At 40.7% G+C, this 106,053-nt stretch overlaps 2 protein-coding genes and 1 long non-coding RNA gene across 7 annotated transcripts; all 3 read left to right on the plus strand.

Moving 5' to 3' along the window:
- Positions 1-9,001: 9,001 nt before the first annotated feature.
- Positions 9,002-18,398, plus strand: dusp7 (dual specificity phosphatase 7). Its single transcript, XM_035389449.1, has 3 exons — positions 9,002-9,815; positions 11,692-12,120; positions 17,806-18,398. The coding sequence occupies exons 1-3, from the start codon at positions 9,413-9,415 to the stop codon at positions 18,111-18,113; spliced, it is 1,140 nt and encodes a 379-aa protein (XP_035245340.1). The 5' UTR covers positions 9,002-9,412; the 3' UTR covers positions 18,114-18,398.
- Positions 18,399-24,071: 5,673 nt separating this feature from the next.
- LOC118211334 lies at positions 24,072-97,943 on the plus strand. Of its 5 annotated transcripts, XR_004761993.1 has the most exons (7): positions 24,072-24,389; positions 24,676-24,799; positions 25,153-25,269; positions 39,037-39,164; positions 88,104-88,207; positions 94,586-94,730; positions 96,445-97,943. It is a non-coding gene; the product is annotated as an uncharacterized LOC118211334 (long non-coding RNA). The 5 variants fall into 5 exon arrangements; XR_004761995.1 differs by lacking the exons at positions 88,104-88,207; positions 94,586-94,730; positions 96,445-97,943 and adding exons at positions 50,255-50,340; positions 50,498-52,169 and having other exon boundaries at positions 24,075-24,389; XR_004761992.1 differs by lacking the exons at positions 88,104-88,207; positions 94,586-94,730; positions 96,445-97,943 and adding an exon at positions 50,255-52,169 and having other exon boundaries at positions 24,074-24,389; positions 25,150-25,269.
- A 2,829-nt stretch (positions 97,944-100,772) lies between these two features.
- rpl29 (ribosomal protein L29) lies at positions 100,773-102,633 on the plus strand. The gene is made up of 4 exons (XM_035386814.1): positions 100,773-100,877; positions 101,346-101,397; positions 101,500-101,564; positions 102,311-102,633. The coding sequence occupies exons 2-4, from the start codon at positions 101,361-101,363 to the stop codon at positions 102,434-102,436; spliced, it is 228 nt and encodes a 75-aa protein (XP_035242705.1). The 5' UTR covers positions 100,773-100,877; positions 101,346-101,360; the 3' UTR covers positions 102,437-102,633.
- The last annotated feature ends 3,420 nt before the right edge of the window (positions 102,634-106,053 follow it).

The following is a 106,053-nucleotide window of genomic DNA, read 5'->3' on the forward strand; positions in this document are numbered from 1 at the left end:
CTGATTGCCTTCTCACTTGGAGACCTCTTGTGACCCCCCTTGCTTCCCCTGACCATGATTATTGCTGGGACTTGGCGGACGGATGCATTGCCTCATTTCCTGCCCCCCCTCCCTCCCCTCCCTGAGTGAGTATAGGGTTTGTGTTTGTCTGGGAATCCTGGCCAGTCCTTCCCCCCATGGGGGGCCTTCCACACAACTCGGCCCACGCTTCTACTCCTCCCCCCCCCCCTCCCCCAACAAAAAAAGTGTCTCCGCTCGTGTCCCCCTCACCCCGCCCAGTCCCCTTGTCCCATCTCCTATGTAACGTGAAACCTTACCTCTGTAATCATGACACCCCATGAAAGATGGTGATCAATGAGACTTGCCCAAATGCCATGGACATGAAAGGGTTTGACCCCTGAGATTAACATTCTTGCTCTTTCCCAGTTTTGACAGCACACTCTGATGGGGGCTGGTTCTTTCTGAGGCTCTTTCTGGAAAGGGCTCTATTTCACGAAGGAGCTTTGTATAGGTCATTAAATCCTGGACCGCTGCAAATTACACTTCAATTATATTAATGCATACATAAGGTCCATAATTTACAATCAGTGATGCTTACTTGTTCATTCTACTGGGGTATCCATCTTTCATCAGATGATTCGGGAAAAAATGGTTGTGAACACAATGATTACTTCCAATTCCAGCTGCATGGATATATTATGCGAATTACAGTTACAATACAAGAAAATAAAAATGTGCTCTTCAGTTTTTTTGTTTTTTTTTAAACAATACGCAACCTACTTTTCAAGGACACAATCTAGATTGAGTACACAGCACTGCCAGTAAAACAAATCTCAAGGTTTGTGAGCACTAATGGCACTTTCCTTATCTTGCACTACTCTGTGACCGGGACCTCACCTCTATTTCAAGAGAGACTTAGTTCAAGAAGGTGTGAAGCAAAAAAAAAAAAAAAAAAAAGTAACATGAGCAGATCAGCACTTTGGACTCCGCCCATTTTTAGGCTACATTGTCCCTACTTGTAGCAGAGCAGTAATTAAACACCTCTCGTAGAACATGACTCAGTGGAAACTGAAAAATGTCCCCACTCCTTTGACAGGTTTGTAATTAAGACAGCAGGAGATGAGATGTTGGCAAAGTTCAAGTATGAGTCAACTAAAAGAATATTTAAGGATTGTACACCCAGAAAACAAAAACACAAGTAGGTGTTCATCCACGTCCATAACTTTGGATGTAGTAGCGTTAGTATTGTTTTCACAAGCGTATACATTCTGCTATTATTGGTTGAGAAACATTACTGGTCCAATGGAGTGAAGCCATTAGAGTCCCTCCTGTCATGTGATCCTGCACCTGAGGGTGCTGCCCACATTGTAGGCCCCAGCTGTACAGTACTCCCAGCTGTGGTTCTGGGACAGTCTGCAACCGTAGCTGGGCTGCGTTTAGCGCTTTGCTACATCTCAGACGTAGGAAGATCAGACCAGTGGAGGACGCGGAGTGCTGAGCAGTGATCCATGAGAACATTAGAAAGCAATCTGTATGGCTAAACATCACCCAGAGAGCTGCTAACACAAATACATCACTGTGTCAGTATAGGCTGAGCCCTTCCTCACTCTCCTTTCTTTAGCCCTGTTTTTCCTTTTAACAATTGTGATAAATGAAGTGCTGGCAAAAGGTTTTTTGTTTTACTCATTCTTTGTCCGTCTCTTTATCTCACTCTCACTCAGCCTTCCTCCCTCTCCCTCTGTCCTTGGCCTTTACACACCTCCCTGCTAAGAACATGGGTCAGAGCAGCCTCTTCTCACAGAGCTCTTTTGAGCCAGAGCGCTCGTACACACCTCGTATATCAGCGCGCTTCTCGACAGGCGTCCAAGGGGCCCTGGGCCTGTGTGTCGCCACGTTACCTGGCCGCTGCCTTCTCAGAGGTCCCGCACACACAGGGCGGACGCCACTGTCAATGGAGCAGCGAGATGATTGAGTTTGGCCAGAGCCAGGCGGTCCTCCGAGGCTCGGGTCATCCTCGCGTTTTACACGTCGGCTTCACGACTCGCACCGAAGCCAGTTCCCCACGCCCTGCGCCGCGTCCCTTAAGCGTTAGCCACTGTCTAACACGATCCACCAGGCTCCCGCTGATGCGACCGGCAGGTTTACAGGGAATCCAGTGAAAAGAGCATCACTCCTGAGAGCAAGCAGACAGATGTGTCAGTTACGATCATTTAAGAGCGAATTCCCGACTTTACAGAGCAGTGGTAAATCCATGAGTACTGGGGTGATGGAACACAACCCTGCATTTGTTGTTAAGTGTGTGTATGTGTGTGTGTTTGCTTAAAAAATACAAGAAACCTCTCAAGCACGACCGCTTTCTCCACCTTTTTTTCTGTGAAATAATTTCACATAATGCTGTGACATAGTAGACGTCTGCAAGTGCTTGGTTGATGACACCATTACCAGCTTTTTCCTCAAAAGATCTTGCAAAGCGGACCTTGATTTAGCAGGAAAAAAGTGGCAGGTTATGGTGCATATGCTGCCATGTTAAAAACTGATATAATTACAGTGATTCTTATATCTGTGTAGCTGTCAGTGTTCTTTCTATGACTTGGAACACATCCAAATTTAGCCACATGTAGCCATTTTAAGTGCTCTTACCATTGTCAGACCCTACCAGCAATGAGCTACCTTCTGAACTCCTGGATAACAAAATGAAATTTCCCTGTTCACTATAGGGTTTCACCAATTTGAAATAAAAAACAGCTATTTATTTTGTAATGTAATTTAGCATGTCCTGCTCATTTTATAATGTAACATAATGTGCTGCTGTTTTATGTAGCTGCTATGGTCCAAAATCTGCTCATTCCATTAACAAAACCATTAACCATAAGGCTGGCTCCAGGCATGTTAGAGAGGACGTTTGCTATGCACAGCTAATACATCTAAGGCCTGTATTCAATCAACACTTGTCCTTAAACTTGACCGGCAAGTAAATACAAATGTTACTTTTTATTCACAAACATAGTTTGGTGAGTTATAGTAATTGCTGAATAATTTCAAAACTGTTTATGAATAAAAATAATTTTTCTTAGTAATTGTTAGTCAATGACAAGGACAAATGTTGATTGAATCCCAGCCTAAACTAGTCAATTAATAATGTGTATATATATATATATATATATATATATATATATATATATATAGTGTAACAGAATGTGGCAACAAATAAACCCAGTTGATCCATATAACATTGAATCTCTCTATGCTGGACAGAAGCAGAAGTCATTTTAGTTTAAAACGGCTTCATAGAAACAATAACTTTCTGCTTTTTGTGGAAAGTCCATCAAAACTACACTTTGTTGTATTCCATTTAAAATCAACAGAAATGGAACAGACACCAGACAAGAAAGAACACATTACAGACAGCTGTTTTTTATTAAATTAATATTTGTAATTGTCATTACATTTCTCATAGCATTTCAATATGTCAGAAATAATAGAAAATATTTCATTCAATAATCACATTCCAGTGGCAAAATGTAAAATGTTTTCAAAACCAAAGATTTGGACAAACCAAAGAGCTGCTATTCATAGAGTAGCTATTATAAATGATTTTAAAATATGCATTGTAATAATGCCTGCAATATTTTTAAATGCATACATAAAAGTGCCGCACTGAAAATGTATTTACATTTAGCAGTAAGGAGAAAGTATCTGGACATTTGTTGTGAGATTTAAACTATTTATTTTGTTCAAAGCTCATTCCTCACCGTAAATCAACATTTTAGTGTGCCAATGGCTCCAGAATGTTTTGCATTTGCACCACTCTATCTAACTGAGAAACAAAACAGCAAGGGGTTTTGTTACTCTTTCAGATCTAACATTGAACAGTGATAATTTTATCTTGCTGGGCACTTTGTTGTTTTGCAGAAGTGTAATTTATCCTTGTTTACGCCTAACTTTGGTGTTCTGCCAAGCCTATTTATAACCACCTGGGCCAGCAGCATTGAACAATGGGCAACACGGTATTGTCCAGCCATTCTACCTTCCCTTGATTCTGCTGTGCTCCAATAAGAATGTGCGTCATCTTGACTTGCAGTCAACTTTCTAGTTATTTTCAGGAGTTGGACTGTGGATGTTATATGCAATAGGGACCCGGCGCCAGAGAGAAGCAAAAGTGCACACAACTCCTTAACTTGGTAATGGCTTTGAAATCTGGACTGAAAATGGGCTTATATTATTTTTAAAACAGCATTTATTATCTGTTGAACATTACAGGTTACAGAACTGGTAATGATTAACTGAATACCGTTAGTTTTTAACATACTAAATTTAGACATTTTTATACCCGCTATGTAACTGAAACCAACACTAGATGTGCGAGTTTAAATTCTCACGCTGTAATTTTGTGAATGTAACGTGTGACTGAAAGCAAGGAGAGAAAACACTCATCCCACGAAAGGGGTCACTTTGACATGCTTGTGTCATTTTTAATTTTTTTAAATTTATTTCTGTTGCTTCCTGTGTAAGCAGGGCTTATAGCTATGAATTCTCAGGCCTGGCACAAAATATGCCCCCCCCCCCTTTCCCATCTGTGGCCCTGAGTATTAGACATCTGCAGAAAAAGTGTGATCATACACGCCCCCAGGCCGAGAAAATGGCCCTCAATTTGTACTTTCAGCTGTTTGTTAAGAATGCGCCATTTTAGTGTTATTACACTCGTTTTGACCCATTAGTTTGGTTCCTTTTTTATCAGATCTTTGAAGAGTTACTAGGATGAAAGAGTCTGAACATTCTGGGTATTGTGAGGGCTTATTTGCTCAGTGAACAGGATGGTCTTTCGGTGGGAACCGACTGATCTTTCCTCTGAAGTAGCTTTGCATCGAGTATTCATAAGCTACTGCTGTTGAATCACTGGGAAATGTAAGTAACTGTTTCAATTCCCTGGGTAAAAAAATTAGGGAACAGCATATGTGCAATATTGAACAATCGCAAATTGTATCTATTTCTGAATTTCATTTGTAATATCGACTCGTTTTTTGTCTTTAAGAGAGCATTAGAAAAAATGCTATTGCATTTATTTAAATGTAATTGTAAGTACATTCCTCATGAATGGATTGCATTTTTCTGAGTTTATTTTTCCAAGTGCATTTCATATGGATCCCACATTGGATTATCTGAAAGATCATGATCGCTACGACTGATTTTATTACTTGATTCAGTCATTCATGTATGGAAGGCTTTGTATTTTCATCAATGTGATATTAAGTATGAACGCTGCATTATATAGTCTGCTCCTATTTCAAATGTAATACTTTTTTGTCTTTATCTGTTCATCATCATCTTCAGCCAATGATGATCAAAGGAGTCCTGTCAGTTCAGTTTCCACTTGCCACACTATAAAATCCACTTTTGCTTTTACATATATGGGTCCATCTTCTGATTTGTGGGAAAACGGAGATGAGTGAGGATGGCAAATTACTGGAGAAAAAAGGCCAGGAAGCGAGTGAGAGTAAGGGTGCAAGAGAGAGGATGGATATTCCAGGCGTGGATGTATGAGTTGGGGCTAGGCTGCTGCAGACCAGTGAGAAGTTACAGGAAATGCCAAGGGAAGCGTGGGAGTTGACACTGTGAAGGTGGATTAACACTTGAGCGCGTCCTATAGAAACTGCAGCTGACCTCGTGTCATTCTGCACCGTGGAAATGCGAAACGGCTTCAAATCACTGCCACACAGCTTAGCTCTCACCTCTGCAAATTACATCAACATCTGTTCACATATTTTGGTTTTGTACTGACTTTATTAGGCCTGCAAAGTGAATGGTATGGTTGACATGGTGGGTAGTTCTACTACATGAATAGAATTGTGAAACAGCACTTTTATATCAGGTTAATGTGTTGTACCAGGAAACTTCTTGGCCAAGCTCACTGTTATCTTGCAGCAGCTGTGTTCATGGTGATCCCGCATTAGGCTCTATGGCTTAACCGGCGCATCGAGCCGGAAATTAAACCTTTGACACCACGATGTTGTTTCTTGGGCAGAACGGTGTCATACTGACAATTCACTGAAGCTGATGGCAGCACTACAAAGACTGCTAAATGCTGGACCATTGGCTGCTACTGCAGAGAGTCCGTGTAATAGCGAAGCTTTTCTTTTGTGTTGCTTCTTTGTGGTGAGAATGGGGACAGGGTAAGAGAAAGATGGAGAGAGAGGAGGGAGAAAGAGAGAGAGGAGGAGAAAAGTCCCCCTCCCCTCTCTAAGCATGCAGCAAATCAGATTTAGTGAACAAGAGGCACATCTGGCAGCATGCCCTGCCTGCGCTGCCAATTATGATGTGTTCTCTCATCACTTCCCCTTTTACAGCCCAACATACAAACGGCACATTCATACAGAGATCTGGGGCGAGCAGGCCAGCACCTCGGCTGCCTCTCCTCAGCCTTTCCTTTCTTAAAGATGCAGAGGAGTAGGCACCATGATAAAGGTTTCTCTTTCTTAAAGAAAAAACAAACCCCCAAACATCTGTAAATTAAAGAAAGGTTTTTGAGCCATTTTTTAAAATTTCTGTCTGGCAGTTGTCATTGAACACTAACTTATAGGCCTATAGGCATAGACAGATATAGGATCCACTGTTTAGAAATAAAGTGGCATAGAACAGTTTTTTCTTCCTTTTTTCTGAATGGACATTACAGCTACCATAATCTAATCAGGCACCACAGATGCGATTGCTTTGAAGAGAAGGAATATATTGTGTGTTCGATTTCGCCCTGAAAAATTTACACATTTACTTTCATTTCAACTGAATTAGTAGAGATGCTGAATGCTACTTAAATAAATGCAGGTAAAAGATTCTGACTATTGATTAAAAAATCACCATGTTAAAAAAGAAGTATACTGTAGAGAAGTCAGGGAGGCTTCATAGGCCTGACATCTGCGTCTTCATCAAAGCCATCAGTCGCTGAAGAATCCAGAGAATCCACCACACAAACCTGTGCCCCAGAGATAGAACACTGAATGGAAAAACAGACAGGTTTTCTCTGCTCAGAGAAAGTCTCTGAAGGCCCTCATCGTTATTACATTCAAATGTATTTCTTTCTCATTATTTATATTGTACCAACTAACTTTCTCGGGTTCCCTTTGTGGTTACTGAAATGACCAAGACGGTTCCTCTGTACAGTAATCTGCTGTCATTAATTATTAAAATGATCATAATGAAATGTAAAAATTAAATATCTGAATATTAGATCAACTGAGGGATGATCCATCATAGTCTGGCTAAATAAAAATTGCACAACCTTTTGGTTTTTTAAACTTTGTGCATCTGTGAAACAAATCAGAACCTGCTCTCTTGCCCTTCATTACCCAAGAATGTTCAGAAATTGCACTGAATTAAAGGAAATGAAGCAGGTCTTAGTTCTAATACGGCCTTAAACAGCCTTTCTTTATTTCCTGATTGGTGAATTTTTGGCAGTGCCCTCCTTATGCCTTGAGAGCTTCCACATTGGGCTGCTTTAATTGTACCAGCAGTCCGGCTCAGTGAGAAGGCCTGTTACTTATTGTTTGTGGAGAAGCCAGGATGAGAGGAATGGAAACACAAGAGCTGACAGTTTGGAGTAAGTGTAACTCATCCGGCTGCATAAAGGCCCATTGTCTTCAGCCAGAGCACCCTCTGCCTCCTGCCACGCAGCTGTGATCACAGCAAACATTCCTCTTTTTGGTTTTATTTTAATACCACTCCTTCCGAACAATCTGTCTATCAATTCCATTTCCAGTCCTTTCATACTCCTTAAAATTGCTTAGGCAGTCCTCTGCCCCTGCCGCGGTAGCAAGCAGGAAGCCTCCTAGGGGAGCTTTAAAAGAGAGGAAGTAGTTTGCAGCAGAAACTTTGGCCCTTTTGTGTCTAATTTATTTATTTATTTATTTGAACTGGAGTGAATTACTTGATAGTATGTCATCTTAATGTAACCAGTTACCATAAAAATGTCATTTTTCATACAGGGTATCCTCCGGAAATCAACTTGGATTTGCCAGGCAAGATACTTTCTTGGGTGCTCAAAGTTTTAAGATCAATCTAAAACTAAAATACACGTGAGAGTTTTGTACACTTTTAAATACACTTATCCACTTTTCGCTCACTGTTGAGTTAAACCAAAACGAGATCATAAATAAAAATGTGCTGCTCCAGGATGGGTCTCAATATTCTGAAGCTCCTCTTTTAAAAACTCAAATTGTGAGCTAATTGATATCGTTGTTATACATTAATGGTCTCGTGAATAAGAAATTATCACTTTCAATGAAGATGCCTTGTTTTACACACTGAAGTCATGTTGATTGATGATGACGTACATTGTCACAGTTTCAAATATGTTCCATCCTGATCGGCCCAAATGAGTAGGCCTGCATTGTTCTAAATTAATATAACGAATGCATTCATCTAATAAAAACCTTGTTTTACATTTACACGCGAATTAAGTACTTTCAACCTGAGGTGAGCCCCATTCACAGTCAGGACCTGTATGCCAGCAGAGGGCATGGCGCTAGGATCTCTCTCTCTTTTTTTATTTTTATTTTTTAACAAAACTGCACCGTAATAACGAGTGCTGCTACTTTAAATGTATCTTTTTTACTGGCCTGGTTGACCATTTGAAGTTCACGTTTGAATTTGCTAATACGGTAAAACCAGAATAGACCAACAACAACCTAATCCAGTCAAGAACTGGTGGCAAACGCAATCGTACCCACCTGGATCTACCAAAACTGGACATCCACCTGAAAGCTATTTTAAATGCGTTTCTTTTTCCCTTGTAACTGTAATATGAAGACGAGAAGATTTTTTTAAGTAGTCATACAGGAGAAACCCTGATATGAGTCCAATTTTGAAACAACCATCGTGCTTTCAGCACAGGAATACGAAGTCAAATTAGCAGAAACCAAGTTACCCAAGCTCAAAACTAACTCACTGTGTCTTTAAATCCTTCAGCTAAAACTCCTCCTTCTGCTGTGACACGGCTGTCTGCAAAACCCTTTTAATTCGGACTGTCACAGTGTGGTTGCAGGAAATGGCAAACTGGAGGGAGGCATAGTCAAATGGCTGGTGAACATGATGAAATGATGATATCTACTATAAATCCAAATACAAATTCCGTCATATGTATAATGCTTAACCTGGCGTGAAGATCCGCGCGAGCTGTTACATCTCATGGACCTCGACAGTGAAAACCGTACCTTCCAAGTTCGAGGGAGTGAACTAAAATATTCTTCATGGTTTTTGCAATACCTTCGAGTCGTGATCTGTCCGTGCAAACATATTGCCACTAACTGATTTTGGAGGAGAACCGCCACCACAGGGTGCGTGGTGTTTTACCTGGGAGCCGTTTTAGAGCGGTAATTTACCTTAATTTTATTGCAAATAACAGCCTTAGCATATTTCCCTCATGAAAAATAATCTTTGGAGCGGTTCCCGGGACATGACCATGATGATGCCGAGCAAAAGTGTGGAATGGCTGCAAGATGAACTGGAATCCGGAGGGAGCTCGCTGCTTCTGTTGGATTGCCGATCGCACGAGCTCTTCGAATCATCTCACATAGAAACGGCCATCAATTTGGCAATACCGGGTCTGATGCTTCGAAGGCTCAAAAAGGGGAATTTGCCTATCCGATCTATTATTCCGAATAATGAGGATAAGGAGAAGTTTGTCAAACGGTGCAAGACGGACACTGTGGTTCTGTACGACGAGGCCACCTCGGACTGGCAAGAGAACGGCGCAGCGAGCTCGGTTCTTGGGCTCCTGCTGCAGAAGCTCCGGGATGACGGTTGTAAAGCTTATTACCTGGAGGGTAAGTGTAATGATATTTAGAATTTTGGCAACGATCACTTATGCACATGGTCGACTATTTAATTGAGCATGCAGTTATTTTGGAAGCGCTGACGTTAGCGATCCGATTAAATATATATATACGGCTAGCTAGATATAAGATCTTAGCTAGCCAACCACACACTTCGCTGCTGTGCTTCGCCGTACCCCAGCCTCTCTCTTCGACAAGGTAACTTATCGTTAACTACGTTTTGGGATTTATAACTTATATGGTTATTTATCAAGCAAGAATTAGCTGTATGGGTAACGATAGCGACAGTGTTGATACAACTGATGAGTGTTGGCTAGACCCCATAACTTCGTTGTTCATGGCTCGTTTACTATCTTGTTAGAACTGAACTGCTGATGTTGCCCGTTCCCGCGTATTGGATGTAGCCTAATAAGTTAGCTGATGAAGCTCGTGTTCACTCCCTGCTAAGCGGGCTAATAACGCAGTCAGTCAAATTCGCAAGGTTGTTACACTGTTTTGTAATGTCAACCACATCTAGCTAGCTAATGCCCTTGGTTTTCAAGGGAGCTAGCTTCGTGGTTCAATGTGCTGTGCGAATTACACTAATGTTAGCTATCTCGTTTCATTGTATAGAATCGTGCACGCTGCTCAGGTAGCCTTGGTAAGCTTTGAAGACAAACTTATAACGTAGCTAATTATATCAAAGTTGCAAAGTTACCCAGGAAGCAAACAAATAGTCAGTGAACGGTATAAAACATGTTGGGATATTAAAGAAATATAACATGCAAATGATAAACTAACCATACAATCACGATTTTCTCAAGTTTGTTGGTCGTAAGATAACGTTACGGAGTATCAACTTGGATCGAGGGTGTACCCCTAGTTAGCCATTCAATGCACTACAGTATATAGCTAACACTACTACCGCACACTGACATGCACAGCTAGTTAACTACAAACAGAAATCGTTAATTTCACTGTCAAAATTGCAGTTAACACAACTGAAAGGTCGTCATGTTGTCGTAGTAAATTCATAGTTAACGAATTTTCACTTGGTCTTAACTGGGATCTAATTTCGAGGAACGTGTCTTTGGAATTCTTTCAAACTTTGTGAAAGAATGTCTGTGAGACAAAGATGTTTTCAATTAAATTTCCAAAATGGCTCCGCCATGTTGTCTTCCTTCAGGAAAATGCCATGCATTTCATGAATGGACAGGAAAACGGATGCGCACCTGTTCCTAACTAAAGTAAAAAAAAAAAAAAAAAACGACACACGACAACATATTATATAACATTGATAAAATACCTTTTAATCATAATTTTTCGTAGACTAGTGATGGTTTTACGAGATTTTTGGTATTCTAAATATAGTGTTACAAAATGACTGCCATTCACAAAAAGTCCACCAGAAACGTTTAGTGCAGTGTTTGCTTGCGAACTTAGCTAGCGAATATTTGGTCGGAAGTACTGCGAACAATAATAATTAAAAATTAAATATTATTAAAAAAAAAATAATAATAATAATAATATTTGTTATGAGTTTCCAACTTTTAAGAACGAACTACCTTTGTATGTTCCAGTATAGTCACGTTTGCGTGAGTGTGTTGGCGATCCGGTACTATTTAAGTTACAGGATAAGGTTGTACAGAAGCAATAGCCTAAAGTACGAAGTGCAGTTTTGTTTGCCTACTGGCTATGTAGATGGCCCTGGTTAGCACTTATGTGCCCTTCTCAGTTCATTATCTTGTTTGTTTTTTTTAATGACCAATGATAAAATGAATGGATCTATTAATAAATAAAATAAATTTAAAAAACAGTTGATCGTGTTGTGTAAGTACTGATTTTGTGGTAACACGTTTGTTGCATTCATTGTATTAATTTATTACAGGGGGATTCAACAAGTTTCAGACGGAGTACTCTGAACACTGCGAGACCAACCTGGACAGTTCCTGCCCTAGCAGCTCTCCCCCAGCGTCTGTTCTGGGGCTGGGTGGGCTGAGAATCAGCTCCGATTGTTCCGACGGCGAGTCGGACCGGGAACCAGGCAGCGCCACAGAGTCAGAGGGCAGCCCATTGCCCAACAACCAGCCTGCCTTCCCTGTCCAGATCCTTCCTTACCTTTACCTTGGCTGTGCCAAAGATTCCACCAACCTTGACGTGCTGGGCAAGTACAACATTAAGTACATCCTGAACGTAACGCCCAACCTGCCCAACATGTTTGAGCACGATGGAGAATTCAAGTACAAACAGATTCCCATCTCCGATCACTGGAGCCAAAACCTCTCACAGTTTTTCCCCGAGGCCATATCTTTCATTGGTAAGTAGTCTTTTTTTACAGACACGCAAAAAGGCTTGTTTTAATTTAAAAACAGTAGAAGGAATAATTTTAATCGTTTATTGCTTCAGGGGGATAATGTTCCCCTCCAAGAACAGAGGTTTATTCATATTTCAAACCAAGAATTCTTACCTTATTGTGAGAAATATTACATTATCTTTTCATTCAACGTTAAAATGTATTCCTTACTTAGTACATGTGGATTTTCATTCTGTTATTGTTGCTCTGAAAAGTTATGGCCAGTCCCCAAACATCTCATTTGATGAATAGGACAGTGCTCATACCAAGGCTGACATTTGTATATGGAAGCCTTTTAATGTTTTCTACACCCAATATGCTTCTTGTTTGAAAGCTTAATTCATTGAACTGTGAGGTCAGCTATCTGTCCCTACACTTAAGGGATTAGGAGCGATGGGAAGTTGTGTTATAGATTTACTTAAAGTTGCCTGCAGGATACTTAACAGATTTGTGTCAGTGCACTGCTGTGCGCATTAATCTTCACTCTCTTTCCTGTTGGATATCTGATGATGACAACGACGATGTTGCTTTTTTTTTTTTTTTTAAAGACTGCAAGAAGCACTAGTCTTTTCGTTTGTGGACGTGTTTTTCTATTTTTCTCTGTTCTGCTAATTACTTGGTCTTGAATGGGTATTTCAGTGATGTTAAGCGTTTCCTTTTCTTTGTTTTAATGTAAGGTGAGGTGGTGCATGGCCATTAGACCTGTTACATGCAAACCAATGAGGATGTGAAAGTCATGAGGGGGCAGATAATCTGACGATTGATGGATAAACAAAGATGAGAAAACAAATACAGTAATGGTTAGTCGTACAGATATAAATTTGTATGGATCATAAATATATAAGCCTATTTTTTATTTTGAGTACCTGTGAGCATTATTTTGAAAATACATTCCTCCATACATTCTGTTAAATGATTCCATGTTTTTACCAACTCTCTTTAAACAAAAGAAAGGTAGCAAAAATGGATAGCAACACCACAGTTCTCAGGAGACGTAACTGCATTTTTTCCATTTGACGGTCTTGTGTTTTGCTGACCAGTTAAGTATGGCCATTCACAAGTGTGTCCCCTAGCAGTCAAACAAGGACAAGACATCTATTGTAAAATGTGCCACTTTTTGTGAGGTGAAATGATGGCCATTTTTTCAAAGGTCTGAATGACCTGGCTTGCCCTTCTGCTACACTGTGTACACCTATAATTGGGTGCAGATGTCCTCATAATTTAGGTAATCTAACAATCATTTACAGTTTTTAAAAATTTTCTTTTCTTTCTTAAACACGACTGCCACTACTACTTGTGTTTATTTTTATTTTTAACCTTGCCTTGGGGAGGTTTTGCTTTTTTCCTTGTTGTTATGAATTGTGTAATTATTTTTTATGCTTTCTTCTAAATGAAAGTTAATAAGCATTCAGACCCCAGGCCTAAAGTCTCTGTCATATGAATTCTTTTTTAAAAGAAATGGAGCTTGACTTTCTGTGGCTTGTGGGTTAACAGTTTCTGCCTCTCTTTCTAAAACACATCCTGTACATGGCCACATCTGTCCCAATAAGTACATTTGTAAAAATTATGTAATATTGAGACATTTCTGTGTGGTAGACCAGGAATCTCAGTGGGCAGAACAAACTGTTTGTATAAATGATTTTTAAATGAACAAAAGGACCTCTGGCTCAACCAAATTACCTGGTTTCACTCAAGAATATGCATGCATTTGAACTGCAATCTAAATATAGTTGAGCTCACATACAGAGTGAATTGGGCTAGTTTTGGGACATTGGATGGCAGGTATGTCATCTGGTAAGTTAGTGGTTGACAGGCATACCTACACAGACTTTTGCATTTCTCTGGCACCAATATATAGCCTGTTTTGAACAGACCTTGCATAGTTTCACCCTGTATATTTGTATACATATTTTTCTGTGTTTACAGAATATTGCCAGTCTAGAGTTACAGTACTAAGCACTGTAGTTGTTCCTGGTTGCTGTTTCGTTTCTGTAATGTAATGTACTGCACTTCAGTGCCATCTGAATACAAGTGATCTGCCCTCCCGTTTCTCTGGTTGTGCAGTTAGCAGATTTCTGTGTGAAGTGCACGGGAATGCGTGACTTCTGAGAATGTTCACTGCAATGTTTGTGTTTACAAAGTGTCACTGTTGGGTAGGAAAAGCAACAACTGAAAAGGTCAAGTGAGTAGGGGGAAACTATGGCTGCTGGAGCAACCCCCGGGCGCATTGGCTATGTAGGTGGGAGTGAGGAACTCTTAAAATGGAGAACACTGTGCCTTTTATTCAGATTTTCTATGGCATGAAGAAACTTTCCAGAAAAGCACATCTGTGGGACAGAACCAGAACACTGGGACTGCTACCTCTGATCCATACCTGTACTGCTGAGCATGACGTTACATTATTTTTGGAGTAGCCTGACAGACGACTGAATCCGTAAACCTCTAGTGTGAGGATGGACGACAACTGCAAGGCTGCTTATCCAGCGTGGACAAAGCAGAGGGGCCTAGTTGGGGGACTGCCCACAGATCACCATGGAGTTTTCTGCAAAAGCCATCAAGTGCAGAGCTTGCATTCCGGATTGGGGGGGGCGGGGGGGTTGTGTTTTGCCATTCAAGATCTGCTCACTTTGAGAGCTTGCCTGCTTTTGGGAAATTTCTGGAACACGTTCTTTTAGAGCTTTCTCAGCCCAAGCACAATTTAGATTTAATTCTCTGTTTTAAAACTTTAGATTTAGAACTCTACTGACTGTCAGAACTTATGCTAGTTGTTTGTTGTTTGGGTGTTTGTTTATACGTTTGTGTGTACTTTCTCAAGTGATCGTTGTATTGTTGACAAGTGCTCATCCTAGAATCTCTATAGGTTATCTGTGGTATGTTGTAGCAGCCAGGCATTCTGATTGGTTATGAACGGATGAGTGGCCTGTGGTATCTGTCATGGGCCCAGTTTGCCTGTCCTCCCTCTGCTCTGCTTCAGTAGGGAAACGCGTTGAGCCACGCAACTACTTGGTGTTAATGGCAGGAAATGGAGGATTACCTTACCCACTCATGCAAAATCCCTGCCAAATGCTACCATTGTCAAATTGACAGCGAAACTGCTTTCGAGATGAATTTTGAGACAAGCGGAGGAAGAACGTAGGGCAGCTAGCTCTGTAAAAACATCCTGTCTGCAGCCCAGTGTTTTATTTTGCTTACTGTGTGTTTATCCCCTCCCTGTTCTGATGTCCTCTTAACGTCTCATGGCTGTTTTCCACCCTGTGTGCTGGTCAGTTAATGCTGAAATAGTGTATAGCGCACACACACACACACACTTACACAACACACACACACTTACACACTGGTTCCAAATACATGGTTACGTGTACCCTGTTTTGTTTCTTTTTCCTGTTTTCACTTCCTCTTTAATGTCTTTAAAAATAGCCCAGAAGTAGATGCTTGTGAAGTTCTCGAAGGACTTACTAGCAGATATTCTCACCCTCAGTGATTTCTGGGTGTCACTCAACACATTGGTGAAGCTGTATTTAAAGTGAGGAATCGAAAGTATCACAGGACGTTTCGATGATCGCACCCGCCGCGTTGGGAAGCGAGGCAGAAGAAACCTGCCCTCACTGTGAGAAAGCAATCTGGTCCCAGGTGAAAGGTAAAAGCATCTCTGGCCTTGTGAAATCAGAAATGCGTTGGACCTGAAAAAGCGCGCGCCAGTGGGACTGTTGTGCCTCTGAGCAAAAACAAAAGAAGGTCAAACGGTCCTACGCTCGCCTCTCGCACACGTTTGGCCTCTGGAAGACCCAGTGAATGTGGCACTGTGTTCAGGGGTCTGGCAGCAGGGTCATATATGTCCCTCTGGAGGGACATAAGGGTCCTGTATGTGTGCCCCCGCCGTGTTTGCTGGCGGCCCCTCGTCGCGTAACGTTACTCCCAAGAAAACCCGCCATTGATGGTGAATGTCCTCGGCCGCTGTCGTGTTTTGAAAGTCGTAAACAACGGTCATAGATTTTCTATGGTGTAACGCCTGAGGCGAACCGATGTGCTGCATGAGGGGCTTAAAAGAAGAGGGGGGTGGGTGGGCGGCCATTATCTGCCACATTAATCTCGCATGCTGTCATAATGCATACACAATGTGTACAGAACTCGTATTGATCCACAGTACTCTAGACTGTGCGTTTAGGAGGAGGGAGACTTGCTCTCTGGCTATTATAAACCACGGTGCTGCATTCGTAATTCATATTGCTTTATGAAGGCTTGGATCAAAAAATAATATGAAACACTTTGGCTTAACACTCTAGACAGTGGTCAGATTACTGAAAAAGTTTAAAAAGAAACTTCTCAGGATATTTAGTGTTACTGATGAAGAAAGTCAATGAAGAATCGCTCACAAAAAAAAACTTTCAGTTTTCATTACCAGTTGTGAGGTAAGCAGTGGTTAAGTGTTTTGTACTGTTGGTTGGAGTTCACTGACCCACCCTTGGAGTGCCTTGACCAGGTATTGTACATTTTCAGTACAATAATGTCAGACCTTTATTTTGGAATACTTGAACGAGGAAAATAAATGCAACCCCTCTCCCAAGCTGACAAACTCTCTGAGGCAGCTGACCTCAATCTTTAAAGATGCAGCTGGAGTCTGAATGTGTTACTGTCGTACATCGGGGGGTGGGAGAGAAAAGAAAAGTGGAGTGAAGCACTTAGTTTTAGGTAGCGTTAATGGCGATATGGCACAACGGCATACCATAAAACCAGCTACGCCATTTGTGAATAATGCATAGCATCTACTCCATGTGCTGGAGCAGTAGTTGCAAAGGAATGTGCACGGAGTATTGATTTGTTTTTTTCCTCAATTTTTCTCCATGTAAAAATTTTAATGTTTTTTTTTTTTTTTTTTTTTTTTTAATGCAGAAATACCCTTTCAGTGTAATTCTGATAAAATGTCTTTAGACCTTGGGATAACCCGTGAAACCAGTATTTCTTCTCATGCGTAAAGAATTGTATCGGTTGGTTTGTGATGTGATATGTTGAACTGCAGCAGTATTCCTGAAGTTGTTTACCTAGAGTGCCGCAGAAACCTTTTACCATATAGACGGGCTCAACACAATGGCCTATTAGATAACCGATTAAACGGAAAAAAACATCTGCAAGGATGTATATTGCAGTACAGAGCAGTGTGTTTCAGGTTTTACAAGAAAACTGTATCATTGCACTGGGTGTAACCCACTTATTGGTGGCTTCCAGCCCACGCGTACTTCTAGGAAGCCCTGGAATGATCGCACTGCCAGTGCACTTTGTGAACTTCTTCCTCACATCATGGATGTATTTGTACACCCATTTTGAATACAAATGACAAAGATCTTTGTACTGCTTGTACACTTCAGTTACTGAGAAACCTAGCGACTTGCTTGATTTGGTTTATATGTATTTATTTTATAACTTATTATTATTCAGTTATTTTATTACTTATTCACCTGTTTTATTTAGTTGGTTTGTCTGTTCATTTATTTACCTACTCTCTCCTACTATCCACACCACAGTTGTTACGTAATGGCTGTGAGCTTTGAGATGTTAACAGAGCACAGCAACATGACTGAATTCTGGCCTGCTTTGCCCTTGATTGATGTGTTCCCCCCCCCCCCCCCTTCTCTCTCTCTCCCCCACCCCCAGAGGAGGCTCGTTCCAAGAAGTGTGGGATCCTGGTGCACTGCCTGGCAGGGATCAGCCGCTCTGTGACGGTGACGGTGGCCTACCTGATGCAGAAGCTCAACCTGTCCCTCAACGATGCCTACGACTTCGTCAAGCGCAAGAAGTCCAACATCTCGCCCAACTTCAACTTCATGGGCCAGCTCCTGGACTTTGAGAGGACTCTAGGGCTGAACAGCCCCTGCGACAACCGCTCGCCCAACGACCAGCTCTTCTTCACCACGCCGACCAATCACAACGTTTTCCAGCTGGACACGCTAGAGTCCACATGAAGACAGTGAGCCGGGTCTGGAAGGGGGCGGCCCGGGCCGGCCTCTTTGAATGTTTTATCTCTACATCTCCTGAGGCATTTCAGCCCTGTCAGCCAGGGCGAGTGCGCAGCAGGAGGCACAGCGGAGAAGGCTTCTGGGAGAAGGCTGCTTGGACAGGTTTTACTTGGCGGGCTGACTATGGGTACCCCATCGCTACTTCAGCGACTGAGAAGTGGCTTCTCTTGCCTTTGGAACAGACTGTTCTTTTTTTGTCAGTTTTTTTTCCTTTTTTTTTTTTTTTTTTTTTGGAAACAGCAAGTAATAGACTGGAAAATGCAACAAAGAGCTTCATACAAAGAGAGGAAGAAGGAACTGCAGCGCTTAACTTATTGTTGTCTGTTTGGGTGACGCCCTCGACCTCCTGACCAGAAAGGTGCCAATATAGTATCCGCCAGGGACTTTATTTCTGAAGGTGGTCTTGCTCTACTGAATGTAGAGTGTGATTATGAAGCGAAGAAAGAAACACAAGAGCAACTACACACACATTCATATATATGTGTGCATATATATATATATACTGTATATATGTGTGTATGTGCGTGTGTGTGTGTGTATGCACGTGTGTGTGTGTGTGTGTGTGTGTATATATATATATATACACCTATATATGAGTTGTGCGTATATGTCTGTGTGTGTGTGTGTGTGTGTGTGTACATATGTATATCTATCTTATATATTTACATGTGTATATTTGTATATATACATATAATTATATGTGTATATGTATGTACGCACACAAACTACACTTTTTTTCCAAAACCGAAACAGTACTATAATGGCTGAATGGAATTTTAGATTGTAACTAAAGAAAACCAACCAACGACAGTAATAATAACAACAACAACAAAAAAAAGAACTTTGTGATATTCTGATTGTTTTTGTAAATTTTTTTTTTTTTCTTTTTTTTTTTTCTTTCCTACGTTTGTAATGACCTAATGCGGTTTGCACAGTGGCGAAGCCTTTCACATCTTGGCACTTAAAACTGGTACTCCACACAGATAAAGAGACATTGAGAGGTCCTGGCGGGATGGCCAGTCCAATGCGGCGACGGGCCCCTGCAGCTGGAGTCGGGGAACGAGCAGGGCTGGCCGGGGAGAAACGCACGCACTTAAAAGCTCATTGTTCCTTAACTGTGTACAAAAGACGGACCTTTTCTCCCCTCAGAGCTGCAAGCCCCACTTCCTTAAACGAAAGTGTTTTATTCTGGGTCTCCTCTCCCCACCCACAGGCCTTGGTGATGTTATGATGATTATTATAGGATATATGATAAATTACTATCATTATTAGTATTGTTTCTGTGTTTGAGCAGGCTATGCTCCCTTACAGAAATGGGAAGTGGTTGTGGGTGGGGTTTTGGGGAGGGAGGTGGGCGGTTGTTGTAAATTTTTTCACCAGTTGGAAATGAAATGATGAAAATAGTTTCTTTAACTACTGTTGCTGCAGCCTGTTGTTCCGAGTGGGAGAGCGGGCGGGGCTGGGCGGGGCAGCACACAGTGTGTAGAGAGGGGGTTTCTGGGAACAGAACCGTCAAAAGAGGAAAAGCTTGGAAACGGCACTGGTAGGGTGGGGGAGGGTTGCTTTAAGCTGGCCTTATATAACCTTTTTAAGCATTTCTAATGCTGACTGTTCAATACTATATTTGTATTTCACTTAAGAAATAAATCATTGTTTTAAAAAGTGTTTGTTTAAAAAGAAACTAGTTGAAAAAAGCAAAACACAGTAATAAGACACCCACAAATGTCTTTGTAACGGGTCTAATGCGGTTGTTTTTTTATTCTCTGCAATACAACAGACACCTTTTGCAGTATTTTTTAGATAAAGACCTCTGGTTTTTTATTCCTCTACTTTTGTATGAAAATTCCAAGGAATATAGCTCAGCTGCTTTGGAACTGAGGTACTTTTTAACCTGGGGTAAGGAAAGTACAGGGCTATCCATCACCTATTGAAGAACTGGGTAAAAACATTCATACCTAAGCTATGTTATATATTTAGAGAAACACTCAAACAGCATGTTTTTTTTCTATAATATGATTATTTGATTAAATAACAAGTTCCTTAAAGAACTTGATAACCTTACTAACATCTTTACTATATGGTATTCCTGTGGCCTTGAATATATATGTGTAGATATATATTTGAGCTAATATGCAATCTTCATCTTCGAGTGAAGTAACGGTATTTGGGATGACAATTTAATTTTTGAAATGACCCCCCTTCTTCTGAAGCGGAAACCCAGTTCCAGTGAGTAAAATCGTTGACTAGAGTTTGATCACTTGCACCCCAGGATTGACATTTATTTCAGTGCAGAGCTTTTTCTTTTTTATTTAAAAGAAAGTCTTTGATTTCCAGCTGCTTCTTGTGGAGGAATGTTTGTGTCTTTGTAACAATGAAAAGAGAAACCTAAATGTTTTTATTCTCTGTTTGTATATTGCCAGAACACGGGAACAGTCGTTTCTGTGACGTTTCTAGTAGCTACATCATGGTAAGAGAGAATGAGTTGGAGTAGAAGTGAATTAGCTGGTGTGAGAGAGCGAGAGAGAGAGAAGGAATGAGCAAAAGAAAATGAATGACAAAAATGTATTTCTTACCTCACTGAGGAATTTTTCAGGGATTTTTTGACAATGCATCTGCATCGTGTTACAGCTTCAAATACATGTCAAATCGCTGTTTTATATGTGCTGTATACATTTTTTTAAACATGCAATCTATATATGTGTATAAAACTGGGCTTGGTAACAGGGCAGTTCTACTTTCTGATTTATGAAGGATATAAAATTGACCCTATGTATTGTATAGTATATGGAAACCAACACAAGACATGTTTATACTACAAATAAATATTGAATTATTTTTTCTTTAAAAGCATTTGTACTTTGTGTATTGTGTTAAATGGTGGGAGGGGAATTGTACAGAAATCAGATTCCTGGTTTTCATTCAAGTACTTAAAAAATATTTTCTTGCTTTACAGAGTATGTTCAGTCCCGTGTCTGTAGAGTGGTTCTAGGGCTGATCGGAGATGACCACCCCCAGTGCTTGGCCCAAGCGCTTAATTTAGGTTTAGGGAGGGAGTACACTAACATCCATAGGGGAGCTCAGACCTTGTTCTTCTCTAACCCTGGTGCGCTGGGCAATCTTGGTCTTATTGGTTCCGTGTAAACCAAGCCTTTCTTCTCATTGGTCCAAGGTGCGATTCGGGATTTCCCTGTCAGCCTGTGGCTTGGCATGTAGAGCAGTGATCATATTGAAGTGCCTGGGTGGAGAGTGGGAGGGGGGCCTGGCCTCGTCCCAACCCCCAGCTTCCTCGTTGCCCCCCAGCCATTTTTGTGAGTCTGCCAGGTGGAAGAGGAGGTGGGTGACACCGGGCCCAGATTGGCCAGATGGAGGGTGACAGCAGTGTGTTATGGTATGGAAAACTCCGTTCACAGGGCAGAGCTGGAAACGCTGCAGGTGGAATGATAGTTCCGCCTGAATAATGTCAGCAGCGACGCAGTGCTCACATGGTTAACTTGAGGGAAAAAACCCACAAAACCTGCGACCGCCCAGTGTGTTGGCATGAATGACGAGCAGCACCTGATCAAAGGGTGTGTTCACACTTGTTCCTGGATGAAACCAACAGTACAGGTTTACACGTGATTGCGTTTATCCCTGTGTAGCATTTCCCGTTGTACAAGCAAGCAGTTCCTGCCTTCAGGAAACCATGTGGTCGGGAGAGTAGAACCGTGTAACCCTTCGCAGTATTAACAGTGAGTGTTCTCGGAAGGCAGATTTGCTCCATTGTTCCTGAGTAATCCCACGCAAAATTACTTTTTAAAAACCAGGTGAGGGCTTGTAGGGACATAATTTAAACGTGTCTGGAGCAATGGAATTGTCTGTAAGGTCTATGATGTAAGATAAAATGAAAATTCTGCATCCAGGCTGTTTGATTTGGTAGAGTGATTTGAAACATGACACTGGCTGAGCTGCGTGATAAAACATGATGGGGTTATTAAGATCGAAAGTGAAAGGGCACTCTGGGTGCTTCCTGCTTCCTCACCAGGCAGGATATCTGTCTTGCTAGATAAACGCTCGGGAGCGGTTTGAGGGCTGTCCCTACCTGCTCGCCTCTTTACTTCCTGATAATTGAAGCCGTTTTGGCTGTGCGATGCTTCTGGAGTGATGCCTGTTCAAACCCATCATCTCTGTATGCTTGCGTTTTCAACATGCCCCCCCCCCCCCCAACGCCCCCCCGAGAGTCGCCAGTGTGTTTCTCACTAACTCAGACATGTAGGCCAAATAGGTGAAGGTGCTGGCCTTCTGCTCAGTCTGCTTGTTAGAGTGAGTGCCTCATTAGTTCTATCTGGATACCCAGGGAGGCTGCAGTGACAGACGGTGACCAGTACGTCACCATGGCTCTGCCCTTCTGCCACAGACTGGGCAGGCCGGCTGCTTGTTGCTTCTTCGTTACACAGTGGTCATATTGTACATGCTTCCCATTCAGCGCTCTGTCATGTCACCATCGTCTGTGGAAAAAATGTCTCACAAAAACTGCAATGGGGAGATGTTTAAATTTACGAGAAATGTAGTGGCTATATGTATAAGACAAAAAGCAGAAATGGTATATGCAAAAAACCTTGGCCTTTTTTATTGTATTTTCACTGGCCGCATTTGTGTTCTGCTTTGGAACAGTTTGTAGGACACGGGTTAACACTGCCTGTGTGGCTGCTCTCATTACATCATCTTCCACTGAAAGAGCCTCTCTTCTCTCCTCTCTCTCTACGTGCCTCCTTCCCTCTGTTGTATTGATTATTCAGCCCATTGATCAAATTGGGGAAAAAAATTGAGGATGAAAACTGTTTGCATTCCCTTGCGAGCATACTGAATCATCAGGACATGAATTTGTTTTAGAAGCAGCAATACTAATTGTTGTGGTTTGAGACTGTTGCACCCAGAGTGTCATGCTGGGTAGTGCTATCGGACAAAAATCTTAACAGTGTTTCTCAGTCATGACATGGTAGTGCTTTTCTTGGGTTTAAAATTTTTTTATTTCAGGTTTAATTTATGTTTTTGACTAAGCCTAGTGTTTGTGTATGATGAAGGATCTTTTTACAGATGTCTTTGATGCCCTGCTAGCTTTACAATGGTTGGTATAGAGACATTTGGGAGTTAATGGTCTGAAGCAAGAAAATATACTTAAATTGACTCCAAAGCAGCCTGTAGAACAAAGGTATGCTTTAGGTTCTACATAGGTTGGCTGTACATGTTTATATTGTATATTGATTATTCTTTAATAAATTAAGTATTTTCAGTCAGCCTAAGACAACTGTGCTCAAGGAAAGAACTACTGGCACGGTATACAAACTGATACTTGTGTTAATAATTGTGAATATGCACTGTTAACATTTACCTGTTAAAATGTCCAGCCTCTGGAACACAGCATCACTGTACTAGTGGACAATTTCTTTAAATTATTAGCAATGTAAATTAAAACCAATGCACCTCATTTTATGCATCTGTTCACTGAGGCACAGCAAGGCTAGGCTACTGTATACTTACTGTGGTGCTGCTAACTATAAGTAGCCTGCTTGTCCCCACTGTGCCCCTGTCACCTTTAATTTATACCAGTGGAGCTGATAATCGACTGTACACATTTCACTCAACTTATTCTTTTTTTTTCTTCTCAGCATTGTGAACCTGAGAGCTATAATGGGGTGTGATGACGACTGAGACGCATGATTTTGAGAGCGCACCGGAGTGGTAAGTGGGCAGATCCGTGGTCAGCGCTGGTTGTTAGCGAGGCGGCGATGACAGCGCTAACGTGCTGCGACTCTGTAGCGGCTGCATGCTCTGTGCTCCACTCCCAGGGCTTGGTTTCCTGTGTCTCTGCGGTTGGTTTCAGATGCACGGGGACATGTGACAGTGCCACATCCGATTGCTCAATCTACTACTGATCAACTTCCTTTCTGCGCACAACAGTCATTGCTGTAGAAGGCAGGCGAAACTCAGTAATGAGTGTTCAATCTCGATTCTAAATTTCCTCTGATGGGTTTTTAGGTCTCTCTTAAATGACATTTTGTGGGTTGACTGATCTTTTGTTTTGAACGATTGATGCAGGAAATCTGAAGGTGAATAATAATAAAAAAGGATATGAGATACAAAGTAATTGCTATCTGAATGTTTAAAAATGGGCTAGTGGCAGGAGATGAAATACTCTGCCTTAGAGTTTGTAATGTGGGTGCTAAGAAAATTATATTTGAAATGGTAAGTCTGCTCCTTGTTTTCAGGTTGAGTAAGAAGAGCTGACACATTTCCTGACTTTTTTAATACTATCATTACTGTCATTATTTAATATGCATTTACTTATTTGCTTCCTTGCAATGTAAATAATCATGAGGTTATAGGCTGATTTTAATTAATGAATACATTTCTTGAATGTTCTAAATTACAAATGCTAATATCCTTTTTGTTTAATCTCTAGATTTCACAGGACTTTTTGTAAATATTACTACTGCTCTGGTGAATGGGATTTTAGCATAATTTATCCCAGAATTGCATTGCCCCTGAAACATTTTTAGAGATGTCTACAGCCTTGGTCTTGGAGAGCTGCAAGGTTTGCTGGTTTGTTTGTGTCTTCAATCAGCAACCAGTTGAGAGCCAATAAAACAGGCAAGGTGAGCTAACTGTGTAATCAACTGCTCTAATTTATCAATTAATTGTGGAGTAACAAGGAAAACCAGCTCATTCTATGGTACACCAGAACTAGGACTACATACCACTGCATTAGAGCCATTGTTCCAGGCCGGGGTGCTCAAATTTCACCCTCATGGCCAGTAGTATGACTGGATTTCTTTTCCACATGATAATTAGTTGATTGATTGATGTCACTGATTGGCCTGAGAGTGTACTCATCTGGGCCTATACCAGTTCCTGATAACAGGCAAAGAAACCAACCTCAGGGCTCGGTCTGAGTATCCCTGAATCACACAGTTCCGATCTTGTTTTCCTATTTCTCTGGATTCAGCAGATGATCTTCACAGCCATAACCAGCTGGATGTCATCCATGTGTCATCCTTCTAGCCAGAGGAAAGTGGAGGGCTTTTCCAGGTGAATGCTGCACAAATCATGACAAGGCAAGTGGCAGGTAGGCATGAGGGATGACTTGGGTGTGGAGGGAAAGCAGGGGTAACCAGAGGCCCCTCTCTGCTGGGCCCTTGTCTGTCTCTCAGCCTGGGCTTTCAAACGAGCCGCAATCGCGGGTCTTTCGCAAGCGCAAAGCACGCCGAGCGCTCAGAACACAGCTGACGTTGCAGATGTGTGTGGGCGTATGTTTGACCTGCTTGACGGATCTGTGGGAGGTATTTTCAAACTGTCTCTGTGTTGATGTCTACAGAGGGCTGCACCACACAGGCAAAAGGGAGAAACTGGCAGCCTTCCACTGTAATGTTGTTTTGCATGGATGAGGGTCGTCGTTAAACCTTAACCCGCCAGCTCAGTTTTTTTATCTGAAAGCGTTTGTGTCTGATAAGACATTTCTGAACACGTGAGAGATGGTCTCATCTGTGCTTTGCTCTATGGCAACAAATGTGGGGCAGTTGGATCATACCATATTGCGGATCGATTACAGGGGCACAGAACGCTTTGGCACGTGTAAAACGGGTAATGTGTGAAACCACTGGTTCAGAATGTATCTGACTCTGACACTTTTTTAGTACTCAGAAATGTACAGAACTGTATTGCCCAACGATTTATGTAGAGTGCCTATGTGTATGTTCCTATGTGTAAAGAGTGCCTATGGTTTCTATTGCCTGATCTGGAGAAGCCTGCTCTGAGTTCTCAGGAGTCCTCCCTCCCACCCACTGGATGCGGTTGATGAGTAATTTTTTTTGGAAGGCAGTTGTGGGATTCTTGTTTGTGCTGAGCAGGAGAGGGTTGCTTTGGCCTGTAGCTCTGAAGAGCTGACAGCCTGTCACTTGGAAGCTGTTTTTTTTTTTTCCAAAATCGATAAACATGTTCAGATGTTGGAGGGTTTTTTTTCTTATTCATCTAACACTTTCTTTTTTAACAAGGGTCTTTGTAAAAAAAAAAAAAAAGACAGGAACCAGTGGTCTTGTTGCTGTAACAACTTACAGGTCACAGACTCAGGGGAAGTACATTTCAACTGCAATGCACTGAGCCTCATTTCGGATCACAATGGCATAATTGCTACTTCAGTGCATAGCTTACCAACAGACCTTTGAACTATCCAACTTTTGAACAAACAGTATTGAAAGAAACAGCCTATTTATACAAAAATAATTACTTAATTGAAGTTTGATTCATTGTGGGGCAGCTGCATCTGCTATTTTACATGTAATCATGCACCCCGGTCAACCAGTGTGAAACTGAATTTTTAAAACCACAATATTCTGAAATATGTGATTTTCTAAAGCTGCCAAGCTGTTTGTAAAACAGCTTACACAGTTTTTAATCTTTCTGTAAATAAAATTCACTCATTATTTCCAAATATAAATAATACAGGCAACATCATTTTGATACTAATCTCAAAATTTAACTCCAGATTAAGGGCTAATCATCTAAGCATGGCAGTATCAATGGATAAATAGCAGTCCTTGTTTAGGCTGTGAGTGAATAAATGCGTTGGATGATGTTGGTTAATTCCCGAAACCCCTACATTTTTATAAAGTAGGCAATCAAGTCATATTTTTTCCTGTGACTTTGCCGTCTGATAGCTCCGTTTGTGTATGTGTGTGTGTACATACGGTATGCATGTATGGGTACACATCCAAGCATTTGTTAAACTGCTATACCTATATCTACTGTACATCAGGAGAGCGATGGAGGCAGGGAAAGAAAGAGAGGGAGGGGGGGAAAGAAACTTGTGAAAGACACAGACCGGCTGGCTATAAATATCTGCGGTGGTGTCTTCTCCATCGTGAGTGGCATGCTCGTGAGCTCAGCTCCGCCATCAAGGCTCTGGCTGGCAGCCGCAGCAGGTCTGCCTGGGAGGGGGGTGCCCATGTGCTAATTGGCCGATTGGAAAGCTATTTTCAGAGGTCTGACCAAACAGCAGCGGTCCCCCGGCCTCTTGCCTGAAAACCCTGGATAACGGAGGATTATCTCAGCGAGATCACTTCTGCTGCGCTTCTAATGCCTTTCAACCAGACCACAGTCTTAGCAGGTACTCCATCACGAGACTACAACAGGAGCGATGCAGGCCACATTTCACAGTTGAAACAGAGGTGACAATATATTTCACGTATTTTAGAGTCAGATTTAACACATTTTTAAAAATGTTCTCGCCTACAAGGCTGTTTGCCAGGTGACATCCAGATAATTTTGTTTGTTATATATCCCTGTGTTATCTAGCATTTATACATTGTTTCAACATCCATCACTTCCATTTCAGATTTAATACAATGGAATTCAACCTCAGACTTTGAAGTTTTCAAAAAGGAAGAGCAAGGGATTTTAGTACTACATCTCAATTGCTGTGTAGGTTGATAAATAAATAAAAAATCTTTTTCTAGAAAATTTCAAAACTGCTTTTGTCTCCACTACAAGTCTGTACTCGTTTGTGTGCGCAACACCGAGTTTCACAATAAGTAAGACCCATTTTAACTGAGAACTGAAGATTAACTACCATTCTCTACTGCCATGTTCATTTGGCATGAATAAAGCGTATTCCTTTTAGAGAAAACAGTGGGAAAAGCACATCCAGAACATGGACTACAGGAACTTGTATGTGATTATGGCATGTGTTTATTATCAACTTATCAGCTTGCTGTTTGACTGTTTCAAAGGCTCCCTTCTGTCTAAATTGTGAGGAAAAAGGAAGAGATGCTAGAGAGGTTGTCTTCAGATAACCAATGTTTTAAAAGCATTTATGTTAAGAGAGTAATGGAAAGGCTGGCATGGAGGCTTTGGCTAGAGACCATCAGTTTCTGAAAATAGCTAAAAAATGAAATGAGACTTTTTTTCATTTGACCAAAGTGAAGTAATAATCAGATATAACTTCAGTATGTTTTACTCGGTTGGTTTGCCTTTAATGGAGGGAGATAAATATAGCAATTGAACACATCTGCCTTTTGATATAAACATGGCTACCTCATCTGGAAAAAAATCATTCAAAATTGGCCTAAATCTAGAAGGCCCATAGCTTCTTGAAAGTAATAAGCTCTCCCCCTCTCTTGTTCTCTGTGTATTAACATCTTATTTGGATATTAAGTATCACCATGTTAAGCACAAAGCCAACTACAACAAAATGACATGTCCAATATTCTGTGACATGAAATGGCCAAATCAAACAGTCTGGTTGCATAACAATGTTTTTCTTTTTAGGCAATGATCTCACTTTTAGATCAAACTAAATGGTCTGTTTCCTGGTTGTTTATCATCGTAGGACTATGAAAAGAAGTTACTTTGGGAACAGAATGGATTTGAAGCTCTAACAAAGGAAACAATAAACCAGTTTTAATTTAGTAATGGCAAGTGAAACGCAGACATCTGTGTGCGCACTATTGGGAAATAATAGACTACTGAGAAGGTAGAGTCATGCAGGAAGGACAGATATATAACATGTACAGTGTTGGTTTATATAACACACAGAGGAAAAGGCAGTGCTGACAGTGGTAATTGGCTGTATTTTCTGTCTGTGCCAAATACAACAATATACAGAGGAAATGGAATTCTGCTTTGAATGGGAGGTAATAGCATTCTGTCAAGCATTTTCACAAGTGAGCTATTTCCCTCACAGTCCTTTTTAAAATGATATTATAATATTTTAATTAATAAATAATTCTGATAATAATGCATATGTGACAATATGTCAATTTTCAACCAATTTTAAACTATTTCTACCTACAATAACACAAAAAATGAGTTTTACTTAAAAACAATCTTAGAAGCGACTTTCCTCAAAATAACGTCCTTTGACTTTAACTATCAAACAAATGATCCAATCATTATAACGTGTATTTTTTTTTGTCTGCTATCTTTGCTATACAATTACAAGGCAGAGTAAGTGCTACTGACAGCTGTAAAATGGACAATCCAGATTCTAAAATCACTAACTGTAACTTTAGCCACCACTGTGCCCCCTTTATCCACTTAAGGAGCATTGGAGCTGCACTTCTGTAATGCATTTGCCTAAAATATTTTACACATTGCAGTCCTGCACGGTATTGCGGGTTGATCTGGGGACAAGGCGCATCTCTTGCCGAAAAAAACAACCGGTACCCTGTGGCAGCTAATGCAGTACTCCATAAGCCAAAGGGCCCGGGTCAGCGTGAACCGGCCTGCCCCTGGCAGGAGGCCGTCATTAATGGTCCAGCGCTGATGATTCCCTGTCATAGCTGGCTAGTGACGTAGTCCAGGGTTGAATAGGGCCAATAAGACCGGCCTGTATGCATGAAAAATGCATTTGCTGGCTGGAGCACTCCGCAGCCCCTTTAAGCACTGTTAGTGGGTTAAATAGTTATCTAATCTGCCTCCCTTTGGAGGAATAAATCACAGCTGAGCAGGTCTTGAGCAACACTCTTCTCGCAGGTAGAAGCTGTCTTTTCCTCCCTGCAGAAGTTGAGAAAATCACACTTCTGAAGGAGCAGGAGATGCGTGCTGTGCAGTCTCCTGGTGGTTCTTGGGAGCTCAGTTCATCTTCTGAAGAAAACCCAGCTGGGGCAAATTGGTGAAAACAGAATGACTTGGTCTATTATGTAAGTTAGTGATAGTTAAAAAAGGTTCTGAGAATTTGAAAGCTGACCAAGGGGATTTCTGTACAGATGACCTGAAATTTTCCTTACATATAGGAAAGGTGCAAGGTAATCAGCATTTTGGTGTAAATAGAAATTAACATCCAAATTCTTCTTTTGGTGGTCCTCATTAAAGTGGTTACTGAGCCTTTAGCTTATACATTACACCATTAACTACCAATGAATAGATGACTTCAGGCTACTGTGAGGGTGTTTTTTAAACGAATGTTTAAATAGCCCTAGTCCCGGATGTTCTTGAAAGGTTGTGACATTGGCAATCAGATTGGTTCTAGCAATTTTAGCCAGCATTGAGTTACAGGTCAGTGGTTAGGTTTGGTTGAAACACTGCCTCCGCGTGTAGTCCAGTTACCCATGATCACAATTAGTCAAAGTAACTAATTTATTAGCAACAACCTGCTCAGACCTGTAGTGATGCAAGTTTATGAGCTTGAGATTATGTTTTCATCCATAATTTAGTAAAATTAATTCATAAATTAATTACAGGACAGCATGATCTTGGGATAACATGCCGACAGCTGCTAAAACAAACTTGTATAAGTGTAAGCATAAGGTATATGAAGAAATTTGGTAGAATTGGATTAATGGTAGGTATGGATGTCATGCTTACTTGGCTCATCCAAATTGTTAATGGTTTGGTGTAAAAGCTCAATCTTTTCTGCCGAACTCTTATGTCAGGGATGTGTTATCAAGGTGAACCTTGGACGCAAAGTAGACATGCGATCCGTGAAATGGCGAAGTCAAACACAAATCGGTTCTTGTAAACAGAGCTCTAGTAAACAGAAAAAATACAAAGAAATAGCATCTAGTCTGGCCATGGAGTGATAGAATGTGCATGAAAGTGGTGGCTGAGGTCATACTTTATTTCCCGCAGTAATAGTAAGCGATAATAATTTGCTTTGCTCAACCGCCTGACAGATGAGCAATGTTTGGACTGTCACATATCTTGCCCAGTTCAGAATTATTGTCCAAATATTTTTTCTCAGATCTGATCTGTTTTTGTCCGACTGTCCACACTCCATTTCGCAAGTGGACGCTGTGAAAAAAACGCAGCATGAAGAGTCCCCAAATGAAGACACATGCACAGGGAGAGGAAGCATGATGTTGAAAAAAGCACCTGGATGCAAAGATATCTGATATGCACGTCCGCAGACAGGTCACATCCAGAGAATCAAAACTGAATCGGAATCAAATACTACATATGAACGTGGTTAATGGACATTTCAAAAGATTCCTTTCCATTTGTTTTTTTGCAATTTATATGGCTGGGGGAAAAAATCCATTTTGTTTCTCAGGTGATTCAAATCAGATTCATGTCAGATAATAATGACAATTTAAATGTTGACTTAATGTCCTCGACAGGTCATTTGAACACAGTATATGTTTGTCAAAAGCATTCTCAAACAGCACCTGCCTCTTAGTCGGAGAGGCAGGTGCAGCCTGTGGATGCCTTCGACAAATATAGCTTTTGGAACATGTGGATCATGATTCATCCCTGCACTGCGGAAAGCCAGTCAGAAAAGACATAGCAGTGCCGTGTTGTATAACCCTCGTCCTGAGGTGACTCGCTGACATACATGCCAGGTAATTACACCGAACGGATGTGAGGAAATGTGCTCGCACCTTTATTTTCTTTTGCATGTTTTTTTGGCCACGGGCCCAAGGGACTTATCCATTGCTCGCAATTACGTAAAAGACCCACACAGTATTTGTCTGGTAACGCCTCTCCCAACACAATGAAGAATGGGTGAAGCAGGCCTCCCCGGCTTGGTAGAACTTGGCAGGCTGCATACCTTAAAGGCAGAGGAGGATTTGCCGTGTTATGAGAAGGCTGGTAATTGCAGGCGAACCCAGCAAATTCTTCCTGAGCTGATATGGCTTTGTTTGTCAGATAGGCATTCCACTTTCCACCCAGTTTGGGTTAAAGGACATGGGAGATGGACACAATCACACGGAGGTTAGCCAGTGCTGAGGTACTGCACCTCCTGGTCTCTGGCTTTCACACGAGGATCTATCTGTGGCTGTTAGCTGCTAAACAGACCGGGGGGGGGGGGGGGGGGGGGGAAAATAGAAAGTCTTGTCTCTCGGCCAGTTCACCCCTACAGGAAGTGTAATGATTACACCTTCCTACAGCAACACTTCGAGTAATTGACAGATATCAAGTAGCGCTTCCTTTCTGGAAGTACCTCTGCCACCACAGCGTGAAATCTAAGATGGTGGCAGAGTCAAATGGCTTCTGGGCTCCAAGGTGTGACATGCCTAAAGTTTGGCACCAACTGCAGTATCTGTGTTGATAAGTTAACCTTGGTTTGGCAAGTTCACAAACAGGACTTTGAAAGCATTCTTACAATGAATTAGTAGAAAAATGCAAAGCACTATATACATCTGTAGAGACTATTCATTTGAAGGTGAAAACAAAAAAGAATACAATGTTAATTGTATTTTTTTCACGATTAGTTTCACTAGATTGTGATTCATTTACTGATACGTTTTCTTTATCCAATACAGTTATAACGCACTTGTAGCTGCAAGAACATGACAAATAAAAATTGTTTAATAAACTCTAAAACCTGGTTTAGTTCTGTGTATCATACCTATCTTATCACATGTAATTTTTCAGAAAAAGGTTTTATGCGTATTAAGTAAAGGATCAGTCCAAATTAATAATTTTCAGACAGATCCCAAATTAGAGGCAATCCAGGTACAGAATTTGATGAATGGCAGCAGGTGACACTGTGATTAGGGATCACAGATGAAAATGCTGGAGGACTACAAAAAGCGACTGATAACCAGTTATGAGAGTGCTGTTTCATGAACCCTATTATAGACAGGGTTACAATCAGCTGTTAGTCACCTGCTTGGCGATGATTGGTTGGTGTCAGTGAGCTAGTTCCTCCTTCCCATATATGGTGTCAGGAAGCCATGGTGGTGGAGTTTGGGCCGTGGGTATGGTGTAGGAAGAGATTGGGGGTATGCACAGACAGCTTAACCACTGGTGTGCACAAAGCAGTGTGACTGTAAAAAGCACAGTAAGCCTAGTACTTACCCTTCATTTATGGAATGGACGTAGGATGAGAACTGGCACAGCGGAAGGAGGTGAACCTCTGAGGTGGCAGGAGTAGGTGTGGATGGAAAATCCTTGACTATTTGCGGTGACTCAGTGGGTAGTGGAGCCCAGCCAGGGGGTGGGAGAACACCTGGGTCTGGAGTTAGGTAGTCAGAAGCTGGTAGATTCTTTGGATGTGGGATTTGTGGAACACAGTCTAGTGAAACCTGGCCCTGGGGACGCTCTGTGTGTGCTGGTTTTGGTTACAGACAATCTATGAAGGCAGGGGTGCCCAATCTTATGCAAAAAGTGCCCAGCACTACCTGACTCCTGATTCAATTAATTAACTAATCCTGGTTTTCAATTAAGACCGTGATAAGTAGAATCAGATGTCTTAGTGCTGGGATAACATTTTCAGCTAAGATTGGGCATTCCTGATTTAAGGTATCAGGGTTTAGTTTCAGTATCTAGGTCCCCATGCTTTCAATGCTTTCAGCATTTATGACCAATTATGACACCACTTATTTTACCTGTCAGTTTATTTAAACAAGTAAATTTGTTTTTCATAGCACATACAGCTATTTCTGGCATAATCAGACCTTAGGCCTTAGGTTAATCATACTGCAGTCGACATTTCCAATTAAGGACAATTAACAGATTGTCATAATTCTGGGGCTGTAAATTTGGTTGTACCAAGAACCAGCATAAAAAATGAATCCCTTAGGCTGAGTTGGAGAACCACTGGTCGATAGAGTCCAGCACTGGACGTGAATGCAAAGAATTGTTGGAAAAAGGATGAATGCATTTTTAAGTGTTGCCACACACCATGGCAGTCTAGACTAACTTGGCAGGGCAGTCCTTGAAGTAGTTTTGTAAGGAGATGTGCACCTTAAAGAATTGTTGGAAAAAGGAATTTATGTGTTAATATTATGTAACACATGTTACATGAAGGACATGCTGTCTCCTGGCTCAAGAGACATGCATTACATCATAGTTTACAATATCTTACCTGCCTTGAAGAAAAGAAAAAAGGAAGAAAAAATTAGATTTTATTTAAGTCATGAGTCATCTGCTGTAGTTTCAGATGCACAGATGGGTCACGATAGAAAAAATAAAATGCTTAATAAGAGGTAAGGGAGCACCAATCAAAGCTCGCTAAATGACAAAGTAAGGTTGGTGTCAATCGCACTCACTGCTCAACAGCAACTCCTCTGGCCAACTGGGAAACTGCAGGCTGCTTGCACCAAACTGGGAAGGAAGTGTACCCCTTCACACCGCTCACTAGTTAAGAATAGCTGACGGCTTTAGAGGAACTGATGGAAGATGCTGCAGTGATACAATGGGTGGGTGTGTAAAGACCATGAGGCCTTTCAAAGAATGTCCAGTGACCACAGCACACCATGCCAAATGTGATTAAAGTGGACAGGAAAAAATGATACAGAGGAGATTCTGTTTCTAGGTAAAGCACAAGAGGGGGTTGGTCAACATAGTTTGGTTTGACAAAAAAAAGAAGAAATAAATAATTGGTGCATTGCAGAATCAGCATTGCTCATAGTTGACCTTCGTCATACTGTGCTGGACCTTGTACTTTCCTTGGATAGCAATCATTGACAAATTTGCTTGTCTGTCACACTTTGACCTGTTTTAGGAAGTGCTTACTGCTACATGTCAATACAAATCAGTAGCACAAGACATGCTAGGTCACCACCCACTCTTTGCAAATTTTGTCTATCTTTGAGTTGGGGTTAAACATTTCTTACTAAAATGGTGTCCTAAAATGACTGCTGTCAGTAAGTCAGACAAACTGCAATGCTAAGAAAAAACAAAGAAGAAAAAAGCGATATAATTCCCATGGCAGCCGCAGTGAAATGTAGAGTTGCACTTTCTACAGGGGTCTTTTGGCAACGAATGGCACAGGTGGCCACCACAAATACAACATCGTTTTTGCACAATAGCTCTGTTGCTTGATGCTATAAGGTTTTTTTTAAGTGGGTTTAGTGACGTGAGCATACTTTCCAACCTATAAAAAAAATAATTCAAGTATTTTTCATGTGCTTTTTAGGAATTGAAAGTGGGGCTACATCTTGCTTAAGCTATGGACTGATTAATGGAGTTATGACTGCCACTTGACAGTTGATTTATAACCAGCACGCCTTTGTAGCAGAGGCCCCGCAGAAAGCCTGTGGATGATTCATCTTTCTCAATGATACTGTTTCTTTTCTCATTAGCCATTGGTGCTGTACAAGTCATTTAAGTGCCACGAATGGGGAACTGTAATGATGCAGAATGGTTTCCTAATTTCATATCTTCCAGAGGCTGTCCTGCAGCTGAAAAAGCAGGGGTCTGAGACTGAAACAAACTTCGGTTAGCAGCTGTGATCTCAAGCCATTCGTCTTCTGATGGCAATCATTGAACTGCCCGCTGGGGTCAGCAAGAACTAAACTTCGACTAGGTGGCTAAGTCAATATTGCAGTACTGTTAATATATCAGCTGGCTTGTTTGAATTGGATCACAATTTAAATTTTAATTTGAATCTGAAATAGCGTTAAAGTTCAACTTTCCTGCGTAAATACAGCCTTATTTTTTCAAGCCTCCTAACTGGCTATACTTTTTGAAGGTGCCCTGGTTCCAAAGGTTCACTGGATGTTCCTTTTGAGACTGTTACTGTCCTTCAATGGCATTCAGATATCCGTTTGTTCATTGTGGTGTCATCGGTTTATTATTTACAGTTTATATACTTCCTCCAATGTAGAATTGTTTGAAAGCAAGGTACTTTAGAGTTAAAAAAACAAAACAAAAAAAAAACTGGAATCTCATTCTGTCCAGAGTTGGACCCCCTGTGCTTCACCTTTCACATTTTTTTTGTAAGTAAGAGATGGATTTATTTCAGTTCTAATCGTGTCAAATATTGTCTGCGTAACAGGTTTCTTACGACTGGACAGGGTACCCCCAGAAAGTGTGTGATATTGCCAAGACAACACAAAAAGGGTCCGAGGACATCTTAATTTGATTCACCTTTACGACATTTGGCTCAAGATTGAAAGGAGGCCTCTTCTCTTCCGCGGTCCTCATTGTTTCCTGCACTGCCACTCATTTAATGGGCAGACGATTGTCCCCAGTGGAAAAAAAGGATCTGTGTACCAAGCCAGCTGGTGGTCAGATAAGTGTCTGCACATCCGGAGGCTGGTTAAAGAGTAACAGGTTATTACAGAAGTACAGTGCACTCTAGGCTAAACTTTAACAAGGGGGCTGCGTGGAAACTGAGCAATCCGCCATGCTTAATAAGGGCCTCCCGAGGGCTCGTTAAGCATGTGCTTAACCCTGGAAAGGCCTCACGGCCTGATAAAGGGGGGAGCTGTGCCTCGGCGCTGCTCTACTGCACGTACACACGGTTGTAGACAGCAAATCGGCGGATATTGCTGTCGCTTCTCCGGCTTTTATGGACGGGCCATAAACCTTTACTAGTGCCCTGCTGATTGCTTATATAATTGCTATCCCTGTGTAAATATCACATCAGGAAGCCTTATTTTGGGCTCATTTAAAACCACATCCTACCTAAGTTAAGGCTTTAAAAAAAAAAATGTTAACCAGCCCTGTCCATATTTAAGATAGTTAAAGTTAGAATGCTATTTAAGATGTTAAAATCCTCACTTTACACAATTTATTTTGCAACTTCCTCTCATCTTTACATGCATACATGAATTGATTAATTAATCTCAAATATGCCCTCAAAATATTTTTTTTTCACTAGTTTGAGGAATTTTGCCATAATCCCTCAGGACAGTTTTAAGAGGGATTATTTTGTACATAATTAGGCTGAACATATGAAATTGCCTGGGCTCAATTTTTTGCCTTTTTGCCATCTGACTCATCTTTCAGAGAAATAGCTAAATAGTTTTTTTTTTTTTTTTTTAAACCACTGACGTAATCAAATTGTGGCTGCTCCAGTGTACTGAGACCTTTTTAGGTCAGCCAGTCTTAAAAAAGGCACCATTTCATGTGCTATTGTCACATTCATTTGCAATGCACACCAAAAACATCCTCATTGTAACCATACTCAGATGAAAATATATTCTTACATGCATTGTTTTCCACTTTTTGCTTCATTTCTTTTAAATGCCAGCTAAGAAAATATTAATAAAGATGCTCATTTTAAAAATTCCATACATCAAGCATTGTATTATGCTTTGAAGCACAAGCAAGGATGCATCTATTTATATAAGTATTTTTAATGAACACCACCTCCTTTACAGTCAGAATTTGAACTTGGAGGAAGCAAGGCCCATATCCTTTTTCCATTGCTCTTTTCAAGGCTTAGAATGGCAGGGTCATAATCAAGGCTGAAAGAGAAAGACCCGTGTCTTGTATTTGATCTTCCATCTGTATCTACAAAATACCATTTGAAGTGATTATGTTGTTGGAATGTATTGCCTCTTTGTTTTATGTGACCCGAGGTGTCTTCAGATATGGAGAATGTGTGAAATAGAATATGTATTTCTTTACATTTCTGAGGTCACAATTAAGATATTTAAGAATGAATAATTTAATTTTGCCCAGACTGCAGCCTCCACTGATTTTTCTGAATCTATTCACTGCAACTGGGGAAAAGAGAGCCTTTACACCCAATTATTTCAATATGTGACACATTTGAAACATTTATTAGTATTCCTGAGGTGATGGCAAATGTATTAAAAACAAGAACTACTTTTGGCTGGAGGTCCTCTTTGAAGCCTCAAGTTAGTTTCACACAATAATTCATATAATTTCATACCATAAAAATGTTAAATACACTATATAGGCAAAAGGATGTGAACACCTGGGGGTACAATTATTACTGTATGTGTTACAATGAAATCAATGGGTGGCAAAAAAATTAATTGTGGGTGACTTCAGTTTGAAAAGAATTGAATGTTGGAGGAAAGTCAGATAAACATGCAGATTTAGATATGATGTCAGGGCAGGAAGACACTGTCACAAATTTGTTATCAGTGCCATTTTCCACAGGGAATTTTTAGGAGAAACTGGAAATTGTCCACAAAGGCAGACCAATGCCAAGTTTCCCTGAACTTTGCTTGAAAAGGAAGAGGTCTGTTCAACATTTCCTGTAGCTCACAGGAAGTACATGCACAGTTTGAAGAAAAAGTAACTAGTGTACTAGAACACTGTTTGCTGGCCATAGGCTTGGGCCCATATGAAAATGTAGTCTTACAGTAGTATTGCTGATCTAGAATCAGTTTGTTATGATACATAATGTACATAATGTTATGATATAGACAAAAAATACTGGTCTTAGATTGACACTCCTTCGAGAAATGTCTACTTATTTGGTTTTCTTTATATTTTTGTTTTTGTCCTGCATGTGTATGCCCGTTTAGATTAAATCTCTTATGGGCCATAGAATATTTTTTGTAACTAATTTTTGTCACCTTTTTGATAATTTTGAGACTAAATACAGAAAGACCATGTATAAAGAGGAATTGCTATTTTAGGTCAGATAACATTTATCAGAGATGAAAACAAAACAAACAAGGACAAAAACAAAAAACAGAAGGACCATCTTGCAATACTTTTATCCTCAGAGGTTGCTTTTACCTAGTCTATCAATGGGATCTTCCCCAGGATTGTTATACCCACAAGTTTACAGGATTGGCAGTTTCATTAATAGCCTAATTGAGTAACTCAAAAATAAATAAATAAATAAATGATAAGGTGATGTGCTAGATTTCGAAATTACCTCGTGTTATAAGAAATTTTGCTGCCATTAGAGCTACCATCTAGGCCTCGAGCATGCAGGACTAGTGACATCATATTGCACTCTAAAAAGAAAACGATGTTTGTATTTTTACTTCTGAAAAACTGTTCTCTGCCCTGTCTGATGGCTTTCTGATGCCAGTCAGCTTGACCTGGTTGTCAACACAAACCCTGGTGTTTGCTTTAATAAAGCAGCAGAAAATGACTTAATCTGATGGTCTTGGTCTTGTGTTGGTGGGACTCCAGTTGGAGGGGGCCATTCAAGCCAACTCGGACACTGACCACTAAAATAACCCGAGACTCGAACCAATCAGTTAAGCTCACAAAGTGTAATTTCCCTTTCCAGGGGCTCTGGAGCTGAGATCAAGACTACTATCTCTGCAATAAACACTCCTTGCCAGCCGCTTGTTGGAAATCACCTACCAACGCACTGATACCCCAGAGCACTGAGAAGATTGCAGTGACATCGCACATGTGAGTACCCCAGTCATAGGGAATCAGTAGAGCTTTCAGCCATTTAATTGCTTTTGCTGTCATTTCTGCTCCATGTCACAGCAGCAACTCACCTGTCACCGGCGACAAATTAGGATTTGGTGGGAATTATTTCCTCAAAGGAAAATGCTGGTCTCTTTCAAAGCTGATCATGTGCAACTGTGCATCTGTGTGAACTGCAGACATGGAGGTCTGACAATGAGAGAACAGCACAGTTGGGGCTTTGATCCCTCTTTCATATCCTCTCCTCCTGTGAACAATATGTGCTGCATGTCTGATATCAGCATGGCAGGGGACTCTGCAGACCAGGGCCCAGACACCAGCTAATGTGTTCACAACATGCGGCCTCCTCACAAACTGGAACGCGCAGTTGTGCCCATTGATACACATATGTAAATATTCTGCCTTTCTCTGTATGTTTCATTCTTTCTTTCTGTCTGTTTGATTTTTATCTCCCCCTTTTCTCACTGTTGCTCTCTTAATTTATTCAGAATTCATTCATGTTGGCTTGAATAGCATGAAAATCACCAGGAGATTTATTTTTAAAGAAGGAACGGCTCATTCAGCATAAAGTATAGCAATATGTTCTCTGTATCTTTATTTTTCTGTTCGACAGGATCACACCTGATTATAGGTTTCTTTGGATGTTACGCTGGCCCTTTGTGCCTTGCTTCATGTTATCTTGGCATATTAGAGTCTATTGCTATTGAACTTGCAGTCACCATGGACAGATGTGTTATTGCCACTGTAACTAAAATTCAAAGCACTTTGCAAACTGGTTACTGGGTTTTTCTAAGCTTGTCTGGTGACAGGTCAAATGAATTAGTCACATCTGCCTTTGTGACCATCATGATATTGTCGATTGGGCATTTTATAACTTGTAATACATCAATTTATTTCTTTGTAAACACTCATTGGTCCTGGTGTTATGACACTTGATCTTTCAAGTCAAAAATATTGACACTCAAACACATTTGTGAGATCAAACACATTTCCCAACAAAGGAACGTTTAAAAGTACACTGAAAGCATTTCAGCACTTCAGGATGTCTTGTGGCCATAGAGAGTGGGATTCTGTCTGTTTTAATCACTGCCTAGCTCTTATTTATACTCCAGCTGATCTCTCTAATTGGCTCACAATAGCCTAAATTGACCCCCTAAATGGCAGTAGAAACCTGAGTCCTATGATCTCATATCTATTTCTCAAGGGTTGAGTTATCACCCATTAGTGTGATTACATTAGCTAGACACTTCGGGCCTCCTCCCCTGACTGACTCTGTGTCCCGGGTATACAGTACCATCTACGAGCTGAAGCAACATACAGTTCTCACCCTTTCATAGGAAAATTGTTATATAGGAGGGCATGAATTATTAAAAAGATATTAAAAATGCCACTGAGTTATACAATGCTACCACAACAGCTTTCCTCTGGGACATGTGGATTTATGGTTGACTGCGTACACTTGAACTACATTTATTTAAAGGGTGATTATGTAAATTAAGAACTTTAACTGAAAAATGTGTTTATAATTGATCTATTTATTCCATTGACAAGACAGACCTTCATTCAGTTCAACTACAATGCACGTTCTGTAACAAATGTAATGTTACTTTTCTTATTCTTATAAAATATTATGCATTAAATGGTGATTTACTATACTGAAATCTGTCTTAAAACGAGGGGGGACTCAAAGCCAAAGAAAAACATCCTGTTAGGTTTTTTAGCAGCCATAAATTTTAAGTTTCTTGAATACTTCTGTTTTGCTGCATCTAGAAAGTTTGCACAGGTCAATCATGCACAACCATTAGAATGTTCCATAGGTTTCAGAAACACAGCTCATTGAAAGCAAAAGATTGCTCACTGCACATCCGAACAGCTATGCATCCTTAGACAGTAAAACGATTAAAACGTGTTTACTAACAAATTTGATGCCTCAATGGGGAGACCATAATAGGGATAGCACAAGGAACTGATGTTGTATTGGCATATATAGACTATCTTACTCTTCTATTTTATTCTGAATTTAGGAAGCAAACAGTATTCTGATTCACTGCTATTGTTGTGTTGTTGGTGTTGCTGTTGGTGATGCTGGTACTGGTATATTTGTTTGTTACATTAAGGAGTTGGCCACAGAGGAGATCAGCGGGGTATTTCTTGTCCTGTTCTGGTCATCGCCAGGGGAAGGAAGCGGAGGTTAGGTCGCTGCTTGCCTCAGCAGATGTGACTGGAGCTTTTCCAGCCGCTGGACAGCAGCGAGGACACACATCCGCCCTCTTCTGGGGCACCCCTCCCCCTCTTCCCAGCACATCTGCTGAGGTCAACGCCTCATTTTGTGCTGCAAAATCTTAAGGCATTCGGCATAGTGTATCAGCCTCACAGCTGTTTGCAAACCACCATGACAGATCTGTTCAGGGGGGAACAACAAAAATCCCACCCGCTTTTTTTTGGAGGGGTGGGGGGTGGGGTGGGGTGGGGTGGTAAGAGAGCTGAGGGTATGATATACCCTCAGGACGGCATGATGCATGAATGACTTGAGTTTTTTCTACATCCCCCCCCCCCCCCAGAGAGTTAGCCATGAATCAACGTGTATTCCTGAATGCAGTTAGCAGTGAAGAGTGGGGTGGTGTCTGTCAGAGTGGGCAGAAGGCTCTCTGTAGCAGAGGCTTTCACTGTGTAAAAAGTCTTGAATTCCTAATGAATTCTTCATTGGGGAGAGATTTTTTCCCCCCCATGCTGTCATGCCTTTCGTCCTGCCTGGCAAAGCTGTGTTCCCAAGGCTGTGTTCAGTAATCCTACTCTTACAGTTCACCCGTCCACACGTGCCAGAACGACCAAGGGACTCCTTTCAGTGTTTTTCCATGAGATCCCCCCCACCCCCCCCACTACAAGTGGTATAAAACACAAAGACGGCTGTGGTACAACTTTAATCCCGGCTTTTGCGACTCGACCGGTTATAAGACCTGTATGTGCGTGTGGTGTACGTTTAGCATTAATTAAAATCAAAGAAAATGACAGAATTCTCTCAGCAGCAGGCTATTCTCCATTCCTCAGGGCTGTTCCACATTTCTTGGAGGTTTGAAGAATTAACAACTCATATTTTTCCAGCGAAACTCTGCACCCGCTCTTTTCTAAAGCCTCATATTGTTGTGCTCCTGGTTTCATTTCCTGTTGTGTGGGATTATAACCCAATGCCATGATTCATATCTGAAGCCATTAGCAGTGCAGCCCCATCTGTGTAATGGAAGTGGTGGGGCTGATAATATGGGATTAGCATTAATTCTCCCACACAGCTGGGGAAGGGAGCACCAAGCGCGCTCTGAGACGGAGGCGGTAGAGTGGGTGGAGAGGTGGTGTGTGTGTGTGTGTGTGTGTACTGTGGGCGGATTTTTGTTTTCTTGACTGTGAAACTTTGTGTGTGCATTTTTTTTTTGTTTTTTTAATCAAGGGTGAAAATCATTTATTGTAATAGGAAACATTCATCATGCATTGATATAAACTGCTGCCTGTCTTGGCCAGGTCATTCTTGAAAAAGACATTTTTAATCTGAATTAGCCTATCTTGAATAATAAAGTTTAAATTAAAAAAATATGTATAAACATAGTTGTTAGGGCTGGGTAAAAGTGCGGAGCCAAGGTCTAGTCTGATGTGGTGGATCTTCAGTGTTGGAAGATGGCCAATATCTCTGCCATTCTGACTGTTGTGGGAAGATAATGCTACCTCTGCATGGCCAGAAGTGACCACAGATGTGTCGAAGAAGTACAGGCATAGAGAGGAGACCAGATGACCCAAAGTTGAGGAATAGATGGGTTGGGCTTTTCCTAATCACTCTCTCCTCTCCTCTCCTCTCTCTGCCATACAGAAACCCAGGGACCCCTGTATTGAGCTGGCACCCATTTAAGACACAGTTATATTATATTTCTCCGGTATTAAAAAATACTAGTAATTGAAATAGAATATATTTAAGTTAACCATAAATTATCACGCAATTAATGTCAATAACCATAATAACAGATTTTTATAATAACAGCAAATTTGTGGCAGTTCATTGTAAAATCTCCTTTGTGCCCACACTCCCTGTGTTGGCCTTGTTTTAGAGGGAAGGGGCGGTGACTGACACACAGAGAACAGCTGCTGCTGTAGCTGGAGATGGATCAGTCTATGGAGTAATCAATATACACGTGCATGTCTAATTTCCAGATGCTGAGTTTAAAAAGAAAATTGATGTAGTTTAAAAATAACTTGCACACTGTGGTAGCCTCCGATTATCATTTTAATATATTTATACCACAATCCAAAGAGCAATGTTTTGAGCCCTCTTTGTCAGTTATACAAATGGAATACACCCAGTGTTCCTTTGTTAAATATCAATGAAGATTATTTGTGACTAGTGTCTCAATCAAAGGTTTATTACATGCTACAAATAGTAATAAACATTCCAATAAATATACATGTGCAGACATCCATCTCTTCATAAATATGTATAATCTCATGCATCAAGAGTTATCTAAATAGAACCAGTAGTCCCAATAGCGTACTCTACCTCAAACCACTCACTTACCTAAAATAATCTTTTGATAACACTTCTATGAAGCAAACACATTTAATGCACTACAATGTTATAATGTTAAATGAATCATTACTACAAGCTATAAGAACACTGCTTGTAATGATTTATGTAAAATTCTAAAAGCTGTTATAATTGCCTACGTGTTACTTTGAATGCTCATAGCAGTGTTTTCAGTGCATTATACATAAGTGCATCATACAATGCTAAAAATGCAAGTATAAGGCATCATACACTCACCGGCCACTTCATTAGGTACACCTGTTCAACTGCAAACTACACCCGTTAACGGAAATATCTAATCAGCCAATCACGTGGCAGCAACTCAATGCATTTAGGCATGTAGACATGGTCAAGACGATCTTCTGAAGTTCAAACCAAGCATCAGAATGGGGAAGAAAGGTGATTTAAGTGACTTTGAATGTGGCATGGTTGTTGATGCCAAACGGGCTGGTTTGAGTATTTCAGAAACAGCTGATCTACTGGGATTTCCACGCACAACCATCTCTAGGGTTTACAGAGAATGGTCCGAATAAGAGAAAATATCCAGTGAGTGGCAGTTCTCTGGGCAAAAATACCTTGTTGATGGCAGAGGTCAGAGGAGAATGGCCAGACTGGTTTGAGCTGGTAGAAAGGCAACAGTATTCACATTATTACTGGAGTGTTTAATGCCAAACGTAGCACCAAAGCCATTGGCATTTTGGGACGCATGCTGCATTATACCTACCCATCTGTTCCTTTTTTTAAAAAGGAGATCTCATACAAATGAGATTATGCAATCAGATCCAGGTTGTGTTTTCCTTGAGCATATGTTCATCAGTAAGAAAGTGAAACTCTGCAGCACTATGTATCTTACCGGTTGCATGGCTTACACTTCAGAGGTCTGTGTCCTCCTTTCATTGTCCTATTTGCATTTGTGTTTCTGGCAGCTGCGGTCGACACTTTCAGGTGTGCAAACATTTTTTCCTCATACGCTTCCTTGGGAATATATTAAAACATGCAAATTCATACAGTGGAGAAAGAAACAAAAATAACATGCAGGCCTGTTACCTTGGACGATTTCACATCTTAAATGATAATTTCTTAAATGTATATTGTTATATACTTTGTACTTTGCTCACCCCAGAAAACCTTTTAGATGCATAAAATGTGTGTATTTGATTTTCTCAAATGGCTCCAGGACTGGACTAGCTCTTATACACAAGTCTTAACTCTTATCTTAAGAGCCAGTTGTGACTTACTCTCTGGACAGTATAAATGGAACCTCTTTTCATATTGAGTTCTATACTCTCTGTCTCTGTTTCCATCTTAATCTCTTTCTCATCCCCAACCCTATTTCAGCTCTCACATACATGCAATCTGACTCCTGGGTAAAAGAAGTACCTGATTTATGAATGTGAACCTCTGGCTCATTCACACTCTGGACAGTGGGGTGAATTATTGATAAGCCTCACAGGCTGCAGAGTGAACACATCCCCACCCCAGTCATGCCTCTTCATGACTCAGTCACACATGCACATACAGCACACACATATGCTCTCTATCGCTAACTCTCTGTCTCTCTCACCCACACACATACGTGCACACATGCTCTCTATCGCTCTCTCACATATATACAATTCACAAGAGATCACAGGCACACTCTCTCCCACACATGTAATACACCCAGGCATAGACACACTTTCATGCATGACACACACACAAATGAACTCTCATACATTCAATCTCTCTCTTTCTTATACATGCTCACATACATATGCACACACAGACACTCTGTGGTTTTTTTTATACACACACACATTATATATATATATATATACATACATATATATATACACACACACACACACGTAATATATATGCATGTGTACGCAGACACACACATCATACGACGTGTTGCTCGCGTTTGTGTGGTGCGAGTATCTTCACACTGATGGTGTGTGGCGGAGATTTAGAAGGCTGCGTGCACACATGATGTCATCAGATGTGTGCCAGATGTGCTTCACGTTCTTCGAGACAGTCATTCTTTTCATATGGACGGTACAGACTGACCGAGAGTACCTGCAATGGCTGCGGGGATTCGCTTCCATTCAGCCACATCAGTGAGGTCGGGCACTGATGTTGGGCAATAAGGCCTGGCTTGCTGTCAGCATTCCAGTAAATCTCAAAGGTGTCTGATGAGGTTGAGGTCAGGGCTCTGTGCAGGCCAGTCAAGTTCTTCCATGTCAAACTCAGCAAACTATTTCTCTATGGACCTCACTTTGTGCATGGGACATTGTCGTGCTGAAAAAGGAATGGGCCTTCCCCAAACTGTTGCAACAATGTTGTAAGTACACAATTCTCTAGAATGTCATTGTATGCTGTAGCATTAAGATTTTCCTTCACTGAAACTAAGGGGGTCCACCAAGCCATGAAAAACAGCCCCAGACCCTTATTCCTCCTCCAGCAAACTTTACAGTTTGCGCTATGCATTTGGGCAGGTGGCATTCTACTGGCATTTCCTAAACCCAGATTCTTTAGTCAGACTGCCAGATAGTGAAATGTGATTCATCACCCCAGAGAATGCATTTCCACTGCTCCAGAGTCCAATGGCAGTGTGCTTTACACCACTCCAGCCGATGCATGGCATTGCGCATGCTGATCTTAGACTTGCGTGCGGCTACTCTGCAGTGGAAACCCATTTTGTGAAGCTTATCGAACAGCTCTTGTGCTGATGTTGCTTCCAGAGGCAGTCTGGAACTCCGTAGTGAGTGTTGCAACTGAGGATAGGCGATTTTTCCATGCTACTTGCCTCAGCACTCGGCAGTCCCATTCTGTGAGCTTGTGTGGCCTACTGCTTTGCAGCTGAGCTGTTGTTGCTCCTAGACATTTCCACTTAACAATAACAGCACTTACAAGTAACCGGGGAAGCTCTAGCAGGGTGGAAATGTGACTTCTTGGAAAGGTGGCATCATATGACAGTGCCACGTTGAAAACACTGAGCTCTTCAGTAGAACTCATTCTACTGCCAATGTTTGTCTATGGAGATTGCCTGGCTGTATGCTTGATTTTATGTATCTGTTAGCAATGGGTGTGGCTGAAGTAGCTAAACCCACGAATTAGAAGGGGTGTCAGCATACTTTTGGCCATGTAGTGTATATATAGTCAGCAAACAGTATGCTATGTATACACAGGTATTCATACACTATGGGGAAATGCCAAAATCTGGAACGAAATAGATGTTTCCATTCAGTATATGTCAGAATACTTTTACTGACCATACTGTATAATGATTATTGCGTTTGTTTATAGGAAGCTCTTCAGGCCTATTATTTTTGGGGCAGGGTCTAATCCTTTCATAAAAGGGCAATCAATCTTTGGTTCAGTCTATTAGATTTTAATTAGGAAAGGGACAAGATGGGAGTGTGTCTGTGAAGTCTGTCATTTCATTATTCTGATTAATTAATCTTTCTCTGACTTCAGGCTCACATTTCATCAGATTTTTCACAGAACAGTGATATTTTCCACCTACAGAGAAAATAAGGACTTTGACTCACATTTTACACATTGCTCTGGATTGATCATTCACTGCTGCTTCTCTACTAAAGTGATTCACCTGGGAGCATATGATTTGTATCTAAACTTCAACAGCCATCATATTTTAGATGAAAAGATTGATGCTGTTGCTATTGAAGATGGTGACAGATTGATGCTATTTTTGCTTCAGCTGTATTTTATATGAATATGTGATGAAGTTCTCTTTAGAAATTCTCCTTCTTAATGACATCCTATACCCCTGCTTACTATATGTTATGCAATTACATGACAGTGTCAATCTTTTAACAAGTTAATAAACATAATTAAGTGTATTAGGACTGAATGCTCATTGCAGTAAACAGCTCAATTGAAAATGATTACTTTAAAAGCTGTCATAGCCAACAAAAACATACATCCAGGGGTCAGAGGTCAGGTGTAAATCAACATGTACAATATGTCCTGGTCCACAGCTGTATTTATAAATGCCTTTAATCATATGGAAATTATGGGGGTAATATTTGATATTTTAGAAAGGAGAGAAATGCATATGTCAAGTATTCTAATCTTTTAATTTCTAGTGAAGATATTATTTATAAATAAAATTTTTATTTTGTCTCTAAATATGTTCAGCTTTACAAATGGCAGCTAGAAGTGTGATAAAACCTTAATTAATAACCAAACTTCATATTTTCTTGGTTGTACTGCAGGTATGTTCATGTAAATATTCCCATATATATTCTCTCTAGATTGCAGTGTTCCCTACAAGTTTATTGAATAGCAATGGACATGGCAGAGAGGTCTTTTGCACTGTGACACACAGTACAATTTTCAGTTTTAAATAAACATTGAGTACAAAGAGTAAAAATTTGCCTGATAGAGTGTATCTGAATCCTGTGTGGATCAGGTACACTCTATTAGAGCTGAATTAACACTGAGCATTTTTACTGTCTACAACTTACTGTTGCTGTTACTTACTTACATTGAAAGGGTTTAATAGAAATGTTTTCTTTCAGTTGCTTTTTGTGATTATTTGCATTGTTTTTATGCACACTGTTGCATAGCACTTAATAATACAGTATGTGTCATTATTATTATTACCATTACCAAATATATTTTTGTGATTCTTGTTAGGCAGTTCACAGCCAGTCTTTGTGCTCCTGGGCCTCCTGCCAGAGTTCTGTCTCCTTAAAACTGTATAGCATGCCAGTTCCTTCACAGTACAATTTTCAATGTTAATTCATCACTGACAGAGTTTATATGAATCCAGCAGGGGTATGTACTCTGAGTAATTTATATTCTGAATACACTGAATACACTGAAAATGTAACTCTGTTGGAACAGACCAAAATGCAAACAAATGTTTTACATCTCGATCCAGTCTCTCCACCTTTTTCCATTCCTCACTTCCACTCTTCCTCTCACCCTCACATTCCTTCCTCTTACTTCCCAGCCACAGTGTTGGATTTCTTGGAGAAAATAGCACCATCATTAAAAATCAAGATGTCAAACGAGTAATTTCCTCCCAGTGTCACGACGGGCCTCTCTGGTTACAGTGTGCAGTGCAGGGCAGAGGGGTCCGGTCCTGCACCTATTAATGAACTAAAAATCCTCAGGGCTAGTGGTGTTCAGCGCTGTGCCCTTCACCGGATACCCATCCATTCAGCCATCGCCGCAGCTCTACCGATACACTGTTAGCTGTCTGCTAACCAAGGCTTAGCGCCTGCTCATTGTGGTCTCTACGGGTCCCCTTTGCCTGCGTGGGCAATGTGCACCATCCAATTATGAAAGCAAGTTCCCATCTCTTCCCTAATGTGTCTCTCCTCTTGGCCCCCCGTTGGTGTCTTCTGTCACCGTCTGAAAGCACATCCGTTTTCGCTGTATCATGGTTCAATTTACCCGGAACTATGTATTTATTGTGCTTTTAATGCGTTTTCTCCCCCTACACCTCACTCTATATAGCCAAACTGGCACTACAGTGTCTCCCTCCACTACTCTCCCACTACTCTTAGTCTCCCTCTTGTACCCACTGTGGCACTTAACGTCATCTATTTTTAAATAATGGCAGCTACTATCACCTGCGATGCGGATGATTTGCCATTATCTCTGCTCTTTGCTTCAACCTTTGTGTGTACCCTTTTTTTAGAGCATCACTCTAAATCCCAACACTTAAGTGCTTCCCGTGTGAGGGATAACAGCACGGGTGCCAGGGAATTGTGGGTAACATTAATTGGGTGAGAACATTATTTTTTGTTACTCTGGACTGTCTTCACCTCATAAACCCATTGCTGACTGAGAGTGACCCTGGTCTGATGTGCAAACGGAGGCTAGCAGCTGTGGCACAATGCCTCTGCTCCAGCCGTGCTTCCGTCTGCGCCCTATCGTCAGTTTGAATCAGCTTTATTCAGTCAGTCAGATCCATTCTATTTCTGTAATTCTCACACCTTCTGGAATGCTTTTTTTGCGCAGATTAACAGGCGTGCTTTCTTCTCTTGTATTCCAGCATTCTATTTATACATTGTGATGCAGGTTTATGATATACTCAGTGAAATCTGTTTGCAATGATGGGTGCTTTGTGTGTGTGTATGTGTGTGTGTGTGAGAGAGGGATGATATTTTTAGAAGAGTGCTGGTTCTTCTGGCTTTTTTGACAGGGTCAGGCTGAGCCTGTCATCCACAGTCATGCTGTTCTTATTAGTAAGAAAATATTTTACAGGCTTTTTCAGGTAAGTCAAAACAAGTCCATTAAAATAGTTTCCTTGTGCTGATATAGTACGCTGCAAAACTTCCCATTGTCTAACAGAAAACAATTGGGGTTCTTCAGTTGGATGAGAAGGAGAACTGGTGTAAATCTGTTGGTCTGCCAGCTAAAACCACTGTACTATAAATGCTAGCATGTCTCTCCAACAACTTTCGAACTACTTTTAAAAATTGGTCCGCCTATTTACATCACCTAATAAATGGGGAATTTTGAATAGTCCTTTTGACTGTTTCAGGTGGATGGATTTCCAAGGTCGAACGCCCACTGCACAGTGGCTGAGGTTAAGGACAGAGAGGACCTTGGCTTCACTAGGGATCTATGGTAACAAAGTCTCTGGCTATCAGACAGATCGTATTCATGCCCTGGCTTCCTGACTACGTGGGCGAAGGGGAGTCAGGTTGCCTCGCTGAACCTGAAAATAGCCACCACATTAAAATTCAACATGTCAACAAGCCATTTCCTGTCTGCGAAACCCTAGATCCGGAGATACGGAATTCTTGGAGAGGTCAGGCGCTTCTGAGGGCAGCTGTCTCTTCACCCTGAAGATCCTTCTGTCGACTCAACATGATCGAGTATACACAGCAAAATTCCAAGCATTAAATCAACTCAAACAGTGTTAAATAAACTAACTGTATTTACATTTACAAGTCTGCTGGAGGCAATCGGTACTCTTCGTAAATTTAAAAGTACAGTACAGTAGAGAGTTGATGTTACTCTAAACATTTTACTATGCACAAATTACCTTTGCAACTCAAGAGACGTGGGCAAAGAAACTGAGGCTGTGTGATCGTATGATTTAATAAGGCAAACATACAGACAAACAAATGACTTAAATGCTTAACGTTTTACCCAGAAGACCAACATAATTTATTTTCGTGTTTATTTACATTCCAGCCCATCCCAGCATTATGTTACCATACTCAATTTCCCAGCTTTCTGTGGGCCAGAAAGTGTGCAAGGGCTGGTGTGTCGCTGGATCTTGGAAGTACCTTGTTTACTGGTGAGGGTGATCTGGCCCAGTTGCTTCAGGACCCTTCATGCACTGACTGTCAATCATGACAGTTGACAGATCTCTGTGTGGCATATAGACCAATCAGAGTTTGATAACAAATTTCAATTTGGAGTTAATTTCATTTCAATTCAGGTGGTTCACAAAATAAAATCCTCTTTGAACATGATGAGCATTTGATTCATGGATTGAATTTCAATTCATTTCATGAACTGGCAGAACTGAAATGAAATTGAACCCAGAATACCTTCTGGGTTTAATTCTGTTGAACAGATGAGTACATGTTGAGAACAGACCATTCAGCATTCAATCCATCCAGGCTTGTCCTTTACCTGTACAGCCTAGATTGTATCCAGCACTGCGTCAAAGCCTGGACTTGAAGACCCACAGTTCCACTACATGCCCATACCAGCTTTTCAAGGCATTGGCAACTCTCTGTGTTGTTCTACTGAAAAAAGTCAGCCTAAAATCTTACCACACACACACATAAATAAATAAATAAATAAATACATTGATAAATAAATAAATAAATAAGTAAATACATTGATAAATAAATAAATAAATACACTGATAAATAAATAAATAATATAAAGGAACCTTTTTGCACATCTTTTGCAAACCTCGGCAGAACAGGTTGTTCCAAGGAACAGGACAACACAGCCTGGGATGAGTAGAAAATTGCACAGCCTCATTATGGTGGTATAATTCTGTCCTCTTCCTGCACCCTTTTCTCCCCTGTGACGGAGACTGTGCCTGCCTCCCTTAAAGGCCCCTGCAGCCCCTTCCCTGTGTCCCTGCTGTCGGGAGAGCTTTGAGTCATTAGGCTCGCATTGTGTGTGCTGTGACATCACTCACCATGTGCGTGCATTTGCGTGGATAGAGCACGGCTCTGCAAATGCTTGTTGGTCGATGATGCTGTCTTAATATAGAATATAGATGATGCTAGCAATACCAAGGTAGAGGTGCCAGGAACACACTATACTGTATTTAGTCAGTAATATTCAAATGTGTTTTCTTTATTTTGTTACTTGGGCTAAAAAAATGGAAGGAATTTGAGCAAATGTAAATGAAGTGCAACTGCACTCTGTTAAACAGGTGCTGTCTTTATAGTTTCTCAGAAATAAAGTACAGGTGCCAGGTTGAGCTGGGTGTGTTTGAAGCAATCAAACCAACTGGCTCCTGAGCAGTTTGCATTTCTCTGATGACTAATTCAGCCTATCTGCGTCGACCATAAACATTGCTGCTGGGGCCTGAACTGTGCTTCCCATCCGTCCATTCTGCTGGCAGTGACACCAGTGGAGGATTTCATCTCATGAGAGGTCACACAAACCTCTATGTCCTTTAACAGATTTATTTGGATAATTTTGTTTTCCCTCATATATCCCTGAATTTGGAATGCTGCTCCAATAGATACTGGTTATTTTCACAAGTTGTACAATGGTATATGACTCTGCAAAGTGGTGCATCTTATCCTGAGATGTAGAGAGCTTGGGAAACAAAGTAAGAAAACTGAGCCAGTGATGTAGGGCATGGATCAATACCCACTCTAAAGCATTAGAGAGCCATTATTGTACCAGCAGCCTCTATGGCAGTGGGGCAGCTTAGTGGGGAGTTAAACTAATTGTCAGTACGCAGTACAGCTGCCATTAGGTGGCCTGTCCTTTATGGTTCAGTTACAATTTATTGCATTGTCCTTATCATAAGTGGGGAAGGGGGACAAATAATTTGATCCAATATGAATTCAAACCCAACCATCCCTTTTCCCTCCAATCTGTTTTAAAATAATGTTATTAGCTCATGTACCCTTCCCTTCATGCTCCAGTGTTAAGCACCTTGTACAGTTTGACACAACCCTAAATAATCCCCTTAAAGGCATTTCAATCTCTGGTCCAAATGTACTTACAGCACATAATATGTCTGAAAATTCTAGTTGCTTTTTACCAAATGGCTTTTGGTATGATTTCAGAATCAACGCCAGCAAATATTTGTGCCGTTTTGTAACATTTAAGTTGGTCGTTTGCCGACTTGCACAAGCCATGTGAAAAATGCATTCAGACAGTGGCTGTTTCTGAGCTGAAAACTGAAGAGGCAAAAAACTTCCCTTTAATCTGATTATTTGGCTTGAGCTGATTTCAGTCATTTTCCTTGATTAACATTACAACGATTCATTCAGAAAATACTCAATATCATCAAATATAGGCAGTTCTTCTCAAATAGGCTATTAGGTGAATAGATAATAGTTTTTATTTTATCACAAAATTGTGTACAATTTAATTGAATTTTTAAAAAAATTTGTGGATACATGTACTCTTTTTTCTGCACACTTGTAGAATATTCATGGAAAAGATCTGCAATGATTTTGTAATCTAAATGATCTTGAAGTGCAGATTTTGTTAGCTAGGCTAGCCTTTACTGCAGGTTGCGCTGAAAGCTAACAAGATAGTTAACGGAGTGGTGTATCTTTTTCTGTCTTTTGTACATAGTGATTAAAACACTATTTTTCAGAATTGAATTTATTGTTTAATCTCCTTAACATGATGTGGAGAAAGAAGCTGTGTGTTTTACTTGTTCACTTGTTAATTAAGAAGAGTGACTGAAAACTGGTTGAGTTTTTGGCTCAACTGTAGCTCCTGCATTCAGGAATTAATTTACACATAAAATTACAAAATTGTAATAAGTAATGAATCAGCATTATGGCCACATACAGTGTTTGATCTGAGTTTATTGAAGTGCCAGAAGTTCCTTGCATTTGTGTGTGTGTGAGTGTGTGTGTGCATGTGTGTTTGCATGCGTGCGTGCGCGTGCGTGTGCGCGCACAACTCCACTCTTAGCTCGCTAGGCCCTTCATCAGGTGCTGATGGAAATTTGAGAGGCTTGCTGGGCTCCTGTGCACTTACTGTCTTCCGCTCATGGGGAAGAAGTATCCCGTTTCTGCTAGATGGTTTCAAATGTCTTTTAGAAAGCAGCTTTATTGAAGGAGAGATACAGGAAGTCTGTTTTCTCACTAATTGCTTCCCCACAGTGCTTCCAAACATTCTCTATAATCAAGCCTGCACACACAGCTGCTGCCGACGAGGACCTCACGCTCCTGAATAATTGGCATCCTTATGGAATGGACTTATCTATTTTCATATCAAATTAAGCACAGGTCAGACATCTTTTCACAGTGTCAGGGAAAGAGTTACGTAATTTTATGTCATGCTGTGTTATGAAATATTCAAAATGTGAACACTGCTGTTTTCTATGAGACTGACATACAGCCAGATGACTTGTTATAGCACCCAGTGATGAAAGACTGATGAGGTAGACATCATACTACAGACAGACCTGAATAAACCATCTGAATGAATATTGGAGAAAAAATATCTATCTGGTTGCCCAAAAGCAAAGTGAAGCTTGACCCACTGCAGTCAGCTTGGAATAATGTGTATTGGTCCTCCAAAATGCATGAAGTCAGTTACCAGAGGTGCCAGAAGTCCCTTGCATTTGTGTGTGTGCGTATGAGTGTGTGTGTGTGTTTACGTTTGTGTGCATGCGTGTGTGTACATGCGTGTGTGTGTGTGTATGTGTGCATGCGTGCATATGTGTGGGTATGTGTGTGTGTGCGTATGTGTCCATGCTTGTGTGTGCATGCGTGCGTGTGTGTCCCCATGCATGTGTATGTGTGTGTATGTGTGCATGCGTGCTTGTGTGTATGAGTGCAGGTGTGCATGTGTGTATGTGTGCATGTGTGCGTGTGTGTATGTGTGCATGCGTGCGTGTGTGTATGTGTGCATGCGTGTGTGTGTGTGTGTGTGTGCAGGCATGCGTGTGTGTGTGTGCGTGCGTGTGTGTGTGTGTGCAGGCGTGCGTGTGTGTGTGTGCGTGCGTGTGTGTGTGTTTACGTTTGTGTGCATGCGTGTGTGTACATGCGTGTGTGTGTGTGTATGTGTGCATGCGTGCATATGTGTGGGTGTGTGTGTGTGTGCGTATGTGTCCATGCTTGTGTGTGCATGCGTGCGTGTGTGTCCCCATGCATGTGTATGTGTGTGTGTGTGTGTGCATGCGTGCTTGTGTGTATGTGTGCATGTGTGCGTGTGTGTATGTGTGCATGCATGCATGTGTGTATGTGTGTGCAGGCGTGCGTGTGTGTGTGTGTGTGCAGGCGTGCGTGTGTGTGTGTACAGGCGTGCGTGTGTGTGTGCGCGTGTGTGTGTGTGTGCAGGCGTGCGTGTGTGTGTGTGTGTGTGTGTGTGCAGGCATGCGTGTGTGTGTGTGCAGGCGTGTGTGTGTGTGTGCAGGCGTGCGTGTGTGTGTGCAGGCGTGCGTGTGTGTGTGTGTGTGCAGGCGTGTGTGTGTGCGTGCGTGTGTGTGTGTGTGTGTGTGCAGGCGTGCGTGTGTGTGTGTGCGTGCGTGTGTGTGTGTGTGTGTGCAGGCGTGCGTGTGTGCGTGCGTGTGTACGTGTGTGTGTGCGTGCGTGTGTGTGTGTGTGTGTGTGCAGGCGTGCGTGTGTGTGTGCTGGTGCTTGGTTGGTCCCTCTGCGGAGCGTGGGCCTCAGGTCATGGCCCGGCTCCCACCCTGAGCTCCCCCAGTGAGCAGCAGTCTGTCCGTCTCACCGGTTTAGCTTCCCTGTGGAGCCGCAGCACAGGCTGCACAGCGCCAAACTGCATGTGACTGCCCCTGGAGGGCCGCGCAGCACCTCCAGACGGAGAGCGGCATTTATCAACGCGCCTCACGGGCACAGATGGTAAAATAAATACATAAATCCTGCCGGAAGTGGACGGGGCTCACCCGTGGAGCTGCTGATGTGTCAGAGCGGCTTCTCTCCCAGGTCTGAGAATGCCATTTGTTGCTGTGTGTCTTCTGTCTCTGTATCCTAGGCCTTGGCTGCTAGCTCTGTGAATGCTGGGCTATCCATTTTTATGTGTGTAGAGCACACTAGCCTTATAATAGAACTGTATTTAATCATCACAGTGTGAAGATAAGGGGGCCTTTCTTTAAACTTTATTGAGTTTTACTCAATAAAAAGAGTTTTGACAATCTCAATAGATGCACTGAAGTAGTGTATGGTTCTTGCTACTCCATAATGATTATAGGAAATACCCATGGTGCCTTGCAGTCCTGTCTATTTTCTATAATCATTGACTTGCTGAACTCCTATTGGCATAATGGCTTTAAATTATTAAGATAAAACTTGTACTCCGAAATCTGTGTTAGTGTTACATTTCTGATGCAATGAAAGGCGAAGCTCATTTTACGGCCACTGTCTGGTGGAAATGCCCTGTGTAATAAAGAAGTGGGTACAGTGAGTGCTATTCAGCCGTAGAGTGTTGTTGCTGAAAAGAACTGAATTTTTTTCCCAGTCTCAGCTCTGGCGGGCAATGGGCTTGCTTCACCCTGATGGGATCCATTTCTGACCTGTGTAGAAAGGTGGTGGGGGAAGGGGGGGGGGGGATGCCGTGAGTCACGCGGCTCTGGGGTGGTGCACGCCCTGTCACCGGCGCTATGACCTCGTCACACCCCTGATAGCTTAATGATGTCACGACACAGCAATCAATACTCCAACTCAGTCAAATTAGTCATTGATCATGAAAGCAGTCATTAAGAAATGATAGATTTAGAAACGCCTTGATTTGGCCCTCAAAGAAAATACTATTTGTGATTCATCGCTTGTACAAACAGACATTCGTGCTTAACCGCTCTTTTAAAAAATATAACAAAGAAAATACTATTGTGATTCATCGCTTGTACAAACAGACATTCGTGCTTAACCGCTCTTTTAAAAAATATAACAAAAAAAACAACAACAAAGAATCAGCTTATTAATTTTGCTCCATTATAGAATATCAATACAACTAGTTACACATTTCCCACAAGGTTTAAAATGGCCTCCATGCTAGCCTGCCAACACTGCCAGAAAGAGTATTTAAAGAAAAGGGAGAAGATTATAGTCTAGCACAGCACATGCACAAGTTAAAATGGCAGAAATAAGAAAAAAGGTACCAGAAGAAAAATAGTGAGCTGGATTTGATTCACTTTGATCTTGAATTCAGTTGTCCACCACCACTTAAAGGAGTAACATGGTGGTTGAACGTGACACTTCCCAGTTGACTTTAGGCAACAACAAAACAAATGTGCATAATTTTTTTTATTATTCAGTCATTTCAATGTACTTTAAAACATATTTTTCTAAGCCTAAATTTCCCACTATAAAAGTTCACCCGAACCGTCCTGGGCGTGGTAATGAGAACTGTCAGTTAGCTATGATTGACAGACCGTGCCCTGTTACCATAGCTACCCCCATGATACGCGCTCTTTTTGGGAGACTGAATTTTCACAAGCTAGCTAGCTTAGTAGTATATCAAGTATTGATAGATAGCTAAGGTAAGGACGTTGACTTATATCCAATTATAATGTTTGCTATCTAGCTAGCCAAGTTAAGATAAAAGCACAACTATAACGTCCTCATAAAAGCAAACTAGCTAGCTAACGTTATCGATAACATTGCCTTATGAAAGCAAACTACCTAGCTAGCTAACTTTAGTTAGCTAGCTAAATGAATATAACCAGAAATAATCTAATAGTCCTTAAAAGGCACTCTAATTTAAGTGAACCTAACGTTAGTCAAATATTTGCATTGTCCTTGCCTGTAAGCCAGCAGCGCAAACTACTGGGTCTCGAGTTATCCATGGGTTTACGGGGCATTACCACGCCCAGACAGTTCATACCATCTGGGCGTGGTAATGAGAACTGTCAGTTAGCTATGATTGACAGACCGTGCCCTGTTACCATAGCTACCCCCATGATACGCGCTCTTTTTGGGAGACTGAATTTTCACAAGCTAGCTAGCTTAGTAGTATATCAAGTATTGATAGATAGCTAAGGTAAGGACGTTGACTTATATCCAATTATAATTTTGCTATCTAGCTAGCCAAGTTAAGATAAAAGCACAACTATAACGTCCTCATAAAAGCAAACTAGCTAGCTAACGTTATCGATAACATTGCCTTATGAAAGCAAACTACCTAGCTAGCTAACGTGAGTTAGCTAGCTAAATGAATATAACCAGAAATAATCTAATAGTCCTTAAAAGGCACTCTAATTTAAGTGAACCTAGCGTTAGTCAAATATTTGCATTGTCTTGCCTGTAAGCCAGCGGCGCAAACTATGGGTCTCGAGTTATCCATGGGTTCACGGGGCGTGGAAAGGGGAGTGGTTACTGTATTTGTGACGCACTAAGTTGACAACTTTCTCAACCGGTTGAAAATAGGACAACCGGTTGTACTTTACTCATTGTGTTTCTTCAATGCCTCTTGTGCAAATAGCACATAAAATCAAGAAAGTGTGAAAATCACCATGGTACTCCTTTAAGTAATAAATGATCAAGACAATTACAAAAATGAAAACGTAAAAAGTTGTGATCAAATATGGTTAATATATTCACCATTCAGGACAAAAATAAATGAGCAAAAGACGCTTTACTTACATACAGTTCAAGTACTACCAAAAAAATGAACTTTTCATAGCATATATGCACACAGGACACATTAGTGCTATGGGTACGATAATTATGATTCTTACATTCAATTCAATTTTATTTGTATAGCATTTTTTTTCTTTTTTACAGAGAACTGTCTCAAAGACGCTTTACAGAGTAGGAAAAAAAGTGTGATTCTGACACATATAAGCAATACGAGATTGCTGAACAGTGATCCATGTAGATGGTCGACTAAATGAACAGTTACAATGACTTTGGCATTCATTTTACTCTATAGAAGTGGATCAAAGCAGAACATGATGGCCGAACATCTCCAATAACCTTGGTGAAAACCAAAGGGAACAGCAGGCAGGGTTCTGTTAGGCACGACAGCTCCTGGAGACACAGAACCCATTTTCCTTTTCATGTATTGGGCCTGAGCTTGGGGACGGACAAGGTCAAAGTGAGAAAAGAGTAAGACCAAGGCAAAATCAAAGGAAGTCAATGAACATGTAGAAAGATGCAAAGATTTTTTTTCTTTGCCATGAGCTTGAAATTAGATAAGTCTGAGTCACAGGCTTGTGAAAATAAAAAGCAATTCATTACTTTTTTTTTTGCCAGATGACTAATTCTGAATCACAGTGTCCCTCACCTTGAGATGCGTGGTTACTTAAAAAGAATCTGAAAGCAAAGAATTACTCACAGCAGTCCATCTGATTTTTATTTATTTAATGTAGCTGTCATCTAGTGATATGATGTATAGGGCATGTACTGTAGACACATTGCCTGTTTGTAATTCAGATTATATTATCAATGGCATATGTATGTATCCTGTGTCCTGTACACACTTCACATCATTGCAATGTTGCCCTCTCAAGCCCCATGGCCATTCATGCCTACATTTACCTCATTTAAAAGGCCTGTTGAAGTGTGGGGGCAATCTTTCGGGAGACCATTATAATCAAAAATAAAATTAGAAGACACAACAATTAATACCGTCCGATAACACATTCCATCTGCATTTGGCATCCTAGAAATGTGCATCTGGGTGAATACTTTGTGTTTAAACTGGCGAAGACACAGCAGCACGCCTTGCCCTGGGTCAGTCCCTCTCTCCCAGATATCATATCAGTTTGGCCCACTGTACTGTTTGATAATGCTGCCATATCTTGCAGTGAGCTGTACTTAGCTCGTTCAAAATGCAAAGCTTTGTCTGGAGATCCAGTGTGGTTTGTAAATCCAGTCACCCATGCATGTTACCTGGGTGTGGTCATGTCAGTTTTAATGAGCTTCAAGCACAGACATGCTCTCATTGAGCTATACTTCTGCTGTATAATTTACTATTAATTTAATGTAGCTTTGTTTCTTAAAATAATTTTATAACTTCAGCATTTGTCTGTCTTATCTCTCAACAGAAGTTTCACATTTAATTTTGGTAGTGAAATGAAATCTAGAGTTTGAGCACTGCAACACAGACCTTATTTAAGTATGTATGATTTATTCAATTCTGAAGAAATCATACATAATTATATGTATTTTGAAAGGAACTATACACACTGTTACTTGTCAACATTCATTAGAGACAGTGTTTTCCATTAATTAGGCCTAAGTTAGTGTCTATGTTTGGGTACCCGGAGCCCCCATGGCTGCTCATATGGGTGCACCACACCACCTGCTAATTCCACTTCCTGTCCTTGGCTAACTCTTCTGATGGTAGCTCGATATGGCACCAACTGCGCCATCACTGTAGATGAGATTAAAATCATTACCGGGTACTTATTTATGCTCCATTGTTATTCCTGGAGACGGATTGCAATGTTTTAGCATTTTCACACACCAAGTGAGCCCAAGGGACGTAGGAGGAGAAATTAAAGCTAAAAATGATTCGGGTTTTGTTGCTGACGCTGTACAATTACCATTGATGGCATCACACTATGGTGCAGGCCTGCAAGTGAGTGCGGCGTGAGGAGATGAAATTAATTATCAGGTTCAGAATGAGTCCGTGCTAAATGCAGAAACGTGAAAACAGCACCTCTGGGAGCATGCAGGCAGCTGCTGGCAGGAGAACTCACCTCAAACTTTCATAAAAAGATGAGTCAAGCTGAAAAGAAAAGAAAAAACAAAAGGTCACTACTTTGGGAGAAGGATCCTAACATCCATTTGGATCAGTTTTATTGATACGTCTGTTTTCCATTTTCATATATGGGGCTCTGTTTTCCAGTCAGCGCAGGGTGTGTAGCGAGCCGTTACACGGGCGAAATAGCATTTTGGCCATTTTACGTGCCTGCCTCTTGTCCAATGCATGCTGGGATGGGCTCCAGCACCCACTGTGGCCCTGACCAGTAATAAGAAGGTATAGATAATGGATGGATGGATGGAAGAACGAATGGATTTTGATGCACCTGATCCATTTGGCAGTGCCGTGTGCCGAAGTGGGAGGAGAGTCACTGCTGTGTCAGTCAAGATTGAGCAGTTTTCCTGTCATTATTTCTTTGTTATAGCATCTTTTGCTATTTAGCTACAGGTTTAATGGGTTTAAATTAAAACTGGCACATAATAAATATTTAGGCAATGTTTTTATTATGACAAATAAAATTTGAACAAATTTCTCTCATTTATGAGGTTTGTTCAGACTCAATTTTTGAAAAAAAAGTGACCGCCCATCTCTGCACCTCCCACAAAAGAACATTCTTATGAGAAACATCTGATTAGTATATCATTATCCTCATCTTCCATTGCACCCGTAGACCACTGAAACTGGCAGTACACCCTGCACAATGCGCACAGCTAATGGGAATAATAAGAGATTATTTTATTGGCCATTAATAAACCCAGCTGCACCACACCCACGGATAGTACAGCACATATTGTACAATCCAGCCCAGTTTCCAGGTGCGCCATGCATTTTGTGCAGTGCGCTCCTTGCCTCTGGTCCCGAAAATACCAACATTCACTAGCCACGCTGAGTGCGCCAACGTGTCGCGCCATCGAATGGGCCCATGCGCTGTGCGACATTGATTTCTAAAAATAGAGTCAATGGATTAAATATCAGTGGCTCCATTAAGGTGAAACGGATATAGTGATCAATCGGAAATCATGCTAAGAATGTCAAGGCAGAATCAAATGTTTACCCTGAACGCTGTCTAAAGATATCTCTGTGAGTATGGCTTTTTATGAATAGTAACATAATATTGTGTTGGGTAATTAATATAATTTGTATTTCGTTCTTATAGGTTAGTCTGGCACCGTGTAAAAATGTGGTCTAAGGTAGCATTACTTTCATAGGCCATTGGTAGGATCTAAGTACACTTGATTAAACTTGATAAGTGTTACTTTGGTTGTACTGAAGAGCATTCAGTTTCAAGCCTATGCTTTTTGTGCTCTTGCATGTCAGTAATAAATAATAAATAAATAAATAAATACTTTTCTGATGGAATAGTCTGAATCTGTGGGGTGATTATAGCACAATGGATAGGGAACTGTACTTGCAACTCAGAGTTTGCAGGTTTTATTCCCAGATGGGGCCCGCCTGTTTTACTCTCGAGCAAGGTAATTAATCTACATTGCTTCAGTAAATATCCAAATGCAATGTAACAAAATGTTAATAAACTCAGTGGCTGCAGCATACACCACATATAACCTAAGTGTTCAGAGAACACTGAATGAATGCTGGACAGACATCCAGATTGAAGGCCACTTCAATCCATTACATTTTTACACATTTTACCACTTTATGCAGTTGGATAGTACACTGAAGCAATTCTTGGCATGCTGTGCTCAAGAGTCCAATAGTAGTAATATTCCACGATATGAAATGAAGGCTACATTCTGGTTTCAATACTGTTTCATCCAACCACTACACAGTACATAGTACAGTTGCACTGATGATGAGCTTTTCCCTTTTCCTTTCAATGAGCCATTGAGATAATGGCATGAAAAATTCATGTAGAACTGACTGGCCTACTGAAAAGTGTACACAAGAGTCTATGTTGATGGGGCTTTAAGGCTTTTAAGACAGACAAATCATTGAATAATTTAGTATTTGGAAGGTGATGGTTGAGTTGTGGTATAGTAAATAGTATACAAAAAAGAAAACTTGAGATTATGGCAGTTCAATATTTGAGATGTACAGTGCCATCCAGAATGATTAAATTATTCATCCTCAATTATTATGAACACAAAAGCAGGATAAAATTCACTTTATTTATCATATGTTTTATATGCTCAGCATTATGAGATTATATAATCTTGTGATACCATTGGTTAGAGAAAAAAACAGACACAAAATCCTTGAGTGTCACAGGTTTTTGGCACCCTGCCTTTTGTATTTTGTGAACCCTATCTTTGCCAAGATCACTGTCTCCCCCTATGATTTTGATGAGATAGAAGAACATAGCAAGGGATCTAAGATCATTCCTCCAAGCAGAGTCTCTCCAGATCCAGTCCTAAGTCTTTGCATGTGGACTTTCCTCCCCTCCTCACCCCACGATTTGTAATGGGTTTGGCGATGAGGAAAATCTTTGGATTGTGGTCCTCTTGCAAGATCCAACTATGACCCAGTTTTAGAGATGCAGCCACATTTTGTTCTAAAGTCTATGATGCCATGTATTCTACCATGGCTTCCAGGGCAGTGGGACTCAAACAGGTGTCCAACATCACATATCCACCAACATTCTTCACAGTGAGGATTGTGGTCTTTTCTTCATGACCATCCTTCTTTTTATGCCAAACCCTCTTCTGGTGTTTTTAGCCAGAACGCTCTATTTCTTTTGTCTCAACTGACCATAGAACCCAGTTCCAATCTAAGTTTTAGTGATGTTTGGCAAACTCCAGGTTCTTACAGTTCTGGTTTGATGACGGTAGAGGGTTTCTTCTTGCAAGCCTTCCAAACAGCTTGTTGGCATCTAATTGACCCCAAAATGCATCCGACTTCTGCACTTCTCCAGCCGTGATCCTATGAGAACCATCCTCCTCACTGTATGCAGAGACAAAATACACTCTAGGCAGGTTAATCTCAGCTCCAGTTATTTTAACCTTCTTAATTATTACATTCATAGCAGAGATGTGTATTTTTATTTTATTTTTAATAGCTACAGCCTTTATAAAGGTCAACCTTTTGTCTCATTTCATTTGTGTGTTCTTCACCAGTCTTAATGCTGATGGATGACTAAGGGAGCATCTGTGTCACCTCATATTTATACCCTAGTAAAACAGGAAGTACTGGATAGCCACTTAAGATTAATTTAAAAAGTAAGGTATAAATTATAATAGAATTCAGTTACATTTTGTTTATAAGAATTTATATGGGTATATATAATATATATTCTCTTTTTTTGAAAAATATTTATGTTAATATTATTATTTTACTGCAATTAAAGCTTATATTTAATTGAGGTCCTCATATCTTTCATAAAAGATCAAGCTGATGAACACCAAAAACATCAGCTCGATCTTTTATGAAACATAAATATTAATAATTGTTTTCACAGGCCTTTTTGCTCATCTTTGCCAGAGAGCAGTGTCGCTGTTTTGGTGGAGTACTGTGGATTTGTAAATGTCGGTCTAGTTGCTCAGATGTGTGAAACACCCATTTGTGTTTTGTTGGTGTTCTCAGTGTTCTTAACCCCACCCTCCGAACACATTGTACACTTGCACATAAATGTAGAGAGCCACAGCCAGGTGCAAATTAAAACAGGAAGCTGCCTTGAATCTTAACAGCTGTTAACAGCCTCGAAAGCGCTCTGCAAGTGCAATCTGCTGTGTGGTGCTGTTGTTTAGTACAGTGGCAGAAGCTATCTTGATAGAACAAGTATACAGTGACAATTGTCATGGCAAAATTAAAGTCTTAAAGCTATACTGCTTCCTTTCTCTGTAGGGCATACTGACACTGCCATTAACTGCCATGATTATTGCTGCCAGTATATGCCAACAGGGAAAAGTACAGATATACCCTTTACAGACTTTAGACAATTGCATTTCATATTGATACAATCTGAAAATAATTAATGAATGTTTAAAAGTTGTGGCAGCTCTGTGGAATGAAAATGAGGCGTTGTGGTATTAAATGCCAGGATGTCACTGGAGGTCCACACAGAATGTATTAACCTTTTTAAAAGCAAGGAATAGTCTTGTATCCTCAACAATGGGTCTGCCAAAAATAAAAAATAAGGAATTCAACTGAAGGACAAAAATGTTCCACACATTATTTCTGTAAACAGTTTTTTAAAAGTATTTACAAAAGGCATGCTTGGCTCACAAGCAGTGAGCAGACTGACGCAGTTGTGATTGTTTTGAAAGGACACCATGACTGTTGCAGGAAGAGGCCAGGATTTGGCTGGCAGATCACTGGGTCATATACAAGGCAGAGCCTGGTGGATGTGTGAGGATGGAAGAGAGGTGGCTGGTGCCATCTGTCAGAGCAAGAAGCCCCAGTTTCTCCAGCCAAAATTTTCCATCCTGAGACACGACCGAGACCCTCTGTCCACAGTATTAGGTTTTAGTCATTCGGTGACATGTCAGTATTCGTGTTACAGCCAAATGAGCCAGCAGACAGCCATGTTTCTGAAGAAATGCATAATACATTGCAAACAGGGAGGAGTAGACTCATATCATTCTCACTCAAAAACATTATTTTGCAAAAAAAAAGCAATTCTCAGGAAAAACAAAAAACTTTTTCTACTTTTTTTACATTTACTTACATAGGCCTATGATAGTTAGGTGAGGGTTTTTAACAAGCGTATTCTGTTGTCGAGTTATGAAATACTCAGGCTACGTTTTGACTGCCTGGTAAAAGTGACCCAATTCCCATTTTTCGCTCAAATGTGGCACAAATCAGACATGCATTATGAATGTGTAAACAGGAAAAAAGCACATGGAATCAAAGATCTGTTCTGGGCCACATTCATATGCGGAAATAAATCCAAATCTGATACTGTGTGCCAATGCGCCTGTCATCTAAACACTCAGATTACAATGTCCTGATCCTTCGGATGCGCTCCGTATTCAAAATCCGCTATTTTCATACTATTTTTGCATTTGAATGATGCGTAATGTAATTACATGCATAACCACTGTCCAGTGGTAACGCAAAATATTAAAATATATTAAAATGAGGGCAGAGGCTCAGGCCAAAGGACAAATACCATGGTTATATGCCTTTTAAGCCTGTGGGGTGAAAAGTCAGTGTAATCCAAAATAGAGGGGATGCTCGTTGCAGACCAAAGATGCATCGACAATCAAATTATTATTTCTGTCTCATTGTATGTGTATTGCAGATGGCCATATCGCTGTGGTTGCTTACTTTTGTATCAGCAACCAAACCCTCATGTATGCATGCGGGTTGTTTCAAGTGTAAACTGCGTTAACACAGGTATCGGATATGGGTCATTTTTAAAAGTAGATAAAACAGGCGGTCAAAAAAAGGATATAGGTAAAAAATCAGAACTGGGCATTTGCAGTGATCTTGCAGTGTAAACATGGCCTTAGGCCTTGTGGCTGAAAATCCCGTCTTAAACTAGACTAAGCTGGTGAAGCTGGTTTAAACTACTGTATGTTATCACTTTTAGCTGGTCAACCAGCGGTTCACCAGCTGACCAGCCTATATAGTCAGTCAGTCCACCAGTTAGCCACCAGCTTGCTCTACCAGCTTAAACAGCTTTGACCAGCTTTATCCAGCTACAGTCCAGCTTTGACCAGCCACAGACCAGGTATGACCTGCTAGCTAGAACTGTTGAAAACATATCTTAAAACATCATAAACCAGCATAGAAACCCATGGAAAACCATTTTAGCCCCCGAAGAACCGCCAAATCCACACTGTCAGAGGTTAGGAAACTTTTTATCTAAAACCCCTAGGAGAAAGGATCGAAAACATTTCAAAATCCGGTTTTAGCTGTCAGTGTGTACAGGATTGGATGCTGAAACCTTTTTCTTGCATCATAAATAAATGAGTTCCACAGGAATATCAAACATCGTCACAGTTGAACCAAGTAACGCAAAAGATCAAATCCACTGTCAAGAAAACGTACTTCATGGAACGCATTCTAGGTTTGAAAACCACCAAATGCCATCCAGTGATATGTACGAACAGGTCAAGTTGGCCTAAAAACCTCTCAACTGAAATTTTTCTGAAACATTTTGAAACTAAACTTGCTAGCGTGTATGATGCCTTACTGGATATAAAGCAGAAGTAAAACTTTTTTTTGACATTTTGGTTTTAAAAATGGAAATGACAAGACACGGAGATCAAATGATTTTGTATGATATGGACAATATGGTCTGTGTGGTGTAGCCCTGATTATTTGCTTGAAATGTTCTGATTGGAATTTTCACATCAGCGTCTTCGTCTTCGCTTGATTTTAGAAGGTTCCTGATTAGATCCACTGATACAGGCACTCACCTTAGGGGCAGACCGGCTATAGTCACATGATCAAGCCTGTGAGACATAACTACTGGGACATAATTAGCCTCTTCCCTCTAGGGGAAGGGTGGCTTTGAGTCAGCCTGGGTTCCTGAGGTTACTGCTCCATTAACTCCTCCCAGTATTGAGCCAGACTCCCCAAAGCCCTCCCACTGTAATCAGTCTGACGTACAGTACAGTACACTTTTCTACTCGGAGGCTTGGGTGGCCTGTGAGGTGTAAAATGGCCAGTGATTCCCAGGCAGGAGCGCACACCTCAGCCACACTACTGCTTAAACAGGTGCAAACGCCACAGTGCTGACTTGACAGGCACAATTCCCTGTCTCCAAACTGGAGAAAAAGCAATAAAAAAGAGACATGATTCATACTGTGCTTGGAGGTTAACCACTCGGTCATAACTGAGATAATCATACTTCCTGTGAAGTCACTCATCTGACTGTGCACCTTCAAAAGTACAATCAATTAAGCCATTCTGTCATTCTGTCTCTAAATGTCTTAAAGCAACGATAGGCGATATTGCACAGTCATTTCCGGCAACGTTTTCCATTTTATGTTGGTAAATGTATAAGAGCCACTTAATCTGTGTGTGCCTTTGGGAGTGGAACAGGCTCAAGTGGAGCATGGTGATTGTTTTGTTAGTAACGCAGTGCTAAAAAGGATATGAGTTGCCGTCTGGAGTGTCGTGACTCCTGTGGCCTGAGGGCGAAGAAGGTGAAGATGTTATTTGCTGGTCTCTCTGAGACTAGCTGAGTTAATTATGTAGTGTTAGTCATGGATCTTTGGACAGGCCTTTGCAACAGGCCATAACATGAGCCCCAGCTAGCCTCACCAGACACCCGCCTGTCTGTGAGCCCTTTCCTTTCGCCCACTGGTCACATGACTTTAACTCCACTGGCTATTCATTTGTGTTGCTCTGCAATATGACCAGGATGGAACGGTTTTTTTCCTCTTGTATGAGACCTCAAAAAAATATTCATTTTAAAGTAGATATGACACCACTGAATTGGTAATATTGTTAATATTACACCAAGTTACACTGATGTTGTCCACTTCTGTAAGTCGCTCTGAATAAGGGCATCTGCTGAGCAACTGTAATGCAATGTAATATTATCAATAGTGTGGAATCTTTAAGCTCTGCTTTTCATATGCTTTGAACAATAACGGCGTTCATGAAAATTGGACACCAGAATTTTCTGCCAGCTGAACTGTCCAAAGTGCAGTCAAAGTGCTGTCTTAAACTTGTGTATGCAGGGATGAGATCACAAAGGACAGGCCTCAGGCCTCCTCATGCTGTCCTTCCTTCATTAACATGTTCCGGAATGTCCTCTTGTTGTGCACAATACGCATTATTGTTATCTGCAGTGCTGGAGGCCTCCCTTCTCCAGAGAACTGGAAATGGGGGGGGGAGGGATGATCAAATCACTGAGTGCTATTTTAGGTAACATAGGGAACAGTATATATCTGTGGCTCAGAATCATTTTTCACCTCAGTTACTGAACCGAAAGGAGAAGGGGCTTTTGAGAAAGCCCTTGGTTTCCATTTCCCTGGGCGATGGAGATGGGCTTGGACTCCGTTCCGAGCTCCGGGAGGGGCAAACGATTTTGAGGTGCGGCTGTGTTTGGTGACACACGTGGGCTCTTCCCGTTACCCCTGCTGTCGGCGCTGCCGCTGCACGGCTGCCCCTCACACTCGCGCTTTCTGCAGCATCACATTCACAGGTACAAACACACAGCTATCAGAAGGAATTTCACGTGAGGCAGGGGGAGGGAGAAAAAAAAGGGCTATGCGTTGCCATAGCAGCGTTCCATTGCATTCCCCAGAATCCAATCAGTGTTCCGCAAGGGGAAGCCTAACAGGAACTCATGGTTCCATCACATGGATCAGAGAGCTGAATCTTTTTCTTTTTTTTAATGTCTACACATGAGAGCTGCATCTCCTCACGTGCCTGTCTGTTCCCTTGGCCCGACAAAAATAGCTTATTTTCCCCCTGCAATGTGGATGCAGTTCAAGAGCAAGCAGGGATCTCTCCTTATTTTTAAGGGCTTGCATCTCAGGGAGTTGAATCCCTGTCCCTGTTATTGTTTTTGGCTTGTGTCTTTTTGATCTTCGCTCAGTCCTCTGGAGATGCCAATGATGAGAGCACGTTAGCATTCTCTCACGTGCGGTTGACTGTGACACTTCTTCAGCAGGTTGGGGGACGGGCTCTTTCCAGTATAACAAGCCCTCTAGAAAGAACAGCTTCTTCCTGTCACACTCATCTCACATTTGTCGTTTCTCACTGTCATACAAACAGAATTTTTAAATCCCCCTTTTTTCAGTCAGGCATTTTTACAGTATATTCTGATGTTTCCTCATACTCAGCCTGAAATGATAATGGATGGAAAAAACGTTATTTTTCTCATGGTATATATGCCCTTAACACTACATCTTACAAATGCTTCATATTAAATCAAAAGTAATAACCTACAGATTCATTAGAGCAGACCCAATCAAACAGAAAAATCATTTTGTACAGTATATTAAGTATGTCATGTTAGCCTGGGAAAACACTATTATTTTTAACAAAAAAGGTGGCCAAGGCACCTGAAAATTATGCTCATTCTTGCTCTCTAGCATAATGACACATAATATGTGAAACTGACAGGCTTCAGGACATAACTTGCCTTTCCTGTTACGTTTACAAGCAGGTTATATAATGGAGATGGGTGCAAAGGGTCACATCTGCTCGTTAAAAAATAGCTTGTTTAATTCATCTGTGTTTAATTAGCCTTTCTTTATCCCACAATGATTTTAAACTGCAAGTAATTTGCATCATTCCAAAGACGCTCTAAACTTGGTTGTGTCAGTGAAGATGGACGAAACGGATTACAGTACATATGCTCTGTCCGTACATCAATCAGCCATCCCCCCCCCCCCATTTTTGTTTGAAGTCTCCAGCATGAGACCCCTAACATTGGCGCTGTCATGTGACACCAGGCCAGAGAAAATCTTGGCAGGGAGGAGACACTGCTGAGGGTTCCTACCCATGGTAGGCCGTGGGAGCCAATCTCTGAGTCCCCTTGCGGCGATGATGTCACTGAGACTGAAGCATTCTCTCGGGCTGGGGAAAATGCATCTGGGTCACATGTCTGGGATTCCTCAAGAGCAAATCATGACCCTTGGAGCTCCTCACCGGAGCTGTGTGACCAATTATAATGGAGGTGTCACATACTGCAGCACAGGCAGGCCTGGGGGTCTGGGCTAGGAGCTGGGTGCTGGTGACGAAGGGGATGTTAAACCTCACTATGAAATTATGCTGGATAATTAATTGATTAAAATTGCAGTTTGTTGGATGAACTGGCCCTTCTCAACTGCAGATTTTTAAAATGAATTTCTGACAAGAAATTTATGTGTAATAATAAGTAAAATTAAAAAACGTAATAATAATTTTAGCAAAACAAAAGAAATAGCCAGGGGAACAGAACAACACACTTATGCACACACGCACAAATATACACACACACATACATGCACACACACACACACACACACACACATGCGCATATACACACACACACACACACATGCACACACATGCACGCACACATGCAATCATGCACACATGCACACTCACACACTGAAAGAATCCAGGAGGAAGCTTGTTATGCCAGTACTTGTTATAACATGTTAGCACCCAATGCTTCAGGGTATGTTCCTATTTCAAATAATGAGTCATACAGCATAGTAGTTATTAATGAGTTGAACTGAAGGCCTGAGCGAAGGACAAACCATGAATGAAGAAAAACTACATTTCATACCTTGCACATGGTGATCGAGCCAAAAGCTGCATGAGTAATTTCTCAATGAAAATCAGATATTACCCAGTCAATTTTCATTCACGATTCATGCACAGGCATATGCTGGGAGGCTGTGTGATGTGTAAATAAAAGTTTGATGTGACACTTTGCTTGACGTAAAGGCAGTTGCTATTGTTCAGCAGCTTGAAAAAAAGGTATATTGGCGAGTTTTCCTGCTTCAATGGCATCAAATTCTATAACCCTATGCTTTGTATGGCATTAAAACTGATGCATTTGTATGCCAGTAAAACAGCTGGCAAGAAGACCTTCAGTTAGTGGCAAGTGATGCTCTATTCATAATCTGATACACTCAAATAGGATTTGGGTATTACTGATTGCACAGGTTAAAGAGCATCGGTCATTTTAAGTAACACAGTATGAGACTGATTATAAATAAACAGTGCAATCATTACTGCGCACTCTCAAATTAACAACGTATTTCTACTAGAGCCAAGAACGGGACAACCACTCTCCAGCACTACAAGAGAAATGGGCACCTAATTTAGTTTCTGGTGTGTGATGTGTGATCTCTTTACAATGGAATGAATGGGAAATGGTTTGGGATTTGGCAATTCTGTACAAATTCTGTACAAATACCCAAATTATGCGATAATCCGTTGTGCAATTAAGTGGATTCTATATAATGTTTGATGTAGCTGGCACTGAACTGTATCTAGTTTTGTCAAATTTTCATGGACAACCCGATCTGTCTTATCTTGCTAGCTAGCTTTGTTTTGGCAGGTGGGCATGGAGGTTTTAGGCTGCGGCTGTGCGGATCTGAGGTGTGTGATCAACACCGTTTGTCACCATTGATGATAGGCTGCCGAGTCAAGCTGAGTGAAGTGATATTATGGGTTGGTTATGGTGGCATTAGTGGAATTTCTTCAAGTCCAGTTAAATCTATTATGCTTGGTAGCTACTATTCTTTTTTGCGATCAGAATTTTATTTTTTGCTACTGTCCGTTTCATTGAACTTGTAGCCCTGAAGCCCTCTGTCATTCTTGATAGATAGATGCAGCCATGCCAGCCATGTGTGTTTGCTTACTTATGGGTGGTACGTTTTGAGAGGAGGTGAGGGAGGAGGTGAGGTGGCAGGACGCTCCCGACCATGCCAATACAATCCTGAGGTTTTTTTCAATACGGATTTTATGCCTGATTTGAAATGTGTGTTATTACAGTTGTTGACATTACTTTGAATAGATATTTGGTGGATGTGTAGCAGATACATCCCTCTAATTTATGGTTATTTCAACTATTTTCAACCACTTTACAATCACTTCGAAAATACTGTTGTCATTATTTCTTAGTTATAGCATGGCACATTTCAGCAATTTGCTAGTTTAATGGGAAATTAAAACTGGCCCATAATAAACATTTAGTGTTTTATTTTAATTTTGACTGAATAAAATTCTAACAAATTCAAATTATTTTCTCTTATTTTATGAGATTTTTTTAAACTAATTTTTGAAACTTTTTTTTTGAAAAAGTGAAAAAGTGGCAACTCAACTCTGCATCTTCTGCCAAAGAAACTCCTGATAAGCATATCCTTATTTTTGTCTTCCATTGCCGTGGTAGACCATGGAAATTGGCAGTGTACGGCCCTTTTCTGATGAAAAGAAATGACGGAAAACAATTTATTTTCGGCACGAGTTTTACGTCTCAAGCGTTTTACGTCTCAATATGCTGCGCACAGGCATGGCTGAATCATGTTTCCATTTCTTTATTTGTAAAAATGATGAAGTCATCAACAGATTATTTAGGCTGAGATGCCGTGTGGATAGAGGCAGCTGCTGAGCAGTAGTCTGCGCCGTGTCTGTCCATGGGTCAGTGTGTGAGACTGCTCAGGCTCAGCCCGCTATACGTGAGAGGCATGACTCAACCCGGGCATGATTTTGACACATCGCTGGTAGAACGGCACATTTTTATCACAGATTTTAAAATGGAACGTCAGAGTAAAATTAGACATCCCCAAATCAGTTCACATTAAAACACAGTGTTTGCCACAGTGATTTCGTTGCTCTCATCTCTTTTGTGTGTACTGTAGACAACACCCGGGAAGACGAGACATGGTAATAATTGTTATTTTTTCCATTGTAGCCGTACCAGACTGACGCAGTTCCCAGAAGCTGTTGAGGAAGAGCTCTTTATGTGGCAACCTCCTTTTTTCTCGCCCATACTGATTATTTATCTACGTATTACATGCACTGACGGTTTAAATTACTCTTTATTGTATTTTTTCCCTATGAAAATCTAAATGTGTAATAGAAAAAAAAAAAAAATCAAGATAGTAACAAGAGAGTGTGAGGCAGATAAATCTGTTTTCTTTGCCTTTCTCTGAGTCACCGTTCCGACTAGTATTGTGAGATTACCCCGCAGGAAATACTGTCAGAGGGAACTATACACCTTGTGAATTTAATACAGGTGATGGTTTCAGGTTCTGGGTTCTCCTTGACCTATTAATAAAGCACGCTGATTGGTCAATTCAGTTCAAGTCAATTAAATTATGCTTTAATTGATGTGAATGCTTACTCTACTCTAGTCTAGTCCAATCCTGTCCCAGCCTCTGGGCAAATACACAAACAGGTGGCTGATGGGAAATACTGCAGGCCCCAAGGCTTTGGGAGGTGTCATTCCACAAATCTTTATTTTACCATCTACAAGCCACATTCATAAGTCTCCCTGTGCTCCAACTTCTGCCCTGCACTGACAGAGACAAGACAACACAAGACATTAGTCAAATTCTAGTGTGGCTACTTTATTTTGGCATCAGGTTTGTAAGGGTGAAATCTGCCAATCAAAAGCACATTTTTATTTACACATACATTATAAAAAAACATGTAATCCCACTCACTAAATTGTTTTAACCAGGCGTTCAACAACATCTTCTGGTCCAAATGTGGATTTTATTTATACATTCATTGTGAACTCATTTAACTCTTGGGTGGGCACCTACAGAATGTGTGTTAAGAAGAGGATTATTCATGTCTTCAAAGCACACAGGCCAGTGGTTGGAGCAGAATGGTTTACTGGACTCTCAGTGAGTTGTCGTTTCTCACACAAAAGAAAGAACGGATTTCAATTCTTCATTAGTTCTCTGTTGCCATTCACTGAAAAGTAAAAGGAACAAGGTTAACTCCACTGGAATTTTCGGTGTCGCCTCGCACCCGTAATTATGTTCAAAGCTATGGGGCTGAAATGCTAAACTGCACAGCTAATTATAAAAAAGGGGGACACATTCTGAAGAGGGTTTGTCCTGTGTGTTGCCTAGCTTTCCTCCTCGATAGAGAGAGAGAAAGAAAGGGGAAAGATGAGAAACAAGTAGAGGGGAGTTGGGGAGGGGGGGGGGTGGGGGTGCTGGGTTACCTCCTGAGGTCTCACACAAGCCACTAGGCCCTTTTCAATCCTTCATTAAAACAATGACACAGAATCCCGCTCATTAGGGGTGCTGGCCTCAGCCCAGAGATGTTGGTGGAGAAATGGAAGCTCTGCAAGGAAACGGTCAAAGAAGGGGGAGGGGGAAATAATGCTCAGGCTGGTGCTGCCCTGTCACATAGGCCCTTCAGTTTCAAAAATAACTAGGCCTTTATTTATTTACAGAACACTGCAGGGAGCCAGGCCCTGTACAGTATATCATGCCAGAGACTGCACTCTAGCACCATGGCCATTTCTCTGAAAATTCCACTTTGATGTAAAGGCCAAATTCCCCACAAAACGTAACCAATTTGTATGAAGTGCTGTGTTTTCAGATTGACAGAAATAGGATGTGTGGAATGGGCAAGACAGTGATTGGATTACGTAATGTAAAACAGATTATAGTCCTGTTTCAAATGGAATCGACTGAGAGTCTGGGGCGCTGGGTACTGAAAACGGCTTTTTTCAGCTCTGTCTTCTCTGCCTTGAGGCCCTGAAAATGTGGCCACAAAGGGCATCTTAGAAAGGACTGAGTTGATAAGCCACACCCCAGACTCAGGAATCGTTCAACCCAAGACCCAAGCTTCCAGCAGGCAGCGGGGTACCAGTAGCTGCCAGGATGAACTGGAGTCAAAACTGCATACAGCCATTAAATAATTTAGTCTTCCTAATCGTTGGAACAGATCGAGTATTCCGGTAACATAATCTTTAAAGACTCCGAAGCTTAAAATGAAAGGAAACCCTTTGTAACTTTGTTAATGATATACTTAGACCTAGACATATTCTATTCTTAGACTGACGCCGTTCAATGGCTGTTGTTTGCGAATATCATTTTCCATAAAAATTACCCATCGTGCGTACACCAGGTTTTCAAATGAACATTACAAAATATTAATAATTTTACTTGTGCCTTAGAACAGTGTATTGAACTTGCTGCGACATGATGAAGTGGATAAATATATACCTTCCCACCAGTTCCATATTGATTGTATATCAGTTCATTAAGGTTTCTAGATATATTTGTCCCACAATACATGCTGTGTTAATAGGTTGTGCCTCCCATTTACTTAAATTGAGTTTAACTGCATAAAACAAACTATAATGGTATCCCCCTTCCCCCATACATCACTGATAGCTAATTATTGATTTTCTGATTGGTATCTTTAATTATAGGGGTGTAATAATGGTGTCTAATATTCAGGACTAAACATCTAGAATGTATTTAATGTAAATGCATTATTCTAAAGCTCACTGCGAGTCCCTTTGAGTTCATTTTGATTCAAGAGATTACTGTATTCTCATTACTGTATGTCAAATATATTCACATTATTTGGGAACTGATGCTTGCTTTTGCATAGAAAACAATGCTCTAGGAGATTATGTATATTCTGGCAAAAATAAAGCGGTGCACACCCAAGTAGCCTAACCTGCACGTGTTTGGATTATATTCATGCAGGCTTTTAGATGAGCAGTATCTTTTTTTGCAAATGTTTAAAAAATAATCAGAATCAAGAAGTTTGTTTCATGTAATACACTGCTAATATCTGATTGATTTTCATCTCAAAAGGTTACATTTTAAAGTATTAAAAGAACTGCACTTTTGTCTAAGAAATTAAATTTCCAATACATATTACGCTTGACCCAAGGTTTCTTTAGGTATAACTATCTCACTTCATACTTGCTTGTGAGTTATACCCTAGGCTAACTCTCCTCAGACTGACCTGTGTACTGTGAGTGCACTATCACACTGCTGCATTGACTCATTAGTATAATTGTTTATTGAGCATTTTAGTGATTATGATCAGCCCCCATCTGCTTACTCAAATTCCTCAGATGAAGGTATGAATAAATAGCAAAGAGATTGTCCAAAAAAAGGTATTCCAGGTAGCTTTACTGGATTTGGCTGTGAAAGTTTAACTGCACTTTGAGTACAGATATTCTTATCTTAATCTTCAAAAAACAATAACATCTTTGCCGTCTGTTATATAATATTGCTATTTTCTGTGTGTTTTATGAAGTAATTGCTCTCGTATATTGTTTGTGCCCTGGGAGTGGTCCTGTAACTCAAGTAAGATAGACATCAAAGATTTAGAAGATCTCTGGTTTCTAGCAGTTACTGTCAAAATGCCAGCAATCATGTCGGATTACAGTGGCAGAATGATGATGTAATCTGCTTCTGTATATCGATCACGCTCACCTTACAAGGCCTTTTCCCTGACCTCATTCAGATGGTGGGGAACGAGCCTTGACTTTAACACAATAAAGCAAATAATCAGACTGTAATAGACTACCTTATTATGAGACAATATAAGCAAAATCAATATTTTCCAGTTACTTTGGAATCCCAGAAAGCATTTAGACATCAGATAGAAGCCCAAGTGAATCTGGGTTCTGCAAAACTACATTCACAAATTGATTTTAAAGAAAAAGAAAAAAGAAATGTGCACAAAATGAGTCATAGCTATGCTCTTTGTTGTTTATATGGTCTTTGTTCTTTCAAGCTGGAGTAACCAATTTATTCATTTTTTTATAGTGTCTATTTGAGCAAAAATACTTTGCATGGCTACAAGTCATAGACTACAATCTTTATGACCATCAAACATGTTTTTCACACATGCCAACTTTAAAAAAAACTCACACATTTGACATTTGGAATAACTAATAACTTAGACCACAATCTGTATAAACTCCTTCCTGAAACTAGGTGGTTGGCAATGCGATATATAGTAAAGAATTTCTGTTTTGTATGTAAATAATTACATTTTTTCAACATTTTTCAGTTGATTTCATAAGCATCATTAGTATTCAGTAATTACGTAAACACCCATTTAGTCTGAAAGCTTTGTATTCTATCTGCAACCTCTTGATTTCTTCTTAATTTGAAATATTTCAGGGACACAGGGAGCAGAGAGTTACTTGTAAATATGTGTTTATAGGACATGGATTTACTATCCTATCTACTGGCATCATCGCAAATCCTGCCACAAGTCTAACTTATGTTAGGCTGAATTACAATTCTCATGTTCTCATGTTGACATACATTGCATGCAATTCCATGCTAGTACAAACATAAACTTGGAGCTTGTTATGCAATTCAGTGCATGATTGGATTTTGTGTTTTTTTATGCATGTAAAAATGTGTATGAAACAGATAAAAAATAATTTTAATTATATATTTTTATTATACAGAATAAATATTTTGTGAAAATATATGTGTATAGAAGTAGCATTAAGCAGTTTCATTTCTCTTAAACACAAAACATGCAACAGTCATTTCACCAAGATGAAATTTGTGTGAGCTTTTCGCATATAGCAGATTGCTCATACCTTTTTTGACTCTTGGACTCCTTCAGCAGCCAATCGTGGTCAGATTATTCACTGCTAATGCTAGCCCTCACTGCTATTGTGAAAAATCTATGTATGAAGAAATATGTTTCTTTTGATGGGGTTTCTCTGTTAAATTAAGTTGAGTCTGATAATTTAATTTTCTCAAATACATATTCATTCATTACACATTCAATTGATTCAATAGAGCTTGTATTCCAGTCAAACAGGACAGAAAGGAAACCTGATCAAGCAAGACAAAACAAACAAAACACATGCACTCACACATGCACACACAGACGCACGCACACGCACACACACACACACACACACACACACACACACACACACACACACACACACACACACCTTTATCCAATAAGAGAAAGAAAGTGCTGAATGTCAGACATTAACTATATCAATGCATTATATTAGTATAAGGCAGATCACATAGATCAAGGCTCATCTCAGATTGGTCTTGGGAACGACAAGAATCACAGCTTCTCTGCATTTTAAGATGTTGCACTCTAAATACATTTCTCTGCATATCTTTTAGCTGCAAATATATCTTTTTATGCAAATTCCCACCATTTACAAGCGCCTAGCCCACCTTTCTTTCACATTGGCAGGTGTGAGACTGAGACTAGCCTTAGACTAGCTTGCTCAATGTTGAGCATCTCCTCTTTGTGATTGTGCCTTATTAGTTTTTATTTTGTTGTGACTGCTGTAACATGTGACATGAATTTTATGAACCAGGGAACATTATAGATTCTAGCTCAAAAATTCATCAAATTAATTGTAAACCAGCGTCATAATGTGTTTAAAACTTCGAATCTATGATTGCTGATAACACACTGATGTACCCAAATCAGAATTTCAGTTACTCATCTGGCTGAGGAGACAGGAAATGACTTGACTTGATTTGTCATTTAAAAATACTTATGCACAAGCATATGCCCTGAGGGAAGTCATGTTGGTGCATGACAGGTCGCCTCCCTTCAAGTGCTTCACAGTCGTTCCTCCTCCACAGCGCGCAGGGACAAAGGCAACCCACAGAACAATGTCCAGATAAATAGAAAAACACTTCAGTTTGTAAAAAGCCGCCTTGAATTTAATAATATTTAATAATAATATATTTCCAGTTCACAGGACTGCTTTCTCTAGGGAATTCTGTGAATCCTGAGAGTGAACTGCTTTTTATATGATCAAATCACTGTCTTCTATTTTAAAATATACAACAGCTTGGCTGAATATCCAATTCTGATTAGCTGGTATTATTTTTCCATATACGCCCAGCTATGAAGTAATGCTGGCAAAAGCTTAATCATGGTTCTAAATGAATGCGCATCAAGAGTCTGACTCAAAAACAAATGTGGACAATGATAGTTTTTGTCGTAAATTGCTAGCGAGCCAGCTGTTACAATATCATACTTGCAGCAGTGTTAAGTGATGTGCCTAGCCACTGCCAGCTCAAGCAGCACCAACTTCTTGTCCATGAATGGCTGTTCAGAGTTGCTAGTCAAGTTTGATCTAGCCTCCTCAACCATCTCGTGAAATATGGAATTGTCCCACAATTGGAAAATAAAAGAGGTGCTTTGTTTTCAACTCACATGTCACACAATTCTTTCTGTATTTTTTAGAATGATTACGTTTATAGTTTAACCTCTGTTTTTAATATAATTCAATAGTTGGCTAGCTAGCTGTCCATGATAACAAGCCTGCTGTGAGAACATTTTGACCTAACTGAACCCAAGAGAAACCCAACTGAACCCAAGAGAAACCCAACTGAACCCAAGAGAAATTGCACACTCTATTTCCACTTGGCTCCGCCTACTGCACAATTTTGTAAAACGCTTCCTGGGGTGGGTGGAGTAAGTGTGTCCATCTCATTTGCATAGAATATTCTCTATACAAATGAATTTGTACAGTGTAGCTGTGCCTGGCTCATGAAACTGCAAAACAAGGTGTTGCAGATCAAATATGAATCAAGAATCAGCAAATACATGGGCTATTTCTCACCTCAAATGTTTTCTGAAATATTTTAGTGGACTGTTTAGGTGCAATATGATAAAGTTTATGAACAGGCTTCTCTGATTTGAAAATGTTGGGCTGAAATAATCTAACCAATCCGGTGCCAGCAGTGTTCCATCCATATTTTGAAGCAAATGTTTTGATTATAATGATGATTTTTATTGGTGGGCTTTTGTATAAGCAGGATAATGACCTCGGGGCTGTGAATTATGCAGTTTGAATGCCCTTTGTCGAAGGAAATTAACTAACTCTGAGTTGTGCATTCAAACTGTATAATACACAGCCCCTTGGCCTTACTTAAATTACATTACAATTCATTTTATTACTTTGGGATGCTTGTATAAACTCATATCTCATGTCTTAAAAAGCACTGATTCGCTGTTTTTTATATAAGCACTTTACACACACACACACACACACACACGTTGAGTCTTTCCAAAACTGAAGATACTTTTGATTGTGTGACAACAACCACATTCACAGTGACGGTAGGAACAGAGGAAATGTTCAGCACAGTGAAACCTGGGTCACAGAAGTCATGATCAGGAAGCTGAAAATCTAAAACAAGCAAACAACAAATCCTCTGACCTTGGAAATGGCAATGCTCTCTGAAATGGGAATAAATTGCATCACTGAGTGTTCACTGAAAACAGAAAACATTTTAATGCCTCAGATGATCATCTTTGCAGTATTTCATTCAGTACCTTTTAATTATAAGAAAAGTTTATATTTTAGAAATAAACAAAATATTGCACAAATCCATGATTTGTCCCAGAATGTATTATGTATTTTGAGAGAAAGCACCCATGTCTTGAAGTTGGTAAGAATATTTTTAGTCATACTTTCCGCTCATCAGTCGCATGTCACTTTGTATGTTCCACGAAGATTAGTGCCGGCTTCACCGTGTTTGTAAAACCCACACCTTTGTCACTGAATAATAATACTGTTACCAGGCTGCCACACCTGCCTGTGCTGTTCTTCTGTTCTTTAATGTATCAACAAGTATCCCTCTGCCTGAAAGGAAACTTCAATCAAGGCTTATCCCTCTTATACTTTACATAACATCCTCCCTGTTCGTGTTGAAAGAACGGCCTTGTCTTTTGAGTGTGCCAAGGACGGCTGCACCTGGTGCAGGTGTGGGAAACAGGTTTAGGCAGGTTGATTAGTCATCCAAGCGCTGGTTACTGGTGCTCAGAAGTACAGGAGACCGGGTCGTAAACCACGTTGAGAACGAAGGAGGGATCGGATCACCTGGAGAACAGGATACGCTGACTTTCCCATCTAAGCTTACTGAGACCATCCGCACAGGAAGTCCCGTTCAGACCCTCTGGAGTTTCTGCAGTTTCATTTCCTCCTGTCACTCATCCAGAACAACTTGTCATTCTGAGGATGGAGTCAGTATTTGTGTTGCCTTAAAAATAGCACTAGATACTGCAGTTCTTTGTGTTTCTACACATAGGAGCCAAAGCTTAATTTGAATGTTATAAAATCTGTGTTTTGAAGTGTGCAACTCTGATCTCATCATGATGGAAGCATGTTGTGAGTACTGGATGGAGATGATATGCATGTTGAATTTTACTTTTAAGAACCTTTCACAAAGGACAAATTCTTCATAATGGAATTTAAATGCATTTTATCAGTAATTTCTGTATTCATTTGGCTTTACAAAGTTTTTACTTTCCTCTTGATCTCAGCAAGTTGTGCTTTTGGTGCTTTTGTGTCAGCTGCAAATGTTTATTTGTCTGTCATTCTTTGTTTTATGGCTTTAAATACTATTGAATATTCCAAAAACTTTAAGGTTTATAAGTCTCTTTCTCCACTCTGCAAGTCTCAGAAAGATCAAAGTCACACCCCCCCCCCCCCCCCCAATCCCTACAGCCCCCCTCATTTTCCTGGTTTCTAACTTGTGTTTCTGTCAGAACAGCTTCCCGCTCGCTCCTGGCGTAGTCAAGGAAACACATTCAGCTTGTTAGGGGAAAGCCACCTAACGAGATTTGGCTACATTGGCCTCCACTGTGTGTCTGTCATGCCCTAGATTTGGCAGGCCACACAGGAGCACAGAGAGGCTCTGCCTCTTTGCTGTCTTTCCCAGGAGGCTCAGGGTCGACTCGCCAATTAACCATGCTCTGTGACCAGGAGGAAGTCTGCATTAGCCATTTGAAATGTATTAGCTGGCCAGAATTTCCAGATTAGACAGATTATGTCTACTTAAAAAAGTTGAAAAAGTTCTTACAGATTTATTTATTATTTATTTATTTTTTGCATGCTGATTTCACTTCCATCTGAAAAACAGCAGCAAATTCTTCCTTCTCCTTGTAAGGTGCATTTATTGGCATCAGCCTGGATGGCACTATGTTTATCATGTTATCCAATTAAAGAGTCAAATAGCTGAATGGGTCAGGTTGTCACATTGATGAATGTAACTTTCTGGGCAAATTTCTTCTTGTTGCCCTAGTACTGCTCTGCTTCATATCTGATAGACTTAGAGTATTATACTTTATCTTCAAAACTACAACTAATGGCATTGAGATTTAAATGTAGAGCGCAAAAAAGTGTCGTTAAATTGAAAATTTTCTCCAATCTCACCATATCTTGGAGAGATTTCTAGGAATTATTTCCTACGCAAGTGGAAAAAGTTATCTACAACATTCTTGCAAAAACTAGAAAAAAATGTCATGAGTGCATTCTAAACCGCTCATTTTCACTGCCCAGTTTTGAATGACCTGTTGTTTCTCTTGAGTTTCTGCTGTGCCACCCACACCAACACAAAGAACAGTGAGGCTGAAGTTCATAGATTCTCTCATAATCTCCCTTCCAAGCCAGGGTCTATTTTCCACTTTATGGTCCGCTTCCACAGTACTACAGGAGGGTTACCAGCCACTGGGGGACAAAAGCATCTTTCACTGATGACAACAGGTAATCTGTGGATCAGGGATGCTGATGGGATGAGGGATGCTGTAGATCAGGGGTGCTGATGGGATCAGGGATGCTATAGATCAGGAATGTTAATGGGATCAGGGATGCTGATGGGATCAGGGATGCTGTGGATCAGGGATTCTGATGGGATCAGGGATGCTGTAGATCAGGAATGTTAATGGAATCAGGGATGCTGATGGGATCAGGGATGCTGTAGATCAGGGATGTTGATGGGATCAGGGATGCTGTAGATCAGGAATGTTAATGGTATCAGGGATGCTGATGGGATCAGGGATGCTGTAGATCAGGGGTGCTGATGGGATCAGGGATGCTGTAGATCAGGGGTGCTGATGGGATCAGGGATGCTGTAGATCAGGGGTGCTAATGGGATCAGGGATGTTGATGGGATCAGGGATGCTGTAGATCAGGGATGCTGATGGGATCAGGGATGCTGTAGATCAGGGACGTTGATGGGATCAGGGATGCTGTAGATCAGGAATGTTAATGGTATCAGGGATCCTGATGGGATCAGGGATGCTGTAGATCAGGGGTGCTGATGGGATCAGGGATGTTGATGGGATCAGGTATGTTAATGGGATCAGGGATGCTGATAGGATCAGGGATGCTGTAGATCAGGGATGTTAATGGGATCATGGATGCTGTAGATCAGGGATGCTGATGCTCACTCAAAATACTAGTGAGACACTGTTATGTGACACCTCTGTCTCTTTCTTTGTTTTATGATGTCCCATTTTCCCATAAACAATCTGGTGCTTTGCTTTTAGAAAATAATGTAATAGCACCCAAAGGGACCATGGCTGCTATAAACCCACCCAATCTGGGGTTGTAGAAAAACAGCACTGCTACGGATATAAATGGACTGTGGCCTATACCTATGAATCCACAACTATTTCATTTGATTTGAATACCCTCAGACGTGCTGAACTTAGTTTACCTTTAATGCTATACCTTCAAGTCCATCATGCTGCTTTTCATTCATTTATTTTACCTTTATTTATCCAGGTAGATCAACTGAGAATTCAGTTCTTTATTGCTATAATGAAGTGGGGAAAGAGGGTATGGAACGTGAGAAATTGTGTAGTTAATCTGATGTAGGAGGTATGGTTTGGTGGCCAGATGTCGGGGAGCAATTTTTATCTAGGAAACCAGGGCTAATTTTGTCCACAGCCAGGACCTTGTTTAACATGTAATCCATAAGATGGAATCCTTTTCTTCTTACAGCACTCTATCATAAAGCTCCTGCTAGTACCTGCTACAGCAGATATGTTTATGTATGTGTATGTGAGTTGTAAGTTTGTGTAATGACACTTATGACTGGTTGTGACACAAATAACTCTGCATCATTATTATTATTAGCTGAACATTTTTACATACTGTTTGGAAGCTGATCCAGATAAAAGCATCTGGTAAATGACCTAATGTAAAATTTATGGGGCTCTGCCTATATTGTATTTGTGTCTATTGCCATCGTTCCTCTCACAGAACTTTGAAAGAAAAGAGTTGTGAGAAGGGAAATTTGGGCTTGAAATATTTTTCACACCAGAATGGGTGATGCTGAGCTTCCAGTTTAAGGAACTAAGACACGGCACCCTAGTGGTGAGTCACCTTGGCTGAATAGTTTCGTTAACTGTCTCCAAGAGTCAGAAATAGTAACCCTGCGCAACATGGCTGAGTCACTTCCTAAACTCCCTAAATGCTCTAGAACATACATTAAAAAAAAAAAGAAAGTCAGGCAGTGGCTGTGGACACAATTTGTAATGTTAAAAACCTTGAACAGCGACAAAATAAAAAATAAAAACATCATAACGATAAGGCATGCCGTCTGTTTTGTCTTTGTTTGATAACCTTTCAGCGACTCTTTAGCATTTTAAACTACATGTGAAAATGGAACACATTATTAGGAAATGTACTGTTTTATGGTCATTTTTCATTGACAATTGTAGAAATAAACCTTCATCTGTAAGGATGTCTAAGTTTCTTTGGTCTGTTGACCTGGGCGTACCATACATAAAAGCTTGCCGACGTTTGCACCCAAATTGGGGGACTTTTTCTGTATAAGTGCACATTATATTGCAGCTACAGATGTTTGTTGAACCTATAAGATTGGCAGACATTAAGTCATAAAGAATAATGCTTGAGGGTCTCAATTTTTTAGATCTGAATGAGAGAAGAGATGAGTTGTTGAAATATATGAGGTTCTCTGGAGGAAGACAAGAAGTTAACAAGACTAAAACTACTGAAACTACTGATAATGGGACTGCATTCTTTGACATTTATTTTATTTTAATGTAGAAACTGTTGAGTGCCTTGAGCTTGGGAAATGTACTTGATGAATAAAATGTATTATTATAATTACTACTACTACTACTGCTGCTGCTGCTGCTGCTGCTACTACTACTAATACTACTACTACTAATAATAATAAATGTGTTTAATGGTGTTAAAAGAAACAGGACATACAGGTGGATCCAGAGGGGATTCATAGAGTTCATGTTGACCCTCCTTGGACCTTTGTGAACCACTCCCCAAATCGAATGAGTGGATATGTGCTGTGTTTGGGTTTACAGTGTGTAAGATGGCAAGTTTATTACAGAGAGATTTAAAAGTGAAAAATATTCTGACTGAATGAATTGTGTTCATCTTGATGTTACACAAATCCCCTATATATTCTGGATAGCAGGAATGTACCTACATTGCTAAGTCAGCTGTAGTTGTTCTGTTTCCTAACATTTAAGTTTCAAAACTGGTGTGCTTTCAGCTCACTCATCACAGACGAAGCTAATGTTGGAAGTACATGTTGCGAAAGTCTGTTTCACCAGAAATTGTGCACATTTCCGGCATTAGCTTATCCTGAGATTAGCATTTATCTTGAATGAATAGACTTTCTTGTGCACCATATCTGCAGTTTACTGTTCAGGCATTTTAAGTTTTAGCCCCAGCAACTTACAAATGGTGCATTTAACATGGTAAAAAAAACACCCACAAGAGCTGAGTACTGCCACAGTTAATACAGTGCTAATGCACAGATGCGTGCAACAACTCCTACAAAAGGCAGGTAGAGAAGGGTTAATTTTCTTTTTTAATTAAGGCATTGATAGAAGTATAGGCTGCAACTGAGGGGCGGTAGGTGTCTTGCTGAAAACAGTCAGCGATTGTGTCTTTCTGACTGAGTGGGGAAAGTTCTCCCACCATCTGGGGAAGAGTGTGGAGAAAAGGCAACCTTCACTAATCGCATCCAGCAGCCTATGATAAGCCTTGATTGTATCCTTGTACCTGCACACCTTGGCAGTGTTTTCTGAAACAATTTTTGTCCACCTTCCTTACATCCTAAAATTTTATCCTTAGGTGACATCACATAATGTCTGTGTTGTGTCGATCAGAAAAGGCTTGAGTATGCTTGAGTTGTCTGATTCCAGCATTTCCCAGTCTGTTATACGATGAGATAGCGGAAGCCATATGAAATATGTGTAGATGCCAGGGGTGATGGGTAAGTGAATGCACCTGGTAGTAGATCATTTTCATTCTCATCTTTTGCTGAGGAGTTGAATTGCTGTGGGGATACTGTGACATGACACCCAAGGATTAGCCAGCATTTTCTGGATTGGTCACAGTATTGGACACACACACACGCAATCACAAGCATACACAGATGCACACCCACACACGCATGCGCACACACGTACACATACACACGCACACACACTCACGCATGCACAAGCACACTTATAGACATACACACACACACGCATGCTCACACACACACACACACACAATTCAGTGAGCTTCTCTTTATGAGAGTAGGTAGAATGGGGGGGGGGGGGGGTTTCTAAGTGAGGAAATTAACAGAGCAACCACCAATACCACCAGCAATGAGGCACCGAGATTACCCCGAACGAGAGCACGCTTTCAGCCAGACATCTTCCCTTTCTCTGTCACGTGACACCTTATCGCCTTATCGGCGCGGATATCCTCTCTTGGGCCTGATCTCTGATCTCTGATAGCATGAGATGCAAAGAGCCGGCAACAAAGCAGACATGACTAAACATGTACAGGCACCCCTGAATATTTTAAGACGTTCGAACTGCTCTTTTGTACACATCAGTTTTCTTTAGTTACCTTTATTGCCCTTGAGTGAAAAAATTAGAAAACGGGAAAGTAGTCATTCTGAAATATAATTTATGGTATGAGTTATGGCTCTGAAAATGCCATATTTGGCCATATTTACACCAGCGAGTCAGTCCAACGTGAGCCTCTGTCTACTGGGCCCACACCATGCATAAGCTGGAGTTCTGTGTGTGATGTCATCACCATGATGGTTTGTGCACCGCCTCTTACATTTTTTGTTCAGGTTTAGCAGATTTGTTCATATATTATGGGGCACTAGAGTAGCTTCCCGGTGTCACATGGAAGTTCCAATACTTTTGCAGTAATTACTGTAGTAGGGAAGCCATATGAATGAGGTGGGCATTGCCAAAGGTGGTCATCCTTGCCTTTCGTCAGAAACGAGAACATGCATACATCTCCTTTTACTGCCGCCTTAGCGAAGAAAAAAAAGAAATGTGTGTGAAAGAATTTGCTTACTCTCTGGTCTCACTGTTCTGGTGCTACTTCACAATCCCTTCTAGGCAAAAACCGGTTTGATCTAGTTCCTGTTAAGCCATCTTATCTCTAGCGGAGCAGGCTTCCTGTCAGAAATCCAGTGGCTTGATGGCTGCATAATGATGGTGGGCCGTATTCCAGAGTACTGAGGCTGCGGGAGAGTACTCCCATCATGTGACCTGCCGCACTGTTCCATTCATACCGTGACGATCAATGGAGGGGAAATGTATTCTGATCATGCAGCAGATCCCTGCAGCAACCTCGCTCTCACTTACTTTCTCTCTTTCTCTCTTTCCTTCTCTCTCTCTCTCTCTCTCTCTCTCTCTCTCTATTTAACTCCTTCTCTCTCTCCTGCCTTCCTTATTATTTCTCCTCTCTCTCTTTCCTTGTTCTCTCTCTACCTATGTCTCTCATCCCCCTCACTGTCTCTCTCTCCCTGTCTCCCTCCCTCCCGCTCTCTCTCTCTATCCCCCTCTCTCCCTCCCTGTCTCTCTCTCCCTCTCTCTCTCTCTCCCTCCCTCCCTGTCTCTCTCTCCCTCTCTCTCTCTCTCCCTCCCTCCCTCTCCTCCGTCCTCCCTCTCTCTCTCCTCCTCCTCTCTCCTCCGTCTCTCTCTCTCTCTCTCTCTCTCTCTCTCTCTCTCTCTCTAAGCTGCATGATAAGCTGTAGTGCAGCCAGATGAATGAGAGTGCTGCCACCCCCCCTCCCCTCAGGAACTTCTGCTCTTTGACTAAGTGTGCTGCTGCCCAGCAATGCCAGAGATCAAAGGCAATACTAATCTACCCTGCATAAAAGCACCAGAGGCCCTAGGCCACACCAGCCTCTGCTACGACTCTATTTTCATCCCGTTTTTTTCAATATTGGTATATAAATTTATGTGGCTACTGTCTGTTATGTGTAATGACCTTTTCTTTGCCCTTGTGACGGTTCCCTGTGCTGTCTGGTGAGGCTCTGCCTGCCTGCAGACAGGATGCTGTGGGTGCTCTGCAGAGGGAGGGCGAGGGGTGTGGGACGGGGGCCTGTACTTGGGCATGACGGTGCCTCTGTCACATGTCTCCTGCACAGGAACACATGATTTACTGTGGGAGGTCCCCAGGCCATGGAACTGCATGCAGAGCGGAGGAATCTCCACATGAACATGTCAAAGCCAGAAAATCGAAATGCGCACAGTACAGTACCATTATCTTCTTCATGGTTAAATTGTGTGTTTTTTTAAACGTTTTTATTTAACAGAAGGACTTTTGATATTATAAAGATCTTTTGCAAGAGGGACCAGGCAAGACCTTAGCAGATGGAGGATATCTCCATCTATACGTTTAAGGTTGTAGTATACATATATAGTCATTGAAATCAATCTTCATAAATGAACATAAAACAAAACTATTTACCCAAATTCAAATGGGAATGATCCACAATCTGAGGATATCATGTATGAACTCGGGGGAATGAAAACGAGAGGACTGTTGCTAAGACACATGGTGCAAGTGAAGCACAACTGGGTATGGAGCATGGAGGGGTGTTGCGCCCCCCCCGTACCCCCCCCGAGCCCCCCATTACCTGAGGCTCTTCACGTGTGAAGCAAACACTCAGGCGGAGTGATGACAAAAATAGGTTGTATCTGCCAGAGAGGAAACAACATCTGATAAAAGAGCTTCACTTAAACAGCTTCACTCAGGCTTTGAATAAAACTGCAAATCCAACACACACAGCTAATTTTTTCTCAGGTTCATATTATTGAGCATGACAGTATTTATGGCTTAAAGCCCCTTTTGAGATAATACAGACTAAGCACAATAGTATTTTTTGGTTATACCAAGGCTGAGTCATCGTAAGGACTTTTTACAAGAAAACTCGGCCACCAGCCAGCCCGGTAATTATGCTCATTTATTCTTGATGAGCATAGAAAATTATTTCCTGTTGTGCAAGTGCAGATGCACAAACAATTATCAAATCAGAGGTGTTCTTTCTTTGTTGTGAGATTTCTTATAGTCAAACCACTGTTTTCATCTCGGTTAAGGTGAGAGAACATCACAAAACAGGTCACAAATTTCCATATCAGGTTGAATTTACACACTGTTTCCTAAAATAAAGAATATATCGGCAGGATGTAATGCATTCCGAAGACTTTCTTGAAAAAGACCAGAACCGTTTCTGGATTTTATTTATTAATAAAAGCTGACCAATGGAGTGGAAAACATTTTTTCTGCTTGGAAAAAAAATGCTCCAATACATACTGGGATGCCTGAGAAATAGTTGTAAAATTGGTGGTGATACATGGCCTTTTAAGTCCCAGTTGGCCCTAGTATTGCCCTGGGATAGAAGGTTTCAGTCGGCTGGGGTGACAGTATCTCATCATGTGTTACTGCCCCCCCCCCCCCCTCCGCCCCCCCATCGTTCAGGTGCCTCAGACTCTGCTGTGCTGCATATGATGTATCTTCACCCGACTCTTGTCTGTTTGAACTCGACTTATAAACTGCCGTGTGCTGAGAACTCTCGACTGATGTCACATGACATCAGAGCATGTGTTTCCTAGTCCTCTCCCAGATTGGAGACAGAGCTTGCAACCATGGGTGGTTTATAATGGGGAAAAATCATGACAAAGAGAAAGAACAAATCATGCAAAAGAATGTCAGTTGGAAGCTGCTCACAGTGATATGCAGCATATCATTCACTACTTGCATGCCAGCTAACCATGATTTGTTTTTCAGAGCATCTGTTCATTCATCCACTGATTCAATTACAGCAATTAGTTCAGTGAGGCAGAACAGCAAAAGAATAAAATCAGCCTCTGAACCAGGAACAGGCTGGAGGAAGGGTTTTTTTAGCAATGCTCTGGAGAGAAGACTTTGAAGCCACAAATCGCTGTTTAGTTTTATTCACAGTGGGTGAACATTAGGCACAATAAACAGACAGTTGACACTTTTGGACTACTGTTCAAATGAATGCTGCTTTTTTGTCTGTAGGGGTCAGCAATTTGCACAAGCATTTATCTTTCTTTATGGACTAAAGAAAGAATGATAACATACAAATTTTTCACCCTTCACCAAGCTACTTTTGCCTGTTATAAAAGTGAAGTTGGAATTTTGGTTTTGTGATTTTATGTCACAGTTTGCTTGCACCTGAGCATTAGGCTTCAGCCCAGTCCTTGGACAGGAAGTGGAGCCATTTTTAGAGCTGTCGAGGCCCACATGCCTTTGTAGGCGAGGATGCTGGGAAGGGAAGCACAGCGTCGAACCCTGTAATCTGCAGAGCTGATCATGAGCTTCGCTGTGACTCATCCTTCCTGTTGACAGCAGAATTCATGGGTGTTGGAGTCACCAGAGCTACAGTTTCTGTCCGGCCACACGGCGACTTCCTTCCTGTTCTCCGTTTGTTGAGAGAGGGTCTAATATCAGATGTCCGACTTTGCTTGTGCTTTCAGATCAGTCATACATATGCAGGTTCCAAAACCGTATGTGCTGCCTTGCCTTTAAACTGAAAGTGCAGTTTCCCATCACTACCAAGGTTTTCATTGATGTCTCGACTGAAATTTGGCCTCATCAAATCAAAAATAGATGCAATATGTACACCATTCCTAAATAATACCTGTGTAGAATTATTATGCTATGAATATTTAGATCAGTTGAGCTAAACAACTTCATTGATTTTTCCTTATGTTGAGTTTAGGTTGAGCTGGACCAGTTGTTACATCCCACTCTCCAATCAATACTGACTGATTGTTTGGTTGATATATGATTCAGTGATTGACCGGACAACTCAGAGTGTCCTACAGTACATGTTGAACTGAGAACTGGAACAAGGCATATTATTATGTGTGAATCACAATGACAGACACATGGTGGCAACAATGTTCCAAAATGAATTGTATTATTATTTTTTTTAATACTATTTTTACACGGTAACCTTTCATGGATACAAAGATACGTTAAATCAAAAATAAATAAAAATGCATTTTCCCGTGCGGATTGGAAGATATCCAGCCATATGTTCGACATATTACAGATGTATCATCAATAACCCCAATTAAACTTTTATCGAATGACAGATGTGCCTGTCTCGTTTTACATATTAGAATACGGTCATCCTCCTGCGGATTAATGAGAGCTTTGTTAATTAGTCTGCTACAGGTGAAGGGAATCCTGACTGTGTATTTGTCATCAGTTCTTGTTTGTCATCAGAAATCTGTACTATATGACCAAATTTATTTGGACACCCTTTGGTCTGGGGATGTTTTTCGTGGTTTGGGCTAGGCTAGTTCCAGTGAAGGCAAATTTTAATCCTACTGAACACAATGACATTCTAGGAGATTCTGTGCTTCCCCAACAGATTGGGGAAGGCCCTTTCCTGTTTCAGCATGACAGTGCCTCGGGCACACAGAAATGGTTTTGTCAAGAACGGCGTGAAAGAGCTTGACTGGCCTTCCTAGAGTCCTGACCTCAACCCCATCCAACACCTTTGGGATCAATTGGAAAGCAAACTGCGAGCCAGGCCTTGTTGCTCAATCAGTGCCCAGCCTCACTAATACTCTTCTGGCTGAATGGAAGCAAATCCCTGCAGCAATTCTCTAACATCTAGTGTACAGCCTCCCAAGAAGACCGGAGGTGGTTATAGCAGCAAAGGGTGGACCAGCTCCATAATCATGGCCATAATTTTGGTTGAGATGTTGGATGTCAGGTGTCCATGTAGTGTATCTACAGCATAATATGAGGTTCAAAAGGCCATGCTGTCTGATGTTCAGGCACAGTGTACTGGGTTCCAAATATGGCTTTAAAGTTTTCACTAACTAAACTCAGTTTATTCACTAAGAGCCAAAAAAATTACAGTCAAAGCTGCTAGAGGCATTAGAGATGTAATCAAATTCTCTGTGGTTAAGCTAAGATTTCTGATGAATTGACATATTTCTTATGAGTTTTTTTAGGAAAGCTGCTTAAAGATTAGAAACCAGTTTGTGCAGTTGTACTATTTAGCAGTTTTAAAAAAAGTGTATTTCACCTATTTACTTAAGTCATTTTGCTTGCTAATGCAGTGGTGAGTGTTCACTCCTATCAAATGGAAAGTGGAATATGTATTACTTCTTTATGATGTCTACAGCACATTTGACAGGCCTCTGTTTAGGTTTTTTAATGACTTCCTCTGACAGTCTGCCTGTGCATGCCTTCCAGTCAAAATAGGCCTCATTTAAATCATGAGTTTCCAACAGGAATGAGTCTGTAATATGAAACTAATTACAATTTTTCTGTCATTAGAAATAAGGTGAGCAGAAAGTGTAATGTGGTGAGCCTCATACTGACTAGGGGAGCCTGTGTGTGTGTGTGTGTGTGTGTGTGTGAATATTTGTGTGTGTCTGTGCGTGTGTGTGTGTGTGTGCGTGTGTGTGTAGGCGGTGTGACATTGTCCTTTTCTTTTGTTCTGATTGACATCATTCTGTCTCTCATTTTACGGTTACCCTCCCCCACCACCACGCCCTCCCACAACGGCTCTAACCAGGCCACTCCTGCCTGAAGCACTGGGGACACACCCACTCCAGGAAAAACTGGGCCCAATTTCATAAAACATCTCAGAGTAGGGGTGCTGATCTGGGATCAGCTTTGCCTTTCAGCTCACAATGGATTCGATTAAGACATGGACAGGGGAATCCTGATTCTAGATCAGCGCTTCTACTCTGAGACACTTTATGAATGATCTCCTTGGTCTCCATGGCACCTCTCTCTACTGTTCTGTACACAGCACAGCAGACATCAGTTACATTAAAGCCAGAACGAGTGAAATTAGAGGAGAAAATGCACAGAGACAAATTAATGAGGTTAATTTATCCAAACCCCTTGGCCTGCCTTGCCTTGCCACACATCTGATAACATGATTAGTGATCGAAAACAGGCATCAGCTATTTGTTTCTGACAGTGTGCTTTCCTTAGAAAGGGTGGAGGGCTTTCTCATTAACTCTCACATATACACATTAAGGGTCATACAATGGTGAAGCAGCCATTTTTTTCACTAATAATGATAATAATAATAACAATAATAATAATAATAACAATAATAATAATAATAATAATAATAATAATAATAATAATAAGAAGAAGAAGAAAACTGTGAGATGTATGAAAAGAGCAGAACTTTACCAATAAGTAAAAAAAGAAAAAAACATCTTTGTAGTTCTAGGAATTAGTAAGTATTTTCCCACTGAACCCCTGTGGCATTCAGCCTAGTGATGTCCCAGATCTTTTGACAACTGCTTGCTACACATTATTTATTTAGTTAATTATTTATATAAGTTAAAAAAATTATTTCCGGCCCTTTACAAATATGAACATCATCATCAAATCTCCACTGCCTTCTACAAGAAAGCAGACTTTTTAAAATTTATGCATTTATTTATATATTTTATCTGTAGTGTGGGACTCTTATGTCAGTTCTAACCACAGTAATCAGCCCTTGTCAGTGTCCAAAGTGTGGGCTTTGTTACTGAGCATCCTGCCATAGTCCCTGTCTCGGTTTATCAGGGCTGCAGAAGCACACAGGGTCATTATAATAAATGGGGAGTCAGGGAGGCATCAGTGAGAAATCGGGTCAACATGCTGTTCCTGGGACCCAGATTACTCAACAACGCCATGTTAAAAATACTACTGCAGTCCATTTTTCTGTGTGACAAGGAGCGTGAGTCACCAGCATTCTTATGTAACATAATCATTTCCCTTGTATACTGATTGTCTCCCAAACTATCTGGTCCAACCAGCTTTTTAAAAAATTTATGATTCCACTTTTTGCAGGCCTTGGAACACAGCTGTACTTTAAGACATATTTTGTTTAGTTTGAGATTATTAAAAATAAAATGTCTTATTGTGATTTTATGTGAAGGTCTTGCTTAAAGCCATGTTCTGTGTGCCTACATGAGAGTGTTAGCTCAGCTGGCCTAATAATAGCTATTCTAGTTATTATTATTATATACTATGTTGGTTTTGCTGTTGCTATTTTCTGTGAACATTTATTATACTTATTGTGTCTTAACTGTTTTTGTAATCTCGGCTGCATTGAAAATGAGGGCCTGGCCCTCAATTGTACCTCCGAGAATTAAATAAAGGTTATGATGATGATGATGAATGGAATTAATGTGAAGAATTAGTTGAATAGAAATCGGATGCACAAATGGATCATATTTTATGAAGTGTTCCACTATTGAGCTACAACATAAAAGAACATTATTACTAGAAAGGTGTCAGTATTTATCACAGAACTTTCATTTTTCCGCACCATGCTTGTACACTGGAATTTTGCAGTCTAAGCTCATGAGCATAATTTGTGATATGAAAGTAATTGCCAGCAGTACAAAACTACTGCTATATTAAAATAATCGTTTAACCCTTTACTCTTCTGCTAAGCTGAGTGCTATACTTTTTCTGCTGGTTTTTACCCTTTGACTGGTGTTTCAGTTAATAAATATTACCCCACCTCCCTATGCATACTCAACCATTTAATTTTGAACTTCTCAGTAAAGTTCACTAAAGTTTGCGTACTTGTATAATAATTTTTTAACATACTTAACACAGGAGGGACATTCTGAGTGGCCTGTACGAGTCTGACCTGTGAGTGAATCTGAAATGGAGAGTGCCTTGCCTGGCCCTCTGCTGTGATTGGACAGAAAAGTGACTCACACCTTCTGCTGGACCTCCGCCCACGCCATCAGAAGTCACGGTGAGGCCTGCTCCTGATGTGCTGTGACAGCTGGTGTCCATTCAGATCAAACACTTTCATTCACTCTCTCCCTCAGCCAATGGGAGAGCCCGATCATACAATAACCTATTTCCCTCCCTTGCCTCTTCCTCTCTCTCTCTCTCTTATATGTTCACTGCCCCACATCATGCTGTCAGGGACAGGTGACCATTACTGTTACTTGTGCACATCATCCATGATAGGGCTAGAACTAGTCTAGCACAAAAGGGGGCTAATATTCCTAATATTCCAACTGACCCCAGTGCTGCAGAACTGCTTTATCACTGCATTATACAGAATCAGAACTGGGGCCCATGACCTCACATAGCGTCAAATGCTGGCATATTCCCAGATTTAGGTGGCTGTCCTGGCATTGTCTGTTCAAAGTTGATGTTTCCCAGAAGAAGAAGAAGAAGAACAGCCCCTCTGCATTTGCCTCCGGCACCTTTGACGAGTCATGGGCGATGTGTTGATCCTCTTTCTCCCAGTCTTATTCTGTGGGTGTGCTTTAATTGGGGTGACTACATGGAACGGGCGATGGAGGACTGACTTTAACTGCATGTTTTTACGGGCCTTCCTCGGGGTGGACACCATCTGCACCTCGTTTCCTCTGGCAACTGCGACCTTCTTGGAGAGCTGCAAATGCACAAATCGAGGGCCTGAGTAGCTGGCTTCTGACTGCAATTAAATATACATGAGCCTGTCAGAGCCGCGGAGGCAGGGCAGCATATGCTTCAAATGTCCGAGACCGATACAGAAAGCCAATCCACCGTCATGTTAAACAACAGGCCAAAGCAAGTGCAAATGCGCCTTTTAGTAATAGAATATGATAGCAGTGTCTTTATTATAAGATTTGCACTTTCTGTCATTTGGAGAAATAATTCACCATGAATTTTGTAGTCACTGAGGGAGCTGATACGGCAGAGACAGCGTGGCGATTCAACCAGCTCCACACTGCTCTCCATGTATTCACTCCCTCAGATCTTTCCTCGCTGAAGCTTTTTACTTTGTATTTACAAATCAATTGTGCTCACAGTTCTATAAATTGTAAAAAAAAAACCTGAAATGGAAAAAAATAGCTACCATTTTTAGATACTATTTAATAATTTTGCGGAATTTGTCTTTTGCAAATTGAAACAGAACCACAGAACTGAAAGCAACCCGTATGATGGAGAGATCTGTTTTCCGAGACGATTCCTGATCGATGAGCTCGCCTACCCCCCATCCCCCCCCCACCCCACATCAGCAGAAAAGCTTTGTGTCATCATGTGGTTTATAATGCTATCTACAGGCAATTCTCTCCTGGGCCTTTCTCTTCTATCACACAGAGGCATCCGATGTCAGGACTGGGAGACAAACAACAAGGGTTGGGAGGGGTTGGGAGAGCGAAGAGAGCATGCCGTCACCCTATCCTATATTGTGATGACATCACTGTTTGTTTGCATAGCTTAATAGAACAAAAATACCTTTCATTTTTTCTTTGATTGGGAAGACAGATGACGATGCAGTTTCCCAATGGAGCTGAGGTAGACTGATAAAACTTTATAAAAATGACTTAATTTTCCTGGGAGACAAAGTTTGTTTTTCATGAAAAAGAAATAAATGGGTGGAAAAAGGGGGTAAAATAATATGGTGGATGAAATGAAAGGAAATTAAACTCTTCCCTCCTCCCTCCCTCCTCTTCCTGTGCTCACAGAAGGAAAGGGAATTTGTATTGGGGACCAAAGGAAGCACACACCTTGCCTACTGGAGATGCACGTGGCAACAATCGAGATGACCTGGAAGCGGTTTTCCTGGTCCATAGGAAGATGTTGCTCTTTGGGTTGTTTCCGGGAACAGCACAGATCATGTGATGTGGGACGCAGTCCCTGAGGCTGCTGTTATGTAAACGGCATCATGATGAACCCCCATGCCTGGTAGGTAGCTGAGAGAACACTTTGCCACCCTGTTTGGAAGAGATTGAGTTAGGCATGTCTGACATAGCATGGATTCACAGCTCTCTGAACATCTGAATTGTATTTAGCCGCTACCTTTCTTTTAGTGTGGTTTGAAATACTGAGAAATTACAAAAATACCTTGGTTATAGTTTTACATGAGAAATACTGTATTACAGTTCACATACTGCAAGACCTTCACAAAATGGGGTCTGGTAACTCCAAGGATTTCTAGAGAACTAAAATAGTTTTATCATTTAAAGTCTATACAGAATATTCATTCACTTATTAATAAACCTTTATGAGCACACTGTCCTCCTAAATTTAGTCATTTAAACCATTTAATCGTTTAAAACTAAATACACAATGTCTGTTTAATAATCCTTATGTCTTGATGGAGGGAAAGTAGGATGCATGATATGACTGAAAGATTTTTTTCTTATGTGAATGAATTCATATTTACATGGAATAAGGGAAGGCGAGACCTATATATTTACCAAGTCAGGTTACTGCAATACCATTATTATGAGAACTGAGCTACTTAGCTACTGCTGACTCTTTGGTGAAGGAAAGATCTATATATGGTATGGTGAGTGATCCCTTCAGCTTCAGCGGTGCTTCACCACGGTTGAGCTGCAAGGGGCTGCAGAGTTGGAGGGAATGGCATGGGGGGGCTGATGGGTATTCCAGGTTTTGTCATTTCTGCACGAGAGCTGCACAGCACATCACATGGCCCACACCACAGCCCTCGGGAGAGAGGAGGGGCCTCTTTCTCCACTCCATTTTACTGCACTTCTGCTATCAGCGCAGAATAGGAGTGCACCTTCCCCCCTGCGGCCCAGAGTCCTCCCCAGGCCTGACGTCCTCTCTCAGCCTGCAATCTTTGAGGAAAATCTGAGGTCTGAATGACCCAGATTTCTATCACCGCCAACACACAGCAAACATAAATAAACATGTAGAGTAAGGCAGAGAATTTCTTTCTGTAAAAGAAAAAAATGTATTTACAATACAGTGCAATAAATCTTAATAACAGTATTCTGAAATATAATATAATAAAATATAATATAATTTCTCATTAAATCAATGGGAGACTTGCCTGCCACATTGGCAAGACTCTACACAGGCAGGGGGAGAAAGGGAAAGACATGTTACTTACGATAATTCATTAATGATAGGTTGGCTCTTTATTACCCAACATATTCATGGATTATAATTTTTTTTCGCAACTGGAAATAAAGCAACTTTGTTTCAATCAATGCAACTTAAAGGACTCGCTCTTCATTCAAGTAAACTTTTTACAAGTGCTCACAATTTATGCTGTTTCATTCAGTGATGTTTATGACAACATAAATGTTTTTTTTTAATGTTTAATTTTTCTTTTAAGTCCCCCTCCCCCAACCCTGTCTCCCACCTGCCTTCTGTCATTGTCACCTACTATCAAGATCCAAACTGACAAGTGGTCATTTGAAGTGCTTTCTGTTTTAAATGCAATGCTAGACAATTAAAGGGTTCTCTCAAGTGTTTATATTACCCATTTCTATGATCTGTAACTCATCATGGTTACTGCTACTCTTGAGATGAAACTCACCAGGATGGATAAACAATTATAAATACATACAAAATGTAGACTTCATGGGCAGTGAATTGAAGCAGTGTATAAGGCCATAAGTTTGTGACCAAGGAGCAGTGGTGGAAAGTCTAGGGATCAAGAAGCAAAAATCATGCCATGCATTTCTTCCACCCATGAACTCAGCCAGTTGATTTCACAAATTAGTTCTACCTACTGGCTGAAGAAAGGTAGAAATCGTTCTTCAGAAATAAATAGCAAATCGAGTTGATAGGAACAAGATACTGGGGAAGATTTTTACTTTTTGGTCTTGGGTTTTCCACCTCTGCCAGGGAGTACTTATGACCAGGAAGTGCGAGGTTAAATCCAGCCAACCAAATCTACCAATCAGATAAATGAGTAAGATTTAAAAAGGGAAGCCCTGGAAACTCCCGCAGAATAAGAGGCTCAGTGAAGTCAGTGAACGGTTAATCAATACTCAGTGGATATGTAGAAAATCCACCAGCAGAAATTGTTAGTGTATTGTTCATCGGGCTGGAGGTTGACACTTCTAAGAAAAAAGGAAATAGTGTATGAAATTTACAATAACCCGTCTTCTAAGAAAATTAATCACTTATGATTCTTTGTGGTATTCTCTGCAAGTCATACAATTGCATTTTCTGTGAAAGACCAGAAGTGGATATTGCCGCCTTGTAGGTCTGTTGCATATACCCACACTGACACCCCCTGGCTGGTTTTGTAATGATTCAATTATCTGAAATGAGCACCAAAATCAGTGAGATTATCAGTGCAGTGTCATTATAAAAACATACATTTCCCCACGAATAAACCAGTAACTTCTATTACAGGGTGATATACTGTATCTGTCACTGTCACAGCTCAATATGACTTCATCCAAACAAGTGTGAAGTTAAATCATCTCATGTAGCAGCATTCATTTCCTTTATAAGAAAGATTGAAAATAAATAAATACAAAGCACAATAACAACAATAATAATAATAATAATAATAGTAATAATAATAATATTAAAATAATAATAATAATAATAATAATACATATGGCCATTTGTATTGCACTTTTCAGACCACAGGCTCAAAATGCCTTATTTTAACACACACACGCATGCATGCACACACACACACACACAAATTAACAGACATTTTTTGACATTTTTAATTCAAAAAATGAAAGCTGATTGGTTCATGTAATGCTTTAATTTTCAGAAATTGTTCTTAATTGAAAAACAAACAAAAAAGAAAAATGCTTTTTTGTTTCATTGACAAAAACATAATTGCTACCTCCACTCATCGTTGCTGTCTTTTTTGATATATATATATATATATATATATATGTACAGTAAGTCTTCACATATTAAGTTAATTCAGTCACAATGTGCTTTCTCATCAGAAGTTCGGCATAAAACATAAATATGTATGATATTTGATCATTACTCATGCTTCTATTTGGTGTTGGTTTTGGGTGCATTATCATAAAGCATCTCTGAGTAGGAGTGCTGTTGCAGGATCAGGGCTGGTGTTTGCAGATGTGGGTGCTGAAGGGTAAGATGTGGACCAGAGAAACCTGGCCCTAGATCAGCACCTATGCTCTGAGGCATGTTATCAATATGGAGGAACCCAGATTTCCCCAGTAAATGTCAAAGCATCCATAATGAACTAAAAGGCTAAACTGATCTTAGATTGGTGCTTCTGTGTTGAGACACCTTATGAATATTGGCCCTAGATCAGTTATTTTTATGGCATATAAAGTTAATGTTGTGGGTGTGCTCAGATTTTTTTGATTAGATCATATCTTTCTTAGCAGAATGCATCAAGATCAAACATAGACTCTCCCCATGTTAGCAGAAACAATATGTTAATTCTTAACAGGTTGCAATAATGCATTTTGCACATCCAATTTTGGATGAATATACAACTAACATTATTGATATTGATTATGATCATCACTGGGTTTGCATTGATCAGTAAATCAGCACACTTGTTGGTTATTCAACTGAGTGGATCTCTTTGCTCATTCTTTTAAAGTGAAGCTCTTTGGGGTGTATGAAAATTGCTATGCATTTATCAAAGACATAGTATTTTTTGTTGGATCGGCTGTATCACAAGGTTGAAAACATTATGGAAGGATGCCTTTCTAATTAAGCTACATTCACAGGGGATTCAGGGGGTCAGACATTGAGACATTGAGTAGGACAGTGGGGGGCTCACTTTTCAATATAAATTCTACAGAATGGAAAAAATAATTGAAATGTATATTTTATTTATATGTATTTCTTTATTTAAATCACACTGTGTATGGCGTAACTATTAAAACGTGACAACAGAAATCATACTAAAGCTAGAGCACAGAAGCCAATGACAATGACTGTTTTCCACAGACTATGGGTTTTATCCCAAGCGAATACGTATGGTGGTACGTACTGGGTGTTTTTCTTTAATGAACTTCCACCACACTAGATGGCAGCATCATTATTTTTTTGTAAAACGTATGGTTAAGACAAGCTTGAAAAAACTTGGGGTGAAGAAGAAGTAATTCTCTATGGTTGATATTTCCTGTCGTGCAAAGCGCTCGCTCTTTCTCTTCCGGTTGTGTCTCCGTACGTGTGGAAGGTACTGAAGTTTCCCCAATTATGTATTTTCCAAATCTCTGTCAATCCTTCCATATTGAAAGTATAGTGTTAAGCTTAAACGTTGTTAGGGAATTAATAAGATTCTGACATATGAACAAAGGGTATATTGACGCTGAAACGGTTCCTTTTTCAGTGATAAATTTGTAATCCAAGATGCTAACTTCACTATGCCTAAATGCTCCCACAGTAAATTGCATGATGACTGCGAGTTTCTGTATTATTTTCGAGGTGTACCTCTTCCCATTCGCGTGATTAGCTTTAGTTATATTTATTTTGACGTTATTGTTACAAGTTGCATGAGTTTTTGTATGATAAAAGTAAACTACATTGCTCGCGAGACATGCTGTTTCTTTTTCTGACTAACATGACTTACAACGTGTTCGCGTTGTTGGATCATAATGAGGGCCAATCGAAAATATTTATTTACCTTTTGTTTATCACTACGCAGCACCGCTGAACCAAAATGGCAAAGTCGAAGAACCACACCACCCACAACCAATGTAAGTAACAGGCGAATTTGCATTCAGCTGTTTGCGTAGCTTTTGTAAGGTCAAGATTACACTTGATTTTCATTGAAAATAAATGCGCGTTTCCCTCTATAGCACGCAAAGCCCACAGAAATGGAATCAAGAAACCACGGTCCGACCGCTACGAGTCCCTGAAGGGAGTAAGTATACATTGAATAAATGGACACCTAGCTACCTACCAGTTCCTGTTGTCTCAATTCGTTTTATGCCTAATGTGCAAGACGGTAGCCAATTCTAGATACACAAACAGCTGTCAAAGTTGGGAGTAAGACACCAGGAAATTGTATCTAAACTTTCTGCTTGCAAATATTTTGTATGGCTATGTAGGTCTGTGGCTTAGCTGAATACATTTCTGAATATGGCTGTCTTTTTGAAGTACCTTTATGTGCATCTAATGTGAAGTCTGATTGTCAGGCTGATGGGACTTTTGTAGACAAGCTAGCATGCTTTCATATTATCAATGCCAGTGTATTATTAGTTATAGTACCTAATGGTGCCATTACTGATTTGGCAGAACACTGATTCAGCCTATTGCCCAGGTGTCAAACGCCTGTCCTGCAGGGCCACAATGTCTGCTGGTTTTTGGGTTGTTCTTGGCATAAGTGTTTAAGGCACTGATTGGCTAAGGAACCCGCACACCTTGGTCTCAAGGCCTTAATTGACAGGTGATTGAAAGGAAAACGCAAACCCACAGATACTGGCTCCCTTTGGGATTCAGTTGAACATTGCTGGCCTATTGGTTGAGCATCACTGGTGTTGGTGCTGCAAGTCCTTGTTCTGCACTGCAGTTAATGTAAACGCCAACTTTGATAAACCTCACAGATTTTGCAGTCCAATTTTGATCTCACTTGATTCCATGTGGCTTATGCTCGATGTCCTATTCTAGGTTGACCCCAAATTCTTGAGGAACATGCGCTTTGCCAAGAAGCACAACAAGAAGGGGCTGAAGAAGGCGATGGCAGCAAAGGCGGTGGCAGCAAAGGCGGTGGCAGCACAGGCGGCTCCCAAATAAACAGTGGCAGCCGTTGGAATGTCACAGAAGTACCACCTCTGTCACCATACTGCATATGGACTTTATCAACTCACGCAAGTTTCGTACTTGAATAAAGCCATGACTTGTTGAATGGAACCTGGGATTGTTTTTTCAAGTTTGTAAATCACAGGGCTGTTTTGGTAACTTTGGTCATAAAATATGCATTTTACACCCTTTGTATGGCTCCTGTGTTGGATGAAGTTTACATTAGGTTTGGCATACGGTGTTCAGGGATTATTGATGCTTATCCTTAACGCTGTTGCATTTCCTCTGTTATATGGGTATTTACTGGTATAGTACCAGTATAGAGTATAGTCAGTGATGAAGTTCATGTTAAGACATTATCATCCTGAAGAATGAATTGTGTGAACTGAGAAATGAACCTTGTGCTAATTTGTGATTTTCAGTATAGTCAACATTGAAATGCAGTTTCAAATATATTGGTATTGATTATGGTCACTCAGTTGACTAGTAGACTTTTTAATGGGTGCTTCTTCACAGTTCTTAACCTCATTGGGAAGAATCTGAAGATTATTCCTCAACGGTGTTGAATATGAGAAACTACAATATTTAAATCTTCTGGAATTAGAATTAAGATGGGGGTCATTGAAGAGAGTGGGATTTTGCAGTCACAGTATCAGAAAACCAGGTGTAAAGAGTTAACTGTTCTCAGAAGTTTTCGGAGTACTAATTTTTCAAATAATTACAAAAGGCCATGATTCATTTGAGTACTGAAATATTCATTGAAAATGAAGGGCCCAGGAGCTCTGGTTACATATTTTTAAGAGCAGTTTGCTCTTGAGTAAAATTTATAGTGGAGGATGGGGAATTGTGGGTAGGACTGCTAACATGCAGCATCCACAGTCTTGTTTAACTTATCTTGATTTGTAAACATGGAGGCCCTTTGAGGGCACTAACAATGGCAGGTTTATTTGTGGAAAATTTTGACGCATTTCCACAGCTCACCCGGCTGTGGAGTAGGTGATGTCAGCTCCTAATACGTTGTACTCGTGGGGGGTGCCGTTTCACTATTGCTGTGATATGCTAAACGAGTGTCCAACAGCAGAGGTGGAACAGGGTGTTGCTGTGAAGCTATAGACCAGCCATTGGTCTCCGTCAATGTAAACTTACAAATGGACAATATCGGCGGATATTTTTACTGGACCTTCAGTTTGGCTGTATGGTTGTGAATATAGGGCGATACTTTGGGTGGCAAAAAAACGTTGTGGGTAGTACACTTCTATTTTATTTTTTTACTTTGCTGGGAGGTCAGTTGATCACTTGAAAATGTGAAGGTTGTGTTTGCTAATAGCTCTTATTTAAGTGACAACACCCAGAAGTAGTTGTAATGTCTCAATTTTGGATGAAGAATTGACCATTTTTACAGTGTCATAAAGGTCAAACTGGTTGAATTCTTGATGGTGCATTCCTGGCTGATCCCGTCCTGCCCCCATTCTCGTTTGAGCTATAAGCTAGAATGCCGAGTCATAAATGGCTGGAATAAGCTGGCAGTATATCATTTCAATACTAACATGGCATCACCTGGACCCGAGTCTCGTTGGGTGAGGTCCAGTTTTCCCTCCTGGCACCGGTGTCCACTGGGGACTGGCCTTCCTGCAGTATGAAGAGCTCGCAGGCACCGGGCTGAGCTGGATTAATAAGAATAATACTCTTTATTTATACAGCACATCTCATACTGGCTTTCAGAGCTCTTTCCACAAAAGGGAACAAAGAAAGAAAAGACCAATGAAATGAGCCAGGTACAGTCTAGTCACAAATGCAACTAAAATTAGTAAAAACAGGCCTTCCCATACAAGTATGAACAAAAGAAAAATGGAGCAAATGAAAAGCATGTTTAAAAATGTTTTTAAAAGGTATTTAACAGGAAAGAATGGCTGAAGGTACTGATGCTTTCTGGTGAAGCAACCAAATGAAACCAGACTGCACAGTGAAAGCCAGATCGCCCTTGGCTTTCAATTGTGTAACGGAGACAAAGGAAACCCTTATTGAACATTTGAAAACCTATTATATTTGATAGAGTCTAAGTAATTTTAAAATTTTGTTCTAAAACCAGCCAAGAGCTGGTTTAGGGGGGCAAAGACTGGAGCCATACGAGTCTTCATTTGTTATATTTAGATGTCTAGCTGCGGCATTCTGAATCAATCGGAGACTATCAATGCATTGCAGCTTACATTTGTGTATAGAACACGACAATGATCTAATCATGAGAAATATAGCTGACTACTTTGTGTCTTGAAACGATATCTAGGCTAATTCTATATTTCTTAGATGGCAGAAGCATACCTGTGATGTCTTAATATGTTTCTCAAAACCCAGCTTTGAATCAAAGACACCAAGGTTCTTTACCACACATTATTTGTTGGGAATTAAGGGACCCTGACTTGCATGAGTAAAATCTAAATGTTGTTCATGAAATTTTTAATTAACAGAAAACTGCACTTCTCAACTATGCACTGATGAAATTGGATCTCAATATGAAGGCACTCTAATTACATGAATATTTATAGAAGATGTCTTAAAGTGAGAAATGACATTAACCAGTGAGACATTTTTAGAGGTGTTTGTATCATTATCTCCCCAGCTAACTGCAGCTTCTCTGTCAGTTTTGGAAAGTGCAGACAAGGACACACTTTCCTCTGGAATACGCAAAGCCACTGCTTCTCCCTCTCCAGCATTCCCCAGGCAAGCTCACGCAGACATTGACAGTTATTTCCTCAATTAGAGTTTAAATCAAATGCTTGTAGTGGAGGGGCAAATCATTAACCCAACCAGTGAAAATTTCCCCCAGCTCTTTCCCCTTAGAAATTAAGCCTGGTGTCACTGAGATTTAAATAATTTGGTGAATGTGGATTCTATATTTCAGCAATAACTTTACTTGTATTTATTTTTCTTTACTTCCAAAGAAATACAATGAGATATTTTGGGGTCTGAGTAGGAGGCATCAGCCTCTTATTTTAGGGCCAGATGCTGTGTCTGAGCGACAGCTGCAGCAGGGCTGTTGCAGTTGTGAACATGAGTAGAGTGGTCTGTGGTACGCAGATCGCTTTGAACAGTTGAGAATTGTGTCAGCTTTAGTTCTGGACACGTAGTCAGAAAGCATCTCAGAGCGGGAGTGCAGATCTAGGATCAGGTTTCCCCTCTCCATATCCTGATATTATTCATTAGGGGTTAAAAGGAAAACTGATCCTGCATCAGCGTTTCTCCTCTGAGGTGCTTTATTCATACAGACCCTGTTCTACAGAATAATAAATGGAGGGTATGGAGCACAGCATGGAGGGTGTTTCTGTGTAGGAAAAGGACAGAACTAAGCTAATTTTGGCCTAGGATATCAAAGCTCAGAGAAGTGAATCCCCAGTGTTCTGGATCTGAATGCCCATCTGAAAATCAGGAGGTTTAACCAGGTGTTGCTCATCATTCATTCCCTCTCTGTTTGATACCGAGTTCACAAAACACACTTCCTTGTTAAAATACTGAAACAAACCTAAACCTTTTTGCAAACAAGCTCTGTATTAACAGCATATATGTTGACATTTAGATATATGTGTATATATGTGTGTATATTTTTTAAAAATGAG

This window comes from Anguilla anguilla, chromosome 13, assembly GCF_013347855.1.
Source record: "Anguilla anguilla isolate fAngAng1 chromosome 13, fAngAng1.pri, whole genome shotgun sequence".
Classification (NCBI taxonomy): domain Eukaryota; kingdom Metazoa; phylum Chordata; class Actinopteri; order Anguilliformes; family Anguillidae; genus Anguilla; species Anguilla anguilla.

What these genes read in the sequence shown, in the direction of transcription:
- dusp7 (XM_035389449.1), top strand. Translation starts at nt 9,413, where the DNA reads ATGAAAAATAATCTTTGGAGCGGTTCCCGGGACATGACCATGATGATG. An exon ending in TAAAGCTTATTACCTGGAGG is followed by an intron (nt 9,816 to 11,691) that starts GTAAGTGTAATG and finishes AATTTATTACAG; the next exon opens with GGGGATTCAACAAGTTTCAG. An exon ending in CGAGGCCATATCTTTCATTG is followed by an intron (nt 12,121 to 17,805) that starts GTAAGTAGTCTT and finishes CCCCACCCCCAG; the next exon opens with AGGAGGCTCGTTCCAAGAAG.
- rpl29 (XM_035386814.1), top strand. Translation starts at nt 101,361, where the DNA reads ATGGCAAAGTCGAAGAACCACACCACCCACAACCAAT. An exon ending in CCACACCACCCACAACCAAT is followed by an intron (nt 101,398 to 101,499) that starts GTAAGTAACAGG and finishes TTCCCTCTATAG; the next exon opens with CACGCAAAGCCCACAGAAAT. An exon ending in GCTACGAGTCCCTGAAGGGA is followed by an intron (nt 101,565 to 102,310) that starts GTAAGTATACAT and finishes GTCCTATTCTAG; the next exon opens with GTTGACCCCAAATTCTTGAG.